General features: G+C 55.9%; 4 protein-coding genes, 1 long non-coding RNA gene and 1 other non-coding gene across 8 annotated transcripts; 4 read left to right on the plus strand and 2 right to left on the minus strand.

Moving 5' to 3' along the window:
- The first annotated feature begins 7,094 nt into the window (after positions 1 to 7,094).
- ELK4 (ETS transcription factor ELK4) lies at positions 7,095 to 24,047 on the plus strand. Its single transcript, XM_062605637.1, has 5 exons — positions 7,095 to 7,346; positions 14,679 to 14,894; positions 16,340 to 17,263; positions 18,338 to 18,454; positions 19,081 to 24,047. Exons 2-5 carry the CDS (start codon positions 14,688 to 14,690, stop codon positions 19,177 to 19,179), a joined length of 1,347 nt encoding a protein of 448 aa, XP_062461621.1. The 5' UTR covers positions 7,095 to 7,346; positions 14,679 to 14,687; the 3' UTR covers positions 19,180 to 24,047.
- A 3,914-nt stretch (positions 24,048 to 27,961) lies between these two features.
- Positions 27,962 to 44,460, minus strand: MFSD4A (major facilitator superfamily domain containing 4A). 2 transcript variants are annotated; one of them, XM_062605634.1, is made up of 10 exons: positions 44,106 to 44,457; positions 39,268 to 39,466; positions 38,943 to 39,182; positions 34,606 to 34,774; positions 33,229 to 33,344; positions 32,131 to 32,304; positions 30,427 to 30,574; positions 30,095 to 30,165; positions 29,779 to 29,899; positions 27,962 to 29,095 (listed from the first exon to the last, which is right to left on the minus strand). In XM_062605634.1, exons 1-10 carry the CDS (start codon positions 44,333 to 44,335, stop codon positions 29,031 to 29,033), a joined length of 1,533 nt encoding a protein of 510 aa, XP_062461618.1. In that variant the 5' UTR covers positions 44,336 to 44,457; the 3' UTR covers positions 27,962 to 29,030. The 2 variants fall into 2 exon arrangements, with proteins under 2 accessions (XP_062461618.1, XP_062461620.1); XM_062605636.1 differs by lacking the exon at positions 33,229 to 33,344 and having other exon boundaries at positions 44,106 to 44,460.
- A 7,975-nt stretch (positions 44,461 to 52,435) lies between these two features.
- Positions 52,436 to 79,976, minus strand: CDK18 (cyclin dependent kinase 18). Of its 2 annotated transcripts, none has more exons than XM_062605690.1 (16): positions 79,685 to 79,976; positions 63,541 to 63,695; positions 58,404 to 58,549; positions 57,750 to 57,875; positions 56,190 to 56,246; positions 55,857 to 55,971; positions 55,616 to 55,710; positions 55,469 to 55,531; positions 55,034 to 55,157; positions 54,836 to 54,956; positions 54,433 to 54,530; positions 54,133 to 54,238; positions 53,887 to 53,929; positions 53,323 to 53,413; positions 53,026 to 53,103; positions 52,436 to 52,740 (listed from the first exon to the last, which is right to left on the minus strand). In XM_062605690.1, exons 2-16 carry the CDS (start codon positions 63,662 to 63,664, stop codon positions 52,706 to 52,708), a joined length of 1,422 nt encoding a protein of 473 aa, XP_062461674.1. In that variant the 5' UTR covers positions 63,665 to 63,695; positions 79,685 to 79,976; the 3' UTR covers positions 52,436 to 52,705. The 2 variants fall into 2 exon arrangements, with proteins under 2 accessions (XP_062461674.1, XP_062461676.1); XM_062605692.1 differs by lacking the exon at positions 79,685 to 79,976 and adding an exon at positions 65,025 to 65,156.
- A 17,616-nt stretch (positions 79,977 to 97,592) lies between these two features.
- Positions 97,593 to 114,807, plus strand: BLACAT1 (BLACAT1 overlapping LEMD1 locus). The gene is made up of 3 exons (XM_062605453.1): positions 97,593 to 98,425; positions 113,137 to 113,342; positions 113,569 to 114,807. Exons 1-2 carry the CDS (start codon positions 98,406 to 98,408, stop codon positions 113,279 to 113,281), a joined length of 165 nt encoding a protein of 54 aa, XP_062461437.1. The 5' UTR covers positions 97,593 to 98,405; the 3' UTR covers positions 113,282 to 113,342; positions 113,569 to 114,807.
- A 2,524-nt stretch (positions 114,808 to 117,331) lies between these two features.
- On the plus strand, positions 117,332 to 126,218 carry LOC134157074 (uncharacterized). Its single transcript, XR_009962176.1, has 6 exons — positions 117,332 to 117,407; positions 117,995 to 118,109; positions 119,089 to 119,210; positions 120,922 to 120,991; positions 125,315 to 125,407; positions 126,122 to 126,218. It is a non-coding gene; the product is annotated as an uncharacterized LOC134157074 (long non-coding RNA).
- TRNAW-CCA (transfer RNA tryptophan (anticodon CCA)) lies at positions 117,391 to 117,462 on the plus strand. Its single transcript has one exon. It is a non-coding gene; the product is annotated as a tRNA-Trp (tRNA).
- Positions 126,219 to 128,277: the final 2,059 nt, after the last annotated feature.

Genomic DNA, 128,277 nt, shown 5'->3' on the forward strand with positions numbered 1-128,277 from the left:
CGTGAGGCCTGGCTCTGCTCTGGGAGGCTGCGTTCAGGCGCTTGCAGAGCAGAGGAATTCTGCGCCTGCTGCCCGGGGTGAAGCACAGAAAATCCCTTTGACCACGGGGCTGCAAAATGGGGCTCTTGACAGAACCTGGCCTCAAATCGCTGCCACCTCCAAACCCCAGAGGTGGCTTGAGCACGACTCCTCCCTGGGATCGATGTGTTGGGCAGAACACCGTCACCTCTGCCACTCACGCTTGGTTTCCCGTCGCGGGGTGCGAGGCTCCCCTGGTGCCATAAGGAACACCAGAGAGGAAAGCTGCTGGGGACTGCTCCCAGGCAGCCTGCGGGTCTGCTCCTCTGCAGCTCCATGGGGCCCGAGGCCTTCCTCGAGCACAGCCTCCAAGGAATCCCTTGGGGAGCTACAGGTTGCCTGCAGAGTCCCAGTGAGGACAGGAGACCTCACACAGCTCCTATTGCAGCAGCATTGCACACTGTGGCCCTGCCAGAAGCATTCCTCCCACGATGGAAGCCTGTATCCAAAGGGATGCCAGCAAATGGAAGCCTGTATCCAAAGGGATGCCGGCAAATGGAAGCCTGTATCCAAAGGGGTGCTGGCAAATGGAAGCCTGTGTCCAAAGGGATGCCGGCAAATGGAAGCCTGTATCCAAAGGGATGCCGGCAAATGGAAGCCTGTATCCAAAGGGATGCTGGCAAATGGAAGCCTGTATCCAAAGGGATGCCGGCAAATGGAAGCCTATATCCAAAGGGATGCCGGCAAATGGAAGCCTGTATCCAAAGGGATGCCAGCGGCAGCCATCACCTCTGCTACCTTTGAGGATTCAAGTTGCTTTAGTCCTGAACTCCCAAATTCCCTTTCCCAGCGCTCAGGACCCTGCAGAGCACTGCTGACAGGGACTGCCTTGACTGGTTTGCAGGAACCTCATGGACTCAGTCACTCTGGAAGAGGTTCACAAGGGACTTTGGGGTTCTCTTTCACTTGGAAACTCCCTTTCTGCATTAAACGTTAAAAGACGCTTCCCCCTGGGGTGGTTCAGGTGCTGCAGGAGCAGGATGCGGCCTCCATGCTGCATCTGGAAGGGCAGGGATGGTTTGTGGGTGCTCGGGCACCTCGCTCACATCCCTGTGAGCCACAGCAGTGCCTGGGGGGTTCCATGTGTGGGACCACGCACCTTCAGGAGACCACACAGGGGATGCTGGGCTTGGGAACGTGGTGTCTGTGTCCTCGAGGGCCCCATGAGCTGACCCCACATGCTCTGTGTGCGATGCTCTCTGGAGGTGTGACTGCCTGGGCTGGCTTTAAACCCACTCGTTGAGGCACCGGTAGCCACTGTAACCACAGCGTGGTCACTGGAGAGCCCTCAGCACGGCCCCGGGCAGGCTGTCTCTGAGCTGTCCCGTTCCCTGTTCCCAAAGCAGCTTCAATGCAGCCATGAATGCTCTGTACCAGGGTTGCACTGTGACAAAGCCAGTACCCTCTCTTGGGTCTCAGTTTACTCCTAGTTGTAAGCCACATGTGCCATAGCAGCAATAGCTGCCCTGTGGCGTAGGTGGAAGAGGGCTGAAGTGTTTAATTGTGTATTTTGTCCTTCATAAAGTCCCCAGAGATGTTTGCTGCTGGGGGGGATCCAGCTCCTTGCAGCCCATTGGCGTCCTGCAGGGGAGAGCGGTCCCCGCACGGTGTTTGAGCAACAGGCTCCCAACTGCCTGGTTCTTCATCTGGAATATTCGGGGATGCTCATTGAACCCTGTAGTGGTTGGGGTTGAAGGGACCTTAGAGCTCCCACCCCTGCCACGGGCAGGGACACCTTCCACTAGAGCAGCTTGCTCCAAGCGCCAGGGATGGGGCACCCTGCGCACGCATCCGGCTCCCTCAATGGTGCACGGTGCAAGGGGCAGGAGGCGCAGCAGCAGCTCCAGCAGAGTCCTTTCTGACTTGGAAGAAAGCGATTCCCGAGCTTCGGCAGCCGCCCGGGAGGGTGCCAGGGGCTGGCACAGCCAAGGGGGGAGCGCCCGCAGCCAGGCCGGGCACTGAGAGCCCTCCCCGCACCTCAAGCTGGGGTTTGGCACCCGCGGGCTCTTTGCAGCTCAGGAGCGCTCGTGCCGCCCTGCTGCTGTCCCAGTGCTACCCCAGAGCAGGACCTCACGCGCTCGCCTGGAGCTGCCCTTGAGCCGGCTCCAGTGCTGGGTGGTACCCGAGTGCTCCCCTTCCCTGCTCCCAGCTCCTCCACAGCCTCCCTGCTCGCCCTGGGCCTGCCCCATCCTGCCCCCCTCCGCTCTCAGCCGGAGGCAAGCGGGGAGGTGCCGTGTTTCCAAGCTGTGGAGCAAGAAGAGCTCTGCCTCATCCTCAGTGCTTCGCTGTTCTCCATCTGCCGAGGCCGTGCCGGGGTGGATCAGTGCTGGGAATGCTGGTGCCCTGCAGCTCCCCACGTTTGTTTTGCCGTTCCTGTTAAAGAAACCACAAAGGGAGGGGAGGGGAGGGATGGTTCTGGAATCAAACACCCAGATGTGTATCTCTTGTGCAATGCACATCAGAGCCTCACCTGCTTCCCTCTGGGGACTTGGGGAGCGCGGCTTAAAAGGCAATAATTGCCTCTCCTTTGCTCCAGTGAGGATGCTGTTCCGGAGCAGAAGCGTTGGTTGGGGAAGTACAGACGAGATCCGTGGTGTTGGGATGGGGACTTGTGCCTCCCCGCAGACAAAAACGCATCATACCACCGAGCTGCTGCACCGTAACCCTGGCTCCATCTCAGAGGGTGCCAGTAAGTGAGTGGCACCGCGTGCCTCCCGTGGTTCCCACTTGGAGGAGTGGGAATGAATGGGAGGAACCGGTTGCCTTGTGCTGTCAGGTTGCTAAGCAGTGCTGCTTAAGCAATGCAGGGCAAGCAGAGAGGAGTTGTGGGAGAGCACAAGAGAAACCCAGGCAGAGCTTCTCCACACGCAGCCGGGGCTGGGGATGGAGCCGTGTGTGGTGCAGAGCCCCCCAACCCCGGTGACAGCAGTGACATTCCCAAGCTGCAGCCCATGGGGAGCAGGTAAGGCCAGTGCAAACCAGGGCCTAGTTTAGGGCCCCTTTGCAAACACATCTCTAAGGTCACAGAATCATGGGGTCACTTGGGTGGTCCCCAGCCACAGGCGGCCCTGAGGAGGGAGAGGTGGGGAAGGGATGCCGGTGGGGAAGCTTTGCAGCCCTATGGGGAGGTGTTAACCCTCCGCGGGCTCAGCCGCGCTTCCTGAAGCTGGGAGCAAAAGGGATGAGAGCCCCTCACTGGTGTCCCAGGATGGGTTCGAGCTCTTCCAGAGCACAAATCCAATGTTTTCCTTGCAAAGAAGCGGGGTAGATCATGGCCTTGGGCTGCCAGAGCTCACACGTGGGGAGCAACCTGGGGACAGAGGGGTTAAGGGCACCGTGAAGCTTAATGAGTCAAGGAGCTCAATTAAACCAGGTGCTGGAGTGAGCTGCCCTGGCCCGGCTGGTGCCTCCCTGCCCAGAACCAGCCTCCGAGCAGGCAGGAGCCCACTTACAAAGAGGCTGGAGAAGGGAAGAGCATCTCCATGTAGGAATAAGGCGATGGGCGAGTGCCTGCTGCTCATCCCTTGCCCTCTGGAGCATCTTTCCCAGGCTGGATGCTTGTTTGCAGCACGGGCTCGGGACAGGCTGCTTGCAGGGATGCCCCTGTCCTGCGAGCTGCTCTCCATTACAGGTAACACTTTGCTTTCTGATGCCTTGCTGCCGGCAGGTTCCCTGCTGCTGGGGTGGTGAATCCATGCCTGGAGCCTGTGGAAGAGGAGGGGGTATCTGCTCTGACTGCACCATTTATTGGGAAGGGCTGCTCCTTGCCTGGGAGAGCGCACCCAGAGGAAGCCTTCTTTTGGCTTGGGAAGCCAAGGGCGGGCGCGGGGATCAGGGATGCGATTCCACATCCACGGATCCGGGCTCGCCTTTGGAAGCGTTGGCTTTTTGCTGTGGATGACACCAGTTCCGTCCCGCCTGCAGGGAGAGCAGCGCGTGCTGCAGTCTGCTCCTCGCCTCTGCTGCTGCACACGCTGGTGCAAGCAGCCTCAGCACTGGGACCCATCTCAATGGTGATGGTAGCTCCTGCCTTCCCCTGTTGTTACCGTGCGCTTTGGGCTGGACCAGAGTGCATCTGAGGAGCTGTGCTTAGGAATTCCATTCAGGATGTGGGAATTGGACATTAAGAATGGTGCTTTTAGTGGCAGGACCACGTAGATGCCACAGTAGGAACTAGTTTGGCAACGTTGTGCAATAACCAGAGACCTGGTGCACAGCTTTAGGGCTTAACTTTCATAAGCACCTGGAACCACCTCCAAGTCCATGTGAGTCAGTGGAGATGAACCCTTTGGAAGGCACCCAGCCTTATCTGGAATGCTGGGTTCAGTTGGGTTCCTTCTCCACAACAATAGATATGGGCAGGCCGAAGAAGGGCCACAAAGATGATCCAAGGGCTGGGAAGCTGAGATTGCTGGGACTGTTCCAGCCTGGAGAAAACAAGGCTCACAGGAGACCCTACCCTGTTCCCTTGTCTAAAGAGGGGCTACAAAGCCAATGGAGACTCCCTTTTTACAAGGAGTCCCATGGAAAAGATGAGGGGTGATGGGTGCCAGTTACTCCTGGGGAGATTCCAACTGAGAACATCAGCCTCTGGAATCGCCTCCCCAGGGAAGAGGTGGGTTACCCAGGGTTGGACACTGTTAAGATTTGGCTGGACAGGGTGCTGGGACATCCAGTGCAGGTCCCCATTGTGCCTTGTGGGCATCCTGCAGCATCCTTGGGACCTCTGGGTTAAAGCAGCATCTCCATGTTCTGGAGCAAGGCCTCGTCAGCTGCTGCATCCTTCCCAGTGCTTTTGCTCCTCAGCCCGTGCTCTCAAGCCGACCTTGCAGTAAGATCCCTCTTTCAGTGTGTTTGGAGCTCTCTGCGCTTCCCTGACCTGCCTGTCCCGCGTTATCCCACAACGGGCAGCTTTGTCTCCCTTTCTCCTGCTCCCAAAGTCTCTTTCCAGGCGCTGGTGTCTGATTCACCCAAAATCCCCCACTGGAACGGTTTTGGTTTCCTTTTTGTGCTGCCTCTTTCTCTTTAAATGCCTCTGCATGAGCTGCGTTTTTAGCAGGGCTTTTGCGCCTGAGCTCTTTCCAAGCCCGGCCTCGCTGCCTGCTCCATTGGATTCCATCCCTTTGTCTGTCCTATATTTTTCTCCCCTTGTGATGTTGCCGAAGATAGGAACAAGCCCACGTTGGGCTGCAAACCCACGGCCCGGGAAGCAGAGCACAGCAGGAAATGTGTTCTCCCTCTAAAGATGCTCTGATGCATTGTCTCTGATGGCTGTAGCTGAAGCCCTTTGGGTGTCAGGAGGTGGCACCTTTGGAGGTGACTGCTGGCCCTCTCCCGTGGCATCCTGGGCTGTCCTTCTGGGTTCATTCATGGTTGTTTCCTAACTGAGTGCTCAGGAAATAGGAAGTTTGGGGGGTGCTGGGAGGTTTTAGTGCTGCAAAGGGAAACAAAGGCAGGGAAGAAGCTGGAGTCATGGGGATGCAATGGAGCTCTGCTGTTTGCCTTGCAAAGCCTGTCCAGCCCCCCTCAGGAGCTGAGGCATCGCCTTTGTGTGGCCCTGGGCCTTGGGAAAGGCTCCTTTTCGGAGCTCTGAGCGAGGGATGCTCAGTGCCCAAGGGGAAGGCAGCAGCACGGCGTGTGCCGGTCCTCGGCGCTCTCCCTCCCCACAGCGCGGAAACCGAGCTTCCCACGGGAGCTGCGAGCATCCCAGCGCTTGTCCTTTCCCCAGGAGCCGGGTTTGGCTCTGTCGGAGGCACCCACGTGCAGGTGCTGGCAGCCCTCCCACCTGGACTGCAGGAAGAGGCTTCATTGTCCTCCTGTTCGTATCTGGCGGAGGAGCCCAGGCGTCAAAGGGAGCAGGAGGGAGGATGAGGCACAGCAGGGGATAAGGGGGAGATGCTGGACCGACGGCTGTGGCTGTGTTGGCGAGCGTGGCTCACCCCTTGGCTGGACTCGGGCATCCTCAGCACAGCACAAGATCAGGTAGAGGTGAGGAGGCCGCTGCTCAGAGCCATAGGAAAAGGGGCCTCCTCTGTGCCTGGGTCACTGCTTCCTGCCCCAGGCATTCCCAAGGGGAAGCTGCCCTGATAACATGGAGATAAGTGTGGAAATGGGATGCTTTGTGCAGGAAAAAGGAAAGGAAAGCAGCACATGGAGCACTGCAGAGGGGCTTTAATGAATCTGGGAGCTGAGGAACTGACTCTGGGCTTTTGTGGAGGATGTTCTTGTTCTTGTCCCCTTTTCTTCCCTCTCTGTCCATTCTTTCTCACCTTTTTTTCCCTTAAAACTGGAGCTGGGGATGAACAGAAACAGTGAATTTTACCCTGAAATGTGGTAGATAACATCTGTAAATGCGTCAAGAACGGTCAAAACCTTCTTCCCCCTCCATTAAGCGCTCCTGGGGGGAACCCTGTGAGACTCCTCTGTGGTCCAAAGCCAGTGGCTGCGGCTGCCCCATCCCTGGCAGTGCTCAAGACCAGGCTGGACACGGGGGTTGGAGCAAGCTGCTCCGGGGAAGGGGCACTGAGTCCCCTTGCGGCCCCACGCCTTCGTGCGCAGGCTCTGCGGGATGTTGCTGGTCATTTAGGTTTTAATTCTGCTTTTATTTGGCACTTTCGCTCTTAATTATTTTAATTTTTATTTTGTCACTAATTGAAATTTATTTTCCAATTTGTTTTTCTTTTCTAGTTTTCAGTTTCCGAATCTTCAATTCCATTTTAATGAACTGCTCCACCCCGGCGCTGTTCTGCGGCCCCAGCCCCTTCCTCGCTGCTGCCACGGCCCGTGCCGGCTGCGCCGCCCCGCTGCGCCCTTGGGCCCGCGTTACCGGTGACACCGGACGCGAACGGCTCCCTCCGGGCCGAGGGCACATGGCCGCGGGCGGGCGCTAGGCCCCGGGGGACTACAGCCCCCAGCATGCCCCGCGAGCCGCGGGCGGACCCCATTGGTCACCGGCGCCCTCAGCCGGGGCGGGGATTGGTCGCGGTGCGCGCCGCTGGGGGGCCGTGGGCGGAAGTGTGGGGTACGGCGGCCGCGGAGGGACGCGGCGGAGGGACGGGCGCTGCGCGTCCCGCCATGTAACGCGCCGCCGCCGCCGCCGCCGCCGCTGCCCTTCGCTGCTCGCCCGGCTCCTCCCGGCCGGGATGGGGGCCCGGGGCCCGGCCCGCCGCGGGGGTGCCCGGACATGACGGGCGGCCGCGGGAGCCGCTCCAGCACCTGCCCGCCGCGACGGCACCGCCACTCCCGGGGACCGGCGGGGCTCCTCCTCGGTGAGCGGGGGCGGCCGGGCCCGGCGGCTTCCGGGCCGGGGGCGAGGCGGAGGGAGCGGACGGGACCGTGCGCGGGGGCTGCGGGGCAGGGCTGGGGGGGGCCCGTCCTGGGGCCGGGGTCTCCGCCTCGGGGCGAGGGGGGGTTCAGCGCCGTGTCCGGGGGCCGGGACCCGGGACCCGCTCTGCAGAGCGGCAGCGCCTCGGGGCTCGGTACCGAGCGGCAGCGGCCGGGCCCGGGGCGGGGGAGGCCCGGTTGTTGTTCTCCTCCCCGGCTCCGCTCCCGTTGTTCTTTACCGCTTGGGTGCTCCAGCGTGTGCGAGGGGCGGGCGCTGCCCACATGGGTGCGCGGCTCCCCGGGGGAAGCCTGCGGGTCGCTGCCGTTGCCCTCGCGTTCCGCGCACACCCGCACCTCCCAGCGCTCGGGAGCCCAAACTTCCCGGGATTCCCCCTGTTGCGCTGCCCGGGGACCCCGCGGTTCGGCCCCAATGGGGGCTGCTTTGAAGCAGAAACGCGGGGCTGGGTTTGGAGCCGAGCGCGCTGTTGAGGGGGTGCAGCATCCCTGTTGGTGCTCATCCTGTCGGGAAGAGGCGCGATCCCTGCGGCAGGAGCCGCTGCGTGTTCCTGCCTTTTCGCCGGCCTGTTTATTTTTAGGGGCTTAGCGCCTGTTTGGAGGGAATGGTTGTTCCATCGCCATAGCAACGGGGCTGAGTTTGTGATAAACATTATTAAAGGAAACCTTTTCCATCGTCAGCGAGGCTTCCTTTCCATAATAAAGTTAGGAGCGACGGCAAACGCTGACCCTTTTGTTTGGGCTTTGCTCCGGAGCGGGATGTGGACACCCGGCCCCTCACTCTTACCCAAGGATGCTTTTCAGCAGAGCCTTGTGCCTTTTGGAGCTGATTGCAGCTGCTGTGGGTAAACTCGCCCCTCAGCCCATGGTGGTGGCAGAGGAGGAGGAAGCAAACGTCATTAGTGAGGAGCTGCTGCAGGGACCGGTGGGTTTATGGCTTACATGGAAACGATCCCATCAGTGCCGGGCACAGAGCTGATCAGAGGTGTTCCGAAGTTTAACGTTCCTACTCTCTGTCCTAAAGCTTCCCGTGTGCTCTTTGGTCTGGTATCCTATAAAAGGAGAGGTGGAAAAGGGGAGATGTTTCATCTAAGTCCATAAAAGCAGGCAGTGAGGTCTGCTGTCCGTAAAAGAGGCTACACTGAGCTGTCCTTAGGCAGGGATGAGGGAGCAGAACAGTTGTAGCAGTGCAGGATGTACATGGACTGTGCTGCGAGGTCCTGATCAAACAGGTTGAAGGGTTTTAAGGGTCAGGATGTGCTGGGCAAAGCCCTGTTGGACACCAAAGCTGGCACCGTTGTCTCTGTATCAAGCTCCACAGAGCAGTAGAGCAGTTTGGCTCATCTGCTTCCCCTAACGTGGGGCTTCAGCCATGAGCATGGTGGGAATCCTGGGGCACTGTGCTCCTTTGTGGCTTGGTCCTGTGTGCTGACACAGAGGTGAGCACCAGCAAATGCCTGTGAAGGAAAGGAAACGCTTATTTCTCCAGAGGTAAAAAGCTGAAACAATTTGCTCCCGGAAGCCAAGTATTTGCTCAGCCCTGGTTTCAGGTGGAGTAACTCAGTTTGTGAGCCAGGAACCCCACATTTACAGCAGTGTTTGTTGTAAGCAAATAGAGCCGTCAGGCTTGGAGCAGGATTGGGCAGTGAAAACTCTGGAGCTGCTCTTATCACCAGGACATCCTCCAGCATTTCCTTCCACCGAGCTTCCTGCCTCCATAACCACGGCTTCTCCTTCAGACCAAGCTGATTTTCCTGACTGGTTTGGAAGCAGCGGCGCGGTGAGGGCCCGAGCCAAGGGGAAGACGGGAATTCAGTGGAGTTTAGGGTGGTTTTCCCTTGTTCTTGCCTGGTTTTAGTGTGTGTTAGAGCAGGTTGAAGTTGTTTGCTCCTTGGGAAGCTGCCAGGGTCTGGAGTGTTTTGATGGTGGTGCTGCAGCGGTAGACGCCTGCATCTTGACTTTTGGTTCCTTATAAATAGATCTTTACTATGCACAGATTTACCTGTGGTTTACCTGTCTTGAGGAGGTGAGCTAAGAAAACAGGACATGGTGATAGTAAAATTACCTCTGCAGTGCTCTGTGTGTGCTTTAAGAGGACTGAGCACCCTCACACGCTTCCTACCAGGTCAGAGTCTGTCTGTAGCTACTCACAGCCTGCAGAGGCTGGGTTTGGATGGAGGCTGCGCCTTGTGGACCCTTTACCAGCCGCGTTTCACCTCTGGGCCCTTGGTTCAGGCAGTGCTGGGCAAAGACTTGATCCAACCTTGACGTTAACCCTGCTTTGAGCAAGGAGCCGGGCCCGTGACCTCCACAAATCTCCTTCAGCCAACGCTACCTCATTGTTTGTTCCCTGGAGCAGCTCTCAAGGCCTTGTGTCTGCAGAACCATTGCACAATGCAGCGGGAGCTGTTGTCGATGAATTCCTCCTGCTCACACACCGTGGCCATCCGAAACCAGGGGAGGGGATGGAGCAGTGCAGCAAAGTGTGCTCAGTTCAGCTTTGCTGCACGCGAGGGGGGTGCTCCTGCGTGCTGTTGCTCACCTCCTGCATTGCACTCAGTGTGAGGTCCCCAAAACCATCTCAGTGGTGCTGTGGCTGCCTCTTTTCTTGCCTTTTTGCTCGTTAACAGAGTGTTTCTGATCGGAGGTTTCTCTGTCGCCCTCTGTATCTGTCTCTGCTGTTTACTGCTTCCAAAGTCATCCTTTTGAGATGTCACTTCTGTGTTAGGTACCCGGGCAGCTGAAACCATGCCATTTAAATAGGTGGTAGCGCTGACTTTGCCCTCGTTGTGACATCCCTTTTTCCCTTTGCCCCATCCTTTGTTCCTATGGGGGCTCTGACAGGGCTGTGGACCTGACTGCTTCCTTCAGTCCAGCTGCAGAAGTCATCAGGCTGCAGATGCTTGTCAGAGGCTGCTGGAACAAGCTGAGGTGGGAGATGGCTCGAGCTGTGCGTGGTGCTGAGGCCAAGCACAGGAAACTGCCAGAAGAGCTTGAAGAGGGGGGTTAGGGCAGGTCCCCTGCCCTGCTCAGCGTCGCGAGGTGCCTCTCTCCTCTCTGAGCACCAAGGGTGAGCCCTGGGCTCTGTTTGCAGCAGTAATGTAGCTGCTGGCCACAGAGATTCCCGTACGCCGCTTCCTAAAGCGTTCCTGCTGTGCCACCCGGGATTGCGCACTCCTTCCGCACGGGATGCAGAGCCTGGAGGCTCTGTAATCAGCTGCGTTGCGTGGGGCCCGTTGTGGCACAGGTAATGATGAGAAGGCACCGGAAAAGATCCGTATCTCGGCTGCTTTCTGGAGGCTCCTGGCTTTGTTAAGTCCAGGCCTCAAACCCAGCTCCTGCCACCTCGGTTGAAGCTGCAGCAACCAAGTTTGCAGCGCTTGGATTGAGAGTGCTGCAGCCAAATTCTGTCAGCTACTCAGTATACTTGAAGGGTCATCCGTAGGCGTCAGAGAAGCTCTCAAGACAATAATAGTGCTCTATTTTAGCATCCTCATTACAAAGTGTAACTGCCCTCTGCCTCGAGCAACTATTTTTTCCTTGTACTCAGCTGGTGCAGGATTGGAAGGGCCGTTGTTGCCTCTCTGCCTGATTCCCTCGTTGTCTTTTCAACTGAGACCTTTCTCCATGGACTCTTAGAAGGAAAATAAACTTCAGCAGAAAAAGGCAGTTGGAAGCAGTGTGCTTGTAATCATTGGCGTGTTCGGCTTGAAGGCAAAGCAATTAAACTGCTGGGCTTTTCATGCTGATGGGGGCTGTGCTGGGCGATTGATGCCTTCTTGTAAACGGAGATGTTGTTCTGAAAGGAGTTGAAATGCTGTTTACTGATGGTGAGAGAAGCAGCATCTCTGCTTTCGAGTGGGACAGCAGGGTCCTGTCCTCACCCTGATCTCTGTAGTGCCTCCAGCTGATGGGTCTGTAACACCAAACCCCTCACTGCAGAGGTGTGTTTGTGAATGGAGAGGACAAGAGAATCTTCTGATGCCTTTGAGTCCATGGCCCTGGAAATGGCTGTAACAACGCAGGTCCCACCCTGTCAGGGCAGCTGAGGATGTCCTGCAGAACATGGGTAGCACAGGGAGCTTCCGCTGCTGCTCAGTCCTCTGGTTGCACAGTAAAGGCTCATGAAAGCATCAGCCGCCTCCTGCCCCAGGTGCTGAAGAAGGAGGAACCTTTTTACCAGTTCTCAAACAAAGAGAAGTGCTCATCTCGCCTCTGCTGGTTTTAATTTTACATCTTGTGTGATGTTTGCTTTTATTCTGCTTCTTCCTGAAGAAGCAACAGTTCTTTCATGTGTTCTCTGGCTAAATCAAAGCAGCTTTTTATTAAAGTTAAATGAAGTGTCTTGATTCATAGCACGTTGTCTCCCATGTACATATTCTACTTCCCCAGTTAGAGTACACTCCTGGGCTCTGAAGTGGCAAGTTCCACCTTGCTTTGACCAATTTGAGGGGTTATTTTCTGGCCTTCCCTTTGTATATAAGCTTCAGAAAAACTATGTTCCTAGCTGCACTGAGGTATCTCTCCATTGTTCTCAAGTATTTAATAGAGGGACATTTGTTCTTTCATAGTGTAACCTATCCATTAGCAATTCCAAAGTGCTTTCTGCCTTTCCCACCCTCTCAACATGTCATAACATAAGACTTTTAAAAGGAGAAGGTGCTGAGGATGTGCTCTGTATCCTCCAAATGATGTGCAGGGTCATGACATCCCTCAAGCCTGTGAAGGTCAAACATCAGTGGTAACTTGCTTGATCCAACACTCCAGTACGGTCTCTGACTGCTCCTGGGAGAAGGATCCTTCCAGCTGGAAAGCTGCAGTAGTTGGGATTTAGGCAGCGCAACCTCTTGGTAATGGCTCCTCTGAACAACAGAGCTCTTCACTGGGAAAGGTGGGTTTTTTCCACCACTTTGGTCACTCCATGTGTACTCTGCACTGGGACCAGGCAATAATCCTTGCCTGCGGTTGAGGCTGGTGAGCACTGAGTTAGTGGCAAGGTGCTTCCTCCTAATGGGAAGCAGGCTGATAAAATAACGGGGTGAAATCCTGGGATGAAATCTGCATGGATTTTAGGGAGGAGGAGGCAGAAAAAAGCTTTTGCCACTCAAATGCTGCTGCTGATCCAATTGCGCCGTGGTTGCCTCCCGTTGCATCAGGCAGCGCTGCTTGGTGCAGGGCTGCTGCTGGGCTTTGCGAGTGCTGTAGCTAAACAAAGCGTGGGAATAATCACTCAACTTCATTTTCCTGCTCTTTCTCTGTTAACACCTATCAGTGCTATTGACAGCTCGGCAGGATGGCAGCAGCGAGGCCCTACGTCTACACAGCACCCCGTGCGTGTGCATCATCCTGACAGGATAATGATGCTCCGCAGCATGCGCGGCCTCTGCGCTGCCAGCAGGCAGAGACAAGATGTTATTGGCAAATCCACATCCAGGCTGGAGGAGAAGTCCTGGAAGAGTTTGCATGTGGTTGCCTGGAGTTCCCGTATGGTTCAGCTGCCACGGGGGGAAGAGTCTCAGAGCACTGCATTGAGCAGCTGAGATTTTCTTAGAGTACGGAGCAATTACTTTGGGCAAGCATGGATTTGTGTGCAGATAGTAATTACCAAGGAAAGCACCTTGGGCCAGCATAGCGGGGTGGTGTGGGTGTCCTGCTTGGAGATTGCTCCTTGTAATTGCAGCAATTTAACTGTCTTGATCGATGGAGCAGCCCTGTGTAGCCAGGTAAGCTGCCATTAGGCAGGGAGTCATAAAAATAGGTTAAATGCAATGGGCTGGGCCCAAAAAAAAGTACCTGCCTTGGGGCACCTTATTTAAATAAGAATGTATAGTCCTGTGTAAACTGTCAGCAGTAATCCTGTTACAGGGCTGAGTGAATTCTGAAGCTCTGAATTGTAGACTGTTCTCTTCCTTATATAGGGCTGGGTAAGTGCTGGGCAGTAATGAGATTGGAATAAAAGGCTTTGGTAATGAAGATGAACTGGCAGTCCCGACCAAATCTTGCTTGCCCATGTGTATACATGGACCTCAAGCAATACGAGTGTGGGTCCTGCTTGCTGAAGCTGGGCTTGATGCCTCTGATTTGGAGCTTCTGCCCATGGATAGCGTTTGGTGGCTTGGGCTGCAGATCACCCCAGTGCTCTATAGGTTTGCCTGTGCTGAATTTGCCTCTCTGTGTGGGCAAAAAGCCCCTCATAGTTACACATATCGAACCACTTTTAGTGTAATTCATCATGATGGTTGGTATTGCAGAGTGATTTGCTTTGTTTGCAGTTCATTGGAAGACATTTAAGCTGCATTAATAGAAGCTGTTCTGTTGTGGAATAGGAGAATCCATATGGGATACTTCATTAAGATAATTTGATCTGGTTTAATTCATAGTGTGTCTTGTACTTGCCTTGTGCAGACAGGATTATTAGTGTTCTGCTTGGAAAGAGCTGTGGAAATTCAGATTCATGTGGTCAGATATGGTCAAGGAGAGATGTCATCTCTGCTGCCTTGTCCGTCCTTGGTGAGATGATGCATCGACAGCTTCAGTGCAGGAAAACCGTGCTGGAAGTGCATGAGTCAAGTGCGGGGTCCTAGAGTGTCCCAGCCTAAATGATTGATGGAGGGAAGACGTGGCAGGAGTCAGGAGATAAGCACTGGCAGCATTTGTTATCATTGTCTTTACTTTCATGTTTGCTCTCTTAGAAAAGACAGGGATGATGTGTGGAAAAGAAGAAAGGAGATTGGAAAGGGAGACGGGGGCTTGACTGAAAGGGCTGCGCACCGAGAGGCAGGAGGAATGGGAACTGAAGGAGAGCTGAGCTGTTCTGCACTTCATGTCCATGAAGTGCCTTGATCCGCTCTGCTCTCGTAGCGGTACCGAGGTGGGTGCAGGCAGGGGAAGGAGGTGTCGAGGGGTGGTTGGGTGTTACCTGGGTGCACCTGAGCTGGTCTCAGGACAAGTCAGAGTGGGTGAGCATGGAACAACTTTGAAAGTTATTTTTTTGGCTTGTGACTCATTGCAACTTACCCAAAGTGACCTGATTTAGTTAAATGAGGCTAAATATAACCCATGTGAAAAGTACTGACATGTGGGAGGAGACGACAGCAGTTGGCTCTCAGCCCCTGTTCTGCAGGGAACATCTTTCACGACTGGTGACTAATAATTTTTACTCTTGCTGGCTTTGGAAATAACATCTCTGCTCCGTTACCCCCTTCTAGGGAGACTGAGAAAATGCACTGCTCCTAAACTGCTGCCTCTTATCTGCCTTCCAGCTTACTGCTATGGACAGTGCTATCACCCTGTGGCAGTTCCTCCTCCAGCTCCTCCAAGAGCCTCAGAACAAGAACATCATCTGTTGGACCTCCAACGACGGGGAGTTCAAACTGCTGCAGGCAGAGGAGGTGGCCAGACTCTGGGGAATCCGCAAGAACAAGCCCAGTATGAACTATGATAAACTCAGCCGTGCTCTCAGATACTATTATGTGAAGGTAACAAAGTCCTTACAGCCACCTCCAATCCTTATCCATCTTACCAGCTTCTGCCTAATGGGCTTTGTTTCCTTTTTCAGTCCCTTCAAGGGGATAGGTGTTACTTCTGTCTCCCAGGCTTAACTAAGGTGTGTTAGCTTAGTTTTAGAGGGGTTTTTCCCCTTTGGTTTTCACTTTGCTGCATTTCCTCCCCGCTGGTTGTTCTAAGGTTCCAGGTAGCTGTGTGCAGAATGTTGCCTTCTTTGATTTATGTCATTGCTAAGACAAATACGTCCTTGAATACTAATCCCCTTTCCAAGAATACATGCCCTTGCAAGGGTTAAAATCCTCAAGACTCTACTTTAAGCAGCAGAATGAGATTTAGTTGAAGGTGTTGCTGCCTGTGGCAGGAACTGCAGGGGCTTTGAGGTCCTTTCCATTCCAGACCACTCTGATTCTATGAGATGGTGAATGTGGAACCACCTTGAGATCCGTCTGCAACTGTCTCTGAGAAGGGGTTGTCAAATCAAGGGTCTGCAGTGAAGCAGCCCAAGTATGCTTCATGTATTCAGAACTGCACCTCTGATGTGGTCAGCAGCTTTGGTCCAGCAGAGTGAGATGCTTCTCTTACTGAGCTGATGTCTTCTAATAACTTGGAGAGCCTTTCATTTAGTGCTCAGGTGGTGTCAGGAAGCTGAACCAGAACCACAACGTGGGAGCTGCACCTCGCTTGTAGTGAGCCATTTATCCCACTGCTGTTACTGGGGGGGTACAGGAGGTATGAAATCGCTTCTGAGCAGCCTGCCCCTTTGGTGCTGTTGTGTGGAGCTCACTGCTGGGCAGCACAGATCTGACTTTGTACCGAGAGGTCTCGGTGATGGTAATTGTATGAGACATTAAGAGCCTTCTTAGGCCCAGACTGTGTGTGGCGTTTCACTTGGGAGCAAAACAAGTTTGGCATCTGCTCTTTTGTGGTATTGAAATAGCTGGTTTGCCTGCATTCTGCTGACTAGTTCAGCTACCTACTTTCCTTTATTATCATCTTATTAAGAATAAAGGTGGGTTGATGGGAAGCATTAGCTCTCCATTCTGCAAACCTCTGAGCTTTACTTCTGCAGGTTCTGCTGTCACATTGCACTCACTGGACCCAGGGCAGTGATCTTTGCTGTGGGGAGTGGGTATTTGCTTCTTTAACATATGAAAAGGTTTAAAGCTGCTGTTAGTTTATTTAATGTCAGCTTAAGCTCACCTATTAGAGTCTTTATTCTGCAAGCTCTGGAGATGCCACCTGAGGAGCAGAATCGCCTTGCAAGAAAGCAGGGCGGTTTTAAATAAAGAACGAAGGAACAGTTTTTGATGGAAGATTACAGACTCCTGGGTTCCTCTGTCTATTTCAGGCAGTGTTTGTAGGAAGAAAATTAATCTGGAGAAGGTCTCAATGCATATTTATATCTTCTTACCCACAGAATATCATTAAGAAAGTGAATGGGAAGAAGTTTGTGTACAAGTTTGTTTCTTATCCGGAGATTTTAAACATGGATCCGCTTGTCGTGGGCCGGATAGAAGGAGACCCCGAAATGAGTGGTTTTGCAGAAGTCAGCAGTGCTCCAAAGGATGTGGAAAACTGCGGGAAGGAGAAGGCCCAGTCCTGTGCTAAGTCCTCCAGCCGCAATGACTACATCCACTCCGGCTTGTACTCCTCGTTCACTCTGAACTCCCTCAACTCTTCCAGCGCCAAACTCTTCAGGTCCATCAAGATTGAGAACCCAGCTGAGAAGCTGGCCGAGAAGAAACCAGCTCAGGACCCAACACCCTCCGTCATCAAGTTTGTGACCATGCCCTCCAAAAAGCCTTCATCGGTCCCCTTGGTCTCCACCACTTCCACGGTCTCTGCCTCTTCCACTGCTTCCGCCACTTCCACTGTATCCTCCCTTCCCTTGGGAACAGAAGACACTCTCCAGACCTTGGAGACCCTTGTTCTACCCAAGTTACCTGTCCCTGAAGCTCCAGCCCCTTTGCCAAACCTAACCACCAGCTTCACCCCAACGCCACCCATATCCTCAGTGTCCCCCAGCCTGCAGGTTCCTTCCACACCCCCATCGCCACCCCTGAGCTCTAATCCTGACCTGGACATTGACACGGACATCGAATCCGTGGCTTCTCAGCAGCTGGAGCAGGCTCAGAGCCTTCAGCATCAATCCCCAGAGCCCAAAGAGCAGGATTCATCTGTGCTGGAAAAGGAATTTGCCAATCACCTCTCCAGATCCAAAAAACCCAAAGGGCTGGAGTTGGCTCCTACTCTCGTCATTACAGGCAGCGATCCAAGTCCGCTGGGGATTCTGAGTCCTTCTCTCCCAACTGCTTCTCTTACTCCAGCACTTTTCTCTCAGGTAACCCAAGTCCCTTCCTGGTTTTGGTGTTTAAAGGAACAATAGTGGTTGTGTTCTCGTCGAAAATGGAGAGGGAAGCAAGTGGAAAAACACGTAGTCCATAGGTTGTGTTTGGAGTCTGGAAACTTAGTCTGGCACTCCCAGTTTGTTCATACTTGGGATTAGCTTCTCCCCCAGAGTGTGCCCAAGTGGTGTGTCAGCTCTGCACGTCTGTGCAGTGTTGGCGTGTGGAGGCAAAACCCAAAGCAGCACCAGCAGGATCCTTTGTGCATCTTGCCAAGGTGCTCCTGAATTATTCCCAAAGCCCTCAACCCTCCCATTTTCCTTCAGGCTGATTCTGAAACTGCTTTAAAAATAGAGAAGCACGGAGGTGTGTGCTTAGCAGCTTGCTTTTCCTGGGTTCAGGAGGCAGTTACTGCAGACCAGAGTATTGTGACTTTGCAGCAGCTGCTTAATTTAGTTGTTATCTTTGTGTGGGAAAGGAAAGTTTTTATGCCTCATGGAAAATTTGGAGGAGAACCAAATCCAAGTGGGCTGTTAAATGGGTCTGGATGGGTTGAATCTCTTTCCTGTCGTTCGAATTGGAGGGAAACTGCTGAGTGCAAACTGAAATGGCTGAGGGCAGGGAAAACGTGGAGGGGAGTCCATCTTTTGGCATCCTTCAAAGTATTTGGCCTGAATCTGGAGCATCCGGAGTATTCGGAAGCTGGATGGACACTGTCAGTGCCACCCAGACCACGCGGGTGCCCACGACCTGCTCTTAATTCTCAGGCTGAGTTTTCCATGGCCGCTTGCAGGTGCTGAGTTGCAGGAGGAGCCGATTTGCTGGAGGTTGCAGCAGGATTTGGCAGCTGTTGGGAGAAGGGGGCCAACTGCTCAGCAAGGGGAGGGTGAGCCGGATGGGGGTGGCTGTTGTGGGGTTTGTGGGGGCGAGGAGAAGGGAATGGGAGCTCCTGGGCTGTGGAGCCAGCCCTGTGCAGCTGCAGGAACCGGGATGGTGGCTCTGGATTGATGCGGGCTCCACGTTGCTGGCACTGCTGCTTCCCACAGCTGCTCTCTCCCTGTGTTTTGCAGACTCCCATCTTGCTGACCCCCAGTCCCTTGCTCTCCAGCATTCACTTCTGGAGCACCCTGAGCCCCGTTGCTCCTCTGAGTCCTGCCAGGTTGCAAGGTGCTAACACCCTCTTCCAGGTAAGTTCAGCCAATCTCACCGTGGTTCGCGGTACCTTCCTCAGAGACCTCCAGGCTCCAGCCCAAGTACCTCTTGTAGGACCCAGACAGTGATGTGTCTGGTGTCTATCCCCAGTATATACATAAAAAAGTCCCCTCTATTTAAAAAGGATACATCCTTACAATTATTCATGTTCCTCTTTCACCTTTTGCTTTGGAGGTGGAATAACCACATCCACTGCCTGAGTCTGCTTAGGCAAAGGGCAAAATATAACAGGCTTGTATCTGTGATCTCTGTGGAGGAGAAGGAGGTAGCTTTGTATGTACTGTGAGTAGAGGTGAAATGCGTTGGACACTTTATGTACAGCTGAGAATGAACTGGGGAGCAATTCAGAGCATGTGAAAAACCTGCGTTAAAGTCGCTTACTGAGGATGGCATCAGTGCTCAGCGCAGAGGTTATCCTCACTGGGTTGCTGCACTCTGATGCAGGGGCATCACAGTGAATTGCCTGGGGGAAGCCAAGGGTGTTTTCATTTGTGTTTTGAGGTGTCTTTTTCTTTCCTGGGGGAGTCTCCACAGGCACAGATAGGACAGGAATGGTGAATGGAAATGGCCTCTTGCCTAACGGTTGTGTTTTGTCTCTTAGTTTCCATCAGTGCTGAACAGTCATGGCCCATTTACTCTGTCTGGACTGGATGGACCCTCTACCCCTGGCCCGTTTTCCCCTGATCTCCAGAAGACATAGCACATGAACTGACGGGAAGGACAGATTGGCAAGCAAGGGAAAGACAGGACACTTAACCTGAAACCATGTTTTTTAAATGAGCAATTTGTAATTCCCCAGAGGTGATCAGCAGTTATCATAGTTTTTGCCATTCCCAAATCAAATGCCTTTTTTGCAAAATTCCCTTTTTTTGAAGACCCAGGTTGGGAATGTTTGTGCAAACGCCTTAATAGGAGCTGCAGCTCCAGTCTCTTCCCTCCTTGGATCGGAAGACTTCCCTATGCTTAAAGGGAGCTTTGGTTGGTGTTGCAGTAACTGAGTCTGCACTGACTGCAGTTAAACAGTGTCAGAGAAGTCTCTTCTCTGGGACTCTTGGAGAAACCCTCTGTTCTTCTGCTTCCTGTGCTTGGCAAGAAGAAATCTAATCATGATCGAAGCTGGCATTCCAGGAAATGCTTGGGAAAGGGGTGTGTGCGCTCAGCTTTGCCTTGGGGCCTGATAACTTGTGCAGCAACAGAGCAGCCCGCATCTTTTCTGCTGTAAAAACAGCTTGTCTTTCTGCAGGGAGAGCTTTTCAAGGAATACCCAGTGACTGTGTTACTGACATCCGGACAGTTTTCCAGTGGCATCGTGTCCCCACAGCCCAGCTCCTCAGGGAAGTGAGCTGGAAAGCTCCTGGATGCTTCTTCCTGCCCTCCCATCCATGCGGAGGCAAGATCTGGAGCCAGATGAGCAGTGGGATTAGATCCTTCCAGTTCTCAGAAGGTTTGAATGAAGTCCAAACATTTCTTGTGCCAGAGACCCGTTACAGAGCCCTGCTGGAGCAGCACCAGGCTGGTGGATTTCGCACACAGGTTTGAGGGCGGCTCTGGATTTGAGAGGTTGCTGCCTGATGCTTGAGTTTCAGCAGCCCCAGCAGTGGGTGAGAGCAGTAGTGTCTGAGCATTGATGTTCCTGCTCTTGCCCCTCAGCTGGAGTGGAGAAGCTCCTCTTCTGCCCGGTCTTATTTCAGGTTTTGCATTGGATCCGGTGCTTTCTTCATTTGAGGAAGCACTGGATCCCAAACGAGTTCAGCTCGGTCTGTGCAGCCGAGAGGGTACCACGGCCTGTCCACCTCTGAGGAAATCTGTGCTTGGGCTCCTCTTCTTGATGGCCGTGTGTGCATGGGTTAACCCAAGGTTGGTGTCCAGAGCCATGAAACATGGGAGAAATGGAATCTGTAGTTAGATTTTTACACCTCATGAGGCTTTTTAAGAGAGCATTTAGGAGGAATCAAAGGAGAGAGGCTCTCATCTTGCAGGCTGATGCTGTGCTCTGCTGGTGTGGGGTGAGGTGCCCTTCTGCTGTGGGCATCTGAGGTCAGGCAGCAACCTCTGTGTGCGCACACTGAGCTGGTGGCATAAGGTGATCCTCTCTGTAAAATACCTGCTAGAAACCGGCTGGAGGCCATCTCTTTCCTTTGGCTTTCTTCACAGTGGTGATGAGCAGAGGAGGATTGTACCTCTACACCAGAGGAGCTGACAGCACACGCTGTGTCAGTGGCACCCATCTGCAGAAGTGGTGAACTCGAGCTTTCCAGAGTTTTCCTTTTGCCACTTTTGCAGGCTCTGAATTCACTTTAAATACCCAAGACTTTACTGCAGTGACGTTATCTTCTGTGTTCTGGCATTGAAAGCTGTACAGCGCTTGGTGTGTTCCTGACAGAACACCCGAGACGGGGGGGTGAGGGGGTTGCTTTTTGGGCATTGTTCATCCCCAAAGCCCCCTGCCCGTGGGAGGTGGGAGGGAGGAGGTGGAGGTAGCAGGGAGTGAGCTCGTGGTGAACTGTCTTCCTGTTCCGTTGCGTCAGAGGCATGATGCTGCTTCGCGTTCAGCCATCAGCAGATGCAGGGTGAGGTTCCTGTGCCAGCAGCTCTTCAGATGACAATGTGCAATATTGACCTTTTTTGTTTTGAATGCAGAAAGCAAGCTGCAGATCTTAACCAAGAGCAGGCACCGGGAGTTCTCTGGTTTGCATGATGCCTTGTGAGTCTGCTCTAGAAAATATATATATAGCTATGTATAAATAGCAGCACTTTTAATGGTTGTTTTAGGCTGGCCAATTTTATTGCCCACCAAGTGTGAGCAATGTTGCAGACTAGGATTAGAGTTTAAAACAGAATTAATGAGCACTAAAGACTTGCAATTTAATTGCTTCCCTTTCCTTGTCCCCTATGGAGAAAAGCCAAGTTTATTTGTTGTGTATGTGCACACATGCACTTAACTGCGTGTAAACTCTATCACTTTCAGCATAGGTGTGCAGGAGAACCAAGTGCTAACGTAGCTTGTTCGTTGTGCTTGGCCTGGTTTCATGCTCTTCTCCTCGCAGCTTCCTAAGATCCCTCTGTGTAGCTGGTTGGAGATACACATTCACCTCTGGGGATGCCATCCTAGAGGAAATGACTATGAATATGCAGCCTGAATGTGTTGTTTTAGTCTGAAATACCCAGCTTCTTCACAGATAGCACTGAGAAGAGGATTGCTTTGGCTTCTTAAGCACCTGCCTAGGAAAAGACAGGATCATAATCTCAGGAGGCAGTTGGGAAAGCACATAGAGAGGGCTGGGGAGGTGGGAGAGGATCCGCTTGCCACCTCTTCTCCATTACAACTTTCAGGTCACTTAAGATAATATTATCTTGTATATATGCTGCCTCATTAAGCACACATTTGCTAACAGTTGTATTAATTGTCAGCTTTTCGGGATCACATTCCTGTGACTTCTTGGAGCTTGGTTCTGTGCATTGCTGGTACTCCACAAGCTCACTTCAGGAGCAGTTTGCAGCTCGTTGCAACTTGTTTTCCATGTAGGGAAGGTTGGGGTTAATACTGGCTCTCTTGGTGATCATGGATTATCTGTAATATGGGTGTAGCACTGTGTTGGTTTAAAAACATCATCATGCAGCCTTACAGAAGCATCTCATCACAGCTCATGTTGCTGAGGTGGTATTGCTGACTGCTTGGTAACACTTGCATCAGTGAATTCATTAGTGGTGGTAGAATTAGGCTGGATGAGCTTGGAAGCTGAACATCTGCCCTGCTTCTGGAAATCTCTTTATGTGTCACTGCTGCTCTATAATAGTACTGCAGGGTTCGAAAGCTTGTGCTGCTGTTGCTGTGTGTGTGCCCTGTCAGGCTTTATTTGAGATGCTGAGCTGTCAGGATGCCACCAGCGACACATGCTGCAGGCAGAAACCATCCATGGGAAGTGGAATGGTGTTGGTAATACCCCGTGGTTGTAGAACCCTTCTTGTTATGTCTTACCTCTTTCAGAGGATGCGATCCTCGTGCTGAGGGTGATGGAGGCAAGGTCTGGGTTTGTTTTCTTAACAGCAGCTTAAGTTCAGCTCCTTGTTTCAGTGATCAGTCTTCAGCAGGGATGCTGAATGTGATTCCCATGCACTGGCTTTGGCACATCCGAGTTGCGTTTTGCAGGAGGTCAGGAAGTGATAAAATTCCTTGAATTTGAGAATTCATTGTTTTCACTTAGAGCATCCTACGGCTTCAGTGTCCATTTGGCGCATTGGAGGGTGCATTGTAACATGAAAGGCTCTGGCTGTTCAGTGGTGGGTTTGGGAGAGTTTCTCCCTCCGCTGTGTCCTCAGCCCTCAGATAGGTGGCTGAGGGATTCTTCTGGGGTTTCAGCGTTCACTTGCAGCAGGGGATGCTGCTTCTGCGCCCGTCTTCCTGCACACAGCTTACAGAAACAGCGAGCTGCGGGGCTGCCGGGCTCCCTCACGGCTTCAGCCTCCCTGTGAGACCTTCTGCAGGGCGAGAGCAGTGGAAGAGCCGGCCTGGAGCCTGGATGCAGTGTCTCAGGTGAGCACAGGCCCAGTTCTGATCCACGTCTGGTGCTGAGGTCAGGGCTGGAGGTTCTGGTTGGCTGCCCCATGGTTTCTTCATGCATCTTTTAGTTACCTTTTGCTACTGTTTTATAGCAGTTTTGTATGTACCCGTACGAGTCAACCTCTTCCATTTTTAATGCTTTTGTTTACAAGACACATCTCAGTGTTTATCAAGAGGCTATCTTGGTATTGTCAGCTAGGAAATTACATTGGTAGTTAAGGAACATTGTCAAAGGTGGCAGGTATTTTAAAACTTGATGGTTGAGCTTTGGGTCTCCATCACAACGTTGTTCTGTTCCATTCCTTAGTTCTCCTGGCTAAGAGGCACACGTACCTTCTGGGTGCCGAGGTCCTGGCTATGGAGAGGTTCAGAATCATGCAGCATGGCATTGCAAACCAAGGGCCCGAGCCCCACGGGCTCTTACACCCAGCGGATAAGTTGAAAATCCATTGCAATTGCAATCATGAAGCTCTTTGGGGTGATGTCATGAGCTCTGGTTATCCTTGCCTAAACAGGACTGCTTATGGTTTGATTTGCATTTAATTAAACAGTGATGGGCAGGGGCTGCTGTTGAGCCTGAATGAAGCAGATCTGCTTAATGCAGAAGCCTTTGGCTGTTCCGCTGCTCTGAGTGGTGGTTGGTGTGTGCCGTGCTGCAGCTGATCTGCTCAAACCAGCTGCTCTCAGAGGAAGATGGAAAGATAAAAAGGCAGTGACACGGTTTTACACCGTCCCTCAGGGCTGTTCCTCGTGGCTCGACACCTGGGGATGCACCATTCCACTCGGTAATGCTGCCTGTGCAGGGGCAGGGGTGAAAGCTGATTCCAGACAGGATTCTTGACAGGAAAGCCAGCTCTTTTCTCCATAGGCTGCTGTTGGGCACAAGGATGTAACAGAGGAGCCACAGCAGCGCTGCCTGGTTTCTGCAGCCTGTGTTTAGCATCACCAGCCCCTCTGTCCGCACGGCCTGACTGTCCTGGTGCCACCTAAAGCAGAGGGGTTAAGTCTGGGGGATCCTGAGCCTGTTACCCCTGTGTGTTACCCTTGCCTGTGTACAAAGAGCAAGCACAGTTAAGGGGGAGCGTGTTCACTGCAGAACATGGATGTTTTCTGGAGGATGCAGCTTTGCTGACCATAACCGTGCTTTGCAAAACGAGGTAAGGAAGCTGGGCAGGACCCGATGATGTCTCTTGAATGAGTGTGCTGAAGTGTTCTTTACCTTTCAGGATAGCAAGATATCCACTTCATCTCCATTATTCCACACAACAAAGTCCAGCTGACTAGAGCTTAGTTTTGTTCACCCCCTCCCAAAGGACGTAGTGGAAGATTTGGCTGTGGAGCTTGTGATGTGTGCTGAAAACCAGGCTTTGAGAGCTGCAGATGCATCATTCAGCTGAGACTGGAATAGCTCTTGTGAACATACGTGTGGCCTCACGTGCTCACTGCCTGGGAGGATGAGTGTTCTCACAGAGCCTGGCTTTGCACGTGTGGAGGTAACACGTTAAATAATGCTGCCACGTACACCAGAGCAGACGCTGCACTCTGCAGTGCCACTTCTTACACCCTGCTGAGCTATTGGGAGGCTTTTTAGTTCCTGGTATTCCAGGATACCCCAGTGTGTGGATGAATTGGTTGCCAAAGGTTATTTCTCACTGCACCTTTGACATTCATAAATGTCTTAACTGTGTCTCTGAACAGTTTTATGGTCATGGAACAGAAGTTTGGACTTGTGGTACTTCAAGCCCTTGCTCCTCTGTTGAGACCACGCATTGCAGGAGGTTTTCATCTCAGAGGTGGGCTTTGAGCAGGGGGTTAACGGAATAATGCTGAACCTTTGGGAATCAGGGCTCTTTCAGTGGAGATGTGGGTGAGCTGCGAGCAGCGCCGGCAGGAGAGGGAGGAGAAGGGAAGCGCCGTGGCCAGAGCCGGTTCGGGCCGCGGGCAGCACATGCAGCGGTGCTGTACTGATAACTGGAAGCTGTTTTTTATTCTTTTCGGGGTTTATTTCCTTTTTCTCTATTTTTTGAGCACAGGAAGGCTCGGAGGATGGGCTCTGCATGGTTCCGTGTGTGTGCTGTGTGCTGGGGGGGGTAAATACCTGGGCTTGCTCTCGGCTCCTCGAGCTGTGTTGTGTTTTATTGGGGGCTGGCATGTCTTAAATCTTCAGGCTTTGAAAAGGCTTTCTAGACTTGTGTTGACTTTTTGTTCTGCTCTTGTTCAGTTGCACAGAGGTTTCTATATATGATGTGCTAGTTCTAACCTTCATGCTCTGTGAACAGGGTTGAGATTATTCCTTGTAGTTAAAAAGAGAGTTGTATTCTAAACCTCCCTTTTCAAACCTTGTTTGTATTCTGTTGCAGTGTTACCAGATGGCCTTATGTACGTCACAGTGTTTTGTGATAAGTACAGTAGCACATTTAATGCTTATCTCCCCCCCCCCCCCCGTTTTTATAGCTGAGAAGTATATTCTTTATAATAGAGATGAATAAAAGGGAAAAGTCCAGCAACGTGCACGTAGGATATGGGGGCTGTCTCCTCTAACGTCTATTATGGCAGCTGGAATTAACCTGGGACTGAAAGGACTCTGAGTAGGGATCGGAACCACGTGAGACTTTGTCCTGGGAATCCTGCGGCTCCTTGAGCCAGCTGCTGGCAGATGTGAGGCCTGTGCTAGAAACTTGTAAATCAGAGTAGATCCATTGGCTTCGCTGCAACTGGTCTCGCTTACCCCGGCTGTGGCTCGGATGAAGTCAGGGGAGGGAAGCTTGAAGTTCCATTTGAGAGAACTTCAGGAGCCGAATCAGCTGTGGTAACGTGGGGCAGGTGGTTTTGGTTTTAAAGTGCACATCTGCTTTGGAAAGTGACTTCCTGATGCCTTTAGTGTTTTACTGCTCAACTGAATGTTCAGGTGACCCTGGGTCCTTTGCAGTGATGTCTGCAGTGGTTTTATCCTCCAGCAGCTCTGCCTGGGGCAGACTGAGCAGACAGTCACATCGGTAAACTCACTCTTTAATCTGGAATGGATTCTCTTTGCTTTCCTGCCATTTTAGTAGAACCATCAGTGGTAAAAATAACACTGAAAGCAGCAGCGTGAACGCTTTCAGTTACTCTTTCCAGACCAGAATTGCATTTTATTTATCTTTATGTATATCTCTATAGCACCAAGTCGAACGACAAAGCACGTTAAGTTGTAGTGAGTGTCTTAACTTCCTACACTGGAGACTTTCTTTCTAGACACAGTCTTTTAGAGCCAGCTGCAATCTGGCACCACTTTGGTGCTCCTGGTGCAGTTGGGTGAACTCACCTGGGAGAGAATAGCTTCTCAGTCTAACTTCTTTTTAAAGTAATACCTTATAGGAAGAGTATCTTAATGCCATTGTGTTTCTAAAACAAATGCTGGTATGTAATGCAAGTACATAAATAGCCAAAGTTTTCAGTAATTGTTCAGTGTTACTAAATTTGCTTTTATTTAACCTTCCGAGATAACATATTAGGAAGACCTTCAGCGTGTCGATAGCAGATTGGAAAAGAAGGGCTGATCCCTTTGCTTAGAGGAGAGCTGCAGTTATTGGGACACATTTCAGGTTCGAATGCGATTTGGGGAGGGGGGGGCAAAGTTCTACAGTGCAAAAGTGACTTTGGAGGAGGTGCACTGCAAGGACACCGCCGGTAACGGGGGCTGCTGTTAGAGCGCGCTGGCTGTTGTTCCTCGAACATCACGGAGGTCTTTCCTGAGGAATCAGGTGACTTTTCTATTGCTTCGATTTTTGTGCAAAAAAAAAAAAAGAAAAAAAGAAGAAAAAAAAACCAAACCTGACTGTATTGCAATCTTTTTTAAGAGCGGGGTGGGAACAGTTAAAGAAAACTATTTTGTGTAAGAACTGACCGAGGGATTTGCTTTGTATAATGCAGGCTGGCTTTCCAAAAGCATTGTAGCAGATTATCCAAGTCGATCCTATGTTAATAGTTATGTGCAACAGACATGCAAAACAACTGTATTTTTTTAAATAAATATTTTTAACAAAGCTCCTGCTCTTTTGGCCTCTTCCTTTTGGCACCAGAGAGAGGAAAGGGAGAGTCCCAGCTGCAGCGCTGCTGGCTCAGTGGTGCTGAGGGAGCTGCGAGGCCTCCAGCTAACCTGTCCCTTCTCCGCAGCCCAGGCTGGCCCCTGTCCCACCTGCCCTGAGCCAGGAGCTGGAGCTGCCCTTGCACCCCCTCTGTGCCAGGTCAGGTGCTATTGGGTGACCGTTTCCTTTGGGGAGTAGCTCCGTTCTCAGGGTGGAGATGGGAGCGGTCACATCCACCCCTGCCATCAAGAACTGTTACCCTGACATTCAGCTGCGTGTTAGCAAGCTGCACGGACGTCAGGAGGTGGTTTTGAATGGCTGACAGTCCCCGGTGTGATGTACATGGAATTGGGCAGGCTCCTTTCCAAATCAGCGCCCTCATTGCATTGTTTCATGCTCGCTTCCTCTGCACAGGGATGGAGAGGATGCTGTCATGGTGGGAGGGGCTCCACTGTTAATGACAGACTGGGGGGGTGCTGCACAAGGGCTTTGCTTTTTCATCCTGGGTAGCGCAAGGAGAGTAACAGTGGCATCCCCTGGTGCCAGAGCAGAACTGCAGCACCCGGGCTGTGAGGCTGCAGGGTACCGGGAAACAACGGATGAGTTTAGCCCAGGATTCACCTCATCTCCCTCCTTCCAGCAGCGGCCTGATGCTCACTCAGCTTTAGGTCTAACAAAGGCAAGCCAAGGAGTCTCTTCTCTATAGAACCATCCTTGGGAGGTAGCGTATGGAAGGCAAGATCTGCTTGGAAAGCCAGAACCACTGAACCAAATGCAAGTTAAAAGAGGTTACATTTAGGTAGCAGCTGATAGCCTTGGCCAGAAAGAGCTGAATTATCCAAGTCCAATCATGCTGAGAATCTAGCAATCAATCACCTTTAATTAAACACTGCTTTATATACACACGTACATATGTACACCCACATACAGCAGTTAAAGCAAAAAGTACATGTCCAATCACTCACTGAAGAAATAGATGGATGGGGCTTTACACTCTTCTGAAGCCAGTCCTTTCTTCATCGCTTGTGATAGGTCATGCGTGGGCTATGAAAGTACCTTAAAGAAGGCACCTGGATAATAAGTATTGCACAGATGAAGCAGCTGGAGGCTGGCTCCCAAATACCTCTGGTTAAGCTTCAACTGGAAGCTAGAAATAAAGCCACCCTAAAAGACACTGCGACCGTAGCAGCTAAACTAGTGACTGAAAGCAAAACAAACCACAAGTCAGTCTTGACTCAAAACCAAGGTGAAAGCTAATGATTTTAATGATCAAGAGGCCCTAGCATGCTGCATAAGACACTGGCTTAGTGAAGAGGGCTGATGATGATAGTGCATGAGAGAGAAGAATCAACTGTGCAAATACAGATGGGTCCTGCTACCGCTGTGCACTTGGTGGGCTGGCTCTACCAATGGTGTAGGTTTCCCCCTTTGGCAGTGTACATGGAGGTGACACATACTCGAGTCAGTGTTACACAAAAAGGAATCCAATCCAATATTGTGCTATAAAGTGGTGGGGCTTCTGTATGTTACAGACCAAAAGAAACATCTTCCGTTCAATGTCTAAGCCAGGAGAGGCTCAGTCTTACCTATGGGACAGAGAGAACCTTTTCCTTCGTCCCCTTCATCCTGAACTGGTAAGAAAGAAGGTGCGTTGGCAGGAGGAGCTGCTCCCATCACCCCTCCGTACACGGCCATCAGACGCAAGGGTCACGCTGATGCTGGTCCTTTTGGTTTGTGTGACAGGGGCAGCTTGTGCTTAGCTTGAGGCAGTGTTTCAGGATGTTGTCTTGATTCCGACTTACCCAATCTCATGTGCTTTTGATTGCAGAAGACTTGCATGATTCAGTCATTAGATGTGAAATCATCTGTAAGAGCAGTGCTTCGCTGTGTGGTTTATTGCTTGGCTAGGGCTTGGCCGCTGCTTCAGCGCTGGTACTGCCCCGTGTCGTCTCTCACTGCTGGTTTGTCAGGGGAGGCATCGTCCATGTCTGCAACATCGACATCAGGTTTGCATCACAAGAGCAGCAAAGCCCAGAGCAGCTGCATCTGCCCCATCCCTGGCAGTGCTCAAGGCCAGGTTGGACACAGGGCTTGGAGCAAGCTGCTCCCGTGGAAGGGGTCCCTGCCCGGGGCAGGGGTTGGAGCTGGAGGAGCTTTAAGCTCCCTTCCAACACAAACCATCCCATTAAGACAGGCCTCCGTTTCCAGTAACCTGGACCAGTCCCCAAAGCACCTTTTACAAGGGGAGCGCACAGAGCACATGCAGATTGAGGGGACAGGTAAGAGAATTCCTTATCAGTGAGGCTTCTCTCTTTGGATGGCAGACCCGCTCATTCCCTGGCTCCTGCCAGGGAGCAGCACAGGGAAGGCTTGTGCAGTCTGTGCTACTGTCCAGCAGCAGTGCAGTGCTTGCACAGCCAGCCCGTGGAGTTACGGGTCCTGTGCGAGTCCTGCTTGATCCCTCGCTTCTCCCCCAGCAAAGCGAGCAAACCCTGAGCTGTGGCTGCCGAGGCTTTGTGGGCAAGGCCAAGCAGGAAGAGGGGACGGGAAGCAGCAGCAAAATAACCATTTCCTTGCATTTTGCTGAGGCCCTGCAGCCCGGCTCTGGAGCGCTGCGTGTGCCCCTCTTCCTCTCAGTCTAAAGCAGTGCCGGGCGCTGGGGCTGCCTTACCTGCTGAGGGCTTGGGGTACATCCTGTGGAAAAACAAGAGGAAGGCGTAGAAGGTAAAGGCCAAGCCTCCAAAGATCATCCCACACACCAGGAAACTGTAGCTGCCCTGATCGTGTATGATCTGCAATTCAAAGGGGGAAAGGGAGCAGATGTCATCACAGCGCTCAGGTACCTCAGCCAGCAGCCGGTGGCAGCGTTACTGGTCCTTAGCTCCAAGGTAATGCAGTGGTTTTTCCCCAGCAGCTGCCCAAAGCCTGGACTAAGGTTTCGGCTTAAAGGCTGCCGTCAGTTTGTGCTGTGCCCTGTCCACACTCACCGATCCCACCAGTAACTGCAGCACCATCTCCCCAATGCCAGCTCCAGTCACCAGCACGGTCGTGGCACAGCCTGCAAAGAAACAGCACAAGTGATGCTGGGGCAGCCTGCAGGGATGGCCCCATCTGCCACGGGTATCTCCATGCAAATCATAGAATCCCAGACTGCTTTAAGGTCCCTTCCAACCCAAAGCTCCTCCAGCTTGAACAAACACTGCTCAGAACCAGAGCTTTCCTCCAGGCTTCCAAGGCAGCATCCCTGAGGATGGAGGGAAGGAGGTGCTGGCTCTGGGCTTGACCATCTACCTGCTGCTAGTGCCTGGTCCCTGCTCACCTTTGTACTGCAGGATGTCCTCGGTGTAGGCCAACATGCTGGGGAAGGTGCTGCTGAGGAACAGCCCCAGGGATGCTGTCCCCACGAACAGGAAGACGACGCTGTGGGAGAAGATGAGGAGCAGGAGGAAGGTTATCAGGACTCCGACCTGCGAACAGGAGGGTGTAAAATGCTGAGTGGCAAGAACAGGACCTGGACTCAATTTTAATGTAGAAAATAGTCTGGAAAAGGAACATAAATGCTGACAGAAAGATCACAACCTGAGAAACCTGACAAATAAAAGCCTTTACAGCAAAGAACTTGGTGCTTTTTATGACAGGGCTTTAGACCGTAACGTGGTACCTGGGTCTCATCTTCACTGGGTAGAGACTTCAGATTCTAGCTGAAACACTTTTAAATCCAATACTGCTACTTCCATAATAATCACATCTCAGTCCCCGATAGCTCTGTTTGAGCAGGCTAAGGAATGAACTCACTCAGAAACCAGGCACAGCAGCAAAGCCAAAGAACCAGCTCCACTTAAACACTGCCCTGGCCTCTGGCTTGTGCCAGCAAAGCCATCCGAGATGAGGTGCAGCACCCGGCACGGCAGGGTCACCAGAGGGAGCCCTGCAGCACCACCACGTCAGTTCGTTGTTAGGCCCCTAGGATGGGTGCGTGCCTGTACAGAGCGATTTGGGTTCTAGAGACACTGAATTCCCCCTGCAGTTTGCCGTAAGGCTCACCTGTACCTCCCTGCGTGCAGCAGCACAAGGGGCTCGGTGACAGGCAAATGATGGTGCTACCACCCTTGGCTTTAAGGGGACGTGCGGCAGCTTCCAACCAGGGCTGGAGGCTGCTCCCTCTTCTCCCCACGTATTAGCAGCAGCTAAGGCAGCAGTCCTGTCCTCAGGGTTCTTAACGGGGCAAGGATGCAGGCTGGACAAGGGATGCGGTCAGTGGCAGGCATCCCCTGCTCACAGCACCCGTGTGCTCCCGTGGGAGCTGCACGCAGTTGTATCCCAGCCCCGGTGCATTTGGCTCTGCCTGCTGGTAGCCAAGCTCAAAGTGCCCACGCAGGGGCCTCACCTCCTGTCTGCACAGGACACCAGCCTCACTGTTCGGAGCTGTGGCTCCTGGTCTGTCACCACCCCCTTGGCTTTGCGACATCAACTGAGCCCTGCTACGAAGGGAACTTGTGCTGGTAATAACTTGTAAATTCGCTGCCTGCTCCCTCGGTTCCTCTTTGGGTGCAAGCGTGAATGGGCACAATCCCCTCCCTGTTGGCTGCCACATCCTGATGCCCATCTTCCTCACGCATCCTGACAGGATTCCTGCCCTTTCCAAGCGGATGTGTTTGGTTAAGCAGCAGCTTCACATCACATTGGTTCCTTTGCCAGCTGCTACAGTCCAAGTAGAGAATTTACTGACCTCTGCTTTCCCTCTCCCACAGCTGACATGGGCATTAGTCCCCTGTAGAGGCCAAAGAGAACGTGCAATAACGCTGGCAGGCACTTTACGAGGCGCTTTCTATGCTTAGATCAACTGAGGATCGCCCAGCAAAGCGATGCAACCAAGTGGTAAGCAAGCCTCGGCTCCCTCATGCACTGGCATCGGCGACAGGCACGCAGAGGAAGGCTTTACCCTAGCTCTGCCCATCACCACCAGAGCCAGGCAGCATCCTGGAGGCGAGCAGGATTAGACCCGCAGTAAACCCAGCCTTACCACGTTGATGAAGACCATCGTTGCTGGCTTCATGCGGTAGGACACAGGGATGGAGATGAGCCTGCCCAGCGTGATGAAGCCCCAGAAGAGGCTGGGCAGGTACCCGGCCACCTTGTGCACTACAGAGAGCGGCTCCTCCACCGCGTAGCTGTAAATGAAGCCCGAGTACTCTCCCTGCAGGGGAACACAAGAGCAGTCACAGCGCTGTGAGGACTTCCAGGCTTTGCCCTCAGTTATTCCCAACGCTGTGGCAGTGCTGGAGAGCCCACCTATGGATGCGCTACCGAACCGCACCGAGCCTTGTTCCCAAGGGTTGGCAGCTGGAGACAGGCTTCCACCAGGAGCAGAACACAAGACTTGAGCTCTCCTAAAGGGCAAGACTCGCACTATGACTGGGTCAAAAGCATGCTCAGCTCCTCTCTGTAGAGATGCCCTCGTCTCTAGGGGCTGCCTCGTCCTTTTGGAACCGTGCCCTCTCAAACACACCACATTAAGAACCTGGAGTTGATCACCTTGACGATGGAATCCCTGCAGAGTCCCTGTGTCTGACAGCTACTGCGTGTAACCCCGCTCCTCTTCCAGACCCTGTTTAATGCCCTGGCAAGACCCAGCAGTGTTTTACCGTGAGCCGAAGCCATGGAAAGACAAAGAGCAGCACCTTGCCAGCATCCTGCTCACCCGGACACGAGTGCTATGCACGGTGCACCCAGCCAGGACCACGCTGCCAGGCCACTGCTGAGCCCGCGCCATCCCCACGTGCCCTCAGCTCGGGTTTGGAGGGCTCAGGACACCCATGGAACAAAGAGCCACGGTTGTCATGAACTAAGAGGAAGCTGTTCTTGCCTCTTGGCTGACCTGAGAAGAGACCTGCACTGCATCCAAGCAGACACCATCGCAACCCTGAACCGGTTGGGTTAGTAGCGCTCTGGCTGCACCAACACAGAGCCCGGAACACAGGAGAAGCCACAAAACCCTCCCAAGAAGCAGGGCGCTTATCAGCCTGACTGCCATTAGCTTTGTGGGCTGTTCTAAGTGGTTGGGAAGGAAGAAAGCCACAGAGCTTTGCTCAGAGAAGATCCCTCTATCAGCTGAACTCACCACAATCCCATCAGTCATGAAGAGAACAAGAGCCCCAGTGATGTGGACTGCGAAGTAGGTGTAAGAAGCCCCTCTGAAGTTTTTGCTTTGGCAGCAGCTAAGTAAGTCATCATGACCTGGTGAGAAACAATGCAAAGCAAACTTAGCTGGAACATCCCCCTGGGGCTGGGTGCTTGGTTTGTGCTCAGACTCATAGAGGACCATGAACAACAGTGGAGCGCTGCTGACCTCCGCTGGCACCGCCTCTGGCTTTACCTACCACAAGGCAGATGGGCTCGGTTAGGGCCATAGGCTGGGGTCCTCACACTCCGGGGTATTTGCTACTTCTCTTTCTGTAGCTGCTCGTGCTCCTCTTCCCCTTCGGGAGCTCCACATTGCTCTTACGGCCAACAGAAACAAGCCCATCTGCCCACAGCACTCGTGCTTGGAGCCCCTGGGCTGTGGGAGCGCCACGCGGGGCACGTTCCTCAGCTAAACGCTATTTACACCCAACCAAGCCAACTCTGGGAAAGAGAGGGAGGACGCGGAGCTCGAGTCACCCCCTCGGAACAGAGCAAAGCCGGGGCTCAGGACCCCTGGAATTCCCGACTCCCATTTACATCGCCCCGCTCCGGGCTGCGCCAAGGGCTGCTGCTAAGGAGTCCTGCCCAGGTGAGATGCTCCTGCGTGGCAAAGATGAAATCCTCGCTACTCGCATGGGGAAGGGGGGGTTTTGCCAGCACAGACGTGTCTGCGTTCCCCATGCAGCTTCCTGCTTCCCACAGGATTCATCCCAACTGCTTCTAAGAGGAAGACCGAGATCTGAAGAACGTGAAGCTCCAGTGGGTTTTATGGAAACGGGCGGCGGGGTTGAGGAAAGGAACCATCAGTGTCTCGGCTAAGGGAAATGCCTTCAGATGAGCACAACCTTACGAGACAGCAGAGAACCCACCGTGTCGGGGACACCCGTGATCCTTCCCTGCAGCACCTCAACACATCTCTAACGGCCTCCACCTGCGACCATTCCCTAAACTTCCCCTTCAGGTAAAGCCACTGCTTCCGACAGCCCTAAACCATGCGCTCCCTCGGAGAGGTTTCTCTGGGGCACCAACGAACAACGCTATCGCCCCCAGAACAGGGGCACTCACAAGTTCAAGGGCAAACCGTTGCTGGGGTTCTTCTCCCCCCGCGCAGAGGCACCGTCCTCGTTCCTTTCTCATTCACCCATCTGCGCCCCACGGTTACACCCCCAGCGAGCTCCCAACCTGGCCCAAGCCCAGCGGGACACGAAGGGGCCCAACTTCCACGTGTGCGCAAGGGCTGGGGCCAGCTTGGAGCCAGCAGCGGGACACCGAGCTCCGCGCACGGCTCCGGGTCCCACCTAACCCCAGCGCTCACCTCCAGCTCCGTGCGGCCGCTGCACGGCGGTGCTGAGCTCGTCCTTGTCCGCCGGGCGCGTCTCCATGGCCAGCTCGTCGGCAGAGAGCAGCGGGTGGCTGCTGCTGCTGAAGCACGGCACCATCCGCTCCTTGTAGAGCAGGAAGAACACGGCGATGGGCACGGGCAGCTGGGGGCGACAGAGAGGGACGGCTCAGCTCGGCTCAGCACGGCTCAGCTCCCCCCCGATGGCACTGTAGGGGATGCACCGAGCACCTGCAATGGGTGCCCCTCGACCCCGCTCCCATGTGCGGCTCAGGCAGCCCCAGCACAAGGACAAGGAGCTGTCGGAGCAAGGAGGCCACAAAGATGCTCAGGGACTGGAGCAGCTCCCGTGTGGAGACAAAAGAGGGGAGACTGAGATGAGCTCTCAGGCAGAAGCTCTTCCCTGTGAGGGTGCTGAGGCGCTGGCACAGGGTGCCCAGAGAAGCTGTGGCTGCCCCATCCCTGGCAGTGCTCAAGGCCAGGTTGGACACAGGGGCTTGGAGCAAGCTGCTCCAGTGGAAGGGGTCCCTGCCCGTGGCAGGGGTTGGAGCTGGAGGAGCTTTAAGGTCCCTTCAACCCAAACCATTCCATGTGCCTGGATTAACCTCCAGGAGCAAGGACAGGGTGGCAGTGGGGTAAGGAGCTACTGCAGGAGGGATGGGGGTGTGCTAGGAGAGCTGGTAAGAAAGGGAAAAGATAAATGACAAGCTGAGAGCAAAGACTCTGCTGTGAAACACAACTGGGGCATCTCCTGAGGGTCCTGTGGGATGGGAACAATTCACCTGGGAACAAGGGCACTGCAGCAGAAGGCACCTAAATACAACGCTCACAAAGCACCGTACCAGTCCTTCAACACCCAAGTGTCCTGGTTTCCGAGCACCTGCCCAGAGAACACAGCAGTGAAGTAGCTTTTGCTTGTGGGGAGCCGGAGAGCTGCGCCTGAAACCCTGTGTGGGGGAACAACAGCAGCTCCAGGACCTGCTCTGCCCGGCTCCAGCCATTAGCAGAGGTTGCTCAGCACCTCCAAAGAGATGAGCTCGTGGTTCCCAGGCCAACACCAGCAGCCCCGCAGCTTCAAACGGCCTCTTGGTACCGAGGGACCTGGGACTGGCCTCAGGGCTGGATCCATCACAGCAGCATCACCCCCTGCACCCTGAGCACAGCCACGGCTCAACGGTGCCTTCAAGGCAAGGGAACGTCCCTGTTTTGGGGGCAGAAAAAGCAGAGGGAAGCAACCAGAGCCCATTGTGGTCTCTTCCCACCATAGCCGAGTTTATCCTGCAGCAAAGCGTGGGAGAAAGCCAGGAAATCCTAAGGGACAGCTCACCCTCCGGCCGCCCAGGGCTTGTTTTCTCCATGTCTGTGAGCAAGTGGGAGCCCCAGCTCCAAATTTCCTGCTTTTTGTTGGCTCGAGGCAGGATTTAAATGTATGGAGAATTCCTCCCCACCCCATCCCGCCCCTCTTGCCTGAATTCATTTTTGAGGACTTCATTGTTCTGGGAACAATGGGAATAGGAACAGTGAGTTCGGTCCCATGGAAGAGAAAGGCATTTGCTTGATAGTTCCAATCCTTCCGGAGGGCAGGACCTGGTTTTATTCTTCCAAATTGCAGATCTGGCAGAAAATATCCCCATGCAGAGGGCCTGGGCCACGATAACATCCCTGAGCCCTCCAGCCTTAAGGAGCACTCAGGAAAGGGCCCCGGCTCCAGACCCCTGCAATTCCCACTCGAAGGCTAGGCTTACCCTTGCTCCCCACATCCTCACCTCTAAAGCAATGGCACCAAAGTCCCTTTTGCTTTATCCAACCGCACCAGCTCCAGGCTGGCAGCACCACGTTTCTTGGCTGCCTGGCACAAGGCAAAGAGTGGGGCTGGGTCAGCCTGGAGAGGAGAAGGCTCCTAAAGGGGAGACCTGAGAGCAGCTCCAGTGCCTGAAGGGGCTGCAGGAAACCTGGAGAGGGGCTTGGGACAAGGGATGTAGGGACAGGCCAAGGGGAATGGCTTTAACCTGCCCGAGGGGAGACTGAGCTGAGCTCTTAGGCAGAAGCTCTTCCCTGTGAGGGTGCTGAGGCGCTGGCACAGGGTGCCCAGAGAAGCTGTGGCTGCCCCATCCCTGGCAGTGCTCAAGGCCAGGTTGGACACAGGGCTTGGAGCAAGCTGCTCCAGTGGAAGGGGTCCCTGCCCGGGGCAGGGGTTGGAGCTGGAGGAGCTTTAAGGTCCCTTCCAGCCCAAACCAGGCTGGGGCTCCCTTTGGGCAGGCAGAGGTTTTGCTACAAGAACCATTTGCTTTGGGCTTTCTCTGCTTCACCACCGTCAGCGGAAGGGTTTTCTCTTTCCAAGGGGGATGAGGGGCATCCCAGCATTCTCCCATCATTACAAGCTCAAGCAGCTGCTGCCTCACGCAGCCCAGCCTGGGTATCACCCAGGCTCCTTCCCTCCCCTTTCTATTTCGGTCTCTCCCCCCAGGAGCACGGGGCTGTTCCCTGCTATTGTGTCCAGGCTACTTTTAAGCAACCTAAGCACAATGGAGTATCCCACACTTCCCCTGGGAAACCACCTTCCGGACAAACACGGCTCTCTCGGAGGAACATGTTCCTCATTTCCAGCCCCTTGGAACGGGCTGGATGATGAAATTTCCGTTCTGTGGGAAAACTGGATTTTAAAACCGTGGGTTTATTCCAAATCTGGATGAAAACCCCCAAATTTGCTCTTCTGAATGAAAGGTTTTGGCCGGGAGAAATCCCAGCGCTCCATTTCGATAATGCTCAATCACTGCATCGCACTAAAGCAAAACCGTTTTGCCTCAATCACATCAAAACAACCCTTCCGGCAGCTTCACCCGCTGCAGCGATGCCAAACTGAGACCTTTCCACTCTAAACAAATGAATCACTTCAGCTGGTGTCTTGTCAGAATACACAGAGCCCCGGGAAAACCGGGCCGGAGCAGGGGCTCCGGCCATTCCCTAACCAAGCTGCTGCTCCTGCTTCCCATTCCTGCAGCTCCCTCCTTCTATCCCCTTCCCTGGGGGTTTAAATCACCCCCCTCGTTCCTCTGAGGCTTACAGCCTAAGGAAGGGGCAGCAGCCCTGAGCTGCTCCCAGCACCTGCAGGCTGTGGGTTGGGTTATTCAGTTCAAACAAGGGACCGAGTCAGCTCCCTCAGCCAGGCTTTGGCAAGGGGACACGCTCAGGGGCTGTGCACGTCCGACTCCACGCTCCTCTTGTGCTTGTTTCCCAACCCTCATCCCAACACCCATCAGCCTCCCAGCAAGGCCAGCACCCACCCACGGCACCAAGGGCCTCGTCTGCACGGGCTGAGAGCGCTTCCAGGGATGGTGACTCCAGCACTGCCCATCCAAAACGTCCCTGGGACACTGCTAGGAGCAGAGCGGGGTCTGGCAGCCCCATCGCTGCGTTCAAAGCGGCTGTTAAACGGTGCTTTAAACCCAGTCAGCTTGCTCAGGACGGACTGGCGGGATAGAGAAGGCTCCGGTGTAATTTAAAGCACCTCTCCCCTGGCACACCGGGAGGTGGAGGTGGTTAAAGCAGCCTCCTCCTCCTGGGCAGGGACTGCTCCTTTTGGCCCTGTGCAAAGGGACCCATTCCAGCACCCGCCTGGCTGATTATAGAGCACCCCATAGCAAGGGCTGCGCTCACCGGGGGGACCCCATCGGCAGCGCTGCCCTCAGCATCACTCCTGGCACCAAGAGCACCGCTGCAGTAACACGATCTGGAGTCATCCCTCCAGACCCACACAGACAACGACACACACGGGGCTCCTGCCACTGCGGGAGCGACAGCCACAGCCCAGCAAGGGACCAGCCCTATTGAACCACGCTGGGATTTGGGTGCCAACTGGGGGGTAGGGAACAGGGCAACAGCAAAAGAGCAGCTCTGGGACAAAGAGGACAAAAACCATCTCACTCACAAAGGGCCACAGGGCTCCTGCATCTGCCGCAAGCCACCAGGGCACCAGCAAATAGGCAGAGAGCTCAACTGAGCTTTCGGCCCCATAACTCGGTTCATCAATGGCACATTGCTATAAATCAGTGCAAACCACCTCCCACTGAGTCAGCCCCATACAGCTCCTCCCCAGGCTGACCACAGAGCGAGAGCTGGGGCTCTTTGTGGTGTCCCTCCTGCCCGGGGGATGCTGGAGGTACAACCTGCTCCCAGCACAACCATCCTCACCATTAGCATGTCCCGCATCCTCACCCCCACCTCCCACTGGGACCCACCTAACGGGCACCGACACCCCCCAAACACCGCAGCAACCTCCAAAGCCAAGACCCAGGGATGCCCCCAGCACTTACATTGATGAGGGCCATGATCCAGAAGGCGTAGGAGACGCGCGTGACCACCATGCCCTTCATGGGCAGGTCGTAGTGGGACAGGTTCCCTGGGTGATGCGGGACCAGGGACTTGCGGATGTGAGGGAGGTTGCTGGAGGCGTTGGCCGTGGAGTTCGAGAGGATGCAGTTGGTGTCCGAGAGGAAGGGGTCAGCAATGAGCGGGCTCAGCAGCGCCCCAAAGCCCACGAAGAAGTGAAGGGCCTGTGAGAGACAGGACACGGAGGTAAAGCCGGGGGGACGGCTGCTCCTCTTCCTCAGCCGGGGGGGATGAGGGCTCCCTGCTCACCTGCAGGAAGATGGCAGAGTCCTTCTGGTAGATCTTCACCAGCTGCATGTTGGAGATGGTGTCGATGCAGCCCATGGCCAGCCCTGCCACAGCCATGACCACAGCCAGGACCACCACATTGTGGCACAGGGGGATGATGGCAAAGACCAAGGAGATTGCCAGCGACGAGGCAAAGAGTGCAAACAAGGACTGAGACAACCTGAAACAGGGAAAGAGGAAAGACAGGACGGGATTAGCACGAGAGCAGAACCCACCCCACAGCCCCAGGTCAGGGTAGGCATTAGCAATGTGCCCAGAGGCTGTAGCTCCAATAATGCAGCTCCAGCGCACGCAAGGGAGATGCTACACACCCTGCACTGCCGTGTCTCCACACTGCAGCCACAGCCACCTCCTGTGGGGACAGTGACACCTCAGAGACACATTTTGCACCCTTCAAACCCCAGTTCTGCACACTTCAAGGCAGAATAACACCCACAGCCTCCCCTTGTTACCCGGGCAGATCTGGGTGTGGGAAAGGGACATCGGTCTGTATCGCACGAGCAGGCATGAGAGCTGCTGCGCAATCCCAGCTCCCAGCAGAGCATCCACATCACTGTCACCCCACACCTGCCCTCAGGTGCCATCCTGCCCCACAGGGAACCCCCAAGGCTCCCTCCCCATGCCCTGTGCCATCTCTGTGCTGGCAGCATCATCCTCTCTCGTAGCACCGCTGCCATTCCTGGTGCAGGCAGCAGCTTCCCACCCATCGGAGAAGGCCCGGGGCTGCAGGCAGAGGTAACGCTGGTACCCGGCCCCCCAAGGCTGGCAGCAGCCCAGCCCTGCCTGCGCCTGCTCTCGGTGCGAGCCGAGCCATGGAGCAGGCGCCGGGGCTGGCACCGTGATGCTCCGGAGCTGCCAAGTGGAAAGGCAGGAAGGAAGGAAGGAAACGGGGACCAGACAGCGAGCACTGGAACAAGCAGAAAGATGGGACTAAAGTCAGCAGAGGAGAAGCAGCACAGGCACAACCCCAGCCCCGGCTCCCAGACCCTGGGAGAAGCCCGTTGCCGTAATGAGCTGGGGATGTGGGACACAGCTGCCCGTCCCCAGCACGGACACGTAACCCGTGAGCAAAGCACCCTCATCTCTGCTAACACCCACATCTCCTTGCTCTGCCCAGAGAGGGAGAAGGCTCCATGGAGGCACCAGCTGGAGGTGCAGCAGAGCCTCGGTGGCTGGTGCCAGCCCTCCTGCCCCAAACAGCCTTGGCACATCCCTGTGTTCGTGCACAGCCCTCGCTCACCTGCAGCCCTGGAGGGATTCATCCCTCCACATCCTGCTCATTGCTTACAACAGCACCGGGGAGAAAACCAGGCCAAGGGCAGGTCTCCTGCTCCTCCTGCCCTGGCTGCACCAGAGCCCCGCTGGGTGCTCGCGTCTCCCAGTCCGCACTGGAGAAGCCAATGCTTTGTACAGCTGCAAGGCCTCATCTCCCTCTGACAGCAAAACGGGAGCCAGCGTGGGATTCCTGGGGGAGGGATGAGGGAGGGAGCGGAGCGAGATGTGCACAGTCACGGCAGGAAAACCAGCCAGCAAATGGGAGAGAAGCAGCTCTGAGCCCGGAGAAGCAGCGTCGAGCACCCACTGGGGTACAGCAGTGGGGAGAGGGGCAGAGGCACAAGCAGTGGGGGAATCCAAGGCTGAGAGCGACAGGCAAACGCCCTCCAGGGCATCCCAGCAATGCCTCATCTCTTCTGCAGCCCCAGCAAAGCATTTGTGCACTGCGAAGGGAGTGCATCCATTGCCACAGTTAAACATTAATTGCATGTTATGTCCTTAAAAAGCATTAAAAACATCGCCTCGCTCCTCCCCAATGAGCAAAAATCCCTGCTCCAGTCATAGGACATCAGTAAGGTGCCACAACCCCGCTGTCCTGGCATTAATGGGACCAAGAAAGCACTGCCTTCCATGCTAGAGCCCCAAGATGCAGTCACAGGACACTGCTCAGCACCCAGCAACCAGCTGAGAGGTTTCTTTAGGAGCAAACCTCTTTGAAAGCATCCTCCAGTGAGGTACCCCATGACTTTCAGAGCGGGGCTGAACCCTTGGTGATATTTGGAACGCCATGGACTCGGCTTTGGGATCACCCAGAGCACGTCCTGGCTCCGTCATAAGGCTCGAGGGAAGCTCTGCAGCTCCCTGCAAAAGTTCTAGGCTGATCTCTATGGGATTAGGATGGTTAATGCTATCCTATAGCCAGCAAAGCCTCCCCTCTCCTTCCCACGCAGCGCATAGGACCCCCCCTCCCGGTGTTCCTGTTGCAGCAGGAACTCTTTGACTTCAAGTATGTTTTTTCACCCACCCCAGGGAGCCTTTTCTAAATCGCTCACATCAAGAAGAATAATGCTAATCAGGCTAATTCAGACTTGCAAAACTGATCATTAAAACCCCAGAGCCCCGAGGGGATGGAGCGAGGACAGGGATGAAGGCAGCTGCATGGATTATCCCACATCTGCCTCCAGGTGCCCAGCAGGAAGCACTGGCCGGGCTCAGGGAGCGCTGCCTCCCCGGAGGAGCTGGTGTTCAAGTCACCGTGCCCTCTGCTCTCTGATACAAAAGGCTTTGCTGTCACTTGCAGTGAGCAGTGTCCTGCATGCCCCAGCCACGTGCTCGAGCAGGAACCTTCAGAGGATGGGATTCTGAGGGCAGGGAGGGAGCAGGGAGAAGGGCAGGGCCATATCCTGCAACGTGTGCCCGGGTAATGATGGAAGGAAGAGGGGCAGAAGGGTCCCATCCCAGCACGGACCATGCAAGCACCCTCTGTAAAGCTGCGTTGTTCCGAAGCAGAGCCTGTCATTACCACCCTGCAAACCCCAAGAGAGGAGCAGCCTGGTGGGAACCTGAGCTTCAATGGGTCCTGCTGCTCCATGGGGAGCTGAGCTTCCCACAGCTCCCTGGAAGCCAGGGAAGGGAGCACGCAGCAAACCCAGGTCTCCAGCACAAGCACCCACCCCATCTCCACACCACTCAGGGAAAGGCACAATGGCAAACTTCACACTTCCTTGGAATCCTGCACAGAGGGAATGCCGGAGCTGGTGCCCAGATACGGAAGGGACGGATGCCATCATTATGCTCCGTGCTCCCAGGGCTCCAGCGGGGCTGAGAGCACAGAGGCTACAACCCAGCCTTCAGCAGCTTCTCTGCTGAGAGAAACCAAGCCATTATTTAGGTCCCACCACCCATTTGTGCTGCAGAATCCACTGCCACAGCATGGAGTCCATCACTCGGAGCAGCCAGCTCAGACCAGCACAGCCTTTAATCACAAGCAGGCAGCAAAGCCTACGTTCCTCAGGCAGCAGAAATCAAGCACAGCTTGCAGCCAGACCTTGGCTCGGCCAGCCTGCAGGCAGGCAAGGCACTGGGATCCTCTACTAGCAGCTACCCATCTCCTAAGTGGAAAACACAGCTTGTCCAGCACTCCTCCCTGCCTGGCAGGCTTTGATTTACAAGCCTGCAGCACGGCCCAGAAGTAGAAATCCACAGCAGGACAGCTCGATGGGCCCGTCCCCGGAGAGGGGATGCTCTGAGTCTGACCAGTTAATATCCTCACCCAGACCCACACACTACATCACACCGCTCCGAGTAAACCCCCGTGGTGCTCACAAGCTACCGTTACCCAAACCATGCCCTCCTGCCTGGCTGCTGCTCGCAGCCACTTTGCCAGAGCCCCTTGCCCTGGAGGCTGGGATCACAAACGCATCCCGGTACAAGGAGCATCCGCTCTTCTCCCCAGAGCTCAAAGTTCGGGAGTCTCTGAGCACAAAGCCCCATTGGGGTGCATGGAACCGGCTGGGCAAGGGCGAGAGCAGCGGGGAGGAAGCAGAGAGCAGGAAACAATCGCGCATTTGCTCCTTCAAGCACACGTGAAGCAGAGCGAGGGCTGGCAGAGGCGCTGCCGCTGACCCAGCAGCCCCAGATCCGTGTCAGACCCGGGGCAAGGCTCCCGTGTGCTGCCCCCACTGCCATGCAGCCACCCCTCCGGGCACAGCCCGACCAGGAGGTGCTCCATGAACCCCCCGGGCTCTTGTCCAGACTGGGGTTCAATGTACCAGGATGGCGGTTTAACAGGTGCTCTAAAGCCACCCTCATCAGCCACAACCCACAAGAGCTGAACGCAACACCTTTAAACGGCATTTTACAGTGAAGGCTTCATGCAAAATTCCCCCATATTCTCCCCGTTAAAACACACACACGACGAGTACACCGGAGACACCCCGAGCTCACACGTTACATCACCGCCTGAAGAACTAGTGACAAGGTAAATAAGCAGCTGAAGCTCAGTCGCCACCAAGCCGCAAATCAAACGCCTGTTTGGCCATCGTCAGGGCTGAGCCTTTGTGTGGGACTTAAAACACATCCTGGACAAACCCCTGCCCGCGTTTCGCGCTGGCCCATGGAGTGCGCTGCTGGATCCCAGCAGTGGGACCACGAGGGCCACTCGCGTCTTGCCCCGTGCTCGGTCGCAGGGAGCACAGCAGTGCCCCGATCCCCGACACCGAGGTTGTCCGAACAGGCTTCCGATGACACTGCCGTGATCGAAAACCGGTTTAAGGCAAATCCCCTCCTGGAAGTTCTGGCTGGAACTTCACCGAGGCTCCCCCCATGCTGAGCTCCGGGGGAACGGTGGCTTCTCTGCGGGGTACGGGACCAGGCGGGAGCGGGGAGCCCCGCATCCCAGCGGCGGTTTTCCCTCCCCTCGGGTTTTCCCATCCCGGCTCGGCCACGCCAACCCAATGGAGGAATGCGGGGGGGAGGCGAAGCCTCGGAGAGGGGAAGGGGGGGGTCTGCGGGAGGCGCCTTACGTCCTCTTGAAGACCCCTCCGAGGCAGCTGCCGAGCAGGAGGCAGAACTGCTGGGAGAAGAAGACCCAAGTGATCTGGGAGAGGGAGCTCTGTGTCTGGCAGCGCAGGTCCAGCAGCGTGGGCCCCAGGAACGCGATGCAAAGCCCGAAGCTGAAGAAGACGCTCCAGTAGGTGAGGGTGGGCTGCAGGTTCCTCCGGAACCGCGCCGACACCCGCTCGTCCCACCACATCCTGGGCGGCGGCGCGGGGCGGCCACGGCGATGCGGCTCCCGCGCCGCCCGGCCCCGCTCCCGGCTCCGCTCCCGGCCCCGCTCCTCCCTTGCAGGATGTGGCTCCGGAGCCCGCGGCGCCGCGCCGGGCGCTGGCTCCGCCTCCGGGACCGGGGACCGCCGCCGCCTCCCGGGGCCGGGGCGGAGCCCCCCCCCCCGAGCTCCCCTCCACCCCACGGAGCTCCCCTTCAGCCCCGGAGCATCCCCGTTCCCGCGCATCCCTCCGGGGACCGAAAGCATCCCGACTCCCCCCACCCCCGGTACTCCCAGGACCCCCATTGGGGGGTTCTGTACCCAAAAGCTGCCCCCCACACACACTGACACCACGCTCCGGCCGCAGCCGAGCACAGCCAGGGAAGGAAGCCCCCAGGTCCCTTTTCTCCTGCTGCTGTGACCGTCCCTGCGGTCTCCCGTACCCGTAAACAGGTTCAGGCGTTCCAGACAAACGCAATTAAAGTTGCCCCTTCTGTGGCCGAGAAGCACAAGATGGCTCGGGGCGGGGGGAGCTCCTGTTTGAAAGCCGGAGCAGTTGATGCTTACGCAAAAGGTCTCCTCTAGAGGCTGGGTTTATAAATATTTCACCTACTTTAGCTAGGAAAGACTATGGCAATTTTTAGAACACTCTTTCCAGGCAAAGCAGAATCGATGGCTCTGGGCTGGCTCCAGGCCTGCGCACCACATCCCCTCCCATGGCAGAGCCAGGGACCTCACACACGTACTCACACATCCTGTGACCTCAGGAATGCTGCTCCAGGCTGCAGGTGCTCATTTCCACCTGGGCATAGCTTAATGTTTAGCTAATCCAAATTGCATCCGAATCCTCGTTCCTCCCTGTCTGTGGTATCTACTGGAGTCTTCCCATAGGAAAAGGAGCAGAAGCCTATCCTCTTCCACCACCAAAGTGAACTGTGGGGAACAGCAGAGGGCAGGTAGTGGGCAACAAAGCCCTCATTGCCCTTATGTGCAGCACCTGTGGGGCACCTGAAGCCATTAAGCAATCAAAGGACCAGCACAGCTGGTGCAGGGCTGGGGTAATGTTCTGTTTTACTGATGGGGAAATTGAGGGTCAGAAAGGAATGAACCATGGACATGGAGTGAGTCACCAGCATGGCCGGAAACTGGGTTGTACCATGACGTGATAAAGCATCTCCCTTAACAGCCTGATGGAGGGGAGGGAGAGGCTGATCCATGGCTTGGGAGCCATGGCCTTGGGCTCTCCCTGCCAGGCAATAACCAGCTTCCAGAGGTCACACCACTGCAGAATCCCTCATTATCCCCATCCGTAAGTGGGGACACAACAGCACAAGGGAGGCAGGATTGTGACAGGAAAGCCTTTCCATCAAAGCACTGCTGGGAGAGTCATCTCCCCACCCTCGTCCATCCATCTCCTTATGCACGGAGTTACCTGATGGAACAGCAGATCCACACACCAGGAGCCATGCTCCAAGAAAAGGGCTGACAGGGCTTTACCCGTGGTTCCCCTGGACCATTGATCTCAAACTTGGTTCGCCCTTTACCAGGCAGGGAGTCAGGCGGCCTGCACCCTGCTCCTGGCTTCCCTTCTTGCATCACCAGCACTTAATAGCATCAGCTCTCTGGACCTTGACTTCCCCACCCATAAAATGGCTGAGCAACGCTTTGGCCACCTTTGCAGGTTCACTGCATCCACTCCTGGGTGAAAAGGCAGCATCCAGGCACCAGAGGTTACAGATGGTAGTACAGCCTGGGTTACAGACGGTAGTAAAGCCTGGGTTACAGATGGTAGTACAGCCCCTATCCCAGCTGCAAGAGCTGACCCCCCTTTGCTAATCAATGGCCTAATCAGCACTCTTCCTTCCAGGAATATCGAGCATTTTATCAGGGCTAACACAAATCCTGCAGAGATCTGCTTGCAAATAAGAACCAGAGCGTAGGTGGGTTCGTCAGCATGAGAACACACCGATCCTTTCCGGCTCCACGCACTGGAGCCCAGCTCCTCAGAGGCACCTCATATTGATGCAAGCCACAGGACTAGGATAGGCAATACCCGAATTAGCTTCCCGAGGAGGCACTTGAGGCTGTTTTCCAAACTGCAATCAAGGTTATACTTGCAATGAATTAAACACCCACACTCCTGCGCCTGCTGCACAGCCAACTCCTGAATGAAGGCACAGCGGCGCAGCGCGACTGCGGGCGGCAGCGGCACCCGCTGCGTCCATCACAGCCATCCCACCAGTGCTCGAGGAACACCTTCCTTTGCTGCCCGTGTCCTCGCACGCTCCTGGGGCAGGCAGAGCCCCCGCAGGGCCGGGCGCTGCAGCAGTTTAATCCTTTCAGCCGGTGGGGCAACTACTTCCCCAACACCGAACCCCAGCCTGGTTTGGGTTGGCCGGTTAAAGCCATTCCCTTTGTCCTGTCCCTACAGGCACTCGGCCAAAGCCCCTCTCCAGGTTTCCTGCCAAGGGCCGAGATATTGTCAAAGAGGTTCCCTCTCTCCCCGAGACCACAAATGGCAAATGCAGGCTGACACCCTCAGAAACCCCAACACATCATCCCAGTGATGCCCCGAGCTGGGGTGATGGGCTGAGGAGCTGTGCGTGCATTTGGGGACAGGGGCACTGATGCTTTTCAACAGCTCCAACTCAACCCCGAAACCCAGCACCAAGCTTGGGCAGGTAAGGAAATAACCACCCTGAATCACTGAAGCTTACTGAGACAATATATGATGCTTCTTACAGCACAGGGTCAGCTCTCCATATGGGCTGAGGCTGCATGTAAGAAGCTGAACAACCCAGCACGAATGGGCTGGGCTGCACAAGAGAGGTGCTCACCTCGTGTTGTTTTGGAGTCAAGGGTTTCAGAACACCCTGTGAGATTTGGAAAGCTTGGCTCCACTTCTGGGTCAAACATCAGCCTGAGATGTTGGCTCGGTTGGTTCAGATCCTGTAACACTTGTCTAAGAGGAGGAAGCACTCACCTACATGTTTTCCTACCGCCCACTCGGCCTGAGTGGAGTCAATGTGCTTCCTCCTTTACTGCACTAAAACTGCTGCAGAGGAGGGTGGCCTGCAATGGAATGACCAGGCTGAGCCTCCCGACCTGGACCTGTAATTTAACAGCACACACACCATCCCATTTAGGGCATCTGATATCCCTGCTTTGCAGATACGCTGAGAGACCAGGGGAGCAATCAGAGACCTGGCTTGAGCATCCTTGTGAGGCATGGAGGGGCATGGAGCAGGGAGGTCACTGCTGTTTGGGCAGCAGGGAACACCTGGGCACTGGCTGGACCCCTGGGCAGGACTGCAGTGGTAGAACACGGCGTGATGGGTCTCTTCCAACACAAACCAGGCTGGGATTCCGAGTGTGCTGGGACACTCGGTGCATTCCCTGCCGATGCCACCGCCCCGGTGAGACTGGAGGAATGAGAGCGGCAGAGGGAGGAACTGGTTCAGCAAACAGGTCCTTCCTGGGGACCTGCCCATGTCAGGGCCTGGACGTGACTCAGGAGGGTTGGGCAGAGCCGAGGTGCAGCAGGGCAGGGGGTGAAGGGCATGGCCCCCTTCCCATCACCCGCGGGCTCACACCACGGCTCTGCCCCCAGAGATCCCACAGGTGCCCCCATAATCCCACCTCTGGCTCTTCCCAGCTCCGTGTGGCTGCAGCCTCTCTGCGGCACTGATGGACCAGAGCACAGGACCACGGAGGGGTTGCTGTGCTGAGCAGCCTGACCTGAGGGGGACTTTTGGCTGCCAGCGCTGTGGGAAGCAGGGCTGCCCTGTCCCTTCCCCAGCTCTGCCCTTCAGTTGCTTTGCAACCGCGGGCTGGGCAGGTCACAGCTCCGTGCTTTATTTACCCGATAGCCTTATGGCAATATTTGTTCAGGGCCTTGGGATCTGCGCGAGGGACCACAGGAACCTTCTCCTATTGCACACTGGCTCCTGAGGTCTTGTGCTTCAACCCTCTGCCAAGGTCACGGAGTGCAAAAGTCCTTTTGCATTGTGTCTGGGGCTTCTTTGCTCAGCACGGAGCAACTCACCGCTCTGGAGCCCCGCAAGGGATGCACAGCCTGGGCCATCAGTGCTACCGAGCTGACATTCAGCCCCAAAGCAGCTCCTGCTCCTACCAAAGGAGAAAAGAGAGACATTAAACCATGTACAAAACTATCCTGAATTCAGTGAAGTTTATTGTCCAGTCTTGGCCTCAGAGCATTCACAACACAAGTGGAATATCAGCCTCAGCAATAAAATAAGCACATCCACAAAATAGTCCAGGTCACATCTGAAATACAAAAGTTGAAATAGAAAACATTCAGACACAAGATGGAGAGATGGATATAATCTTTTATTATTTTTTTAACATTTTTTGTACCTTTCCATTCATTCCAGAAAAACCTTCCTCTCTCTCTATATATATATATAAAAAATCATCGCTTCTTTTGGAATAAATCTTTAAAATCATTTCTTTTTAAAACGCATCTTCCGTTTGCCCCACACTACTTAAATATATTATTGGCATTCTGCAGATGGATCACACCAGAGAACATTCACAGTATGCGCGTCCCGGCTGCTCGGCTCTGCTATTCCTGCTGCAGGACAAGCGTGATGCTGAGCATGGAAGGCGGCGGCAGTGAAGGCTCCACAGAGCGGGTATCACGGTGTCTGTGCCCAGACGCAACAGCAGGAAGCACAAAGGGGACATCCAAGGGAGCGCACGGGGACAGGCAGTGAGACCACACCACTTCCAACCTTGTGGATTTCAGGATCAAGCCCTGACAGCCCCGGCAGGACCCGCTCCGCCACCGCTGGCTCCATGCTCCGAGCCAGCTCCATGCAGGACACCACATACGCGCTGGTGGAAGTGGAGCGGGGCTCCATAGAGCCAGGCAGGTTCCCAAACCAAGACATCTGAGCCTGGGAAAACGGCCTTCCAATGGCTTTCATTATTTCCCTCTCATCATGTGTAAAGGGAAAGGAAAAAAAACACTTATTTTGTCCCTAGTCTCCAAGATACGATGTGGTTTTGCTATTTAAAGTCCTAAATAGATCTGGCACCGCATTGGCCAGGAAAGGCGTGTGCATGCGTGCATGGAGAGGGTGAGATTAAACAGCTCTGCCTCTTTATTGCTGTCCTGTAACACTGACCTTGCTTCACACATGCCATTACTTACATTTCTTGAGCTAGCTATCAGCTGGAGAGGTGACAGAACAGGGCCTTTCGTGAGGGACCAGCCAAAAACTCCATTTTCCACCAGAACCGGTAACAAAACCCCATATTTGCAAGAAAAATGTCTGGAAAGACAAAACAACAGTTTTCTTTTGTCAAAGCTCCAGGATGGGGGAACCCATGGAATGAAAGAAACGCCGGAGAGCCACAGCCATTCCCAGCATCTTCATTAATGCTGCTGTAAGCATCCAGCTGGGGAAAGCCTGCCCGGGATGAGCTGCTGGAGCAGGCAGGGAACGAAGCCATCCCAGCCCCACCATATGGGGCTGCCCTTGCAAGCAGCGGGAGCAGAGCTCAGGGGTTCTGAGACGGGAGCATCACAAACGGGTTGGAAAAGCCCTTTAGGATCATCCAGTGCAACCGTTCCCAGCACTGCCAAGGCCACCTCTGCCCCATGGCACTGAGGCCTCGTCTCCACGCTGTGTGAGCACTTGCAGGGACGGTGCCTGCAGCCCTGCCCTGGGCAGCCTGTTCCAATGCCTGAGCACCCTCTGGGGCAGGAATTGTTCCTCAGCTCCATCTGAACCTGCCCTGGGGCAGCTTGAGGCCGTTTCCTCTTGTCCCATCCCTTGTTCCTTGGGAGCAGAGCCCAGCCCCTCCTGGCTCCATCCCCGTGTCAGGCAGTTGTAGTGCCCAGCACAGGGGGTTATTACTTCCTTAATCCAAGAGATGCCCACCCTCACAATCCCTGTCAGACCCATGGTCCTCAGGGGACCTACACAAGCAAGGGCAGCAGCGACAGGAGCTCAACTCGCTCGGCGGGACACCAAATATTGACACACAGGAACCAAACACCCACTGAATGCGGTGGAACAAAAGGGGTTATCTTGTATTTGGGCTGTCAGTAGCTCACAGGGCTAATAAATATTAGTGTTTCCTTTGAGGAGGATTTGTACGGGGAAAGGCAAAGGCTATGAAGAACAAACAGCAGCTGAGAGGCTCTTTGTCTTTGCCATCTGACCCCGGGCAAGGCAGGTCTGTCTACATGACCATTGCTAGGCTTTCCCCCGGGAGGTGACCTTGACCTTCAGGACTCTCCCTCTTCTGGGGTTAGAGCTGAGCCTGCAGGGGTGGTGATGTGCTGTGCTGTGCCCCCCTCCTCCCCGTGACAGCCCCAGCAAGAGGCAATCTCTGTGCACGGGGACGGCAACGCCAAGCAAGAAACCCACACAGAGACAGGTCACACATCCAGGATGAGCTTCTCCAGGCTGTGTGGAGGGGGTTCCTGCTCCCCCTGCTCTGATCGGTGCTGTATCCCCCAGGCACAGCACGCTCTGCACCCCATGGACCTGCGCAGAGGACGCTGTACCCGTGAGCCTGCCTGCTGAGCTCCTTCCTGCTGGGAGCTGCCCTGGGAAGAGCGTGTCTGCACCACAGACCCCTGCCCTCCAAGGAAACGCCTGTGTGAAGGAACAGATGACAATGGGAGGGTTGAGGCTGCCCCCTCCCTTTGTGAAGCTCCCCACTGCAAAGCCCCATGGAGCAGGAGCCGGGGGCAGGCACCAGGCACTCACTCCCCTGCCATGGGGGTGAAGTGCGTCACTGGAGGCTGCTCATGCTCTTCCCTATCAACTGGAAACAATTAATGAACTATTCAGCCTGAGCTGCGCTGGACACGGCGAGAGGAACGGAGCAGGGATGGGCAAACCTCAAACAATGCAGACGTCTGGATGCTTGTCTAGGACAAACCCGAACGAACAGCCTTGGCTGGACCGGGGATGGGGGGTGTCAGAGGGTGCAGCAAGCACTGCCACGGGGAGGAGCCGCCCCCGAAGCTTTGGGGACCTCCAGGGTCTCCACGTTCATCCTCACACTTTGCATTTTCCAAGGATCCCAGGACAAACGACACGGAGCAGAGTGGAAAACAGCCCTCGCCCCCTGGGAACGGGGCAGGAGAGCGTGACGGATGAAGGCATCGGCATGTCCTGCCAGTCCCAGCGCCAGGTGATGGTCACAGCACCTGCCAAGTCCCGAGTGTCCTGTCCACGTCCATGGCTGGAGGCTGGAGGTGGGCGAGAGGACCAGCGAGCAGAGCAGGGTGTGGGTATTATACAGCGGGGAGACGACGCTCACACACTCGCAGACGTTTGAGGCTGTTTGCGGGCTGCGGGGGAGAGGTGCAGCAGGGGCCTCTTCACTCGGGATGGATTTGGCACATTCCCGAAGCACCGAGGGGAGGACACACCAGGAGCAGTCCTCGGCCAGCAAAGCCCGTTCATACCTAAGCGCACATCCCGGTCACACAGCATCAGTCTGAGTCAGGGCTGGTACGATCTGGTGCTGGCTGCAAACATAGAGGCCAGGCAGAGAGGTTTGAGGGAGGATTTGCTTCTCTGCGGGTCTATTTCTGGTACCCACAGCTGAGCTGTGGGAGGGTTGGCACCTCTCCCCCCTTCCTCTGGGTAGAGCCGCACTGAGGTGGGTGTGTGCAACACGCTGCTGTGCAGAGGATGCTCAGCACGGGGGGAGATGCTGGCTGGGAGCCGTGTCCTGCCCCTCGTGACGCTGGCACAGAGGGTGCTGGGGCAGCAGGATCCGAGAGGAAGGGGCTGTTCCATCGGTGCCTGGGGAAGGGCTGGATGAAGGCCTTGGAGGCAGCACAGAGCCAACATCAGGCTCCACTTCTGCGCAGCCCCACCACCAGGTATCTGCTCCGCAGGCAGGATAAGCCAGGCCTGGCTCTCACAGGTCAGGACATCCCTGGGGAGCATCCAGCTGACTGAATTTGGGAACACAATGGAGGGGGAGATGCTGGGGAAGCAGGGGGAAGCCCCCCCCCCAGCTGCTCCATCCTTGTCAGGATTCAGGTGCAAAAGATGGGGAGAGAAAAAGGGATTCTAGACAGGCAAGGGCAAATAAGGGAGGGCTGCCCTGTGTTTTGTGCTTCACGTGCAGGTCACGTCTGATGGGGGTAACATGACAACAAGAGGGGAGAAAGGCAACAGGTCCCTCAACAGCAGCTATTAGGGGCTGTGGTGGTGGGGACAGGCAGGGGAGAGCCTAAGGCCAAGGGCGCTTCAGCATGGTCCTGCTGGAGTCAGTAACTGCGGTGGTCGGGTGGGAGCTGCCGTCTCCTTTCTCAGTGCTCTGATCTCCATGGTGACGAGGGGAACACGAGATCCAAGTTTAAAATATACTCTGCCTCCTGTTCTTCCCTCGGGCTGAGGAAGAGAGAGAAAGATGGGTCAGAGAGGTCAGATGGGGAGCAGCACTTTGCAGAGGAGGTTACGAGCCCCCAGTCCTGGAGGAGGGAGCGGTGTCTCAGGACACAGAGATGAGACTTTGGTACCATGGTAAATGACAAGCAAGGATGCCCCGGGGGTGATTTATGGACTAAAGCAGGAAGCAGGAGGAGGTTTGGCTTTTTCCTATGTGGGACCCACTGAGATCCACCCCAGTGCACCCACGGCACCACGTGGGGTCAGGACGCTTCTCCCCAGTCCTACCTGACTGCTGAAAGGCTGAGCCTCGGTAGCCAGGGTCCTTCTGAAGCTGGATCTCCTTCAGGGAGAAGATGGAGGCATCTGGCGGGGGGGGGCACACAGAGACGGGTCAGTCCAAGAGGGACAGCGGTGCCCCGGTGCCCTGCACCTCACTGGAGCTGCTCCCTCACGCTCATCGCTCCCATCCCACCCAAAATGCTTCCTGCTCCCGCAGCCCCCACACTCCCCCCCAGCCCGGGTGAGCAGAGACGAGAGGCAGCGGCCACAGCTGCGGCCCCCCGGGGCTCCACGTGCACTTACTGTCGGGCAGGAGGTGCACCCGCTCCCCCAGGCTCTTGAAGTACGGGTGCCGCAGGGCTGCCTCCGCCGAGATCCGGCCCTTGGCTTTGTACTGCACACAGGGAAAGGCGGTTACGGAGCGGCTGCCCGCGGGAGCTGCACCGAGGCACACGCACGCACCGGGGGGCACAGAGCACCCACACGCATGGGAGCGCCCAAGCAGCACGATGCATGCGGGTGACCGTGGGTCCGAGCACTGCACGCACCATGAAGGCAGCTCCCAGTGCTGCTTGCGCGGGCGCAGGGCACGGCACGAGCTGTGTGAGCACAGCGGGGCACTGCCCATGTTGTACCTTATGGAGCATCAGGTTCGTGCCCTCTCACTCGCGTTGGAGAGGACACGGTGTAAAGGTTGGTTCTCTGTCCTTAATGGGAGGTGGTTATAGCATCCCATTAAGGTTATAGGCTATAGCCTTATACAAGGCTATAGCTGTAGGGCCATGGCTTATTCTGCAGTCACAGCCCCTCTCCTGCCTGGCTCCAGAATCCCTTTGCCATCCTCATGGGGGGTGCCCTACCACTCACCAAAAGGAGGTTCATCAGCAAGTCAATGCCTTCCGAGTCCAGCCTGAGAGAAGGAGGAAATAAAGAACGGAGCATTACTGCACCCAGGAGACACTGCAGTGGTCACCGCAAGGGACAAGTGGCACCGGGACCTCCGCGCACAGCTGCATTAGAAGCTGCCACCCCCACAAGGAGCAAATGAAACTGGTGCTCCCCAGCCGGCACAACCCCGCCTCCTGCCCCCCATGTCCCTGCTCAAGGAGGTACCTCGGGGCGTGATTTATTAACGGCTGCGCTCGGTACTGTGTGAAACCGTACGCCTTGAACTCCTCGTTGGACGTTATCCCGGGCCAGGTCTCTTCCGTCGGGGTTCCTGGCGGGGGGAAGACACGGAAACGGGGCCACGGTTGCGCGGTGCGGGGAGCAGCGCCCGGCGCAGCGGCTGAGAGAGGCAGGAGCCGCCCCGCACCCGGCCCGGGCGGACCCCGCTCTGCCCCCGCCGCCGTCCCGCGGTCCCGCACTGCCCTCCCGTGGCCGTTTGCGGGCACAGCACGAGGCGGGCCTCACCCAGCAGCCTGAAGATGAGGTGCAGCTCCTCCTTCACGGTGGAGCCGGGGAACATGGGCCGCCCGGTGACCATCTCGTAGTGGATGCACCCAACGCCCCTAAAGCGGCAGCAGAGACCCTGGCATGAGGGATGGAGGAGCCCTGGGGGCACCCCCCTACCCCTTGGCCAGGGCTGAGGTTGAGGTTCCGGGAGAGGGAAACGAGCTCCAGGAGCTGCGTCCCCCCCTCTGCTACAGGAAACCGTTCACCCCGATGTGGCTCCAAAGGGCTGAGCCCAGGGGACACGGAACCAGAGTGATCCCAGCACCCTCCGGTGTAGCCAGCGCTGGGCATGTACAATACTGAGGTGGAAATGCCCAGCCCAGCAGCTCAGAGGGCTCAGGGAGCTGGGGCTGGAGCTCACCACATGTCGATGGGGGTGGAATACTCGGTAGATCCCAGCAGGACATCGGGGGGCCGGTACCACAGCGTGACCACCTCGTTGGAATAGGTTTTTGTAGGGACTGACTTGGCTCTGGCTAGTCCTGAGGGCGAAAGGGACGGGCGTTGAGGAGCTGCACCTCTTGGCAATGCTGCACCCTCCCCAGCGAGCTCCACTCACCGAAGTCAGCCAGCTTGAGCTCCCCTCTCTCGTTGATGAGTAGGTTCTGGGGTTTGAGGTCTCGGTGCAGGATCTTCCTCCCATGACAATAAGCCAGACCCCGCAGCAGCTGGAACATGAAGATCTGTGGGGAGGAGAAGGGGTTTGCATTTAGCATGGTGACACAGGCACCAAAGTGAGTCTGCTCATGGGAGGAAAGCCCCCTCGAAGCTGGCCTGGGGTGGGATGCGCTACAGGCAAGTGTTCAGGCCCATCACCAGGGGACGAACAACGTCTGCATGCACAGTACTTCTATGGAGGGTGGCAGCGAGGGGAGCAATGCTGGTGGAGCATCACAATAACAAGAATGAAGCGCACAGAGAAGGGGTCCAGGCTCACGCAGCCCCCAGCACCACGCTCCCCTGAGCTCCCCACACGCAGACATCCCCGTCCTACCTTCACGTTGTGCACGCTCATCAGGTTCCCGCAGTTATCGAGGTACTGCTTGAGGTCGTTGTCCTGCAACAGGAGGCACACGTCAGCCTCTCCTGCCCCGACCCGCAGCCGTCCCCCCGTTCCCACACAAAGCCCCCCCAGACCCACCAGGTACTCGAAGACGAGGGTGAGGGACCGCTCCGTGTGGATGATGTCGTGCAGGGTGACGATGTTGGCGTGCTTCAGGTTCTTCAGCAGTGACACTGCAGGGAGAGGACATGGCAGGATGGGGCAGCAGGCCCTGGGGCTGCCCTGTGTGACTGCACCGGTCACCCCACACCAGCCATCCCAAAGCCATCCACGACCTAGCACTGCATCCTGCGATGGGGAAAGCCCCTCCTGGCCTCACCTTCCCGTATGGCCGTGCAAGGTGCCCCTTCCTCGTGCTCCAAGCGGATTTCCTTCAGGGCAACGAGGTTCTCGGTCAGCTTGCTGCGCCCCTTGAAGACAGTGGCGTAAGTGCCCTGGGTGGGGAGAGAGAAAGCACAAGCCCTGCAGAGCATTGACCAATGGCACCACACTGGTGTGCTCCGTAACACTTGGAGGGAGGATCACTTGAAGCAACAGCCAAGTTGGAAGGCCACAGAAAGACATTCTAGGAATTGCTAGGGCATTGAGGGAATTTGGCTACAGTCTGCCTTTCTAAATTCAAATCCATACAGGGCGTTCAGGCTCTACTCACCTCTCCCAGTTTGTCCAGTTTAACATAGGTTTCCAGCTTCCCAAACCCAATATCTGACTGCAAGAGAGAAAGGAAAACATCACTGGGAGGGACCACGGATGCACCAGCATCAGGCTGCACGACTGCCCCTTCCCCCTGCAGCTCCCTTCTCCTCTCAGCCACCTCCCTGCCACACCACCGCCTTTCCTCGAGTGCTTTCCTATACCCTGGTCTTTACCAGGACTCTGCTCATTGTGTGCTGGTCAAATGGAGCGTGAAAGGGACATTTCCCCTTTGGAACTGGAACTCTTTTGGGCACTGCTGAGACCTGCTCCCAGTGAAAGAGGGCAACAGGCCACAGGTTTAGGTGCTGCTCCTTGCTGCTTTCTGTGGGAACAGAGACACCTCTTTGGTTAGTCTGGAATATAAAGTCATGGAATGGTGTGGGCCGGAAAGGACCTTAACATCATCCGGTTCCAACCCCTGCCATGGACCTCTCTGGGCCGGGTAGGCGATGGCTCCCAAGGCAAATCACTGCCATGCCTTTCACCATCACCAGATGGAGCTGAACGGACAGCGCTCAGTCAGCAGGGGCTCTGCAGGGAAGGGAGGCACTGAAGGAGCCCCTGCGCTGTGCCCAGGGCCCTGCCTGCAGAACCAGCAGCCCCAGGGGTTGGATGCTCTCACAGCATCACCTCTGTTCCCCAGCTCTGCCGCACGGGAGGGCTTTTCCTTGCCACAGGCTCTGCCCAGACCACGGAGCTCTCACAAGCTGCTCACGCAGCAGGGATGCTGCTTTCCTGCTCACACAGGCTGCATCTGGACCAGCAAATCCCAGGGGAACAGAGCGGATCTCTTTATTCCATGTTGGCTTCCCCAAACCCTCTGCAACAGCCGGGTCCTGAGCAGGGAACTGAAGTGGCTGCTGCAACCAGAGGTGCTGTGCACACCCCAGAGCCATGAGTTTTGCAAGACCATGCCTCATTCATGGAGGGGACCATGGGTATTGAGGGCACGTTGCTCTGGCTGTGTCTGGTTTACTGATGAGACAGAACAGGCAGGTAAATGCGGGCTCTCCTTTCCTCCTCCCTCCCCTGAAAAGGCACGTCAGATCTGAACAGCCCTGCTGAGACCTCGCTGTTGTCTCTGTACAGCACTGAGCACCCCTGGGCAGCAGGACACGCGCCTGCACCGGTGTAAATAGGGCAGCAGGTTTTTACTCCACGTGCTGATGCTCTGCAGTAAAGAAACAGATGCCAACATTAATGCAAAGATAATTCATTATTTATCGGCATCTGCATTTCAAGCAGCAGCGGCTCCAGCACCGGAGGTTTTCCACCTCCTCCCATCTGGAAGGAGCCAGGCCAAGAGGCAGGGCAGGGACGTGCAGAGGTGAGTGAAGGGATCTGCACAGCAGAGATGCAAGTGTGCACGGTGGGGGAATGTGCGCTGAAAGGGGTTTGCATGGGCAGAGATGCGTGTGTCAAAGGCACGGGGAGCTCGCACAGTGGGGCACTGCGTGGGCTGGGGGCACTCAGCTGGCGGGGGCTGCGTGCGTGCCCTGGCTGCGGTGACACTTACGAGGGAAGCCCGCCGGGACATCCTGCTGAGGGGCTTGGGGAACTCCGGGCTCTCCATCTGCAGCTTCTGCAGGAACTCGGGGGGCAGGCGGATGTCCATGGGCAGGGAGAGGCGCTTGCTGACATCCTGCAGGGAGGGACGGAGCAGCAGGGCATGAATGCACCGCATGACAGCACTGGACAGGGATGTTCTTCACTATGAGGGTGCTGAGGCGCTGGCACAGGGTGCCCAGAGAAGCTGTGGCTGCCCCATCCCTGGCAGGGTTCAAGGCCAGGTTGGACACAGGGGCTTGGAGCAAGCTGCTCCAGTGGAAGGGGTCCCTGCCCGTGGCAGGAACTGGAGCTGGAGGAGCTTTGAGGTCCCTTCAACCCAAACCATTTGGTGATGCAGGAAGAAATGCTCTCTAAATAGAGCTAGTCTTAGCAATGGGGGCAGCATCTGTGGGACCCTCAGGCAAATTAAAAGGGGAAGGGGAGGCGTGCACAGGGATGTGCACTGGGCTCTGTCAGGTACCATGGGTATCATGCCCAGTGCATCCAAGAGGACGCCAGGGCTCAGGTCCCCATGGGTCAAGCCCCCTCTCCCAGCCAGCAGGATGGTGACAACCAGCACCCGCCGCATCCCTCCTGCCCGCCCCGTCCCTCCAGAACCTGCCTCCATGGAGAAGCGGCGCTGGGTGCTGCTGCGGTAGCGCACGGCCATCGGGGTCTGGCCTTCCCCCTCGGATGGGGAGATGGGGCTGGTGTCTGCTCGGAAGTCCCGGCCAAGGTGTCCCAGCTGCAGGTGCCCTTGAGCCAGGTCTGGGGACAAAGAGAAAGGAGAGTGAGCAGAAGGGCCAAGGCCAAGGCACTGCGTTGGAGAAAAGAGAGCGAGAGCAGGCAGGGATGCTCTGGGGCCATGGGAAAGCCTCCTCCCTTCTCTGTACCCAGGAGGCACAGGGAATACCTGCTCTTTGCTGCAGCCTCCTGAGCATCACCACGCACACAGCACCCCTCATGCGGCCCCTTGCAATGAGGGTCCCTTCTGGCAGACAGGGAGGAGGATGCAGAGACAGGAACCGCTTCATACCCAAGGCCACGCAGATGTCCCATGTCCCAGCCCAGCGCTCAAAGCATCACCGCAGGGCTGAGTGTTCATCTGAACCTCCTATTACCTTCACTATCATCACGTTAGACAAACCACGACCTGCCCTTTGGAACCCCTCCCTAGCTCTGTGCTAGGTCTGTATGAAAGCACCCCAGGAAGAGAGCCCTGCCTCTGGGGAAACACTCGAGGCTTTCCTGCCGCAACCCTGAGAGCACAAAAGCCCTCTTGGAAACCCAAGCAGCTCAGAGAAACATCTCTTCCCCAGGGTCCCCAGGCTTGAGGCCTCACTGAGCCCAAGACACCCTCAAGAGAGCAAGAAACGAGGCCCTTGTCCACAGCCCCTCTCCAGGCTTCTTGTGATGCCCCAGTTTGTGCCTTGGAGCCCTGCCCCTCGCCAAGCCCTCCCCCGGGCTGCACAGACTCCCCTGCCCTGCCTAATGCATGTGCTGAGGCAGCCAGGGATGAGCTCATTGCTGGAGGCTGCTTGTCACGGGGCGCTGAGCAGGGCTGGGACCTGGCTGCAGTTTGCTCAGCTGATGGATGAGAGGTGGCAGGCAAGTGACCTGGGAAGAGGCGTGCGTCCATGCCGCGGTCACTGCGGGACCAGGGGACCTGCGAGCTCAGGGATGCAGGGTGTGCACAGACAGCCCGCACCGAAGGGATGGGATCAGCCCAAGCCACTGGGCTCGGGAGCATCAAACACTGCAGGAGCTGCTGGGCACACAGGAAGGACCAAGGCACAGAGGGCCCCCTTCTCCCAGGGCCGCTGCAGGACGCTGGTCCCTGTCCCTTGCTCACCATCTGTTTGTGCAGGAAGGGTTTGGACGCTTACTCGGAATTAATCACAGGTATGAAATGAATGTGGATCAATTAAAGCGGATCCAATCTTTTTAACTTGCTCACTCCCGAAGCAAATTACCTGGAAAAGGCCACTGAAAACCCGAGTGAAGGGAGTTCAACCAGTCCCCTTCAACTGAGAGTCTGGGTGAATCTGTGCTGGTTCCCACAGGTAAACAAGCCCAAAACCTTGGTCAAAGATGCAGCCTGCCCCGAAAAGTGCTAACCTGCAGCCGTGCCTCCGAGCCAGCAGCCCTGCAGGAAGATCAGTGTCAGCCTCCTCATCTACAAGAGCATCGGATATAAAGCCAGAGGTAAAACACCACCAGTATGGGACTGGGGATATTGGAACACGGGAATGACACAGAGAAGAGGTGAAGGACCACAGGCTGGGGAAAGCATGTCAAAACACAGAGAGGGGCGAGGTGGGATGTGCCACTGCACCCGTGTTGTCGCGAGGCGCCCATCCCGCACAGATGCCGGGGCTGGGGGGGTCCCGTGGACCTTGCTGGGTGCTCAGAGCAGGAGATGGAAGCTGTGGGCATGCAGAGGCGAGGAGCGGTTGGATTCTGCTCCGTATTTCATGTGGATTAGGGTGAGCCCCGGCACTGCGGGCATGAGGCTGTGGGGGTATCAAAGGGAGCTGAAGGGAGGCTGCAGACACAGCGGCTGCCTCCGCCAGCTCCCGCCTGTCCCTATGGATACCCTGAGCCACTGCCTCTGCCAACACCAGCTTTGATCCCCCAGGGAAAGGGGCCAGAACCCTTCCCTGCTCGCCTGACTCACAGCTTCTGATTACCCTGCGGAGCAGGAACGCTCCTCACAAGGCTCTGTTAGACCCAGGATCATCCGTCCTCCTTCCTCCCCTCAGCACCGCTTCCCTGCGCCCTTGCTCTCCACAGGGCAGGGCTGGCTCTGATTTATGCCACTGCAAACCGGGACTTACCCCCTGCAGCCCAGAGACTGAGGCTGCATCTGCTCGGAGAAGCTGTGGCTGCCCCATCCCTGGCAGTGCTCAAGGCCAGGTTGGACACAGGGGCTTGGAGCAAGGTGCTCCAGTGGAAGGGGTCCCTGCCCTAAGGTCCCTTCCAACCCAAACCACCTGGGATTCTGTGGTTTGTGTGATTTGTCCCGAGGACAGACCATGTTGGAGCTGGCTTGGGGCAAAGTCCTGCCGCAGACAGGAGCTGCTGCTGAATGCCACCAGCTCTCATCAAAGCCAATGGGAGACACCAGGATGTGACACCTCAATACCTGCAGTATGGGGAGGAATGTGTGGATGGGGGAGCCCAGGAGTGGAGGAAGGAGACTCCCTCCTTCAGCCTTAGTGCGAAGCTGGAGCAGCCATGGAGAAGGTTCCCATCTCTGAGATCAGACCCAACCCAGAGCCCAGCCTGGCCTGCTCTATCCCAGGGCCTTTCTTCCTCCTCTGCCTCTGCAGCTGAGCAGCCTCCATGGCTGAGGAAAGGCTGCCTAGGGCAGGGCTGTGTGGGATGAGCCGCACTCAGCACCCGAGGCAGCCCATGGGCAGCCCTGTCCCGTGTGCGCCGTCACACCGCTCCGCTCCCCGTGACGGACGTGTCCCACCTGGAAGCCGTTTGCTTCCCCATCTGTTCTGCTGCTCTCGGGCCTTGTTTTATCGGCCCCTGCGGATGAGGTCCGGAGAATGTCGGGGTGGAGGGAACAGAGCAGGGATTTCCCATCACAGCAGCAGCCCAGGAGGCAGGTTTGTACCCAGGAGAAAGCCTTGGCCCATTGCAGGAGCGGGAGCAGCTCTGCACCTACTGCTGGAGCATCTCATAGAACCACATCACAGCCTGGTGTGGGCTGGAAGGGACCTGAGAGCTCATCCAGCCTCTGCATCACCCTCCTCAGGGTGACCATTCCCAGGCACCAGAGAGCAGGATCTGCAGCCTTTGGGGCCCTGGGAGTGCTGATAACCGGTGACTGCCGATGCTGGAGGGTAAAGACAAAGGGCATTCCCTGAGGAGCTGGATGAGGTGGTGAAGGAAAACCAAGGATGTGCTGAGCTCGGCTGTGATTCGCACTCTGCCTGGGCTGTCCGGGGTCACCGGCTCCCCGGGAGAGGAAAGGTCCCTGCAGGCAAGGCTCCTGCCATGCAGGCAGCCCAGCGGCACGGTCAGAGGTCCCGGGTGAGGGAGGTGAGATGTGAAGCAAGGGGGAAGAGAAGAGCTCCGGGCTCTGCTACCAACTTTCTGCACCGCTGAAGCGAAGTCATCTCTGCACTTTGATTTCTCCATCCGGAAAAGGAACACCCCTTCGAGAGCTAAAACCAGGGCCCTCTCCAGACCCGGCAGCTCCCACGAGGTCCAAACCTCACCACAAACCCAGCGAGAGGGCAACGTGCACATAAACCCCCTCCTCATCCCCCCCAGCACCACCAAAGTGATCTGTCCCCCTCCACCAGAGGGTACCTCGAGTTGGAAGGGACCCATCAACACCATCAAGTCCAACTCCTTCAGGCTGAAGCCTTTGGCTACTTCAGGAGCAAACCATAAGCCCAGAGCACGGGACTGGCAGATGCTGCTTGTGCTCATTTGCCATTCAAGGGCGCAGGAAGAACCGTGACCAACAAACACCTCATGAAAGCAGAACAGAGAAGTCTCCTCTCCAAGCCCTGGGTTTGCACAGCAGAGACAAGAAGCCCAGGCTCGGCCATCCCAGAGCAGAGGTTCCCCAAGCACCCAGGCCTTAGCCTTGCACCATGTTATCCCCACAGCTTCTGCACATCTAATTAAGGGCTCAAGTCTAATTATAGCCCTGATAGCTTGCTAGGGTGTGAGGGGAGCTGTGCGTGGGTCGGAGCAGGGCAGGATGAAGGGATGCTGCTCAGGCCAGCCTGGAGGGATAAAGAGGAGCATCGGGAGCTGCAGGGGTGAGAGGAGCCAGCTCTAAATGAGGTTGCCTCATCTCCTTTCAAGCAGGTTTGCTGGCAGACAACCCCTCCCCGCCGGTGCCAGGCACTTACATCAGGGCCTCAGCCCCTGCTTGCAGCCAAAGCTTCCAGCACTTGTGGCTGCAGGGTGAGGGGAAGAAGAGCTTGAACGTGACCCGAGTGATGCTGAGGGCACCGACAGGAGGGAGCTGTCGGGAGGAGGCAGCAGCAGGCGCATGACGTGATGGCCAGGAGCGCTCCAGCCTTGCTCCTGCAGCAGCAACGCTACCCCTGGATGAATTGGGTCCGACTTTATCAGGTTTCCAAAGGGCCGTCAGTGCTCTGCCTGCTTGCCCATGCACAGCCACCTCGGCACGACGTGCTCCCGTCTGTGCCTCCAGCATCGCCTCTGCCTTGATGTGCCCACAGGAGACAGCAGAGCCTGCCCCAGCCTGCAGGGAGGCTGCTGTTTGCAGAAGGGATGTGCCCTGTTCAGCTGATGGAGGCGTTAACCCTAAACCTCCCTGCTCCCTGGGACCTGCACCCCAGGAGCAGTGGGGTCCAGGAGCCAGGGCTGGTTCCCTGGAGCATCAGGGATGGAGTCCCTGGTGCTCCCCTGCTCCTGGTGGAGGTGTCAGCCTGGAGAGGCTCAACCACCTTCATTGTGGGCAGGCAGGAGGAGATCCCACACTTCCCCACTCTCCACCTTAACCACGGATGTGTCATTCCTCTCCGTTTTGTGCAAACACCTTTCCCTCCTAATAAGGCTTTCCTTATGCAAGTATAAATCTCTGCAGATCAGATTTAATGACACGGTGTTAATGCTGCTGGATAGGGGGAAAGCAGCACAGACACGGGGGCAGTAACTTTCCACAGACCCTGAGGGCTGGAGTGGAGCTGTTTGCAGGCAGCACTGAGCCCAGATGCTCCTGAGCAGCCCCAGCCCGGCGCAGGGGCCCGGAGGCTCCTCACCTTCATTCCTCTGGTTGTTGAGCTGGTTGAACTGCTCCGTGAACTCCGTCAGCGACTCCTCGATGGTCTCTGTGCGGGGAACCGAGAGCGAAAACCTCCGCTTGAAGTTCTTCATCTTGTTCATCGTGGCTCGTGCTGCGAGGGATGGCAGAGCCCTGCGGGGAATGGGACAGAGCAGGGTGAGAGGCTGGAGGCAGGTACCAGTGGTGAGCCCAGAGCAGGGCTGTGCACACTCCACCAGCTGCACCAATACAGGCTGCGCCTTACAGCATCCTCGGAAACTCCAGGAAAGAGGGGAAAAGCAGGGCAGAAATAGAAGGAAAGCAGTGCAGAGTGAACAGCGATGGGCAAGTTCAATCCCCTTGATTGCCACAGCAAGGGGAGATGCTTCCGGCTCTCAGGCTCCCGAATGACTCATCTTGTAGAGGCTTTAGAATGGCCTCAGCCACGGATCTGATTAAAGCAATAAAACCCTTAAAGGAAGAACCCCCCCCCGGGGACACATGGCAAAGGGTGCGGAGCTGAGCAGCCACGGGAGCAGGCTGAGGGAGCCACACGTGGCTTTGCCTTTCCTGCTGTGGCTCCTGCCAGGCCGGTCTGAGCCAAGGAGCCACAGCTCTGCCCCTTCCAGTCCCAGGCCCCGGGAGGTTTGGGCCTGTCCCCCTCCCCTTCCCAAGCCGATGAGCACAGGGGTGGTCCTCCACCAGCCTTTATCACCCCAATCCTCTAACCTGTCTGGCAGGGGATTTTCCACTCACACCACTGGGATCCTTTAATGCTCCTCTCAGCCACCGGCCCAGGGGGGATCTTAAGGGGAAAGTCACAGAATCCCAGCCTGGTTTGGGTTGAAGGGACCCCAAAGCTCCTCCAGCTCCAACCCCTGCCACGGGCAGGGACCCCTTCCACTGGAGCAGCTTGCTCCAAGCCCCTGTGTCCAACCTGCCCTTGAACACTGCCAGGGATGGGGCAGCCACAGCTTCTCTGGGCACCCTGTGCCAGCGCCCCACATCATCCCTGGGTACCAAACAAGCACCAAAAGCTACACAAGATTGGTCCCTTCCTACACACACCCTGCAGCTCCTCCTGGAGCAGGTCACCCCCTGCTCCTGGCTGCTCCTGCTACAGCTGAGCAGCCAAATTCCCTGCCTCTGCTACCCCTGGGCTTATCAGCACAAAGTGATCACATTCCAGACTGATGCGATCAGACACAGCATCCGGGAGCTGCTGCATCGCGTCGCCAGGGCAACGGGAACACTTGGCTTGACATGCCTGCATCTGAAAGCTTAAAAGATTATCTGTCAGCAATAAAACCACTCTGTTTGGGTGTCTGCCAGGCTCTGCTGTGAGGCATGGCACCCTGCTGTGGGTGCAATCCCCGAGGATCCCGGGGATTCACCTGAACCCTGGGACTCGCATCCCTCAACCATCCCCATTCATCCCCCACCTTTAATGCTGCAAAAGCCTGGCCAGCAATGCTTGTGTACCTGGAATGAGGGCTGGGGTGTCTGCCCGGGGGTGGGAAGGGAGGCTGGAGGCCGCTTTCAGTTGCAAAGTGAGGCAGGAGGATGCCAGACACATCCACTTGAGGCTTCAGACACCGCAATGTTTCCTGGGCACTACAGACACAAAGATGCTGGCAGCAGTGCATTAGGCATTAACAAAGTCTCCATGCTGGTGCTTTCCTCATGGCCAAGGGTAAAGTCTAAAGAATAAAATCCCTGATGCTCGCAGCAGGCACATCAGAGGCTCAAACAAAAGCCAATCCACAATGCTCAGACAAGTCCCCAGTGACTGTTCTTTCAGAAAGGAGCATAAGCAAGTTTCCACCCATCTCTGCACTCTGGTAGCATCCTGAGAGGCTTTTGCCCATGTCCATAGCACAGTTCAAGGGCACACAGCAGCAAGCACTGCAATGACCTGACTTCAAATCCCCCTAAAGGTACCAGCCTGCCTTCACCTGGAACAGGCAGAGAAGAAAGAGCTGCATGAGATCCCCCTCGCCAGTCCCTCAAGATGCTTAAATCACAGCTCAGAGAGGAAGGGAGAGGTTTAGCAAAGCTGTGCACCCCTAACAGTGGGTAAAAGAGTATCTAGGATGGATCCCAAACCCGCTCCGTACTCATTGTCTCTTTGGGTGCATCCCTTTAGCAGCTAAAGGGAGCATCCCAGCCCTCTCCTACAGGGTGGGAAGGAAGACTTGCTCGCGGCTGCCTCTTGTTCCCCCCCATTTAGTGTAGGAAATGGAGGCATTTATTGACCTTCCAAGAGAAAGGGACACTTGCAAAGTGAAGCAGCGACATCGCTTGGTTTCCAGGCTGCGGGGTCTCGAAGGGAATCGCAGCAAGCCCTCAGCAGCAGTCATCCAGGATGGAAGAAGCTGGCTGCTTAACAACAGGCAGGAACACGACGTTGCACGGCAGGACACGAGGGGAAGAAGCAGTCTGAGGTGGCAACAGGGAATTTAGGCATCAGTAGGCAAAAATGAAATCACTCCGGTTGGGATTTGGCCAAGGCCCAGGGATTAAAGCCAGAGTGTGAATGATCTGCACTTGCTGTAATACAGTCAGAGTAAATACTTGGCTGAAACACTTCAAAGAGCCCAAAGCTGAATCCCATCAGGAAAACCCATCACATGCCCAAGACAAGATGTTAACGATTCCTTAAACACTGCGTTTGAAGCTGTAGTTGCTGCACTGGCAATAACCACACTCTCTATTTCACAGTGAACTATTCCCAGAGGCGTTGGGGCTGGGACTACCCACATGAATCTCTTGCATTTGTAGAGCAAACCCCTGCTCTCTGCTGTGGAACTCAAGAGGCAGGTATTTTAGGCACAGACAAACCATCATCAGTGTCTGAAGCTGCCCCTTTCTCCCTCAGCACATTGCAGGGGCTCGGAAAGGCTTTCAAGCAGTAACCACTTTATTGCTTTCCACAGATAAGTGGCTCCATTTTTTTCCTTCCCATTACAAGAGACTCCTGCCCCCCTTTCCCAGCTGAAAGGGTGGGAGGCTTGGAGGGCCTGGGATGCTTGTTTCAAACGCAGAGGTTCGCAGTTGTGTTTACAAGGCAAAATGAACAGCCCTATTCAGCAGCTGCAGCTCCCGCTCCCGGCTCTGAGGCAGCACGGATTCACTCCTGCGAGCGGCAGAGAAAGGATGGATCCTGCTCAGGGAGCCCTGTTTGCTCTGCAAACACAGCCCTCGAGCATCGCCGCGTGTGGCTACGGGGCTACATAAACAAGGAGTCGCAGCTCCAGTTGAATCATGCCCCTCCTCACATCGCAAGGCTGGAGACCCCTAAAGGGGCTCCAGGAAACCTGGAGGGGGGCTTTGGGCAAGGAGGAATGGCTTTAACCTGCTAGAGGGGAGACTGAGATGAGCTCTCAGGCAGAAGCTCTTCCCTGTGAGGGTGCTGAGGCGCTGGCACAGGGTGCCCAGAGAAGCTGTGGCTGCCCCATCCCTGGCAGTGTTCAGGGCCAGGTTGGACACAGGGGCTCCATCCATAGAGCACCCTCCTGTGCACGCCCCAGCTCCTCCAATGCCCCAGATTGCCCCAACAGGGCCAGAGCCGTGTCCTGGGGATGGGCACTGAGGGGATGGGGAGAGGTCTGAGGCTGCTCTGGGAAGCCAGAGGGAATTCCAGCACTTGGGATGACTCTCACATAGACCAGGGCCCAGGCAGCAGCTGGGAATCCCGGCAGGGCAAGGGCAGGAGGGCAGGGAAGGATGTCAGCCCCTGGCCACCGAGTGACCGCCTCCGTGGCTGCTCAGCTGTCGGGATGGAATCCCCCCCGGGTACCAAGCTCCCAGCTGGCCCCTGCCCGGCACAGATGATGCAGAGCACAGTCTGAGCGCTCGGGGTAGGTTGGTTCCGATGGGCAGAGATGCAGCAAGGAGCAGCACGGCCCTGCAGAGTGGGGGCCCCATCCTGCGCAGGCTCTGGGGTGAGCAGCGATGTGCCCATCACGCAGAAGTTTGCAGCAATTCCTCTCGGCAGAAGGTGAGGGATGAGGGCAGAGCCAGGCCAGCTCTCTCCTCCCTCCACATCTGCACATCAGGCTCAGCTCTGAGCCTGACATTTCCCTCCTATGAGTGAGCAAAGCCCCTGCCAGGAGGTCAGGATCCTGCAGGAAGTGAGGGCAGTCGATTCCTATTAATGTACAGGAGCCCTGCAGCAAACAGCAAGACCTCAGGGCAGGGACTGCAGCGGGCAGGAGCCTGGCTGCCCCTCTGGCTCCAGCATCCCTCGGTTTTACCAGCTATAAATCAGGGATGATGACACATCCTTCCTCCCCTCCAACCCAGCTTGTTGGTGCTTCCCTCACCTGGGAGACCTGGTTCATGGGTGTACAGCACCCAGCACTGCGGGGTTCCCAACCCTCACCTGCAGCATTGCAACTACCCCTTGGAAAGTTAAGAGACGCTCATGGAGTGGTTTGGGTTGAAGGATCTTAAAGCTCATCCAGTCATGGATGCCACGGGCAGGGACACCTTCCACTACGCCAGGTCGCTCCAAGCCTTGGAGCACATCCAGATCTCAGCCTCAAGCAGACACGAGGATCACCTGGGAATGGTGAATCCATGGAAAACTTCCTGCCAGGCCAGCCTTTGGAGACGCCCCAAGCTGTGCTCAATGCACGGCTGAGTGTGAGGGAAAGCTGCTCTGGTAGATGCACATCTCTCCCCTCACTTGTCCTGGTGCTGACAATGAGCCCAGTAAAGGAGCACACAAAGGAGGTTTGTTCTGCCTTTGTGTATTTTGCCTTTCTCTGGGTCCACAGCCCAGTGCGGAGCAGCCAGCAGTTCTCCCTTGGCTCTTCCCTTCCCGGCTCTTGGTGAGATCAGGGCAGCGAGGAAGGCATTAAAATGACGGTCATTATTCCAAACACTGGGCACTTATTCCTCAGGCGATGCTAACCTGGTGTCCAGGGTTTGGCTGGAAGAACAATGCACTGCTGACAGCAGCTACACCCCAGTCCTGCTGGGAGCTCAGCGCTCCCATTGTCTGCTGCACTGGGCCACCCTGGAGGTGCTCATGTCTGTTCCTACGGCACATTCCCCCTCTCCAGGACCCCTGTAGATCCCCAGCTCCAGCCCAGCCACCACGGCTGCTCTGCACCATTAAGGGCAGCAGCAGGAAACAGCTTTGTCCCTGGAGCCCAGCACTTGGCTCTGGGACAAGACGCTCCCTTTGCTATCCCATGTGCTATGGCAGCTATCTGTTATTGAGACTTGCTTTATGGTCGCCCAGGGCGTGTGTCCCCCGATGGCAGCGCTCTCACTTGTAGGACAGAGCTAGACCATAAGGAATGTGATGCTTGGGAGCAAGGAGCTGTGCTGGGATTGAGAGGGCAGCAGCACTCTGCAGCTCAGGAATGCTCATCAGCCTCCTGGTATTTTGCCATTCTTCCCCTTCCCATTAATCTCCTTTCACCCTTTTATCACTCGTCCTTCACAACGAGCCTGCTGCTGTGTGTGCACCAAGCGCCAAGCACTGCAGCATCAATACAGGTCATTCCCAGCAAAAGCCAGCCTGGTCCTTGCCTTGCCCTGCACTTAACACAATCCAAGCAGAGGGTCCTGAATATAGAAGCACAAGCCAGAAAGTGTTCACGGATCCTGCTGAGGACATTCCATACAGCCAGACCAAGCCCTGTCATCCCTGCAGCTGGCAGCCAGCATTCCCGGTTGGCTGGGAGAGACAGAGGAGAGGGTGCCAGGTTCTGACTGCCAACAAAAGTCATTCCCCGTAGCACAAAGCCTCATTTTCTGTCTCAGGAGCGTTTAACCTGGGGGTGAGGCTGTCAGCACCTGGCTGGGAAGCAGGATCCACCTTATGGGAGAAGATCCCTGATACGGGAGGGACCAAGGTCACCAAGCCTCTACCAGCACCCTCCCGCAGGATGAAGCTGTGCAACACTGCCATCCACACCCTCGCAATGTAGGGTCTGCTGCTGCCTTCTTAATTGCTATTTTCATCCCTCCTTTCCCTTCTCTTTGCTTTAATTAGAGCTTTCCCTCCGTGCCCAGCCCACACAGCGCTCCCGGAGCTGCCGTGCACACCAGCGCTCATGGAAAGCCTGGATTCGCTCTCGCTGCCGTGGCCAGGAGGAGCCAGGAGACGTCTCCTTCTCTAACAGAAGGCACTGGAATGTTCCCCCTGTGACCCACGGATTTATTCCTCTTTCTGGCACAGAACAAGGCCAGGAGGAGTCAGCTTTGCCCAGGGCCGTGATCACGGCTCTGCTGGCATCACGCTGCCCGCAGGGACAGCTGAGCAGGGGCACGGCACAGCCCCGCTGCCCGGCTCCCCTTTCCAAACGCATTCCTAAGGAGGGTATTTAAAGAAGCGGCAATGCCACCCCGCACACCCGAGAGCCACGAGGAACGTGGGACATGCACGCAAAGAAAAGGAGCTCCCAAGGAAAAGGCGAAGAAAGGAAAGGCAGAGCCTTGGGAAGAGGCTTCTGAAAGGGACCCTGGTGCCAAGGGATCTCGACAGAAAGGAAACAGCTTTCATTTCAAGAGAAGCACAGCACTGATAGGAAGCAGCAGCACCACAGGCACTCAAAGCTCAGTACTTGGCCATGTTTTCTAGGAGACTAGAAGGAGTCCTTGCTCTACCCTGATCCATAGACCCATGGATTTCTGTGCCACCCAGCCCTGGCAATGGGAGGAGGAGCTGGGGAGTCTGCACAAGCAGCTCCATGGGGAATGAATGCTCCTTCCCCCTCCAGGAAGTTCCCAGCTCTGACCCAGCAGCTCCTTGGAGCTGATGCTGCCACTAAACCAGCGCCAAAGAGCCCTCAGAGAGCTATAGGAAAACAGATGAATGAAAGGGGACCTCCTCCTGCCCACTCCAGTGCTGACAGCGCCAGGTACGGGCTGGGTCCCCCCAGGACGATGCTCCGGAGCAGCAGTACCACTGCTGGGCATCAGGCACATAAACCCCTTCGCAGCAGGGTGTCGGGTCTGTTCAAGGCTCTGCAACACTCACGTGGCAGGAAGGCAAACACTGCAGGTCCCCTGCCCTGCCAAGGGCTGCACTCCGCTCCTATTTAACCATAAACCAGTTGTGCAGCCACCCTCGGAGGGCTCCGCGCACGTGTGCGGGTGTGATCCTCCCTCAGATGCAGCCACACAGGTGGGGAGCGCGAGGAGCCAACGCTCCAGGGACCCCAGGAGGTCAAAGCCCAGCACAAGCTGTAATTGCTTTTGGCAGCCGTCTCCCCACGATGATAAAGATAATGCTGAAACAGCTTTTACCCAGACCCTTCCTTATCACAATTACCGCAGTTCCTGTGCTGAGAGCGGTGAGATGCTCTGTGGGCATCTTGGTGATCTCCCTGGCTTGGCTTTGCTTCCCAGAGCCAGAGCCCACACCTCACCCTCTGGTCCTTGCTGCAGGCAGGGATGAGGGAGTTCTGCTCTATTAAGCTGCTGTCAAGGCTGGAGGAAGGCAGGAGAGTTCCTGAGCCAAGAGGTGGCTGCCAGGGATCCCGGTGCGATAACAGCACTGTTTTGAGGTGGTGAACTTGGCAAGAGCTCCGTGTTGCTGCCTGGATGCCAGGCTTTGAGGCACCCTTGTACCAGCATGAACAGCCGCCAGGGATGGTTCTCCCTTGCCCCTGGCTCCTGCACATGCACGACCTCGAAAGCCACCAGCTTTGCCTACCCTGGGGGGATGCACCACTGCTGCAAACCCTTAAAGCTGTTCCGGTGCAGAAGGATTTCACTTGCTCTCGTGTCCCTGTGCTCCCCATCTCAACGTGCAGGTTTTGATCCATAAACTGAAGGGAGCCAAGTGTCCCTGCCATTCCTCCTCTGGCTTCTCAGATCTCAGCACTGATACCATAACACTGCTCTCCTTCTTTCCGCACAGGAAGCAAAGAGCCAGGGGCTGGGCAACAGAGTGAAAAACTGAGATTGTCTGGGCCACATGCAGGGAAGGAATCATGCAAAAACAAACCAGAAGGGATTTTCACAGCAGCAAACGTCTCAGGGAGTAACTACTGAAAGCAAATGATCCTCAAATAGTCCTGCTTCACTTAGGATCTGACTAGCACAAGCAGTGCTAAATGAGGGGCTCCCCTAGATGCACGGAAGCTCCTGAGGGTTGTCAACCAGCTTGGACATGTGCCCACAGGGCACAAAGCTCCTCAGTATCTGTCTCAGCTTCCTCAAAGAGCTGGGAGATGGGAGCCTGGTGTGAGATGCTCCTCATCCCGATGTCCTCTGGTACCTCCCTGCCCCTGGGCAGCGCGGGGCAGGATGCGCCTGCAGATCAGCCTGTCCTGCTACGGCACCCTCCGCCATCCTTCTGCGCCTGCAGGCACCCACACCCCTCATAGCCTCACCCTAAGCACCACCCCGGCCCCGACACCTTCACGTTGCACCAGCCGTGGCCACGTCTGGATACCAAAGAGATCTCGGGTGAAACATCCCAACAGAGGCAGGGCGCCCGCAAACCCCTGCTCCCCTCCGCACGGAGGGCACCGCTTCCTGCGGCCCCGGGCCCTCGGCAAGCGCAGGCGGTTCACATCAACCTTGTTCCCAGTTAAACTGTAAATGACATCAGCTCCACGCAGCCAAACCAAGGCCCAGATCGCTGCTCCGTGGCCTGGAGGTTGCACTGTCAGTCATGGGAACGGCAGCCAAAGAGTGGATTTGCTGGGGTTGAGAACGCGTTTGTAAGGAGATAGAGGAGGCTTTAAGCTCATTTTTCCACTTCTCCCTTCGCTCCCAACCCCCTTGATAAACTGCACAGAGCAGAATCCCCCGCACAGCTCTGGTGTCCTTGACAAGCCTGATGGGCTCCTGCACGAGCTTTGGCAATGGGGGGAGATAACAGAGCCCGGCAGGAGACAGAGCGAAAGGGAGCGAGGGAGAGCAGGAAAACACATGGCTGGGCTCCCCGGGCCTCGGCTGCTGTGAGGAGGAGGTAGGGGCTGCGCTGCTGCATGCGCTGACCCCAGCCTCGGTGCTCTGCCCTGGGTAAGACACCAGCAGCACGTCTGGAGCCGGTCTGAAGCAGAGCCCTCATCCCCCTCCCGAAGCCAAACACAGACGTGTTTCCATGTGGTTTTCCAGGCCGTGAGAGTCAAGGAGACTCAAAGCTCAGAAAGCAGGAGATGAACAGGGACTACATTAAGCAGGGCTGTTCAAAGCTCACTTGGTTGCATTCAATTCTACTCCTCTCCTGCCTCGCCAGCTGATAAGCTGTGTGCTTCATAGGCAACGCTCGAGATAAGGAAGGATTATCTATCTGAGACCCAAAGAGACAGGAGATTGGGCCTGTGCTAACAGAGCAGAGCATCAGCCAAGCCCAGGTGTCCCCCTCGCAGCACCACACCGGATCCTGAGTGGTTTAACAGTGGTGGGGTTGCTTGTACACACTGCATTTGCAGTGCTGCTATCATAGCGCAATTAGTTGCACAATTAATCATTAAGAAGGGATTGAAAGGGCTTAAGTACTTAAACAGAACACGTGCTGCTAATGGGGATGTATTAAAACATGTCTTCGCCCTCAGATGCTGTTGTGTTTTCCTCCTGCGCAGAGGAAGTACCTGTTTCCATCACTGCTGGGCTCTGAGGCATCCCACAGCACAACAAACACATCTCTGCATCCCAGCCATGGCTCTGGGGACAGGGCAGCAACACAAGGGATGGGAAATCTCCTCCCTGCTATTGCTCTTTCCAGGGCTGCTGAGAGCTATTGCTAAAGCAGGAGGATTGTGGAAGGGAGGGATGTGAAGCTGGTAACTGGGGTGTTAGGATGGAGAGAGCAGTCTGGGGACACTGCATCTTTGGGACGAGACACAAAAGAGCCTCTGGGTATGACCAAAAAGAGCATTGAACCCACTGGTTCTGCCTCCTGCTGAGACTTTACCCAGGCAGGTAATGCTGCTTCTCCAACCCACACTCATTTACATTGCAAATGGTGTTTGCAAATTCCTGCCTCAACCCCAGGTACCAGGAAGGCTGCCCAGAGCATCCACAGCCCTTCTGAGACCCTTCCAGGCATGGACGTGGGGCTCAAACTACCACTCCTGTAGTTTCAGGTCCCTGTATCCCCATCTCCTTTCAGCTCTTGACGCTGAGGATGGTTTGTGATGGCCCCAACAGCCCGTCCTCCCCACCTCAGACCCAGTTTTCTCCCTTGAATCAAACACCAAAGAGGCAGAAAACCAAACCCCTTGGCTGCTTTGAGCATCCCTTTAGGGTTTCTTGCCTTGATCACACAAGCCTACAGTGAGACTTGGCCCTGCAGAGGTTTCCTCTGCACTGGGCAGCATTTCAGCCTCTAGCTCCTCAAGAAAGAATACAGCTGATGGACTAAGGGTCTTCTGCTCCACCTGAGGGGTGATACAGGCTCTGCATGGTCCCCCAGACCCCCAAGGATAGGGAGCTCTACCCATGGGCAATGCCTCCATCACAGCCTCTCTGCCCCTGGGATAAACAGGGGCTTTCAGTCTCTGGAGTGGCCAGACTACCTCCTCTGGCCAGTGCCATGCTAAGGAAACACCACCTCAATGCCTTTATTGTCGAGCAGATCACGAGGGCTGCAAAGGCTCGCCCCTAGATGTGGTCTTCTTCAAGCAGGATGAGGAGCGTTGGCAGACCTGCAAAGGAGGTCCTGCTCCCAACCACAGCCTGGGGTGGAGCTGCTCCCTGTGCTGGACTAACACTGGCCTTCAGTCCCCTAATTGCAAACATGAAAAGCAAACAGCACACGGAGGTATCCAGCCACAGGCTGACCTGCTCTGTCCCTTCTGAGAGCCCGATGGGCAGGGCTGGAAGTCAGCTACTGCAACATGGGCAAAATACAAAGGACAGGTAAGAAAAGGCTGGGATTTGTGAGACAGCTTGTTCCCGACTGCCAGTACTTCCCGCATCCTGCGGCACAGTGATTACTGCTCTCTTTAGTTAAGCTGACCAAGCCTCAGGAGTAGCTGTAGCAGAAGGAGCAATGCGCTTTAGGCTGAATGCAGATTTTCCTTTGCTGCTGCTTCTTTGCACTTAAATCACTGCTCCAGTTTGAGGCGTGGAGAACAGATGCTGGAGGGTTATTGTGCCTACAGGAACACAGGGATGGCTCCTCGCCCTTCTGTGATCACTGTTTGGTCAAGGGTGGCCAAAGCATCTCACTCATAGCAACTGCACTGGCTGTGAATTCCGCTGTCATCCTCCCTAGTATTCAAAGCAGGAGTGCAGAGATGGGATGGGACTTACCCAAGGTCACATAGCAAGTCAGTGGAGATTTGGCAGTGGATCCTACCCCATTTCCTTTGGTTGGTTGGTTATGGATCTGCTGGATCAGGACTGGATCCTGGATCACACTATCAGGTCACTGGGATGCTGGTGCTGCAGAAATCTCTAGCTGTGAACTGGGTGACAGCAGAGATGACACAAGCTCACGTTATGATGTCCTACTATGAAACCAGAGAGGACTTGTGACACTCACAGCCTGGGCTGGTGACAAAAGCCCTGTGTTTGTGCTGCCTTCAGCAGAGCAATGCTGATTTAAACCACTCGAGCATCTGGTGAGGCAAGGCAGAAAGGGGGATTTAACCGACCACCATGGCTAGATGCACTTGCTGGGTGAAAAGACACCATTTCAGCTGCTGGTAGTTTTCAAACCAGATTTTTCAATTCCAAATGAAAAAGAAAGGAGCCCAAAGTGCTACTGAAGGTCCCTGCAGGTCCCTGCCTGCATCCTGGGGTACCTATCTCGGTGCATAAGCCCCCAGTCTAAGAGGGTTTCCATCCCATCATGCTCGGAGGCATCAACCTGAGCTCCAGGTGATGCTCCCTGCTGGAACACAGAGCCCGCAACCCTGATGAACTGAACTGCATGTGCATGCTCACAAGCACAGAGCTAAGGCTCCCGTTCATAAACCTTGACATATTTAGCAGCTAAAAAAAGACACGGCTCCAAGAGTGGGCAGTGAGACAGCGGAGGGGGAGCAGCTGAAGCTAAGTGGGATCTTGAATCCCAACCCCTGAGGGAGCAGCATCCTGACACTTCCCAAGGTAATTCAATAGAGCCAGTAAGAAGAAAGTATTTAAAGCAAAATAGAGAAGCAGCAGAAATAACCGGAACGCTTGGAATGTTTGCGCTTCCCCAAAAAAGGCACATTTGGATCTCTTCGGATGTTTCCATGTTTATGGTGAGCTCAAACAGCCTCTCCTTTTTCACTTAGCAAGTCAATTAGAAGTCACCACAGCAGCACCCCATGAAACTGCTCCAACCCAGCCCCATTCCAACCCCCCGGCTGGGGAAACCTGGCTTGTTTTAAAGGATACAGCTGAGCGTTTGGGGATGGGGAAGGGAGAGAAAGGGGCAAAGGGTTCATGTGGAGGTCTCCAGTGATAAAAACATGATGGGAGCAAAGGGTGCCCAAAGGACAAACAGAATCTCTATCACCTTGACCACAGCAGCAACAGCTCCAGTGATACCATGGGCTCCTGCGGCTGCCAGAGGTGACGGCACCAGGCACTGACAGCGCTGCACCAGGGATGTGCTGCCTGGATAATGCATTGGGTGTATCATGGTTGTGCCCACTGGCCCCTGAGCTTGAGGGCTCGCTGTGCAACAAGCATCCCTGCTTCAATGCAGAGAGGAAGCTAAAAGGGAAGCAGAACAGAGGCACAGCACAGCCTGAGATGCTCTGAAATGGCTCCACCTGAGCTGCTCTGGGAGACCTTGCTCCCAAAAAGCAGTGAGCATCCATGGAATCACAGAATGGTTTGGGCTGGAAAGGACCTTCAGATCATCCAGTTCCAGACGTATCCCTGCAGGTCCTGCCTCCACGTTGGAGCATCCTGCACTCAGCACGAGAGAATTCCAACAAGAGCTGCTCAGGTGTGCAAAGGAATGGTCAGATCCTCAGCCCAGTGGGCTGGGCTGTGCTGGGGACCTGTGGCCATTTCCCAGTGGGAATGCAGCGTGCCCAGACTTAACTGCAGAAACCTGGTACTTAACTGTGGTGGCTCGAAGCTCACCCCTAAGAGTGGGGAAACCCAGAAGGCAGGAGGACACAGGGCTCAGGCTGTGACAGGAGCTACAGCAAGAACAGGCACACAAAAGGAGGGAGGCAAAGATCAAGATGAGAGACTGCAGCGGTGCTGGCAGCACAGAGGAACCCCAGCCACCTCTGCAGCCTTGCTGGCTCTGCTCCGGGGCTGGAAAACCATCTCACAGCAGCTCCTTTTCCAGCCAAAGATGGGAGCTGAGATTGTGAGAGCAAACAAGAGGCGGATGAGCTGCAGGCAAAATGCTACCTGAAAAATACCCCCCCCACCTTGCTTAGCAATGTAAAGAGAGCAAAAGATGCTCCCTCTGATTAGAGCGATTCTGCAGTTAATTGTGCACCAGATTGCAATCGGGGCTTTCACATCTGCATCCATCAACAGGCTGCTTTCTGCTATCAGATTGCCCTTGACAAACAGCAGAAGCAAGGGAATTTAGAGGAAAGCAAACCCAGGTCAGCCCTCTGCATGGACAGAGTTTGCTGAGAGCACTTCAAGGGCCTTTGGAAAAGAGAGACCTTGGTGTTCTACCTGTAAAGATGTAAAGCAAGACCATGCCGTAAGCCAGAGCTGACCTTTGAGGCTTCCAAGCCCCCCACTGTGCAGATCCTGGGCTGGGATCTCTGAGCTCTGTAGCCAAGACACCCTGCGAAGCTGCTTTGTTTGCCTCGAGTTCTCGGAGCGTGGAAGGAGAATTCAGGAGGCTCTTCCCTCCTGGAAACTCTTGCTGTGACTTGGACACGACTCCAAACACGTGGCCCAGATTCTCTGGAGCTTCTCAGAGCTCCTGGCCCAGAGCTCGGGTCCGTGTGGAAGCCAGAGGAATGTCACAGCGTTTACAAGCATTGACAAGCATTCATTTCTCTCCAGAAGGGCCAGCCCAAGGGCACGGGCTCAGCGGAATCCGCAACGTGGATACCTGAATGCACACAGGGCGTACAGAGCGCACACAGGTTTCTGTCTCACTAAGGGGCAGAGCACAGCACAGAGAGGATGGAGGTTCCTCGGGCACTTGGGAGGTCAAATCTCAATGCCCTGCGCTAGCACAGGCTCCCTGCAGCACCCTGAGCAAGCCATTTTCTCTCTCCGCTTTCCTGCGTGCAAAATGAAGTTGCCTTCATCTCTCTCGTCTGGTTTCAGTGCCAGCGACAGAAGGCAAAAGCTGTCTCCTCCTGCACCCGTGCTCTTGGCTGTCCCCAGCCCAACTGTGCTAAACCAGGCAGCACCAATGGCAAGAGATGCACTGAGGTTGAAAGCAGCTCCTTTGGAAGGCAGTGGGAAGCAGCCAGCACGTTCCTTCAGCTGCATCTCAGTCACCTGTACCGGAGGAATGTGTGACACCATCACTTTGCTCTTTGTCCCTCCAAGCCTGTCTGAAGGGTCCATTCAGGGGCCCACAAAGAGTGCTTGTGTAGTGAAAGGGGCCTTTGCAGCACTGAGAAGTATTTTAGTGCTTCCATGCCTATCTCTGCCAGCATCCCAAAGCTCTATAGATCTCGGGGAGCAAAGCTCTGGGAACAAAGCAAGGTCAAGTGTTAGCAGATGGGGGAACTCAGGCATAGGGATACGCTGACGTGTCCAAGGTCTGTCAGAATCCTCAGCAAGGCCAGGGACAGGGTCACACCTGCAGAGTCCTGATCTTTAGTCACAAAAGCTCGCCTTTTCCAAGCAGGAGAAGAGAGGAGGAACCCCCAACCACTGCTGGGGAGGTTGTTCCACTACTTGTTTAGGAGCTGCCCTCACTGGACATGGTACCTAAACATCAGGAAACTGGGGGCTAAATGCCTCACACCTACACACACAAATAAAGCTTCATGGATGGGGTGAACCTGGTGTCTTCCTTCTGTTCCTGCCTCTGTTCCTTCTTCGATCAGGCTCTGATATATCCCAACAATGCACTTGTGCCTTCTGCAGGGAGGAAAGGATGCTCTAGACTGCACTTGGAAATCTCTGCGTGCCACTGTTCCCACTGACACGAACTGACCAGTTAGCTCATGGCCTGCTGTTTGCATCAAGGGAATCTTTTAAGGACCATGGGAACTGGTTTTCATGACTATCCACAGATGGGGTGCCCAGATTCCATGGCAATGCCTCGTGAGACTGCACAAGACTGTTTGCATTTCCCACATCTCAGCTCTCTGTGTTAGCACATGCTGCCCCATTACTACTACAGAGCAAATTAATCCCATTTCCTTGCAGGAAGAGGGTCCTGTCGGAAGGCACTTGCCCCTTCACAAATCTCAACCAGAGGCACTAACTTTTTGCCTGCTGTTTGCTCAAAGCACTTCCCCTTCAGGCTCCTTCTCTAACCCCCGCACACACCACGCCATTCATTTAGTTGATGCAGAGCACCAAAAACCAACCCCAGCAGCCCCAGGCTGGACCCTGATGCTTTCTTCTTTTCAGAGCTAATGCCACCATTGTGCCCACCACCCAGCACACTCATTCCAGCTGATGTTCAGAGGGAAGAGCCAGCAGTGTATTAAAGCCTGACTTCACAGGAGCTAGTGCTGGCGTGGCAGGGAGACCAGGCTTACCCAGGGGAGCACCTTGCCAGCGAGGAGGGGGACAGCATCCAGGGGGCAAGTTCTGCACGGCCCTGGGAACTTGTCAGAGCAACAGGCGCATTAGGGGGATGTAGCTGAGACCGACAACCACAAACCAATGCAGCACAATGAGAACGCCAAGCTGCCGGCCAGGGGCAGGACTGCAGCCCAGGAAGCCAGCGGCGGCAGGATTCCAGCCTGGGAACCTACCACACTCCCCACCAGCTCCCCTGGAACCTTTCACACCGTAGGCCCCCCCCAGAGGGACCCATGCCAGGGGTTTCCACCGACCGCTGCGTGCTGAAGCCGACAGAGAGCGCAGGGCTGAGCAAGGGCTTCCTAAAGCGTGTTTAGGACGACCGAAAACACGCGCAGGGCTCTCCCCCCCTACGGCAGAGCCAGGTACAAATCCCTGCTGCGCTCGCCCGGAGCCGGACCTCCAAGTTGAGCCGCCCCCTCCCCGAGCACTTTCTGCCCAAATTGTCCCGAAGGCAGCGACGTTCCCCGGCCGGCGGGGCTGCGGGCAGCCACGGGCAGCCACGGGCAGCGGTTACCGGCACTCACCCACCGCCGAGCAGGTCGCTCTCCCTCCTTCCTCCTTCCTGCCGCCGCCACGCCGGGTCCCGGGGAAGGGCAGGGGCGGCGCAACGGGCGCTGCGGGGCCGCTCCGGGGACGGGGCGGTGGCGGAGCGGGGCCGGAGCGGTGCCGGAGCCGGAAGGGGTTGGAGCGGTGCGGGAGCGGTGCGGGACCCGGCGCTCGGCTCCGTGCGGCGCTGGCTCCTCCCCGCCGCAGCCCCGGGATGAGCTCGGCCCCGCTGTGCCCCTGCAGCCGGGCCGGGAGCGGTGCGCGCAGGAGCCGCGGACACGCGCGCCCACAGCTCCAACCTCAGCGCCCCACTCAGCGAGCTCCCTCCGCAGCTCTTCCTCCTGGTCCTCGGCACGGCAGGGAACGGGACCGCCGGGCTCCGTCACTCCGGTGGGGTTGTGCGTTCAGCAGTAGCTTCACCATCCATCCCTGCCATTTGTTGTCTTATATTTAGCCAAAGTCTGTTTGCCAAAAATAGAGCAGCCATGGAAAGAGGCTGACTGGAGGTGCCAACGCTGCCTGGCTGAAGCTAATTAGTTTCTTCTCTCCCCGGCTCTATGAATCCTCACCTTCCCCCTCCAGAGCATCCTGTCTGTCAGGAGAGTGTTTGTAATTAGTGGGTATTATGCCTAAATCTGGGGCATGTGCTGGAGGTTTCATGGGGAGGGGGAAGGCAGAGGGATGCCCCCGGGACACCTCGGCAAGGAAGGAACAAAATCCATCTCCAGAGAGTATGGAGAGTGGGAAGCTGGAGAGCACAGAGCTGGTGAGGAAGAGGAAAGGGGGCACAAGCTCTGCAGGAAATCCTATTGCAGGGAAGCATACAGGAGCTTATACAGGATTTTCTCCTTCCCAGATTCCACAAGGAAGGTTGTGCAGAAGGTGTATATTTGGGCTTCCTTCGTTCTGTTGCTAGCAGAACTCTTTTCCCTTTTCCTCTTAGCGTGTGGGAGTCTCAGTGGACTTGGAACCATCAAGCTTGCTGGGAGACACTTGGAAGAACAGGGAAGTGCTTCACAGATGGCACTGCCGAAGTGTAAAATCTGAGCCCCCGTGGAGGAAAGGGGTGTTTTACCAGGACCCATTTTGTTTGTTCACTTTAGCCTGCCCCATGGCAACACCGAGCCCGGACCTGAAGCCCTGAGTAATGCTCATCTGCTCTGTGGCTGGGGTCAAGCATCTGACACCAGCTCTTCAGTCAGTGCAGTCAGGGAGCACGGGAGCGAGGACCCAGCTGAGCTCACAGGGCTCAGTGGGCTGGAACTGCCCCTGCAGAGCTCGGGCTTGAGGCTGGGGCACGATGGCTGCAGCAGGGGTGAGGCCCATCCTCTGTGACACAGGGCGAGCAGCTGGCTTGTGCCCCGCACCGCAGGGCGCAGGGAGGAGCAGCAAAGGGGGAGACCCAGAGGCCCTCCCCTAGCCCTGGTCAATGAGTACCTGGTCATGTGTGCTGCAGAGTCAGCGCAGCCCGGGGTGACGTTACCGTCACGCTCCCTTCATGCCACCGGCTGCAGGAACCAGCATGTTTCCTGCAGGCTCTGGCATGGCTCTGACTTCCATCCTTGCCCACCTCCTCCACTTAAAGGGGAGATGTCTGCAGGAGGGAGGTATCTCAAGCAGTGTGCCTTTCCCAGCACAGCACAGCCCTCAGCGTAACACCTGCTGCCACATGCTCCATGTCACAGCTATGACACCACTGAGTCCACTTTAAATCAAAAAGCAAAGGAGATCTCCAGCAAAAGCTGTGGCTGAAGGAGGGAAAGCCCCCAAACTGGAGATGGACAGAGAAACCAGCTCCAAGGGAAAGCAATGTGAAAGGGACAAAAACATTACAAGCCATTAGTGGACAGACAGGAGCTCAGTGACTGTTACTGGTGCATAACATCCCTCATAGACATAACTGACAATAAGCATCAGGAAGGGGTTGCTGTAAGCCTGGCAGGGGTGGCTTTGGGAGGAGGGTGTGGAGAAGGGAAGCTCCCAGCAGGGACCCCTGGACATGCACCTTAGAGAGTGGTGGGAGGGAGCTGCGTCCCAGCCTGATGCTCACCAGCACAAGGGACAGGAGCACAGAGCATCTCCCTGCCAGACTGCTGCGGCACCACCGAGACTCTGCCCTGTGTAATGGGGCTGGGTCTGTTCCACCGGGAACAGCCCAGAGCAAACTGTCCCTTAATGTGTGCTCTGTGAAAGGCAACGCAGGCTGAGGTCGCTGGTGTTGGACTTGGCACCCAGCAGCGGGTGCCTCTGCAGTGCTCAGCAGTGCTTGCAAGGCAGCGCCTGCAGGGAGGTTCTCAAACACAGAGGCAGAGAAGGAATTGCTCCTAATCTCGTCTAAGAGCAGACAGTGTGTCTGTGGTTGTGATCACCTCAGCTCATGCTGGAGGAGACTTTGCTCAGCAAATCCTTCTCCTTCTCCCAGTTATGCAGTTCCCAGCACATCCTTTGCCTTGGGATCCCTTCCTGCTCTCCCTCTTGATAGGAATTGCACCTTTTGAAGATCTTCCTCCCCCCGGGGCCCATCCGCTGTCACCTCCTTGCAAACAGCCCCTCAGCCCAGCTGTGCCCTTGCTTGGAGAGGGGGGAGAAGAGGGAAAGCTGCAGCAAGCAGGGGTCAGGCTTGATGGAGACTGGAACCACACAGGGCTGTGACGTCCGTAACCCAGGATGATGGCTCTGAGCTGCTCATGCCATTGGCACAGTGCGAGGGCATCCTCCAGGTAGAAGTGATCCCATCTCTGCTGTTCACCACATCCCTCTTCGCCCCTCCTGAAACCACAGCAGCCAGAGGTGCTGAGCTGGGCTCCTGTGCTAAGCCAGGGGCAACGGTGCCTTGCTCCACAGGCTGCAGGCACCAAGCAGGCTGCAGTGGTTTCCAGGAGCAGCAGGGAAGGCTGCAGCATCCTGAGCAGCATTTCAAACACAGACCCAAGGGGGTTGCCAGGGCTGCTCCTCTCCAGAACCCTTCTTGTCAGCAAACACCACTGCAGAGATGCAAGAGAGGGACCGCGGATGCTGGGGAGCCAGCACAGTCTCGGGGTGATGGAGAGAGCACCTCAGACCCATGGCCAATGCAAGGGCAAAGAGCTGAGCAGAGGTGATACCAAGGCTCCAAATGCATAAGGTGGAAGGGGGCAGCCTGTCCTCTTACATAGTATCTGCTGTAAGCTGTTAGCCCCCATTTAATCCCAGTGCCCAGACTGGGGGCACCCTGCCTGCCTGCCCACTGCAGGTGCCTCGTGTAGCACCCTGTGAGAGGCAGGAGCTCCCCTACACCATCTCCAGGCTGGAATCAAAGCCTGTGGGAGTCATTTGGATGTGCTTAGAAGGGAGCTGACTGGAATGAAGATGTCAAAAGGAACTGAGCAATGATGTGCCAGGCCCAGTAAGAGAGAGTTAATGAAGATACAGCCTCCGAACAGTGTGTACCCAGTGGGCATCACTGTCTCCCTTGGAGAGGTCTGGGAGCTCCAATCTGCAACCCAGTTCTCTCACATGAGAGTCCTGGCAATCCCAGGAAATACAGAAGTATATTGAACCTGACAGCTTAGACTGGAGCAATAAACAGCAGCAACAGGAATGTGCTTGACTTGGAATCACAGCTCAGCTCCCACGGGTTTCACCTGCTTTCTCCGTGCTCCTCCATCCTCATTCCCCTGCCCACAGAGCAGGTCTGAGTTGCAGATCCCTCCAGATCCCCAGCAGCTCCCAGGCACGCCTTCCCCCCTACCAACCTCACATGGACATGCATGTGTGCTGCTGTGTGTAGGTCTGCAGGGGATGTTTTACAGTGACTGCATCCAGGCAGCAGCTCCCTTCCTGCTGCCCTGCCATTCAATAGCGACACAAGCACCGAGTCATGGAAAGAGAATGTGTTCAATGCTTCCCCTGCCCATGGCCCTCTCTTGTGCACAGGCAGGCATGTGGAAATCATTGCCTGGAGACCAGCACTGCATTTCAGCAGCAAGCAGCCTGCTTCAGTCTAAAAGCTGGCTGCTAAGTCAAGGAAAACTGGGATGTGAGCCCTTGCCTAACTCCAGGCCAGCCCGGAGTGTCCGGATCTGCTCATGGCCACTTCTAGAGGCCAAAGGCACCCAATGCTGTCCCTGCAGGTTGGACACAGGGGCTTGGAGCAAGCTGCTCCAGTGGAAGGGGTCCCTGCCCATGGCAGGGGTTGGAGCTGGATGAGCTTTAAGGTCCCTTCCAACACAAACCAAGCTGGGATTCACAACTGAGCCCAGAAGAACCGCAGCCTGCTCTTGTCCCGCACAAGAGCTCCCTGTGAGCACCAACCACCCTAAACTAAACTCGGTGCAAAGCAGTGTTGTTGCCATGCTGGGTGACACGTTCACACTGTACAGTCAGCCGGAGCACGGCTGACCCTGGCAGCCATCAGGCCAACAGCAAACTGGTGAATCCAGCAGCATCTCCATGGAGCATCACCATAACAACACATCCACCAATCCACACCAGAGATACACGCACGTAGCAACCAGGAGCTGCCAAATGGGGGAGAAAGGTCCAAAGTGTGCCCCAAGTGTTTCCTGCAGGATGCTCCTGTCAGTGAAGAGACCCCAGCAGCACCATGGGCAAAGCCAGAGACATGCACCCGGTACAACAGGCACCAGAACTTCTCCCCCAGCAAGTAGCTCTGGACCAGAAGCATCCATTGCCCTGCCAGTGGTGTGCCTGGAAGGGGTTTTGGCCTCTGCCGTTGGTGTTTCCCTTCGGGCTGCCAGCACCCTGTCCATGTGCCAGAGCAGAGAGAGGAAGCCCCAGTGCCAAGGTAGGGCTGGCACATAGAGATGGGGCTGGCACCTCCTAACAGCACTGATCTTCGTAGCAATAGGACAAGGGGTGATGGGTTCAAATGGGGTTCAGATGTTGTCTGCAGGGGTTAAAGCCCCTCGGCTCTGCAGAGAGGAGCCCAGGCGCCAGCGCTGCCGTTCAAAAGCAGCCCAGCACCATTCCCAAAGGAGTTTGCTCCTGGGAGTGGACCTTGTCCCTCCTCACCCCCCGTGAAGCAAGGGCAGGGAGAAGTCTGTCTTTGTCCCAGGACAACCCATCTCTCCCACTGACTCAGTGACAAAGCTTCCCCTTTGCAAGGGTGAGCTGCACCGGAACACAGTCCTCCCTGCTGGGAGGAGGTGAGCAAGCACACAAGGGCTTGAATCTCTGCTTCCTCTTGGGAGCAAGGAGCACTGGGGTTAAGGTACTGCAGGGCAACGTGCCTGGGCAAACCTAACAGCCCAGACGCTTCTCTGCACCAGTGTACACCAGAAACACCAGCAGTGTCTGGTGCTTTCCTGCTGACGGGAAGTGGGAGTCCCTGCTTGGACTGGGACCAGTGATCAAAACCAGCATCAGATGGGGTTTTCCATTAAGACCTCTATTAGCAGGATGCAATCCTTCAGTGTAGGCAGTGCAGGAGGTCTGGCTAAAGAATGATAAGGACTCTATGGAGCCTTTGGCCACAGGGTTGGATGGATGGATGGAAGAGGAGGAGCCCTGGCAGCAGGCTGGCACTGCTCAGCAAGAACAGCTTGGGTGGCACCAGAAAGGGACTCCCTCCCCGCTGGCTGCAGCAGCCTCGGGATGCTAAGCCAGGATCTGCTGCTTGCCTCAGTCTGTAACTATTTTCATCCCAAAACATTGATGCAGGCAGAAACTTCAGCGGGTATTAGAGGGAGGATAAATGCGAGACCAAGAAGAGGGAAAGGGCTTGAACTGCAGTGCCAGACACATGCATGGTGGAGCACAGAGCAAAGCACCCTGGAGAGGGCAGGAATGGTGGGGATACACCCAAGAAAGATGCTTGGATAGCTGGAAGTGGAATCCGTGCAGTCCCACCTTCCTGGGTATGCTGGTGCTTGTGCCAGCCAAGCTGGAGCCCTTGCAGCCCCTATGGGTCTGATGGGTGAACATGGAGCTGATGTTCACCCCACACCACCCACTGACCAGTCTGTTGCTGCAGCAACAGCATCCCCAAAAAACTCCCAGTGCGGCTGCTGGGGGCGGCAGCCACCAACACCCAGGGCATGGGGTGCCCCTGATGGGGCTGTGTGTGAGCTCCTGAGGTCTGTGCTCCTCAGTGTCAGCTCCTATCTCCATCCCAACAGGCTCTATGGAAACCTGTGCTTGAATACAACACTTCTGCGTCCACCTTCCATCACACTACTCTGATGTAAAGCTGAGAGGGAAATACCAGTTCTGTTCCCCAGCGTACAGCTTTGTTACACAATATATAGCCTTCGCTCTCTTGGTTTAGTGCTACTCAAAAGCCCCTTGGGTAAAACCAGCTTATTTTTAGCTGTTTACTTATTAAACAAACACAAGGGAAGCGAAATGTCAAGGCAGTTTTGCATACCAAGCTGGGCCCTGTACATTTATCCTGTCACATACAGGGATGCTGGACCAAACTGGCTCTGGAGCCAGGCAAGGAGTGTGGGTCCTGGTGCTGCTTGGAAGCCAGGCACCTCCTGGCTGCGGGATTACCTGCTGTGTATCTCTATTTAGCTGGCTCTGTGTATGATCTGCTCCCTGGTTTCACCATGTTTAAGCTTTCCACACCTGCAGCTAACAAGGAAATGCCCAAGTCCAGAGCCACAAGTGGAGAAGAGGTGAAGGTCGATGGGAGGGTTGGTGGAGCGGAGCACTGAGCAGAGCCCTCGTCACACACAGGTGAATCCCAGTGATTTCACTGCTGCTCCGTGCCTCATTTATAAAGTGCTTGAGGGAGACGAGTGCTTTCAGCACAGGCACCGAGGCTTTGCCACAGAGCACGGTACCACTGCATAGGCTGATGGCTGAGGAATGGCATCACGGTGGCTGTGTTCCCAATATAGTGTGGGGCAGAGCCTGGCTGACAGCAGCCGGGCTCTTGGGCTGGGAGAGCACCATCAGACATCTCCCTTGAGCTGGGAACCTCCCTGCAGGCCGGTGCCTGGCTCCAGTGATCCCTGCTGCTGCCTAGATAAGGCACGGCTGATGGGCCATGACTCAGCACCCCATAGCAGGCACGAGGAACAAGGGCTGAGCTCCACCGTGCCCAACCCTGCTCCTGGCTCTTACCTGGCCCCTGCCATGCCCCCAGGTAAAGCCTCCCAGGCAAGCAGAGGCAGGTCCCAGCAGGCTCACAGCCCCATGAGCAGCAGGACACGGCGCACGGGGAGGCAATGGACAAGCATGGGGATGCCTGTGCTGGCCCTCCTGTGCCAGGGAAGTGGGCTGCACAGAGCTGCCCCACATCCACACAGCTGGCGTTCTGCTTAGAGGAAGGCAAAGAGGAACCCGGGATGTCGGGGCTCAGCATCTGGGGTCCAGAGGTTACTACTGCATGGAGCAATGCTCCGGAGCATGGTGCATGGCCTGTGCAGTGTGTGCCTCTGCATTCCTGCCTCGGAGGTGCATCCTGCGTAGCAAGCAGCGAGCATCAGGGATGGTTACAGGAGCCTTTTCCTGGAGAAGGGGATTTTACCCCTGTGCCTGTGCCCCTGCTTGAGCCCTTTTCACCTTGACACAGCTCCTGGGCTGCCCTGTCCCTCCCTGTTCCCAAGTCAGACGCAGGTTTTCCCCAGGATCCGGGATCATCTCGGGAGTTGATGGAAAATGCTTCCACCTCGTGGTCCTCTGGAGAAATGACTCCAGAGCCTGCACCTAAGCGGACACAAACAGGGCCAGGCCACCCATTCTGCTCGCTCCATTGCCTTCACCCAGGCTGGACCGGGGAACCCAGTGCCTCTGCTCAGCCCCGGTGCTGCCTGGGTGCTGGGGCAGCGCAGAGCATCCCGTCACCAGTGCACACAGCAGGCAGCGGAGCCCAGGCTTCCCAGCATGCAGGGACCAGCACTGGTGTATCCCATAGGGCGAGCATAGAATCACGGAATGGTCTGGATTGGAAGGCAGCTTAAACCTCCTCCAGCTCCAGCCCCTGCCACGGGCAGGGACCCCTTCCACTGGAGCAGCTTGCTCCAAGCCCCTGTGTCCAACCTGGCCTCGAGCACTGCCAAGGATGGGGCACGGTCTGGAGGTGCTGCAGGGCTGGGGAGGGGCTAAAGCAGCCCCTGTGTGTTAAAACACCGCCCTCGCAGCCCACGCGTGCACACACTCAGGTACACGAGCGCTGGCCAAGCTCAGCCTGGGGCACTGAAGCTGCTGAACCTGTTCTGCGGGAGGGCAGCATCACCCCGCGCTGTGCCTGCGCGGGCAGCAGGCGGGGAAGGGGCGGAAGAGCCCTGAGCCCACGGCCGTGTGCCCGTGGTGGTCCATGGGGAACGCTGCAGGGCAGGGGGTCAGATCCCTGCGTGCATCCCCATCCCGCTTCCGCCGCCAGCAGCATCTCAAACGTGGGCACTTGAGTTCTGCTCGGCTGCGGGAGCTGCCTGGGCTTTAATGCTCTAGAGAAACCCTTCAGGTTTGCTGCTGGGACACAGAGGTTTTGGCTGGGCATTGCACAGGGTCACCGCACATTAAAGGGGTTGAGACAAATGATCGCTCTCTCAGCGAGGCAGCGCCTCACTGCTCCCATGAGCAGCCTCTGGCCCTGCTGCCCGCTATGGGTGGATTCTGGTAAAGCACCCCAAAACCGGGCGCTGATCCCCGCTGCTGCAGGAACCATGGGGGGCTTTGTGAGAACGCTGTGGTTCAGGGCAGCTCTGTCCCCCTGGAGTATCCCCAAGGATGGACAACCACCCGTCACTTCTGCCCTGGGTGCAGCTCAGCAAACGCTGCAGAAATCCAGCTCAATATGTGCCCCTTAGAGGATGTAATTGCTCTCTTACAATTCTCTCAACATTAACAGCTTAGATGCAGCTCTCCTGTGGCTTGCAGGGGATGCAAACACCCATTTGTGATCAGCAGAGTCCTTGCATTCACCATCCTGCTTGCCCAAGTGCTGCACTGATGGGATCAGCCCCTCACCATGTCTGTCAGCTTTACCTGTTCCTGGAGGTTTCCTCTGGCCAGGATCTATAGGAGGCAGTGCCCCAGGTGCAGAGGTGCTGCCGGAATCTTCATCCTGTGCATCAAATGAATAGCTGAGTGTTTAATTCCTGCACAGGTAATGGGATGCTCCTTGCTGAAGGACAAAACAGGATTTCCCTGATGGCACCTGCTGCCCTAAGGATCCCCTCTGCCCGAACAAAGGTGACTGATGGAGTGTTCGCTAGGCCTGAGCGAGGCTCAGTGTTGTTTGGTAACAGCAGCGATGTAAAGTGATTACATCTCCGGTAGTTTTGCCTTTTGTTAAAGAGCAAAGTCCATGCAGATGGCAAATCCATTCGCCATGCTCATGTGCACAGCGCAGCGTGACTGCTCCTTCCGATGCCAGCCAGAGGACCGCAACGCCATGGCGATGCCGCAGCGAGACGCGGAGCTGGATTTGAGGTGGGAAGCGTGTTCGCATCCTCCAGCAGCTGCTTCTCCACAATCATTCATTGAGCACAAGCCTCCAGGCGAGGGGCTGCCTGCTCCCTGTGCTGCCCCTGCCCTGAGGAGCAGCAGCAGCAGCAGCAGCAGGGCCTGGCTGGTAGGAGATGGAGGCACAGCGGTGACATTGCTGCTGTTGCAGCCAGCGCTGCGCGTGCTAGGAGCTGTTTGTGCTCAAACACGCAGTCCCCGACCCAGGCTCAGAAGAGCCTGCAGCCTCCAAGCTATTCCCGTGAGGAATCGGTAATGAATGCAGAAGAGTGAGCAGACTGATCTGCAAGCACAACGTGTGGTGTTGGAAATGGTGCCTGTCACCCAAGAGGCACAGCGGCTCTTGTCACCAGGCAGGGACTTGTCAAAGGGGGGCACTGATTTCTCATCATTCAGGTTTTGCAAGGGAAGGGGCTGTGGCTGCAGGAGCCCTTTCCCAGCTGGGCCTAAAGGGAGCTCAACAACTCCACCTCTGTCTGCAGCCCTGCAGAGGAGCTGGATCCTCACATTGACACTGATTGGAACATTCAGCTACTTCACTCAGCAGGGCGATCCCGCATGGGGCTGACAGGTAACAGGTAGGCAGGGTCTGAACCAAGCCCAGGTTGTCCTCCCAGCAGCACACCTTACGTGCTGTAACGAGGGGAGAGGCAGCTTTAAAGGCAGGACATGGATCTCTCTGTCCTGGCTGGAGCTTGAAGGAAGAGCTTTCCTTAATAAGGAAGTAAGGATCGGGAAGTGCTTTGCTCAGCCCATACGGACACTTGGCACTAAGGAAGGACTGGGGGTTAACCAAGGGCCTGCTAAAGCACGGTGAGAAACCTGCCAGTCACCATATGAGCCCTAGGAAATGAGCCCTCAGGCACCATATGCCATGGCACAGGCAGGGAGCGGGGCAGCTCCAGCAGCATCTGCCCGCAAGGACCATAACCCAGCACCAGCTCACCTCCTTCCTGGCATGAAGCGGGGAAGGACAGTGATGGGGAAAGAGGGGAACCAAGGGGCAGGATGACACATGTTCAGCCCAGCCCAGCGGCAGAACAGCCGGAGAGGCAGAGCCAATAGCTGCTTCTCCTGCTCAGTCCACCTCTACCCCTCCTTCGAGTCCTTAAGTTGCAGCTTTTAACTACCTCGGTGTTCAAAGAAAATAGGATGCTCAGCGTGAACAGAAGGAAGAGCCCGCTGACAGGTAGACAGCATGGACCCTGATCCCGGCAGAGCTGGCTGCTGAGAGAGGTACGTGCCTTCCAAGGCAGGGATCCGAAAGCAATCACATTTGGGATGCAAACTCAGAGCAGACTTTAATTTTCCAGCAGGGGGAATATGGAAATCTGGCTCCCTCCAAATGATTCATCCCCTCTTCCTACCACCACCACCACCTCCCTTCCCCTGCATCCTGTCCCCATCCCTCCCAGCACAAAACACTTTGCTGCATCTCTTCACCTGGGTGCCTTGGTTGGGTGTCTTGGTGTGCTCGTGTGTGCCCAGATGGGGAGCAGAGGCCAAAGCATGACCTGGGAGCGCAGCAGGACAGGGGGTGGCACCTCTGGGCTGATGGGCTCTGGATGCGGGGTTGGCTTGTGCTGGATGCAGAGCAGGGATCCCAGCTGGAAATCATCCTTGGGGAGTCGGGTGCTGCCCTGCTAGCACACAGGTGCTCGGGATGCAATGGGGGCTCACCCAAACGGGTGCCTTTCCTCTGGCTCCCAGGGAAAAGGAGGGAAGGGGCAGGAGGAGGCAGTGAGCAGGGATAGCACCCACTCAAAGAGGACCCTGAGCCAGCACTGCCATCACTCACCTAAGGCCCCTGACCCGAAAGGCGCTGGTTTGGGGAGAGGGGAGGCCTGAAGGATGCCTCTGATGCACTGTTGGCTGTGCGGGGGAGACCCTCTCCTCTTGGCTGGGAGGGGACCTGAGCTGCTGCTGAAGGGACCCCACAAAGGTCTCTGGGGAGGCAAAGGGTGGTGGAGGTGGCTCCAGGGTGGAAAACCCCCTTGTCTGGCAGCAGGAGACAGCGACTTTCCTCCCTTTGCCGTGTGGGAGGTGCTCAGGACCTGCTGCCCCAGGGATTCCTGTGCCCTTCACGCTCATGTTCAGCAGCACAGACCTGCTTCCCAGGCACACCACGGACGATTAAAGAGGGGTCAGAGGAGCTGTTGGGATGTCCCAGGCAGGGCCAGCAGGATCCAGGGAGCCTGGAAGAACCTCTGTGGTCCTGAGCAGAGCAGATGATGCGTTCACTGGGGCTTTGGCCTGCCCCATCCCGGGCTGGGTGCTGGGACCAGGGCTGCTCACAAGGGGTCCCACGTCCCCCTGGTGCCAGCGCCGGTTCCTGTGCCTGTGCTGGGATGAGCGCGGTCTAACAAAGCCTTTGTGGAGATGATGCCATCAGGTGGCGCTTGGGAATAGGCAGCGTGGCTGCGGAGCACTTGTTGCACATCGCAATGGGGAACGGGGAACGGTGGCCCCCGGAGCTGCTGGCCACCCAAACCCACATCTCCAGCCCTACAGCTGCGGGAAGGGAGCACAGACCCTCTGTGGGTGCTGGCAGGGATGCGCGCAGTGTGGAGATGGGAGGATGAGCATGGAACGCTGCCGCTCTGAGCTCTGGCACTGAAAGGTGTGATTGTGATTATAGGCTATTTCTTTGTCTGGCATGTGAGCTCAGCCCTGCCACCTCCTTGGCAGGCTCTGCTTGCGTGAGAGGCTCCTTGCATGCAGTGGGACAGGGGGCTCGGAAGGCAAAAGGGTCTGTGCAGCCTGCGGAGCTGAGGAGGAAGAAAGCTGCTCAAAGTAAGAGCATCCACGGCACCTCGAGTTCCACTAAACCAGATCCAACGCAGCTTCCACTTGGGGAGCCGTCCTCAGCGGCAGGATCCCAGCTCAGACAAGACAGCAGGGATCTGGGTGTGGGAAGCTTGGATGCCACCGCCAAGCTGCGCAGCCCCTTTTGGTGCCCCCAGTGTGGTGCAAAGCGTGGCTCGGGCAGGGTCATTCCAGCTCTCTGGCAGCATCCCATGGGAGCGGGCAGGCTGGCGGCAGCGCTGGGCTCTCTGTGGGAGCGTGTTGGTAGCAGGAGGCGCGCCGGTCCCACCGCGCGGGAGCACGTCCCCTGTTAATCAGCGTTTAATTAAAGGACACGCTGACATTTGGAAATCAGAAGCATCCCTCGCGTGTGGGCCGCCTCTCCCTGCTGCTCGCCTCGGCTCTGAATCACTGCTGACATTTTGCCAGATTAGGATGCGACTCCCTCCTTCCTCATGCAAATACATCGGGAAGGAGACACGAAGCCGCGGCTGCTCCTCAGGGACAGGGTTTCTCTGGGGAAGGACCCCCAGTGGTGCCCTACAGAGACCCTGGCTGAGGGGCAGGCTCTGGTGTGGTCAGTGCTGAGGCAGGGGGTGCTCACCATGGGGCGATGGGCTCTCCCCCTGCAGAACCACGAGAAGGGTCTGCAGCAGCCGCAGGGGATGTGCCTGAGGGGATGAGAAAGGCTGGGTGCGGGTGCTGTGCTGGGAGCAGGGTGTCCTTGGCCCGCAGGGGCAGGTTGGGCCCTGGGGACCCAAGGGTGGGGATGGGAAGCTGGGATCGATGCCTCGCTGATGGCATCGTCCCTCACAGCCGGAGTGGCGGGAGCCAGGCTGGGGCAGGGCCTCCCCCGCCCGGTGACGGGGACCCCTCTTGTGTTCTCCTTGCCTTTTCCCCTCACCCCTTTCCCCTTCCCTTTCCCCTTCACTTCCCTTTTCTCCCTTTCCCCTTTCCCTTCCCTTTCCCCTTCACTTCCCTTTTCTCCCTTTCCCCTTTCCCTTCCCCTTCCCTTTCCCTTTCCCTTTCCCTTTCCCTTTCCCTTCCCTTTCTCCTTTCCCTTTCCCTTCCCTTTCCCCTTCCCCCTCCCTCACCTTTCTCGCCCATCTTCCCTCACGACCGGATCCCCTTTTCCCTCACACCCCCCCTCGCGTGCGCCCCCTTGTGCCCCCATTGTGTAACCCCCGATCCCGACCCCGGCGGGGGGGCGAATCCATCTCCTCTCCCCCGGCCGGAGCCGGGTCCCAGCCGCATCCCGGGTCCCGGGTCCCGCCTGCACCGAGGTGCCCCCCCCCGCCCCAGCACCTTCTGCTGCTCTTGAACCGGGGCCAGCGGTCGCGTTTCTCTGCCAGCCCATGTAAAGGGAAGAGCAGCGAGGGATGGGGAGGAGGAGGAGGAGGAGGGCTGGGGAACCCTCACCGCTCGCTTCCCCTCGGCTGCTCATTTCAACCTCCTTTCAAGCAGAAATTGCTCACATTAATCAAGTGAGAATGTGTTTGCAGCCCTGCAGATTTGGCAGCGCGGAATCAAATTCCATCAGGAGCAGCAGGAGGACGGGAGCCGGTATCTCTGCTGCGCACGGCCTAATAGAGCCATTGCCAGAGGAAATTGGATCTGAGAGCTCCCCGAAATTAATCTACCCTTTACAGAGATGCCAGGAGATGTACATGACAAATGAGCGTTTGCAAAGGAAACCCAGCGCATTGGAGCAGGGTGGAGCTGCCCCTCGGCCAGCATCTGCATGGGCAGAGGCACACGAGCAGTGTGGAGGAGACCCAGAGTCGGGTTATAGGAGCTGCTGGGACAGGGGAGAGGGGCAAAGCTACCAGTGCTGCAATAAACACATCTCCTCTGCTCCTCCCAGCAGTGCCAGAGCTCGGATCCTGCATCCCATGCCAGCACGTGTGCCATGGGGCCCTGAGGAGCATCTTCAGCAGCATTCCAGACTATATCAGCAATAGTCACAGCAGGGCCAGGGCAGGGATTGTCCCTTGTACCAGGCACTGGTGGGGCTGAACCTGGGGGGTTCAGTCTGGAGACGAGAAGGCTCAGTGGGGACCTGATGGCTCCCGACAACTGCCTGAGAGGAGGATGGAGCCAGGAGGGGCTGGGCTCTGCTCCCAAGGAACAAGGGATGGGACAAGAGGAAAGGGCCTCAAGCTGCACCAGGGCAGGTTTAGATGGAGCTGAGGAACAATTCCTGCCCCAGAGGGTGCTCAGGCATTGGAAGAGGCTGCCCATGGCAGGGCTGCAGGCACCGTCCCTGCAAGTGCTCACACAGCGTGGAGACAAGGCCTCAGTGCCATGGGTCAGTGGTGGCCTTGGCAGTGCTGGGGTTAGGGTTGGACTTGATCTTAAAGGGCTTTTCCAACCTGGCTGATTTTATGTTCCTATATCAGAAGCCCAGCGAAGCAGAGCCAGGGCTGGCAGGAGCATGGGGCAGCCCCATGTGCATCCATGCTGGCTCTCTCCATGTTGTGCCATGGTGGAGGGAGCAGGCAGGGGTTGTAGCTCACCCAGCAGAGCCGGGGCTCAGGTGCCTCCTCTCGCCCCGCGCTGATGGAGCCGCTGCTGCTCCGAGGTGATTGCTGCTTTATTGGCTTATTTTTAGCCAGGCTCAGAGCAAGATGGATGGGGCTTGTCTTGGAGAGCCTTGTGCTGGCAGCAGGAGCCCGGGCACGGCGCAGCAGTGATTGCTTTGGAAGCTGCCTTGGAAACAGATGGGGTGAAGCTCCCTGGAGCTCGCTCCTGCCCTGGGACCAGTCCGTAGGGTGGGCATGGACCATACGAGGTCCCTGCTGTTGGGCAGTTACCTCCAATGGTGTCCCCCCAGCCCGGTTTGCTTGCAGCATCCCCCAGTGAAAACCCAAAGACCTGTGGGACCAGGTTGTGTCTGCCCTGAGGGTCTCCCATCAGCCCAGGGGTCTGTCTTCATGCTGGTGCTTCTCAGGAGCAATCCAGCAGCACCCCAGGACTGAATCTTGACCTTCATTTCCCAGCTTTGTTAGCTCCATGGCCCTGTACATGTGGATTGAGCAGGGCTGGGCAGAGACAAGGAGCATCAGGGAAAAACAGTACTGGATGCATTGGGCACAAGGCGCTGGGTACCAGACTGGTCCAGGCTGCACTGAAGAGCAGAGCGATGTCCATAGCACAGCCCTTCCCTTCCCTTCCCTTTGCTCCAGAATATCCCTGTGGAGGGAAGCGCCTTGCTGTGCGCATGAGCTCAGGGTCACTGCGCGTGAGTCAGGTTTGCAGTGCAAGTGGGGTTGTGCGATTGCAATGGGGTAAATGGGGCTTGGTGGGGAGTTTTGCTCCCCAGATCAATGCACTTCTGTGGGGTGTTGTTGCAGTGCCCAGGAATGGTGTGTGGCACCCGGTGCCCTGCTGCTCCTGTGCTGGGAGCCGCAGCCAGCAATGCCGCAGGGAATATTGATTAGTTTTACAGTGTAACCTGACAGAGCCTATTCTGGGGATGTAATGAAGACGGATGATCCCATCCCCTCGCCCTGGTGCTTTGGGGAGGGGGAAAATCATTCGCTGCATCCTAGAAGGATGCTTCGTGGTCCATCACGCCTCGCTCTTGGACTTCATCTTATTTCCACTTCTCTGGCTGGTTTTTAATTCTTTCCATCTTCATGGCTCTCTGCCTTCCCTCGTCCCAGCACCCTGTGTCTCACCCCACCACATGGGCCTGGTGCTCGGGCTGGGAGGCAGCCGAGCCTGGTCCAGACCATGAGGGGTGCAGACTGCAGCGCTGGGATGAACGGGGAGAGGACTTGTTGCAGGCTCAGTGGAAAGCTCTCCCCACAGCCAGAGCCGTGATCCAGCCTTACCACAGCTCACCTCTCCCTCCTCCTCTGCTGTTCTTCCCTGTCTCTCTTTCTTCACCCCCTGCCCATCTGCATCTGCAGCCCCAGGCATCCCGGCTGCAGCCCCGCTTACTGCGAACACATCCCACCTCCAGCATGGGGAGACTTCCACTGAGAAACCTGTGTTGAGCCAAAAGGCTCGTCCCAGGACCCCTTAAACGCCAACCAAGGGCAGCTCTGTGACGAGCTCCTTCCGCAGCCTGATCTGAGCCTTTCGGAAGCCACAGGCAGTGCGTTTCCCTCCACTGCCCAGCAGTTGTGAATCCATATTTACCATAAACCTAAGCTCCATGCAGGAGGCAGTTAAGCACAGTCATAAAAATGACTTACGATTGGTCAGGATTTTCGAAGAAGGAAGCCCATATATTACCAGGTCTTTATTTCTCTTCTGGTTGTTACCCTTTAGGATTCCTGTTTTCAGGCTTTTCCCAACAAACAGTTGGAAATGTCAAGGAGGTTTTATAGAAGAGCTGAGAATCCTCCAGAATCACAGGGCTGCAGGAAGGAAAAACTAATCCCAACTGCTGGATGCACGAGGTGGGATCTCCAGATGCTGCTGGCACCCTCTGTACAGTGCCCATCTCTACTACACCTTCAGATGATGACCTGAAGAGCCTCACTGCTGCCTTCCATCACATCCAAACCCTGACGCTCAGAAGGGATCCTCTGCTCCGACATGATGCAGGTGTGATGCTCAGCAGCTCCAGCCCAGGGAGATGCCCCACACTGGATTAAAGATTTCCAGGGATAATGGCAGCCCCTGGTTTAAACCTTTGAGCCCGTTAAGGCTGTTTTGGGCTGGGAACTTTGGCATTCCCATTGATGCTCCGTGCCTCCAGCCAAGTCCTTATAAAACCAAGGGGAAAATAATCCTGCAGCAAACACACGGTGCTTTTCCCAGCCTCATGGATACTCACAGCAGAGCAAATGCTCTTTTTCTCAGCGAAGGGAACTAATTCCATGAGTAGTGGAGCTCCGCTGCGAGCAGAGGGCTGGCTGCTGTGATAGGGAGGAGAGGAAACCACAGTGCCCTGTCATTTTGAAGGAAATACATCTAAAAATAGGGCACCACAGGTACCTGCCTGGCTGTCGCTGCCTGCAAACACACTGTGAACACAAGGATGGACCGTTGTGTGCTCTGCACTCCTTCCACCACCACTTCGTCAGCCTGCTTTAGGGTGACTTTGGTGGGAAGGGCTTTGCAGGGACAATGGGGGTGAGGAGCTCATCCTCTCCTTCCACAGCCGCCTTTTCCTCCTGCTCCCAGCTCGTGGCTTCAGCTTAGCATCTGGGCAAGTTGCGCACCAGGGGCAGAGCGAACCTCGGTGCTTATGGCAGGCCAGGCTGACAGCTCCTGCGAGCTCGACGCCGCGAGCATCGTTTCTCGCTGATCGCAGAGGGAAGGAATGGAAGCAAATCTTTCATGACACATTTATTTTTGTCATCTATTTATTAGCTGAGAGCAAAAGTCCTGCTGCATTCTGGGGATTATGCAAATCAGGGACATCAAGGCAATTAAAAGAAAGCCCAAGTGAGCACAATGTCAGAGCCGAGCAGATGCTGAGAGACAGCACAGCCCTCCCTGGCCGCTCCTGCCCTGACGCAGCCCCCAGCGTTGCATCCGGGTGCTCCTGCTTCTCCTCCAGCTTGTGTGGTCAACCCCCCAAGCAGGTCATTAGGCCCATGGGCCCCACACATCTCCCAGCCTGCTGCTTTGCTGTGGGGCTGCGTCTGCTGCCCCTTCCCTCTTTGGGAGAAGGATGCATGGGATGTCTGCTGCTGTTTCTCCCTGTCTGGGAGAAGGATGCGCAGGATGCCTGCTGCATCCCCATTCTCATCACAGGCGCTCGCTGTGCTCACCTGGACCGATGCGGCCAAATCAATGCTTAGGCTAATCCCAGGCAGAATTTGGGTTGCTGGGATTGCTGAGGGGGTATCCACAGGGCAGAGATGAAGAGGGTCCTTGCCCCCTCTATGGGACCCGCCAGGGAGAGCATCCCAACAGAGCGCGGGGTGAGGTAATGCCATGCTCATGTTGGGTCAGGCACTGCCGCGGGAGGAGGATCTGGCTCGCTCCACGGGTCTGAAGCTTGGCTAAATCCCCACTGAATCACCCGTTGTTCCACTGACAGCTCGGGATTTATGAGAGCTGAAGTGGATGGATGGCAATGAGCAAGTGAAAAAGCCAAGTCCCAGATCCGACTTGTCTTCCCCTCGGCAGCTCCGGAAGACTCAGGATGTGTGTTTTGGGATTTAATCCTGTCTGAACCCCTCTATTTTGAGACGGAGGTGGAGGGGGAGCTTCAGGCAGCTGGAGTGCGTGTTGGTAGCTGCATCCAAGGACAGCTCCTGCCCCGGCAGCTCCTGGAAGTGGAAAAACGCCGTTTCCCAAAAGCCTGTGGAAGAGCACAGGGAGGCTGGCGCTCGGAGACATGGAAAGATGCGGGGAGCAGCCAGAGAAACACGCTCCTATCCTCACTCTGCTAATTACACTCATTAGGGAAGGAATGCTGCCTCCGATTGAGAGCCCTACCAGCTCCTTTTCATCCCCCTGCCTGCCGAAAGCACGCACCGGAGCGCTCGGGAGTTGGGCTCTCTCCTGGAAATGGGCATTTCTCCTCCCAGGTCAGAGGCTCTTTTGTGTCTGCCTGGCTGGGAGACGGGCTGAAGACAAAGCAGGAAGGGAGAAAGCGGGAGAGAGGCGGGATGGGGCGAGCCGGCATCCCCGCGCCGGGGGGACCGGGTGCCTCGGCGGTGGGCTGCGCCGGGAACGGGAAGCGGAGCAGCGGGAATGCAGCCGTGTGCGCGGCTCAATGGGGAAGTAATTTATGCACTAACCTCAGCCCGGGGTTGCGGGGAGGCCTCTTCCCATCGCCCCTTCTACCCGCCTCCTCCCGCCCTGCAGCCACACACAGCCTCGCGGCCCCCTCCGCAATTGGGAAGACACCTATCGAGCACCGCTCTGGCACTGCTGGGCTTTTGTTCCTCCTCCTGCCGTGCTGCCCGAGCTGCTCCTGCCCTCCGCGCCGGCTGCCTTAAGTTGCTTGCCATGATCCCCAGCCGAGAATCGCCGTCCCGCTGACGTCCCGCGGCGGAGGCGGCGGGAGGAGAGACGGAGGAGAGCAAAAGGAGGAGGAAAGCGAAGTAAGGCAGCGTTTGTCTCCTTTCTTTGTCTCAAGTCTTGCCTGAGTTGTGTGCGCATGGGGGGAGCGGGGCACTCAGGAGGAGCGTGTGCACGCTCCGTGTGCGATGGGCATCTCATGAGCACATGTGAACCACACGCAGCCACCGTGTGTTACCTGCGCTGCTCCCCGCCCCAGGCAATGCCTATGGGCACCCCAAAGCAAGTCAGGTCCTTCCTCTGCTCATTGTGTGCGCTGAGAGTGTTCTGTGTGTGGATGTATGTACATTAACAGCTGCTCACGCGGTGCTGTAGCTAATGTGTGGCATTCACTTGCATATATTCTTGTTAGATGAAGTTATGTTCTTGTGGGTATAAATGTAATCAGCTGAAACAAATTGAATCCTCTTTGGTTTAGGGGAGAATAATCACCAACCGGTCAAAATCCATCACTATATGAACGTTTGTGGGGATGTGTGTATATATGTGTTTATACACATGTGTCTATATGTGTATATATGTGTTTATACACGTGTCTATATGTGTATATATGTGTATATGTGTGTATATATGTGTATATGTGTATATATGTGTGCATATGTGTGTATATACGTGTGCATATATGTATATACACATATTCACGTGTAATCATGTTACTTATGCTGACACACAGTTACATGCAACACATGTTAATGTACTCACCAGCTAAATTACACGTGAGCTCTTTAAGTGCTGGATTTCAGGATGAAGCGTGCACTTGTATGAGTGGTCCTGTACATGAATACATGCTCATGTGCATATGCTAAGTTTTTGTCTAAGTACCACACACAAGAAGTGGGGGTGTTCTGTAGGACTGGGGGGGTTGGGGTGTTGTGTGTGTGTGTGTGCAAACACTTTTGCATTGATGGCAATAGATACAAAGCCCTTGCACCAGCCCCGATTGCAGAGAAGGAGGAACTCTGCCTGGTGCAGAGCGTGCTTTGCTTTGCGATGAGTGGGAACTGAAGGGCAAAGAACAGATTTGTTGGTGCCTGTGCCTTGCTGAGAACCACTGAATCCTGCAGGAGAACAGCACGAGGGGCTGGTGTGGTCGGGATTGCTGGAGCTGCATCTGAGCAGTCCTTCCTCCGGCTGCAAACTTGCAGCTCCGGCACCAGTGCTGGTATTTGGCACACAGAGGGAGGCTCTCCGGGTGCTCTCCGATGAGGTAATCCCAAGGAAAGATAAGGGAAGTGCTGCATGTATTAACCTGAGCGGTGATGTCAGCGAGGGGAGAGGAAATGAATGACTTGGAGATAGGAATTGCCTTGGTATGGGTGTCATTTGGTTGCTGCCGTTATCTCGGATGTGCCGGGGTGGTGAAACCAAAGGGACCTGAGGGCTGGGGGGGTCTGGGGACACCAAACAGTTCCTGTGGGCTTGTGCAGAGATTTGGGTGCTCTGCGTGTGTGCCCATGAGCCTGGGTGCACCCCTGGGTCTGCGCTGTGGTAGCCTGTGACTATTAGAGAATAAGGGACCCAAGGGATGTCCCCTCCTGCTTTGTGTCTGTGCATCCCCAGGGAGCGGTGGGATGCAGCAGCAGGGTCGGGTGGGACCAGGGCTAGGACGGCTCCAGGCAGAGAGAACAGGCTCAGGTATGGGCTTGGGGCCACCTTCACACTGTGCTTATGGGTCTCCCCATGGGGTTTGTTTTCTCTCCTCCCTTGGGAAGGAGCAATGGGACCCAGGTGCCCTGCCCAGCATGGGGAGCGATGGAGGGAAGGTCTCCAAAGTGCAACAGAGACACTCTCCACCAGAATCTCGCCTCATGCTAATGGGTATCACATTGTGTCCCTGACGACTTGTCAGCAGCATGTGAGAAATCACTGGCAGCAGCGAACAGCAGGGCCAGCAGGAGACGGAACACAAATACCTCACATCACAAATGCCTCCCCTGACACAGAGGATGCACCCACGATGCTCCCCAAACCTCCCCACTCAGCCCATACAAACCTGTTGGTCCCCTCTCCAGGGTTAACCTGTGCTGTGTCTTATCCCAGCCCCACATCTCCTCCGCTCGGTGCTGCTGTCCCTGCACGCTGCCTGTTGCACTGAGCTGCTGATGACAGCAGAGGACAAGGAGCACCCATGAGCTGGGTGAGACTGAGCTGGGCTTGCAGGAGATGGTCCCTCCGGGGCTGCCAGCTCAACACAACCACACAGAGACCCTGCAGAGCCCGAGGCAAGAGCCAGCTTCACCTCTTGGTGCCTTGACTTGGTTCACCCACCCCTGGGAGGGTTTGGTGGAAGCTCGCATGAGGCTTCACCGCAGCACAGCCTGGATGGAGCTCCTGCCAGGAGCGCTCTATTGCATGCGCAGGTTGGTGAGGGCAGGGGCAGTGGTGTTTGTAAAGGCGGCTGCAGTTTCTCTTGTTTGCGCCAGTGTAAATCCAGTGAGGAAAAGGAGACTCCATGGATATGGGTGCTTAAACCCCCTTCAAACCCGCTGTGAAGCTCTGGTGTGAATTCCAGTCTCTGCTCCTGTCCCAGGAGGGAGCTGGGGCTGGGGCTTTAGAGGTGCTGTTTGAGCTTGTGCCTGGGATGGTGAAGGCATGTGCAAAGGGGGTTTGGGGTCTGGTTAAGTGGATTCAGCCCTGATTTGCGATGGTGGGAGATGGGTTGAGCTCTTTCCTTCCCAAGGCTGTGCCCAGAGTGATGTCCCTCCAGGCACTGGAGTCACCGGAGGCAGGTTTCAGGGAAGTGTCTCCCCAGGGGAGCTGAAGGTGCAGGGGTGATGCTCATCCTGCCCCCTCCAGCGTTCCTGCAGCCCCTTCAGGCACTGGAGCTGCTCTCAGGTCTCCCCTTCAGGAGCCTTCTCTTCTCCAGGCTGCCCCAGCCCAGCTCTCTCAGCCTGGCTCCGGGGCAGAGCTGCTCCAGCCCTCGCAGCAGCTCCATGCCCTCCTCTTGACTCGCTCCAACAGCTCCAGGTCCCTCCGGTGCTGCTGCCCCAGAGCTGGGTGCAGGGCTCCTCCTCTTCCCTCTCCCGGACAAATCGGGTTTATGCTGTGTCCTGAAGGAGCGTGCGGTGGCACCTGCGGAACCGGGGCTATTTTGGCCTTTTCCTTTGCTGTGGCTGCCAGAGCACCCCATGGAGGGAGCCTGGGGTCTGTCTGGTCTCCGCTCCATGCACTGCAGCAGCGCCGGCGGCAGCGGCTGTGCGCAGGCTGTGACTGCTGCTGCAGGCAGGGCTTGTTGGGCACATCTCCGGCTTGTCTTGGACAGGGTGCTGCAGGCAGTGTGGTCTCATCCTCAGGCGCGGCAGGGATGCAGAGCCGTGTGGCTTTCCCAGGCTCAGCGCTAAGGATGCGCTGTGTGATCCCGGATGTTGTTCAGCTCACCTGCCCTCCCTCGTGTTGCCTGTAAGGGGGTTTATAGAGCATCCTGCAAAGGTTTGGGTTATATCCATCCGTTACAATAACGAGATATACGGTGATGAGAAAGCTAGTTAAAATCCATAAAGAACCCCAGTATCACCCTATCCATGGGACATACAAGAGACAGACAACGTGCACCTTCAGCTGTACAGAGCACTGCAACCAGAGCTGCTTTGGAGCCTCCTCTTCCCCATGTAAATATTTCTATAAAGCCAAAAAGTCCACCCATAATGGCTTGGAGGACAAGGTAATGCCTGCTGAAGGCTGGGAAACGACATTGTTACAATGACAAATACTCTCCAAATACCCAATTCATGATCCTGGGCGCCTTATAAATGTGATTAGTAGATCTAATCTTGCTGTGCTGGAGCCAGTTGTCAAGACAGCTTGAAAATGGATCATTGCCCAACTCTGACTTCAACTGCTCCCCAAGTTCTAACAGAATGTTTGAGAGCGAAGCGAGAGTTGGGTCCTGCACTCCCTGCCCTGGGGCATGAGCTGGAGAGGGGATGGGGAGGGGGGACTGCAGGTGATCCCCTAAAAGAAAGGCTGATAGGGATGCAACTGCTATGGATTTCTGTGGAAAACAATATCCTTTAGGTGTGCCCAGCTCGGTCGGTCTCTGTTCTTGAGTATCCGTCCATCTGTCCGTCCATCTGTCCACCCACCCTTCCCACTCATAAGGTACGTGTTATTTCTCTCCACCTTGCAGCGGGGATGGAGGCAGCCCTGGAGAGGCTTTTCCCACTCCTGAGACATGGGCAGGGAGCTGGGGAAGGAAGGGATGAGCCCTGGGAAAGGTGAAGCAGTGCTCAGAGCCATTGGCTTCCTTTGGTGCTGTGATTTTGGGTGCTTTCACTTTGGGTACCGTCATGCAGGTACCCCCAGAGGCGATGCCCTCTCCTGCCTCTCCGGTGCTGCTGGGAGCTGCTGGGAGCAGGGTTCCTGCAAGCCGGAGAATGAGATTTCCAAAGGCACTCAAGTGCTTTTGGGTACCTGGGGTGGTTGCACCAGGCTGTCTGAGCATCCCGGTGCCCCCAGGACTGGTAAGACCAAGGTCTGCTATTGGTGCCTTTACTTGGGATTCTCCTGGGGATCCCGGTGGGAGCGTGGTCTCAGTGCTGTGATTTTGGGCAGCCTGGCAGGAATAAAGGCTTGGGGGGGGGGCACTGTGAAAGAGTCCCCAGGCTCCCACCCCCCTTCCCCACCAAAGAGCCCCCCACCTTCCCCAAGGCGGGACGGAGCGCACGGGGGAGGCTTTGAGCGTTGATCCAAGACAGAGCGGATTTGGGCTCCCTGTCAAATGTTCTCATTGTCTGACCCTTGTCCAGATGCCAGCAAAACCCTTTGGGAATTTCCCCCTCCACCCAGCGCACCGGCTTTAATTACAGAAGAGGAATGCGAGTGCAGAGCCCTGCTCCTCCCGCCTCTACGCTCCGGTGCCCGCACATAGACCCCGCACATAGGTCTGGGATGGAGAAGGGATGAAGAGGGGCCATAGGGAAGGACAGCAGCGGAGATGGGCACTGGGTGCCCCTGCCTGGTGCGGGCAGGATGCTTCCCAAACCAAGGGTGACAAGAGGGGGCTTGTTCCCCCCTGTCCCATGCTGGCAGCAGTACCCGAGCAGCAGGACATGAGTAATATCCATCCCACTGGGGGAGTTAGATCAAAGGCAGTGAAGTAGATACAAGAGGTTTCTGCTTCACAGACCAGAGGCTGCAGTTCAATAGCGCCTTTGTTACCAGCTCTCCGGAGCTGGGGATGGAGAAATACCTGACCCCCCGCTCCCTCCCTCCCTCCAGCCCCTCGGTGCAAAACCATTTCAAGTATGCAACACACAGCGAGGCTCCGCAGAGCCATGGGGATGGCAGCAGGAGCCTGGGATCCACAAACGGGACCCCCCGTAGCCACGCGGGGCTTGGAGGTGATGGGATGAGGGGCACCCGCATCACTGCACATCTCTGAGCATCCCCGAGCATCCCTGCACATCCCTGAGCATCCCTGCACATCCCTGAGCATCCCTGCGCATCCCCGAGCATCCCTGCACATCCCTGAGCATCCCTGAGCATCCCTGCACATCCCTGCGTGCTGGGGTTTGCTGGCAGGGCCAGGAGAGGGTGGTGCAGGTGATGCCATCCCAAGTCCAGTGCCGGGTATCCTGGTGTCTTCCCATGGAGAGGATGCTACGCTGCCAAAGGTGAGCTCAGCCGTGCTCTGGGCTGTCCTCGGGTCCCTGTGGTGCGGGGCTGGGGTTCTGGGATGGGGACGTGTCCCTGTGCTCTGATGCGGGCACTGGAGCTGCCCTGTGATGGGTGCAATCTCCTTCGGAAGGTCTTGGGTGCCAAAGCAGAGCCACAAAGCAGAGAGGAACATACCCAAAGAGTTACTAAGTTCAGATCTACCCCTCGATGTGCAATGAAAGTGGGGCTGTGTCCTTAGTGTACCCCTGGGGATCAAGGGGTTGGGTTGGTGCCAGAGCTGGGGGGCAGACCCATAGGTGGGGGTCCTGCGTGCACACAGCACCCCAGGATATTTGCTGGAGGAGCTCCCCAGAGTACCCAAGGATGCAACACCAAGGCCAGATGATGCTCGTGCCACGGGGCTGCACGTGGGTGCATCCTCCTGCGGCTGCTGCAGGGTGCAGGGGCCGGGCCGGGAGCGTGGTTGCATCAGAAAGTGGCTTTTTTCCCTTTCCCATTCACGTATGGGAGTTAAAAGAGGTAAAACCTTGGGAAACACCAGTTCAGAGCTACCCGTGTGCTTCGGAAGCTCGGTTTGTCGGTCGAAGTCATGTTCACTGCTGTTCTGAACGGCAGCGGGCAAATTCCTTCCTCCCTCCAAACCCGGCTGCTGCATAGCTTCAGAAACATTGAATTTCCCAGGGATTCGTGCTAGGGCAACAAGAAAGGGAGTTTCCTACCCTCAGTGGTGGAGCTGACCTCATCGGCTCCTGGCAATCAGCAGTCACTGCTGCGGGATGAGTGAGTCCTGGCAGGGAAAAGGATGGAGGCAGAGGCTGGTGCTTTCCCAGGGACAGCCTGGGCAGTTCTGGTGCCCCCGGACACAGGGAGGTGGAGAGGCTGCTGCTAAGGGTAAGGGCTGTGTCCGGCTCCTGGGGGAGCTGCTGGAGGTGTTTTCCCCATGGACATCGCCTTGTCCTGGGATGCCTCTTCTGGGGGTACGGAGATGGGAGCGCCCCATGGAACACATCACCTTGCGTACGTCTGTGCTGCTCCATTGGCAGCCAGGGTGACTGCGTTGTAGCTCAGGGGTTTACTGGGGTACTTAAAAGCAGCACAAAAGGTGTGATGGGGAATGCACGGACAGACGAGGTGTAGCTGTGGCCAGGACACTGCAGAGGGAGGCTAAACCATTTCCCTGCCTGCTCCTTGGCCATGCTGCCATTGATCCAGGCTATGGCACGTTGTCTTTTAAGCAGGGAGGGAGGACCACATAGATGGAAGGGCTGCTTTCCCTCCCACCTCCTTTACCCCTTTCTTCCTTTTCTTTCCCCAAAGACTGCTGGCTTATCCTGGGTAAGCCCTCTGCTGTGGTCTATGGCTTTTTATTCCTATGTGATTGCTTTGCCTAACTCATGTAGGGCAAAAAGCCATGGGCTACACAGAGGAGGGACTGCACCTTCCAGGCACCTCCACACCCGCCCGGACTCCTGATCCCTTTTTAATCACTCATATTTATTTGGTAACAAGAGAAAGGGGGCATTGAAGCCTTGCAGAGCACAGGGACAGACAAAGGGGGACGGGGATGGGGGGGCTCGGCCTTTCAGGCGCCGTCGTCCCCATTCAGAGCTGCTTTTCTTTGGCAGTGAGAGCTTTTCTCACACGGTTCAAAGCGTCCCCACCTGCAGCCCCATGGAACAAAAGCATCAGGCAGAGACCAAGGGCATGGCCAAGGGCGCTGAAACGCCTGCAGGTGACAGCAGGAGCCCTTCCTGCTTTCGGTGGGTGTCCTGGGGGCCCAGCACCTCCAGCCCCATCTCCCCACCAATCGTGACCCTTCCAGGGGTGCTGCAGACCGGGCAGGATCCATCCCTGTGGTGACCATGAGGCCGCAGCCAGCCCATGGACCACGGATGTGTGGCCGGGAGCATTGGGAAGGACAGGTTTAATCAGAGAGCAGGACGAGTAGTGCACTTGTTAAACACAGATCAATGTCTGTGAGCACAGCAGCCTGGAGAGCAGGGTGGATGGGGTGGGAAGAGACCCCATCACCACTGACCCCATCACCACAGACCCCATCACCGCTGACCCCATCACTGCTGATCTCATCACTGCAGACCTCATCACTGCAGACCTCATCACCATAGACCCCATCACTGCTGATCCCATCACTGCAGACCCCATCACCAGACTCCATCACTGCAGATCCCATCACTGCTGATCCCATCACTGCAGACCCCATCACCAGACTCCATCACTGCAGATCCCATCACTGCAGACCCCATCACTGCAGACCCCATCACTGCAGATCCCATCACTGCAGACCCCATCACCAGACTCCATCACTGCAGATCCCATCACTGCAGATCCCATCACTGCAGACCCCATCACTGCAGACCCCATCACTGCTGATCCCATCACTGCAGAGCCCATCACCAGACCCCATCACTGCAGACCCCATCACTGCAGATCCCATCACTGCAGACCCCATCACTGCAGATCCCATCACTGCAGACCCCATCACTACAGACCCCATCACTGCAGACCCCATCACCACAGCCTCTGGTGCCTCTGTCAGCACCTGCGCACTGGTGGGGGTTCCAAACCACCTTTGCCAAGCAGGAAGGAGCGATTTCTCTTTTCTCTTTCCCTGTCCTCTCCCCTCCTGCACCGTGGGTCACCTGGTGTCAGGCTTCCACGCTTATTTCACCAGCCTGGAATGCACCTTTAAAAGGAGCAGTGATTGAAAGAGCCGGGAGCTGAGGCTCAGCTGCAATCCCATGACTCAGGGAGGTGTGGAAGGAAGAGAATCGTGAAATCCCCTGAGTTCCAACAATGGAAGCAGGAGAGCTGGCAAGGCTGGGGCCCAGAAAGCAGCAAAACCAAGCAGCATTCGTCAAAGCGAAAGGATGGAGCCAACCTCCCCGGCCTGGTTTAATTATTTCTTAATGAGGATTTGCTCATTCAGAAAATTCACCCCTGACAATGGCTGCCCAGAGCCATTGACGCTGGTGGACACGCATGGCTTGGTCCTGCTGCTCCCATCCCAGCATGGGGATCCTGGTGTGAGGGTGCCATTAACCCCCAAGTCAGGGAGAACAGGGCAAATCAACCAGAAATACCCAGGTTTGCCATTTTGTGCAACGTTTCACTGGGGAAGCAATGAGCAAACCCCTCTCTGGGGGGTCAGTGGCTGCAATAAAACCCCAGGCCAGCCTCAAGCCCCCTAGCAAGGTTCTGGCAAACACTGGGGGAAGAGCTATCGGGGATCCTGGTGCAGGGGTTCAGAACCCATCTCCGGTGGTGGCTGCCCGTGGTGAAGAGAGCATGGAGGGATGCAAACGCCCATCAGTGTTTTGGTGGCTGTTGGGCAGATACCAACTGATGAGAGCAGTGCTATGGGCAGCCTGTCTGCACTGTGCTGGCCAGATGCTCCACCCGAGACGTGCTCTCACTGCCTTGTACACCATTGATTCTTCTTTTAGCAAGGCAGGCATTAAGCAGGGAAGAGATGGAGCAACCACGACTGGGTTTCCATGAGGTTGTGGCTGGAGCAGCCAGGATGGGATGAACTGAATGGGTCCATGGGATGGGGTGGCTGTGCTCAGGAGCCAGGGGACCCAACCTCTTTCTCACCATTCCTTGCTGAGCTCCAGCTCCCCCCACGAGGGTTTGATTTGTGGTGTTCAGTGTTTGACCCCAGGGCAGGCTGGAAGCCCTTCATGGGACAAGTGTTCTGATGGGAGCCATGCAAAAGGCATTGGCAGGGACCCCTGGAAAAGGTCCATGGCCAAGAGGAGGTGTTGCCAGCACCAGGTGAGCTCTTGGCTTGTCTGGCATCCACCTCCCAGCAGCAGCTCCAGCACCTTTCAATTAGCACAGGCTCTACCTGCGGCTGCGATTACTGGGCAAAGCAGAACCCCTTGGCTGCTGTGCTTACACAGCATCCAGGGCATTAACTAAAGCAGGAGATGAGGCTGGCGTTCCCAAAGCATCTTCGAGAACTTGGGTACACACCTATCATTGAAATGCAGTGATTGAAATCCCATCCCGGGTCCAGAGGAGTGAGCTTGAGGAAGAGCCAGCTGCACCCAAAGGCACCCGCAAAGGAAGGTGCTGGAGCAGATGGACCCCTCCAGCAGTCCCTGGGCCTTCCTGAAATCCCAGGAGCGGAGTGGGACAAGCTGCTAATTACAGATAACTGCTCTGCATGACTGAGGCATCCACCGTATCCCAGATGGGGATGGATCCACCATGCCGTGGATGAGGCACGGGCTTGTCCTGCGTTGCCTTGCAGGAAGGCAAAGCACAGCCGCATGCCCCGACACAGAGCCCCCATCCCGTATCCGCGCCCCGGGCATCCCTCGTGGCAACAGGAATGTGAGAACCAGGAGGCTTGTGCACAGCTCCCACATAGTGCTGGGGAGAGCAGGGCTCTCATCCCACTGGGATCACTGCCTGCTGCTAACCCGCGTGGGGATTGGGAGGGGATTTGCCTCTGTGCGCTGGAAGAGGAGCAGGAGCAGCGCTGGGTCACCCAGCCCCATGGATGCTGATCCCAGGAGATAAGTGCCAATTATTAATAGTTTAATTACAGCCAGATGATAATGAACTGAAAAGCTGGGGCCTTAATCAAAGCTGTGACAGCACCAAGTCCTAATGGGACACAGTGGGACTCCCAGCACCTCGCTAGCAGCACCGGGTTACCCTATAGAGGGAATGATGCTCAGTGGGAGCCTGGGGAGATCTGAAAGCACAGGATGCCCGGAGGGCACAAGAAACCACAGTGCACCCCACACCCCCAGCAGGCAGAGCAATCCACGTGTGGGGCTGCGCTTTGCATGAGCAGCTTCCCCAGGCTTTGATCCATGACATTATCCCTGGGTATTTACCCCCGCTTTGCACCAGAGGGTTCAGTTCCTCGAGCGCTGATCCCGCACCGAACTCGGACAACCTCCGGCGGGACAAAAAGGAGACAAATGTGGGATTGGATGGGAATGCTTTATCCAGCTCTGCTCCGGGCAGGGAATGCCGCCTGCGCCGGTTGTGCCATGGAGCACCTTCCCCCTCCCTCCTGCTTGGAAATGGGTTCTTTAGGAAGCGGGGAGGCCACCGGTGCTGAGTCAGCCCAGGGCTAATGAACACCCGGGCTGCCCATTGGAAATTTATTGCACCTATTAATTACAACCATTAACTGCAGCCAGTGAAATCTCTCTAATGAGGACCCTGGCGACTCTGCCTTCCTCGGGCAAATGAAGGGGGGGGGGAAGAACCAATGGGCTCAGCAGACTTTACAGGAGCCGTGTTTTAATTAGCGCTGCTGCTCTGCAAACACGCCAGGCAGCATCTTCGCCCTTCATTATCTCCCCTTAAAGGGATGCTGCTGCTTTGCAGGTTAGTTTTAGCCCGGCCCCGTCGTTGTTGGGTTTCTAATGCGGCGCTGCTCATTATAGGAAGTGCTTTGAAGGCGGTTTTCTCGTAGGGCTGGTTGTAAGCAGCGAGATGGCCAAGGTTTGTGGGGGGAAAGGGGGGGGAATAAAGGAAATAGATTCTGAAAGCTTGGCTGAGCACCAGCGAAACTGGCATTAAACTGAAACACAGCCCCAGGGCTGCACCCACCCTCCTGCAGGACGGCTTTAACCTGCCCGAGGGGAGACTGAGATGAGCTCTGAGGCAGAAGCTCTTCCCTGTGAGGGTGCTGAGGCGCTGGCACAGGGTGCCCAGAGAAGCTGTGGCTGCCCCATCCCTGGCAGTGCTCAAGGCCAGGTTGGACACAGGGCTTGGAGCAAGCTGCTCTGGTGGAAGGGGTCCCTGCCCGTGGCAGGGGTTGGAGCTGGAGGAGCTTTAAGGTCGCTGCATCCAAAGCCAGGTTGTGATTCGATGCTATATTATGGGAAGAAGGTCCCATGAGCTCTGGGCTTCTCCAAGAGTGTCTCCTAAGTGGATCTTAGAGAACCAGGCTGGTGATCCCCAGACCCTCCTGAGCATCCTGGCTGCAGAGGTGGACGATGCTGACTTGCTATCACGAAAGGCAATTGAGATGAATTTCTGGGAACGTTTCTACATTTCACTACGAATTCTTTCATCCCATTCGGTTCCCTGCAAACCATGGGAGCAATTTCCATTGCAAATGAGCTCATTTCCCAGGAAAACAAACCCCAGCGTGGCAAAAGGCAGCTTTGAAATGTGGGGTTTAAAATGCAAAACTTCATGTGGGTTTTCTTCCAACCAAGTAGCTAAAAGTGGATTCAATGCCCTTGCTCAGCAATGGAAACACTGGGGCAGGGGAAGAGAAGCAGCCAAGCACCCCTTCCCCACTTACATCCACTGCCTGTATCCCTACCCGCATCCCTGCCTGCACCTCTGCCTACATCCTTGCCTGTATCCCTGCCCACATCCCTGCCTGCACCTCCCTGCTGACACTGCCCTGTCTCAGCCTCCTGCCTGCCCAGGGAAATGGGTAATTGCTGGCTTAAGGAATAGACTGTGTCCAGCTGGTTCAGAAAGACATTTCTTAGGGCTGAGGGAGAAGTGCCATTGCTAAAGCGAGCGTGCTGATTCCAGACAGCTCCCAGTTCATCACTGTGACAGTGACAAACACGGCCCGGGGTGATGCACTTCACTAAAGGGAATTCTCCAGCTTCACATCCTTATTGCTCCTCGTGTTTGCACTGGAGTTTCAGCCAAATTGATCTCCCCTGCATAGAAAGGGCAGCACCGGGCTGTGGAGCAGGCCCAGCCCTTGCAAATCAGCGCTGCCCAAGCCAGTTCATTCCTATTGTGAATCAGCCCTTGCCCCTTTTTCTACCTTTTCAAGAAGGGGAGCGCCGGGCTCAGCTCGGCTGCCTCTGTTCTCCGGGGCTCATTCATCATTGTCTGCTGCCTGAATGGGAGGCAGAGGCGCAGCCTGAAAAGCCTCCGTGCTGCAAGCTCCTCTAAATATATCAATAGCTCCTAATGGCAACCGGGGTCCCAGCCCCACCTCCCAGGCTCTCACGGGGGGCTTTGTGCAAGGGGGAGTGGCTGGGATGGCCACAGGGGTATAGGGGGGACTGGTCCCCATGGGGACCTGGGGGTTCTGGTGCAGACGTGTTTGCCTGGTTCATATGAAGGGTGTCAAGTACTGGGTGAGAGCCCTGCATAGGCAAGGAAAGCATTTGCCCAGCCCGGTTTTGGCAGTGCTGGGTCAGACCTGGTTGTGCCAGACCAGGGTGCCAGCTCCCACAGGTTTCAATGCTTCTCCCTTCCCGTCATCCCTTCCCCAGCTGAAGCTGTGCAAAGCCAAGAGGATGCAGGGCTCGCAGGTGAGTGGCTCCCATCCCAGTGCGCTGCCCCACACCCAGCCATTCCCTCCAACGTCCCATTCCCAGCCTGGTAACACAAAGCAGCAGCAGCAGCACAAAGGGAGACCTGCGTGTGCTCAGGAGACATTCAGGATGGGAGGCACATGAAAGGGCTTGTGGTCACTGTGGGTGAGCTCCGAAGCAGCCTGGTTCAATGTGGGTGCTATAGACAGGTACCCAGATGGCTGGGGATGGGGGGCAGCAGCAGGAGTGGGTTGAATGGGATGCTTTGTGCTGCAGCTGGGCCCTTGGAAAGGAGAAAAGAGGAAAGGCAGGGATGTGGGATCACCCCCTTCATCATGGGGAGAGTGTGGAGCTATGGGGGCCCATAGACCCCACTTGCTTTGGCTTCTTTCCCCCATGTTTAATGTTCTCCTGGTTGGCCCTGCTGTGCTGTGGGCTGCAGGCAGCGGGCTTGGGGCTCCCAGCAGTGCCTGGCTGGTGATGGAGGTCACCCTCTGCTCACCACTGCCAATGTCCGTGAGCCTCGGGAGGTGGCAGTGCCTCATACACTGAGGCTGCCACTTGGTCCCCAGGCAGCATCACCCCCATTGCACAGAGGGGTAAACTGAGGCTATGAGATGTTCCCATTCATTGCAGGGAGCTGTGAATGCTGTGGTCCCTCTGCACGGCTGGGGGCTGGCACAGTCCTGGTGCTACGGATGTGACTCGCTGGGCATCGAGCACCAAAATCAGAGCCGGTCACCAGCAAACTGTGCAGGAGCTAAGAACGGAGCCGGGAGAGGATGAAGGGCTCATTCAGAACCATTTCTGCACACGTTTGATATTTATTTCTATGTAAACCCAGCCTTTCACTTGCACCATCACACTGCAGCTGTGGGGCCAGGACGTGGGCTGTGCTTTGGGGCACCAGCACACACAAAGGGAGTGAACCGCGCTCTCAGCTCTGCCTCTTTGTGCCATAACCGCTGGTGCCAGGGGCTCCCAGGGGCCTCCCCCCCAGCCCTCAAACATGCACCAGGCCCTGCAAGCTGTCCCCACGTCTGTCCCGATTGTTCAGTGCTGAGGAGAGTGGGGTTGACCTCCTTGTCCTTCAGCGGGTGGGGGATTGGGAGTGAGCGGCTGTGGGGCTGGATAATGGGATGTGCACCCATGCAGGGTGATGCTCTGTGATGGGTGGGGGGCTGGTCCACACCCTCCACCTTCCCTGTGCATGGAATCACAGAACCAACCAGGCTGGAACAGACCCTGAAGATCAAGTCAAACATTGCCATCACCCAGGAGCTGCCCTGACTCCTCTCCCTATCCCCATCCAGGTTTCCCAGGGGTGCTCCCAACCCTCTCCTCCTGCTCCGGGTGATGCCCCAGTTCACCTTCGCTTGCTTCTGCGGGCTCCATGGCTTCTGCAAGATGAAGAGGAAGAAAGAAGAGCCCAGCGCGGAGCAGGAGACCGCAGTGTGAGGAGCAGGCTCCTGCGTGCATCCCCCTGAGCTGCGCCTTGGGACCCATCCCCTTCCCCTTGGTATGCTGCGGGGGGTGTGGGATTTGCTGCCTCCTTTCTTCTCCCCTCTCCCCTCTGAGCATCACCCTCTGCCTGCACTGCATGGAGGGGTCACAGGGGCTGGGGGCTCGGGGATGGTGCTGGGCAGGGGAAGGGGAGCCCGGGGCTGAGCAATGGCTCTGCGGGTGTTGATCTGCTCCAACGCATTTATCCTGCGGCTTCTCTCACTTCCCCTCCCTCTTCCTAGATTCTTGTGGGGCCAAAAGCATGGGAATGACCTTGCAAGAGGCAGAAGCGGATGCTGTGGACGTTATCCTTGTGCTGCGCCCTCGGCACCTGAGCAGGCAGTGATGGAGGGACCCTGAGTACCAGCGGGGCAGAGACTCCCTCCTGAGCAACCGAGCCTGCCCTTGCTCCAGCAAGTCCCAACACACAGACATGGAGGGGTCTTCAAAGCCGGGGCCAGACCTTGTCCTTCCTGGGGCCCTGTTGCTGCAGAGCCTGGCCCTGCCTGGTGAGGAGCGGCTGAACATCAGAACCAAGCTGGTTTGGGGTTGGTTTGTGCTTTGAAGCAAGTGCCTGGCACTCCAGGAAGCCGCTCTCCGTGTCCTGCCCTGCTCAGGTTTTCCCTGTGTCCCAGATATTCCTGTCATGTAAACCTGAGGCAGGCACCACTCACCCACCCCCGTTCCGTGTGCGTGGAATGCATCCCATGTGCACACTCAAGCACTGGAGCTGCAGTTATTTTCCCACCTCCCGGATGGATGTAGCTCTCCAAGCAGCAATATGTTTTCCACCATGGCTCCGAGCAAAATGCTTTGCTCCTGGGTTGACCTCTATTGTGTTCATAAACGGCTTGCGGTGCTTTTTGATTCCCCCATCATAATGACTTGACCTCTGGATTGACGGCTGAGGCTCCTTTCATCTCCACATTGTTTCCCACCAGCCTCCAGCCTTTTCTGTAGCAAACCTGCCTGGAGCCGAGCCCCATTCCGCTCACTTCCATGGCTCCACAGTGGGCAGATGGGCTTTTCCTCTTTCCAGTGGCAGCATTTGAACAGGGCAGCGTCTGCTCCCGAAGGCTGGGATGTGACAGCTCTTGTCACAGTGCAAACACTCTGTCTTCTTCTCTCTCCCCACATTCACAGCCCCCTGGCTTGAAGGTCCCTTCAACCCAAAAGCCAGTCTGTGCTTCTATGATCCTATGGAATAACCCAGGCTATCCTGATGCAGGCACTGCAGCAGGATGGGCAGCTTCCACCAAACACCCCGCAAGCATCAGCTTGGGTTTGAGTGCTGTGTCTGCACAGGCAGGGCTATTTCTGCATCCCAGGTGGTTCCCGAGAGAAGAGAACAAGACAAAGCCTCCTTCCTCCCTCCCGCGGGCAGGATGCTCTTCCAGCTGCTCCATGCTCCCGCGCTGACTCCCTGCATGGAGAAGTATCTCAGGCAGCCTCATAATGCCTTCAGCCCATGGCTGGGCTCAATCTGCTTCCCCACAGCTCAGAACACAACCGCTGCCCCAGAACACCAGGTTTGTCAGGCTGTTGGTACTCAGAGGACAAAGAACAGGCAGCTTCAGGCAGCTCCAGGTGGGCACGGGCATCTCAATGGTGTTTAGGAAAGATGCTGACCTGGTTCTGATCCTGGTTTTGCACATCAGCACAGCCTGCGGGACTCGGGGTTTGCAGCCCCAGGGCTGTCCTTGGCGAGGACCTTGGGATTTATCTGTAGGCCAAAAGGAAGGTGGTGAAACACAAACTGTAGTGCTCTAATGTAGCTTTAGCTTTGCACTGTAACGCGTGGTGACCAATGGGGAACGCACGAGCCTAAGGATGGATGAATCACTGCTCTGGAGTTACTGCAAGTGTAAAGATCCGGGTCAGGCTGGAGTTTGTTTTATGGCAGCAGAAGTCCAGGGAGAATGAGATGTCTACAGAGGTATCAGCTCTGCAGGAACAGGCCTGGACTGGACCCCAGCGCTCAGATTGCTCCTAAGTGTGGCTCAGCCCCATCCCTATGCAAAAGCCCCATCCCCATGCAAAAGCACATCGACCACAAGCACAAGCAGGCGAGGACAGGCTGAGGGAGCCAGGACCCAACAGAGCCCTGCTTCAACTCAAAGGGTTTGCTCTGGGGCTTTGCTCCATCCACTAAATCTGCCTAATTCCCCCCATAATAAACCCTCATTGAGCCCTGCTGAAGCTTGCAGCACCAAGCAGAGGGGAAGCACAGAACCATCCCTGCAGCATCTCCTTGGTGCTGCCGAACGAGGAGCAAAGCATTAAACCTCTTTTTTATTGTCCTTTCCTTTCATCCCTCTGTCTGGATTTCATCACGGAGGGACCTACCCAGACGTGTTCCTCAGGAGTCTCCCAGCCCCAGTAGCCATAGAAACCAGCTATTTTTAGCCTGTTTTCATGATGCCAGTAAATGACTTTCCTCTACTTTGGGCAGAGAGAAGACCCCGTCAGGCTCCTATGGTAAATGAGCATCTCCAGCAAGGCGGGCGTCCTCTCCCATGCACAGGCACTGAATGTGGCAGCTGTAAATAAGCACCTCTATCTACGCACAGGGCGTTGCTTCCTCCAGCATTTCCCATGCCAGAGCAGGTATCCATAAGGATTTTTAGAGCATGGATTTTACAGACGTTTGGAGATCAGGGTTTTTTAGGTACATAATGAGCTTCCTCCTTTCCTTCTTCAAGAGAACCCCTAATCCAATTACCCATGGTTGGCAACGGGATCAATGAGGGTAAGAGCAATACTAGGGGCATAACTCAGCCCCACAGCAATGCCTTTACTCTGGGGTAGCTGCAAAACTCGCAGCCAAAGGTGGAAAAGCTCATTCGCCTGGGGAATTATTGGGTACACACTGATGAGCAACCCGGGTAACGCAGCAGGAGGGGAGCCGGGGCAGAGCAGCATTGCCCTGGAGTGCTCTCTCGAGCCATCGTCTTCTGGGATGTTCCCCTTCCCAAAGCCCATGGGGACATTTCTGCTGCCCTCCTCGGGGGTATCAATGCCGGGGCTGCAGGAGCATCCCTGTATCCTCTGGGACCAGCAATCCAGCAGAGGTGATGGAGACCGTGTCCTTTGGTGCCTGCCGGGTACCCTGGAGCCGTAAACACCCTGATCCGATGGCTTCTGCCGGCACGGGCCTCGTTTACAAGGTTGTCCTATAAATTATAGATGCCAATCACGGCTGCGGTTTGCACCCAGAGACTCGCCTATTGATCTGTCTGCTGCTGGTTGCTGGTTGCTGGCAGCAGCGGGCTGTAGGGGGTCACTTGTGCATCTGTGCATCTGCACTCGGACCAAGCACGGTCGTTCCCTGTCCGAGCACGCAGGGAAGCAGCTATGGAGCTGTTGCAATAAACCGGCTCGATGATGCCCCTCAGAGACATGGGTTTGGTTTCTTGTGTGCTGCTTGCGGTCCTGAGCCGGGGTGGGAGCAGGATGGGAGGGAGGCGGGACTGGGGATGCTGCGGCCGGAGACGGGCAGGTCCCATCACTTCCCAAGCCTGTGTGTTCCCACCGAGCCCTGCTGCAGGGTCACCCCAGAGCGGGTGCCGAGCAGGAGCTGCAGCACAGCCCAGTGAGGGGTACGGGAGCGGTGCCAGGTCCCGCGGCTACAAACAAAGGAGGCGCCCACGGAGGCAGCCGGAATTGTGCGCACATCAACAGAGCCGCACCGGCACAGGCGGCACAAAGCACCTGAGCCCTTCCCACCGGCCCCTGGCCCCAGCTCAGCGCACGGAACGCGGCTGCCGCTCCCGGGGCCTGGCCCTTTAAATCCGGGCAGAGCAGAGCGGGCGGGGGGGGCGGACGGGGAAGGTCCCACCCCCGGGGCGGGGGGGTGCGGGTGAGCCCCTCCCAGCGCTGTGGTACAGCCCACGGGGGCGTGGCTGCCCGGGGGGCGTGGCTGCCCCAGGGGGCGGGTTCAAAGCGGGGCCCGGTCCGCTCCGCCAGACCGGAACCGGGACCGGGCACCGAGCAGCCCCGTCCGTGCGCGCATGCGCGGAGCGCTCCGCCGGCTCTTGTGGGCACACGGAAGCTGCGGCTGCCGAGACCTCGTGGCGCAACGGTAGCGCGTCTGACTCCAGATCAGAAGGCTGCGTGTTCGAATCACGTCGGGGTCACCGCTCCCTTCGGGGTTCCCTTTTTCGCGGCGTGCCGGTACAGAGAGCCGGGGCTGGCCGCGGGGAGCTGCGGGGATGGGGTGGGCTCTCCTCGGCTGTTAATTCTTGCTGTGGGTGACATGCGATGCCTCAGTGGTCCCCCGGGGTGCTGCAGTCAAACGAAGGGGCTTGTGGACCTGGGGCACGGTCGTGCTTCACCCCACATAAACGAAGCAGCTCCTCACCTAACGGGAGGTGTCCCTGCCCGTGGCACGGGTTGGAACTGGATCAGCTTTAAGGTCCCTTCCAGCACAAACCATTCCATGGTTCTGGAAGGTTTGGAAGTGCCAAATCGCAGGATTTGGGTTCCCCCCGTGCCTCGCTGCACCAGCAACCCTCAATGCGCTGATCATAGACAGCTGTGACCTCAAAGCGCTGGGGAATGGAGTGGTGTTTGGTCCTGGGGATGCTGGCAAGCCGTGTGGTGGGAGCGATGGCATCAGCCGGGATCCCAGTGATGTAAGTAATGCTTTAGGAATGTTCTTGTCTTCAGGCACTTGTGCAGGCTCAGAGGGAACTTTGGCAACAGGGCTGGGGAGGATGAACCTCATGGAGCCACCAGGAGCTGGAGCTTGTGCTGACGCTCATCTCCTGTGGTGCTGTGGGAAGTAAGTGGTGCCTTTCTTCTTGCTAAGCTATTACTTGGAATGAAGCACAACACACAGTGCTCCACACAGAGCTCTTCTCCTGCCTTTACAGCAGCAGAAGCAGCTCTAGCTTTGACTCAGGCGTGCACTTAAAGCTATTTTGGAAGGAAGGATGAGGCCAAGTCTAACCTGCATGATGGAGAAAGCTGTGCTCAACTCCAGCTGCTTTAACTTGTTCAGCAGCTGATGGGCTGTGTACACCTGAGCTCCTGCTGTCCTGATCTGTTTCCATTAAATGCCTTTTGTCTTGACTAGCTTCTCTTTTGAACCTCATTGCTTAACAGCACGTAGGAATGATGCCTTGAGCTTCTGCTGCCACAAAGATTGCCTTTGTGTTTGAAAATAGGCTAAAAGAAAGAGGAATTGAATCCCTGCCCTGCTTTCACTGCTCCAACTCTAATTAAGGCTGGGAAAAAACAACCTCCTGTCTGGAAGCACAGATCCTGAGCACTGGGCTCCATGGCATGGGCAGTACCAAAGCCAGTTGTAAGGTGACAGCAGGATGTGTCCAAACCTCCCTCTGGAAGCCTGGATAAATACTTCCCACGTATTTGCTATGTGGTGTGCAATTGGGTTGGCTTTTAATTGTGCTGTGGGGAGGGATGGGGTGGCTTAATGCAAGTGACTGGAACCCTTGGAAGGATAACACCTGGAACCTGAGCATCTTCTCTAATCTCGGTCTGCTGCTATTAAATAGCTGAACCATTATTATCATCATTAGCATTATTATGATTTAAAAGAAGCCCTCCAAGGTGCTGTTCTCTTCCCTGGCAGGCTCTGGCAAAGCCCCATTAGTCACTTCTCTCTGATGATGCATCAACTTGGGCTTGTCCCAGCAATGCTTGCTGCTGCCTTTCTAATTCTGCTCCCATAAAAGGTGAGAATTGGGTTTTTCTTGGATAAACTTCTTTAAATAATAGATCTCATTTTTCTATTTCAGCTCCTGGGACACTTCCAACTTTTTCTCTTCCAGAAGGGTTTTTCTACATCAAAGTGAAATTCCTTTCCAGTTGACTTCACCACTGAAGTTACATCAGAGTAGCTGCTAACACCCAACACTGGGTAAGGTTCAACTATTGTGTTAGAGAACACCAGGGGGGAAGTCAAAGGTTCTCTTATGTGATCTTTGTTCCTTTACTCTCAGTGAGCATGGACTCCTCTTTCCAAACCCCCTTTCACCTGTAGATGTTTGTCTATCGCTATAGATGTTTATCTATAGCAATGGGTTCTGTGGGCTGTGAGACGGGTACCTGTCACTTGCCACACAGGAATAGAAAGGCCACGGGAATGTCGCTGAGGTCACCTCATTTTATCCTTCCCCCATTGCTTTAGTGCAGAGAGGGAAGAGCATTGCTCCAGCAACCAACCCAGAGAGACATTAAAGAGCAGCTCTGAAGCCTCCGTCCTGTTGAGAGGAGAAAGGGGGAGCAGCTCGAGGCAGTTTTGCCCTTTAGAACAAACAGCTCTGATCTCTGGTGTTGATTTCTTCCCCCTCATGGGGCTGGCAAGTGTGATAATCAAAATCAGGTCACCAGAGACCAAGGCATGGAGGAGCAGCTGCTGCGTGCGGCCGTGCACGGGGTTTCTGTGCTAGCAATGATTCATTTGGTCTGGGTCATATGCATGAAATGTGCTGCAGGAGCATCGCTGGAACCCACCATTGTGTTCCCGGAGCCCTGACAATGCTGCTCCTTGATCTGTGGGCTTGACGTGGCTTTTCCCTTCTCGCTATGGCAAACAAACACGGGCAATCTACCTTTTCAGGCGGGCAGCATTACTTCACTGTGCTCCGTCTGTGTGCGTGCTGCTCTCAGACTGGCAGAGCAATACCTTCAGCACGGAAAGCATCGACTAAGTGAAGCCTACAGCAGGGAGTTGTATGGGAAGCAAGCAAAACCCTGCTGCAGCAGCACTGTGGCTGAACAGATAAAGGCAGAATGGAGAGGGTGAAGTGGGGGGACCGTTGTGGGGGTCACCTAACCTGAAGAATCAGAGCTGAAAGGGGTTTGTACTCGAGTAGGATGTTGGGGTTTAATCTCCAAAGGCCTTTTGGGGAGTTCCTTCCACTCAAAAGCTGCTTTGCCCCCACCTTCTCTTTCTTGTGATGTCCTTTGAAGTTCCCTTCAAAGATGAAGCCAAACTTCCCGTTTCTGCTGGAGCCTGTAATGAGGATCCAGCTTTGTCTCAGCAATTACTCGAATGGGGTGAGTTTTGTTGCTGCTTTAAAAGGGAGAAGTTTCAGACTCCTGAAGGGTTTGGACACGTTGTGAACCCCCCTGAGCCACCAGCTGTGCATGGGGCTAATCTGAGCGTGCAGCAGCTGTCATCACAAAGGCAGAGCTGGTTCAAACACAGCTGCTTTGTGCAGGGGTTGGGAATGAGTTAAAGGAAAAGGTGCTTTGCTGCTTGGGCTGCGTTGAGCTGTGGGGCTGGATCCGTGGCTGTTCGCTGGGGTTTGGTGGGTGATCCCCAACACGAGTGGGATCTTCAGGCTCCAGTGTGGCTGCTCACCGCTGGCTTTGTCTGCAGCCCCTCTGTGATCCTGCAGCCCTGCTCTGTAGGCGCCTGCCTGGATGCTGCTTGGTTGACGGCGAACCAGCACCCTGACAAAGCACGTCTGTGGCCACCGAGTGCTCCAGTGGCTGCGCGAGGAGCTCTGTGTCACTGATAAACTGTAGCCGTACCACGAATCCCATCCTGCAGCCTGGTGTAGGAGTTTCGGGTGAATTCACTCGTGTTTTAAGGAATGTTTTTTCCCTTTCTCCTCGCTCAGAGCTCCAGGAGTAACCTTTGGAACAAAAGACTTCAAAGTGACAGCAGCCGGAGCCTCTGGCGATAGTGAAGTAATCTGCTAACGCATGAATATTTGATGTCTCTACAGCTAACTGAAGGAAATTGAGTTGATATCAACTGATGTGCTTTGTATGAGCTCCTGACAAATGCAGCAATTACCTCTAATCAGTTAATTACAGCATCCTTCTGTGACCTGCCTTCCAGTTGCTTGAGCTCTCTTTTGGAAGGGGAGTGGGAAGCTGTTCCACTCAGAGCTCTTCTCTGGCTGCTTCAGTGAGGAAGTGCTTCCTTGTTATGCTATCAGAAAACACATTGCCCTTTAATGCCACAGTGAAAGTCATTGGTGTGTCCTCAGTCCATCTGGCTCCTCTCTTTTGTTGCCTTCACACCTGCAAATGCCTGAGCATCAAATGAAGCTTCTGTTGCCTGATTCAGGTTAATCAAGAGAATAGCAAGGAGGAAATGGAAGTATCTGTACTTGTTCCACATTCATTTTGTCGTCTTTGCAGCCGGCTATCCCTAGTGAAGTGAACTCGTGGGGCTTCCAGCACTGTTCCTGTCTCTGCATTCTGCCTTTCTAGCAATGACTATTAAAGGCAGCCAGGTTAATTTGTGGCAACAGAACTTGTACTCCATCTCTTAAGCTGATGTAGTAGCTTTCAGTACATTCATAAGGATGACTGTGAAATAGTAGCTAACAAATGAAAATCGGTGCCACTTCATGATGGGCCATCTCTCATCAGGGTTTTAAATAGAAAATTAGATAAAGGATTGATAAAGAATAGAGGACACATCAGATGACTGAGTGATAAAGTGCGAACTAGAGGATTGCTTTACTCCCCACTTCCTGAATGTGAATTGTATGAGGCTGTCGGTTCCATACCTTTAAATCAGCTTCGCATTGTCCCTGTGTGTGTGGACTCCTCACAGGGGAAGTGTCTTGGTTAAATGTCTGAATAACGAGGACCTGGGCTGTGTCCTGTGGCATTGAGGCCTTTGGTTTCATTCCCTGCCCACAGCCTGCGCTAATGGCTCTGTCCTGAAACATTAACAGGTAGCAGGGACACTGCCAGGGGATGAGCTGCTGAGGGACCAGCTGGCAGCAGAGCCCGCGGCACTCCCAAGGCTTTCTGTAGGATAACGGTACCATGGCATTAACTTACTGCAGGCACCTCCCTGCACTCCTCTGGGGACAAAACCCCTCCAAGGCACAACCCTCAGACTGCTGCCCCATCCAAAGGAGGCCATGAGTTATGGCATCTCATTTGACTTGCTAATACGGCGGTACGGAAGCACTGACCTTGGTCTCTTGGTCTTGAGCTTAGAAATCTTCCATCTTATCTGTGTTTATCAACATGCACTTCAGTGTGCTGCCCAGTCAACCCTGAGCAAAGGAGCTTGCTCATTCCAGAGGAATTCTGGCAGGGTTCCCTCAAGGCATTCCACTTCCTTCTCAGCATGGCTCTAACCTGAAGGTGGGGACCATAAAGGAGGTGGTGCTCTCTTTTGAAGAGAATGATTTGGGAGAATTTTTGATGTAGTTGTGGGATAAATTCCACTTAACATCTGAAATTCAGCCAGGGATCATCTCGAAACAGGCAATTCCGAGCGGACCTTTTAGCCCAAGCACTTACCTGTGTGATGTGCAATGTAAGCTGTTGAAAAGTCTAGCGTTTAGTCTTCAGCCCTGGAAATGGGCCTTGTTGCACGATGCTATATCTTTGCAGGGTATGGCCATCAGCCTCTTTGGCACAAGATTCCTGCCTCTTAGTGGCACCCAGCACAAAGGGACTCCAGTGTTGAGTGAGGCCTTGGAGCTTGTACCAGGGATGTTGATTATAGAACTGTTTTCCTCATGTGCAGATGTTTGAGCTGCTGTGATTAGATGATGTATCCAGAGGCAAACTACTGTTTATTGTGCATTACTCACTGACCTATGCACTGAATGAGTTTAAAGTGGTATTTCTTTTTCCATCAGGATGAGAAAATGATGGACAAGAGCACAATGATCTGACAATAGCAACTGGTGTTCCAGAGGCATCCATGTTAGCAGAGTAGACTGCAGGTAAGCAGCCTTTATTTTAACCTCATCTCTTGGGGATTTTAAGTACTTCCCAAAGGAGATGGGGACTCAGGGTTTTCCTGATACCTGCAGAACAGCGATCGCTTTGGGTACCAGCAGAGGAGCCCCTTGACCTGGCTGCTGTTCTGCACTGCCTTTCCTCTTGCTGCCTGAGCTGTCTCACTTCTCTTTGCCTCCAGCTCCTTACCCCGCTTTGCGAAGTTCCCTTGCGGGTGTGGGTAGGGTTAATGACAAACTGACCTCCCTCAGCTGAGCACCAACCCCGGTGCCTCGGGTGCAGGAGGGCACCCAGCACCATCCTGGTGTCCCTGAGGAGCTGCCTCCCGTGCCCTAATTTTATGCACTGGAGCCTTCTCCACAGAGTCCTGTCAGCAGGGATCTGTGCTTGGCAGAAACAGCTGTGGGAGAGTAATGGCAGCAAAATGGGTGCTAAATAGGGAATAGGAGAAGTGCTGGAGCAGTGAGGTCACTTAGAATCGACTTCCCTCTGTTCCCAGAGACAGCCCAGGATGGGCAGCAGCTGGGCTGGAGATGGCTGGAGAGTGGAAGCTACAGAAGACAAGACATGGGTGAGACATCCTCTTCCTTCTGCACCCGCCTTGTTCTTCCTAGGGATGGTTTTGCTGCGTCAGGATCTACTCATCACTTGGCTCTTCTGGCCTTTAGCTCCATCCAACCACGCTTAAGATCTTGCAGGTGCAGAAGCGATTTTGCAGCCAATCTATAAGGACTGAAGGGAATGTATAAAGAAGGTGGCCAGAGGTGCCTGCCAGGCTGTCACAGTCCAGCCAAGCTGGAAATGAATTGCTGTGGATGGACACATGGAGGGGTTCTGATGGCTTGTCACAGAGGACTAGAAGCCAAGAATAGATCTTAATCCAGGGAGAATTGGGCAAAAGGCCGTTGTGAACAGATTAATGTTTGCCCATGAACTTACCTTTGGGGATCAGCAAAACAAAGGTGAAAATGCTGAGGAATGGACCCGTTTCACTGCGGCAGCCTTTGAAACAAAGCATCTGACTTGTGAAACGGTTCACTTTCAAAGTGGTCCTTGTGAAGCACGGGATGCTCCAACACCCCACCCCAAAGGGAAGAACCCCGGGGTCTGCTGTTCAAGGGAACGGTTTTGGACAGGCCAAGAGTTAATTGAGCACAATCTCATTATTGCTTACATAGAGAACCCACAAAGCTGCGCTGAGGTGATTTACCCAATGCCCCTTTCAAACCCTTTCTCCCCACAGGCTGCCCTTGGCTCTTATCCCTGCCTGCCTCAGGAATGATCAACCCTCGCCTCCTTTGAAGACCAGAGAACAAAACTGCGCCGTTCCAGCTCCCTGCTCCTGCATCAGCTCCTCCTCAGGGCTGGACACAGTCTGTGGAGAGCCCAAAGCACTGTGGGCCCTGCACTGGAATGTGTTCACTCCTGCTGGACGGGTCAGGAGGAGGATGCGATCTTCCATGGTAACAGACCCTCTGTGAGCACTGAAGTGATGCAGCCTGGGGTACCTGCAGACCTCTGCCTTGTCTCCGTGCTGTGGTAACCCTGCATGGCCCTGAGCTGTTCCCAGCCCTGCTGTGTCGTGCATGAACCCTCTTCCTGGGAACAAACAGCTCTTTGTGTATAACCATGGACTTGTGTTTTGCTGCTCTAGAAGCCTGCGAAGCCAGATGCATCCATCCCCTCCCTGCCACACAGCCCAAGGCTCTTGCATGCTGCTGCTGCCGTTCTGCTCGCTGTAGCTGATTGAGTGTTACTGTGCATGAGGGGGGCTTGCCTTTTGGTTGGGTTTTCGTATTCCCCAGCAACCGTCTCTTCAAAGTGCCCCTGTGTCCTGAGCTGACGTCTCTCTGTGCCTGGCAAGTGGGCAGACACAGCTGGTGCACTTCTCCCCCTGGGTTAAACGCTGCCCCAGAGCTCCCGAAGCTCTTGGCTCCTGTCTGCACGCATTACGGTCTCTGTCTGTGCTGTAACCAGCTCAGGGCCCTGCAGGAGGGAGAATTAATGAATTAACTACTTAATGAACTGTCAGATTGCCGCATCTCTGCGAGGGATGACAGGGGAGAGGCCCGAGGGCTGGCTCTGGTTCCCCTGCATTGCTCTCTTCCATCACCAGCAGTGCCAGGGATGCTGTGTGCTTGGCCCCCTCTTGGAACAGAGATGCATGGGCAGGTCTTGGTCCTCTTGCAGGGTTTTTCCCCCTTTATCTACCTGATCCTGATCTCTTCTAAAGGAAAAGCCTTTTACTTAAAAGCTTGTGTGCTTTTTAATCCTTTCTCCCTATTCTCTTAGCTCCTGGTCTGCTCAGTGCAATTCCACGTGCCTTTCCCATGCACTTGGCTGAGTGCTCATTGGATCGAGTTGGCTCAACCTGAAGGGATGCAGGTAAGGAGGGAAATGAATTCCCAGAATCACACAGAACGGTTGGGACTGGAAGGGATGTCTGGGGAGCATCCAGTCCAACCCCCTGCTAAAGCAGGTTCAATGTCTCCAGAGCATCCCCCCATCCCTGGGCAGCCTGTTCCAGTGCTCTGCCACCCTTAAAGAAGCTTTTCCCCGTACTCGGATGGAACTTGCTGTGTTTCAGTCTGTGCTCCTTGGCCCTGACCCTGCTGCTGGAAGATGTTTATTCCCCACATTTGGCTTGTGGCATTTGCAGGAATTCCTGCACCTCTCCTGCTGTTCCCATGGAAACAGATGTGGAATTGCAGGAAGCTGCTCCAGGTTTCCAGCACTATTACGTTATTCTTTGTGCCACCTTTGTAATTTCCAAGCAGGTTGGAAAAGTTCTTCCTTTTGAGCACAAATCCGTGTCCCTCAACCTTCCTTCTCTTCCAAGGTATTCCGGTCCTGTGCAGTTCCCATTGCTCAAACAGCATCTGCTGAGCGAAGCCAGCGCTGCCTTTGTTTGGGTCTCTGTAGGGCACTGCACAAGCTCCCTCCTTCCCAGTTGCTTTCCAGCCTGTCAGGTCTGACTCATGCACTGCTCGGGCAGTGGCTGGGGCTCCATGGCCAAGCTGCTGTCCCTGTCTCACTGCTGTTGTCCCATTTAAACTCGCCCTTTTCGCCCTCATCTTCCATTTCTCCTGTCTCCTGCAGGTGTTGACGTGGTGCAGACTGCTCCTCGTGGGAAGGTGAAGCTGCCTGTGCTGAGCTAAGAAGTGATGCAGGGGTTTTGGAGGTACCTTGGTTGGTTTTCAATGGGTGAATTAAACACTTATGAAAATGAAAGGGTATTTAATAAGTTATTAACATCCAATGTGTAGGACTGTGAGGATGAGGAGTATCGAGGCTTCTGCTTCCTCTTTACCCATAAAGGTCACCCAAGTACCAGGCAGTGTTGAAGCTGGTCCAGTGTGAGGTGTCCCTGCCCATGGCAGGGGGTTGGAACTGCATGAGCTGTAAGGTCCTTTCCAACCCAAACCATTCCATGGTGCCCATCACGGGAGCTCCATGGTTTGATGTGGGGATGGAGAGGAGCTGCCAACCCTGTCCTGCAGCCGCCCGTTTCCTTCCCCAGGAACCCGACCCCTGCAGCCAGGAGGTTTGAGAACCTCCTGTGCTTTACCCTGGTTGTAAGCAGGGAGCTCATTGGAAGCCTTTGTTCAGGTCTGTGACCACTCTGGTAAATAACAACAGCTTCCCAATGCCAAGTGCCTGCTAACGCCCCGGTGCTCACAGCCCCCTGTTGGAATCCAGCTTGATGGGGTCTTTTCGAAGCTCTTAAGTGAATGCCTTTGTAATGAACATCTTCGGGTTGGATTGCCCCCCTGCTTGAGGTTTTTATTTAAATGCAAATTGAATCCTCCCACTGGAAAGCTAACAGAGATTTAAATAGCAGCCAGGGGATGAGAATGTGCTTTATGGGGAGTCATTTGATTCCACTTCTTGTTGATTTCCTCATCTTTCTTCCTTTACGGCCAGAGCTGCTTTCAAATAGTTCCCTATCTCGACTATGAGCCATGGGGAGGGGTAAACCCAGTCTGCATCAGTACAGGGCTGAGCTTGGGGTCAGCACCGAGGGGCTCTTTGTCAGGGCTCAACCTGGAAACTCCTCTGAGCACCTCTGGAGCCTGTCCCTGGCTCAGGGAAGGGGACCAGGACGTGGAAATGGGAGTCTGGAAGATGCAGGTTCAGGGGCTGTTGGGCTCTCAAGCACTCGATGCTGCTGCGTGGGTACCAGCCGTGCCCCGAGCTGGGGGGTCTGGGCCGGTGGGAAGAGCTGAGCACAGCGCTGAAAGGAGCAGGGATCCCCGAGGGTGTTGAGGACTCCCAGAGCTCAGGCGCTTCCTGAAGGACTGGGGATGTCTGCTGGGCTCCACTGCAAGCGCGTCTCCGGGGAGGTGCTGTGGAGCTCGGTGGACGGTGCGTTGAGAGGATCGGTCTCGTCTGGCTGTGGCTTAGAAGTGTTTTGTTCTGCAAAGTTACTCTGCAGCGCTCCGAGGGACAGCAGGGCAGGGCAGGGGAAGCCTGGGATGACTTTTAGGCTGGGAGCGGGGATCCAAAGGGTCCTACATCCGTGCAGCGTGGGGTCCCCCAGCTCCCAGCCACCGCTGGGACAGACCCAGGGCTGCTCTTGGAGGCAGCTCCTGCTGTTCTTGCTCCCCTCCCTTTGCCCATCTCCGTCCTTTGCCTCGGAGCTGTGTGCTCGCAGGCAGGGAGGGCGGGCTGAGGGAGAGCTGCTGTTACAGAACATCCTGTGCGAACACAGGGAGCCATAAAAGGCTTAAACTATGGGGCTGGTGATGCAGCGGGTACACAGAGGCACGCACAGCCCGGCTGCAGCACCGAGCAGGAGAGCAGATGGGGAAACGCGCTCCCCGTTCATTGTCCTACATCTCGGGAGGGTGAGGATCAGAGCTGCTGGATTGATGCTGATTCCATTCTTCCCTTGCATCCCTCCCACACAGCAATCCCAGCCCCAGCTGCTCCCCATGCTGCTCGCATCCCTGCCACCGGTGCGGGAAGGGAGGAGGAGGATGCTCCACAGGCACTGAGGATTCGGGCATTGATAGAGCATCTCTAAGCAGAGCCATGCTCCACCTCGACCCAGCGCTGTGAGTACATCCCTGTGCTTCCCAAGCTCTCCTGGCAGGAGGGAGGGAGTTTCTGCTGGAGGTCAGTGGGTGATGGGGAAGGGAGTGGGATGCTTTAAAGCAGGAGCTGCTTTCCCCACTGTCAGGCCAGGCTTTTAATAAAGAACCAGAAACAAAGCTTTGAGACTGTGCTAAAAGTGGGTTAAGGAGGGGGCTCTC

Source organism: Pezoporus occidentalis, unplaced genomic scaffold (genome assembly GCF_034315485.1).
Source record: "Pezoporus occidentalis ecotype Australia unplaced genomic scaffold, CSIRO_AGI_Poc_V1 ctg92, whole genome shotgun sequence".
In the NCBI taxonomy this organism is placed as follows: Eukaryota; Metazoa; Chordata; class Aves; order Psittaciformes; family Psittacidae; genus Pezoporus; species Pezoporus occidentalis.

What these genes read in the sequence shown, in the direction of transcription:
- ELK4 (XM_062605637.1), top strand. Translation starts at nt 14,688, where the DNA reads ATGGACAGTGCTATCACCCTGTGGCAGTTCCTCCTCCAGCTCCTCCAA. An exon ending in TCAGATACTATTATGTGAAG is followed by an intron (nt 14,895 to 16,339) that starts GTAACAAAGTCC and finishes TCTTACCCACAG; the next exon opens with AATATCATTAAGAAAGTGAA. An exon ending in CTCCAGCACTTTTCTCTCAG is followed by an intron (nt 17,264 to 18,337) that starts GTAACCCAAGTC and finishes TGTGTTTTGCAG; the next exon opens with ACTCCCATCTTGCTGACCCC.
- MFSD4A (XM_062605634.1), bottom strand. Translation starts at nt 44,335, where the DNA reads ATGTGGTGGGACGAGCGGGTGTCGGCGCGGTTCCGGAGGAACCTGCAG. An exon ending in GGAGGGGTCTTCAAGAGGAC is followed by an intron (nt 39,467 to 44,105) that starts GTAAGGCGCCTC and finishes TCCCTGTTTCAG; the next exon opens with GTTGTCTCAGTCCTTGTTTG. An exon ending in CGATGGTCTTCATCAACGTG is followed by an intron (nt 30,575 to 32,130) that starts GTAAGGCTGGGT and finishes TCCTGTTCGCAG; the next exon opens with GTCGGAGTCCTGATAACCTT.
- CDK18 (XM_062605690.1), bottom strand. Translation starts at nt 63,664, where the DNA reads ATGAACAAGATGAAGAACTTCAAGCGGAGGTTTTCGCTCTCGGTTCCC. An exon ending in TTGCACGGCCATACGGGAAG is followed by an intron (nt 55,711 to 55,856) that starts GTGAGGCCAGGA and finishes CTCTCCCTGCAG; the next exon opens with TGTCACTGCTGAAGAACCTG. An exon ending in CCCTCGTCTTCGAGTACCTG is followed by an intron (nt 55,532 to 55,615) that starts GTGGGTCTGGGG and finishes CTCCTGTTGCAG; the next exon opens with GACAACGACCTCAAGCAGTA.
- BLACAT1 (XM_062605453.1), top strand. Translation starts at nt 98,406, where the DNA reads ATGGGCATTTCTCCTCCCAG. An exon ending in ATGGGCATTTCTCCTCCCAG is followed by an intron (nt 98,426 to 113,136) that starts GTCAGAGGCTCT and finishes ATCCCCATCCAG; the next exon opens with GTTTCCCAGGGGTGCTCCCA.